At 42.5% G+C, this 118,918-nt stretch overlaps 3 protein-coding genes, 1 long non-coding RNA gene and 2 pseudogenes across 10 annotated transcripts; 4 read left to right on the forward strand and 2 right to left on the reverse strand.

Moving 5' to 3' along the window:
• Window positions 1–4,823: 4,823 nt before the first annotated feature.
• UBE2D2 (ubiquitin conjugating enzyme E2 D2) lies at window positions 4,824–67,917 on the reverse strand. 2 transcript variants are annotated; one of them, XM_082725610.1, is made up of 8 exons: window positions 67,789–67,870; window positions 48,731–48,805; window positions 23,938–24,001; window positions 17,117–17,148; window positions 16,961–17,038; window positions 16,769–16,874; window positions 8,928–9,021; window positions 4,824–5,736 (listed from the first exon to the last, which is right to left on the reverse strand). In XM_082725610.1, coding segments are annotated over exons 3-8 (357 nt in total). In that variant the 5' UTR covers window positions 23,939–24,001; window positions 48,731–48,805; window positions 67,789–67,870; the 3' UTR covers window positions 4,824–5,690. The 2 variants fall into 2 exon arrangements, with proteins under 2 accessions (XP_082581736.1, XP_082581735.1); XM_082725609.1 differs by lacking the exon at window positions 48,731–48,805 and having other exon boundaries at window positions 67,789–67,917.
• Window positions 50,039–50,587, forward strand: LOC309862116 (guanine nucleotide-binding protein G(I)/G(S)/G(O) subunit gamma-5 pseudogene; annotated as a pseudogene). Its single transcript has one exon. The product of its transcript is annotated as a guanine nucleotide-binding protein G(I)/G(S)/G(O) subunit gamma-5 pseudogene (transcript).
• Window positions 55,059–56,261, forward strand: LOC309862117 (large ribosomal subunit protein eL31-like; annotated as a pseudogene). Its single transcript has 2 exons — window positions 55,059–55,263; window positions 55,474–56,261. The product of its transcript is annotated as a large ribosomal subunit protein eL31-like (transcript).
• Window positions 66,103–84,938, forward strand: LOC309862118. Its single transcript, XR_014310306.1, has 3 exons — window positions 66,103–67,234; window positions 83,896–84,057; window positions 84,701–84,938. It is a non-coding gene; the product is annotated as an uncharacterized lncRNA (long non-coding RNA).
• Window positions 84,939–106,459: 21,521 nt separating this feature from the next.
• On the forward strand, window positions 106,460–111,549 carry STING1 (stimulator of interferon response cGAMP interactor 1). Of its 4 annotated transcripts, none has more exons than XM_082725586.1 (8): window positions 106,462–106,630; window positions 107,027–107,054; window positions 107,549–107,775; window positions 107,910–108,093; window positions 108,336–108,444; window positions 109,306–109,544; window positions 110,306–110,492; window positions 111,037–111,549. In XM_082725586.1, the coding sequence occupies exons 3-8, from the start codon at window positions 107,549–107,551 to the stop codon at window positions 111,225–111,227; spliced, it is 1,137 nt and encodes a 378-aa protein (XP_082581712.1). In that variant the 5' UTR covers window positions 106,462–106,630; window positions 107,027–107,054; the 3' UTR covers window positions 111,228–111,549. The 4 variants fall into 4 exon arrangements, with proteins under 4 accessions (XP_082581713.1, XP_082581712.1, XP_082581710.1 ...); XM_082725584.1 differs by having other exon boundaries at window positions 106,486–106,630; window positions 106,945–107,054; XM_082725585.1 differs by having other exon boundaries at window positions 106,489–106,630; window positions 106,957–107,054.
• Window positions 111,550–114,375: 2,826 nt separating this feature from the next.
• SMIM33 (small integral membrane protein 33) lies at window positions 114,376–116,565 on the reverse strand. Its single transcript, XM_082725611.1, has 2 exons — window positions 116,436–116,565; window positions 114,376–115,016 (listed from the first exon to the last, which is right to left on the reverse strand). The coding sequence occupies exons 1-2, from the start codon at window positions 116,442–116,444 to the stop codon at window positions 114,630–114,632; spliced, it is 396 nt and encodes a 131-aa protein (XP_082581737.1). The 5' UTR covers window positions 116,445–116,565; the 3' UTR covers window positions 114,376–114,629.
• Between the last annotated feature and the right edge of the window lie 2,353 nt (window positions 116,566–118,918).

Consider the following 118,918-nt stretch of genomic DNA (forward strand, 5'->3'; position numbering starts at 1 on the left):
GAGATATTTGCATATTCAGATGGCCAAGACTGGAATTTCAGAGAATTCCCCAAGAAGAGGCAGCTGGCTTCTGGGCAGTGGCCCTGGAGGCTCACAGCTGTTGGAATCAAAGACTGGGGAGCCTGGAGCCCCAAAACTCAAGAGAAATTAAAAAGGACAAGGGAAGACAAGCGCCCTATCACCAGTCCCCAGTTTTGTTCCCCTGTCTCCAGGCCTCCATCCCTCAGGGTATGAAAAACTCTGTCCTAGTTGCCCAGATAAGTGGGCAGGCAAATGAGCCTGGACTGCTTGGCCAGACTGACGGGGACTACCTGCCTCTGGGGAAAGGCAACAGTGGGCACCAGGCAGAGAGGTGCCAAAAAATATGAGATCTCCTTATTCATATGAAGTGACTGACAAACCTTGACCCTATGCAACCCGTAGCCAGGTGGGCAAAGACTATTGCTAAGACCCTACTAACCTATCCACAACCCAGGGATATGGCTATTATACCAATGGGAAGGAAAGAGGGTAGCTGGTAGATTGACACTTCTGGCAGGCACTGGGCCCTGTTCCCTCACTGTGATTAAGGCTATGATGGAGCTTGACTGAGCTAGGCACTGGCCCATGCAGTTATGCATAAACTGTGAACAAAGCCAAGCCCAAAGAGGCCTCCCCATCCCAACAAAAGCCCCTCTCAGGTTATGCGCAAACAGATTTACTGACCACCCACCTCTCTGTTGTTACAGCCATGGGTCACCACTGCCCTCTGCTGGCCACTCAGGCACTAGCATCCACTCAAACACCAGCTCCCTCCTTACCAAAGCAAATGCATCTTAGTCACCTACTCCATCTGTGGGCACAGAAATTTAAACCCATCCAACTGTCACCTAAAGTTAGAGGGTGGCAGGTGGGCAGAATAAACAGGGACAGTGTGTCAGAAAGGAATCCTGCCCACATCCACAAAATCTACATCCTAAACTTCAAAAGAAGTGCCCTTTCTATCAACTAAGAGGTTGAACCCACACTCATGGAAACAGCACCTGCCCCAATACCTGTTACAATGTACCAGAACTTCTCCTCACCCCTTCTCCAATGTCCTCTTCTTGTTTCCTCCAAAAGAGGACCAGGATGAGATGGCCTGGAGCCATACTTCCAGAAGAGCTCAATTTCTCTGGCAAGTCTGAGAAAGCCTTGGTTCCCTGTGTCACAGGGGAACAGGTGACTGGAAATTCTGGATGCCCTCTTTAACCAGGCTAGGTCCTGGTAACTCTTAATGCAACACCCTGCCAGCAGCCACACCTTTCAAAGATGACAGCAAAACCGACTGGGAAACTGCCCAGAAGGACCTAACTAGTATTGCTCCTTATTTAGCTGGAGGAAGCGCCAGCCATCCCTGTAGTCAAGTAGATGACCTAGCTTTTGCCAACTACCTCAAGCATGGCATGTCTCTCTCAACCATGAGATGGTGTTGATTCTGAAGCTCAAATGTCAGATTGTATTTGGGAGCTGTTTCTAGATACCTCCAAGTAAGGGAGCCCAAGGAGGAGCTTTGAAGTGTCTAAAGTTAACTTTACTTCTGATGGAAAACTTAAAAGCTGAGAAAGCACAATGTGTGTGTGTGGAGGGGAGGGTAGATAGTTGATCCTACGGTTGGGAAAACTAAACCCTCCCTACTCACTCTCATTCACTAAAGGCCCTACAATTTAGATCTGGGGAATACCTTTTAAGAGCCAAGATTTTTAAGTATTTAGGAAGACATTAAAATAGGATTAACAAGTTGCTCAAAGCCAGGAGAGAGCTGCCTGGTAGCTATTTCGCCTAATATCCTTAGAAATTGGAAGAGGAGCAGAGCATATTCTAATCAATGCTGGCGCTGCTCTTCCCCTGAACAGTAGTCACTGGCAGCTTACTCCAGGCACCCAGGATCTCCAGCCCTGGAAATGGCCATTCTACCAGTAACAACTTACTCAGGAGGTTAAAAACAAATAAATCCACTCAATTAAAAATTATTAAGCAGCTCTCTTGGTGCTAAGATATTCACACAGTTCTACATGTGTTAAGAGGGAGATTATACTCTGCCTCTGATCAGATGCAGCTCTCTACAAAGAATTCAAAGATGAAAAGTGATCACTTGTCAAAAAATGTTTTAATTCTGACTCAACCAGCCCAGGAGCAGTCACTGAAAAAGGACAAAGCTGGCTGGCAATCATGTTATACACTGAGCCACTGAGGCCCAAGGCTTTAAGATTTTAGACAGTCTAAACTTTGAGCTTTCCCACTGGTATCAACTAAGGTAAAAATATGGCACAATGAATATTAAACATGACAAAGGATCCCACAGCTAGTCCCAGGAACTGGCCCATCCTAGGAATTGGCCATCCCAGGAACTGGCCTGGAAACATTCAGAGAAGCCTGAATATCAACTGTTTAGCAGCTGGAGCTTTTAAGCTTCTAAGGTAGGTTTCTGTGGGGCAGAGAACTGAAACCACTCTCATCTAAGTGCATGCACAACATAAGGTAAAATTAAATAGGAAAAAGGCTCCAGAAGCACCTCAAAGGAAATTTATTTCCTCTCCTTGGACATATATGAACATATACTTGGGAAGCTTATTACCTTCAGTTATTTTCTATTAAAAACCTGCTTTCTCCTGTATAACCTCATGCCCATCAAAATAGCCCATCACTTGAAATGAAGTGTTTCACAAAGAGAATCCAAAGGAGATGGGTCCTTAACGCTAGTGAAAATTTTCTGCAGGGTAATAAGGATGCTTATTCCTGAGTAGGAAGGAAGGAAAGATATGGTCATGATTCAGAAGACCCAGGAATTAAAGTTCTTCTATTAAAGCCATTAGATCTTAGGGAGTATCATACAGCAGACTGAGACAAAAGCCAGTTTCACCTTAACTGCAGACATGGGACAGTTTATAGGCACTCCAACTATAATATGGAAATAATTCATTTCTCTACTTAAGGCTCAAACTAACCTGTTGAGGCAAAGAGGAAGGACTCACAAAGTAGAAAACTATAGACACTGCAAGTGGGAAAGGAATGCCTCTATTGCTAGGTCAGGGCAGAGGACACAGTCCCTTCACTCTGACCACTACCATTATCCTCTCTACATACCTCCTTGCCATTCCCTAACCCAGGAACCCTCCTTCCAAGTCTATGTACTATCCAAAGTACAGAAACCAGCAGGACAATGTTACCTTTAACCACTGGCCAATAACAAAGCATTCAAGTATCTGAAATCATATAACCAAAAGGGACTGCTCCAGCTCTAATTTGTCCAAGCACTCCACATTAAGAATTAAGCAACAAAGCAAAAGGAATCCATACACTTGGTATTCCAATACTGACGTACCTGATAACCAATGCCTCACCAAGATCATCAAGGTTACTGCAAATGAGCTTTCATATGTGATAAAGCCAGAGGCATTCCTGCAAAAAAAGCAACGTGATTCTAGATGAGAACCCCTCCAGGTTAACACACTTTTCTTCATGAGTGGAGAATGTGGCCTCCCTCACCAACTTTGTTCTGGCCAAGGCATATGCCTGCAGACTGGACCAAATATGCTCTATATCCAGATAAGCAAAACCAAACTGCATTCAAGGGCCTAATGTTATTTATGACCATTCAAACCCTTTCATTTGGCACCAATACACCACTATGATGGCTTTTATTTAGCATTTAAAAATACTGCGGAGCACTCCTGTGAAAGTCTCTACATTATGACCTAATCAATGCTAACATGCTGGCTGCTCTCTAAGATGACAAAGAGTGGGCTTTCAGGATCTGTGCAACTGACCCACAGTCACCAGTCTAGCTAGCTACTCACCAAGTCCAAAACTGATGAATTCCCACACTTGCCCATGATACTGAGACTACAGGGTAATTTTAGGTTAGAGCTCAATTCTAACTCCTTTCCCCACACATGTGAACAGTCAAACCTTTTTCGCAAGGTCAAGAATGGTAGAAATGCTAGGACACAGCCAACAGCAAAGCAGCAGTTTAAGAGGTTTCAGGTTATAGCACACCTTAATTCTGAGATGGAGAGATAGTTACACTGAGAGATCAGACAAGTTAAACAAGTTTAAAACCAAAAGCAGTGGACATTTATTCCTCAATTTTTGTGCAGAAGTGTAAAGATGCATTTGAAAGAACCTGATGGCTAGAGAGCATCAGCCACGGCCTTCAGGCTGGCCTGGTTTACACAATTAGAATAGGAGAAGGAGGGAAAAAAAGGTAACTTGCCTAGTTCACATGAACGATGTTTCTGGCAAACACAGTTGTTTACAAGTTTCAAACTACAGTTTACTAGAGTCAAGGGAAGACTTCAAAAAGCCACATACAGTACAATTTATAATTGAATGAACATCCTGCAATGTCAGTGCAAAGTAATTATGTAGACTCTCCAATACAAGATTGTGCTCATGTTTCCCAGGTTTGATCAGTGTTGCTCTTTTAACAATCACAATCACAGAAGCTTAACTTACCAAATAGCAATGCCTTTGTTTCATGTCCTATGTACCAAGGGAATGTTACAAGGTTTTTGTGAAATGCAGCTTAGTTTCATTAATAAAGCAGGTTTATTAGTTTAACAGTCATGTTCCTGGAATACTGCACATGTAAGTTTCATGGAAATGCTTTTAAGCTTATGCCCTTATCTTGTTCAGTAAAATTACTTTCAAGATATCCTTTTGACTATGTAAACTGGAATTGTTTCATGATTTTGAAATGTAACCAGTATAAATGAAAACATTTTAGGGGTGTGGGGGGGAGAACCCACCACTACTCTCTGCTAGACAAAGTTCTTAAAATCAAAAAGCCTATTCACACAAAATTATATGTAATGACTGTAGTAATCAGTTTATTACACAGATTAATCATTCTTGAACGTACAAGCTCCAGAGGAGCAATTGGGTCTTTAAATATACACAAGTATTTCCATCAAATGAATTTTCACCCTTACATCCAGATAGACCTAAGCAGTTAAAAACATAAGAAAAATAAGAGCTATTAGCTATGTATTAACTGAGAAACCACATACAAACCAAAGAATGTGGAAGAGAGAAAGGGGCTGAAAGGACAAAGGTTGAAGGGTGGGGAGATGCAAAAGATGTGGGACCAAAGCCCATCACACTTTATGTACTAATAGCTCCAATCCATTTAAATGTTGACCAGTTAAACTTAGACCTTAAAATACAGGATGTGGGTAGAGATTAATCTGGTTGGTCATAACTTTCACCTAAGACGTAGGTCCTTCCAAAAACATGAATACAGAAACAGCTTCGTGTTCTTCACCTTGCTGAGTTTAAAAGGATTCCATTTAAAAACCATCTCCTACAGGTCAGTGGAGCTTTTCTTCCCCATCCAAGCACACACCATACCCACCACCCCTCACCTTGCCGTTATCCAAATTTAAGTCAGTAAGGAAAACTTTTAGTCTCACACCTAGGTTATGCCTGGAGAACTGGCTTGTCACACACACACTTCTCTGCTAGGAGGCAATGTTGGTACAGAAGTACAGTATTTCTAGTTTGTTGTTCCAAGTATGTACAACACGCAGCACTGCTGTATCAGGTAAACATGTGCACAGGGGAAGATGAGGCGTGGGCTCATAGAAAGCAGTCAAATGGAAATCAAAAGGACTTTCTCTTTCAGAGTTCCCCTATCTTTATTTGTAGAGGTTATCCAATAATTTCTTTAATTACATCGCATACTTCTGAGTCCATTCCCGAGCTATTCTGTTGTACCTGTACACACAAAAAGAAGCTTGGCTTAACAAAGGTGAGGAGTCAGTCAAAAAGCAGCAGATTTCATTCATTATCCTATATTTAACTTGAGGGGAATAACCAGTACTATCAAGCAAAGCCTTATCTATATATTTGAGTGAGAGAAAGAGAGAGTGTGAGCGTGTGTGTGTGTTGGTAGTTGGAGGAAGCATAGGGAAAGGGACAAGTAAACTCCACGCTGAGGGCAGAGTCTGATGCAGGACTTGATCCCATGACCCTGAGATCATGACCTGAGCTGAAATCTAGAGTGGGATGCTTAACTGATTAAGCCACCCACGTACCCCTCTTTCTAAATTTCAAATAAGCATTTATTTAGTGATGGAGGGAAAAGGCTTTAAAACTTTAAACCATGTCCCATAAATGCTACTAATAGAGGATTCTGATTAAATCTTAGCATTTGCTGGTATACCTTTACTATATAGGTATATACTATATATATATGTGTGTGTGTGTGTATATATATATATATATATATATATATATATATATATATATAGTTTAGGTATGTACTATACCTATACTATATTTGAATGACCTATTTCTAAGAAAGATCTTCAGTCACTGATTCATTTATTTTGAGTTCTTAAAACTACATAATTCTACATTATATGGTTCTTGACTAAATTGACATAATACTTTCCTCTGTATCAATAAAACCAGTTCTGGCAGACCTTAACAATTTTGTTGCTAAATGAATGGGTCTATTACTACAGAAGAATATTCTAGTAGTAAAATAAGAAGGACAAAAGATTCTATAGTTCTTTAAAAAGGGATTCAGGGAAGTTCAATGAATATTACCACTATAATGACGTGGGAAATCCCTTTTGGAAGGCATTCATGCCCACCCAGATATTGGACAAAATGGTTCTCTAATCAAAAAAATTTTTGTGGGGAGCATCTGGCCAGCTCAGTTGGCAGAGAATGTGACTCTTAATCTCAGGGTTATGAGTTCAAGCCCCACATTGGGTGTAGAAATTACTTTAAAATTTTCTTAAGGGGTGTCTGGGTAGGTCAGTCGGTTAAGTATCTGCCTTCAGCTCAGGTCATGATCCCAGTCCCAGGATTTAGCCCCACATCATGCTTCCTGCTCAGTGTCTGCTGCTCCTCCTGCCTCTCATCCCACTCCTTCGTGCTCTCTCTCTCTTTCCCTAATAAATAAAATCTTTAAAAAAATAAAATAATTTTTTAAAAAGGGGCACCTGGGTGGCTCAGTCATTAAGTATCTGCCTTCAGCTCAGGTCATGATCCCAGGGTCGTGGGATCGAGTCCCGCATCAAGCTCCCTGCTTGGTGGGAAGCCTGCTTCACCCTCTCCCACTACCCCCCTGCTTGTATTCCCCCTCTTGCTGTCTCTGTCAAATAAATAAATAAAATCTTTAAAAAAAAAAAAAACTTAAAAAAAAAATTTGTGAATGTATACACAAATAGGAAAAAGCATGACCTAATTTTATTCTCAGTGCAGCCAGAAATACATAACTATAGATACTATTCAGAGCTAAACACATACAAAACTAAACTAAGAACCAATTGCTGTTACAATCCCCCATTCTTAATGTAGCTCCATTTAAAACTGAAATATACTATCTAGGGGGGGCCTAGTGGGTTAAAGCCTCTACCTTCAGCTCCCTCTCTGCTCAGCAGGGAGCCTGCTTCCTCTTCTCTCTCTGCCTGTCTCTCTGCCTACTGTTGCTCTGTCAAATAAATAAATAAAATCTTAAAAAAAAAAAAAAAACTATCTAGGGGTGCCTGGTTGGCTCAGTCAGAAGAGCATGTGGCTCTTGATCTCGAGGTTGTGAATTCAAGCCCTATGTTGGGTATAGAAATTACTTAAATAAAAACTGAAAAAAGTAAAAATAATTAAAAAAAAAAATATATATATACTATCTATAAACCTCTCTAATCCAAGAGAATTCAATGAATTCTTAATCCCTTTTGTATATATATATATATATATATATATATATTTTTTTTTTTTTTTTAAGATTTTATTTATTTATTTGACAGAGAGAGAGACACTGAGAGCAGAACACAAGCAGGGGGAGTGGGAGAGGGAAAACGGGCTTCCGCTGAGCAGGGAGCCCGATGTGGGGCTCGATCCCAGGACCCTGGGATCATGACCTAAACTGAAGGCAGACGCTAAATGACTGAGCCACCCAGGCACCCCTTTAATCCTTTTTATTTTAGCTTTAGAAAATTATCCACTCTCTTCCACCTATTTCTTTCGATAGTTTTTTCTTTTTTCTTTTTTTAAGATTTTATTTATTTACTTGACAGAGAGAGAGATCACAAGCAGACAAGAGAGGCAAGCAGAGAGAGAGGGAGAAACAGGCTCCCCACCGAGCAGAGCCTGATGTGGGGCTTGATCCCAGGACCCCGAGATCATGACCTGAGCTGAAGGCAGAGGCTTATTTAACCCACTGAGCCACCCAGGCATCCTCCTCCTACAGTCTTAAAGAATGATATACAAAATTGAAAAATTAGAACACTTTCAGTTACTATCTTTTTCAATATCCTGACCACTCCCTCAATAATTCATAGTACAATTCTAAAATATGTAAATTCTATATTGTTTTTTATTTTTATTTTTTATTTATTTGACAGACAGAGAAGCAGGGGGAGTGGGAGAGGGAGAAGGCTTCCTGCTGAGCAGGGAGCCTGATGCGGGGCACAATCCCAGGTCCGCGATCATGACCTGAGCCAAAGGCAGATGCTTAATGACTGAACCACCCAGGCACCCCATCTACATTGTTTTTAAAGGAAATCTGGGGCTTTCATGTCTTGTTGCATTCACTCCTTTTCTTTTTAGATTATGCCAAATGGCAGAAAATCAATTCCCATTAATTTACAAATACCTACGAAAGACAGATGGGCTCTTGATACAAAATGCTTTAATGTCAAAAGCCAAGCAGAAGAAATAGTGCTCTTAGGAAATACACTATAGAGTCTTTCTCGACAGTGGGAGTCATTTGAAACAATTATAAATAAGACTGGCATCCTCAACTTACAATAATATCTGATGCAAACACTATTCTTTCTGTCCCCAGGTGAGTATATCAGAACTTCATTTAAATATCTGACCCATACTCAGCCCTGAGTTAAGATCTGAGACAAACATCTGCATCCTACCACAGGTACTTTTCTGGCCATACTTACTTTTCTCTATCTGTTTTGTAGATCCGAGCAATCTCAGGCACTAAAGGGTCATCTGGATTGGGATCACACAACAGAGAACAGATGGACAAGAGTACTGTAATGGGGGGGAAAAAAAGGTATAAATTAGTAGAGGATAAAAGGGTTGAAAGAAACATGAAATGCCAACACATGAGAAAATTCTAAGAACCTACTGATACTGCAGTGCCTAGTAGATTTGTAAGCTCTACCTAACTTGGTAGCTAAAATAATCAAGAAAAAATCATGGAAGATTTCTCTTGAACCCCTAAGGATGATGGCCCAGGCTGATGAAGTGACTTGCACCATGTCCCTGGTTAGTGAGTAATTAGAGTGGAATTAGAGTTCAGGTCTTTCAAATTCTAGACCAACCATACTTTTCATAGGCCATAAAATTCAATTTTTAGAAACCCATGTTCAGAGATAAATGGTCCTCAAATTTCCAAAGACAACTACACTACTGAATGCTGTTGGAATCGACAACCATGAAATCCAACAATCACTGTTTTCTCAATGACAGGTACTACATTCAGATGCAATAGATTTCATTTTTAGTTGAAAACAATTTAGTCAAAGAACATAAAGATCAGTATTTGTCCCCAAATGGGGCTGGCCACACTTACTATGCAAGGATACAACATACAAAGGTCTCAAATTCTTTTCAATTACACTTTAGAATCTCAATTAAGCCATATCCTCAGTGACAGCCTCAAACACGGCACACAAATCTCAACAGTACAATTGCCTCTGTTCAAATTTGTTATAAACTTATGTATTCCTTATTGAATGCAAAGAGGAGGAGGCCAAGGCCACTAATTACATTAAATTCAGGGGCCTCTCACATACTGAAATAAATTCTAATTCTTCTATTTTTTTTTTAAGATTTTATTTATTTATTTGATAGACAGAGGTCACAAGTAGGCAGAGAGGCAGGCAGAGAGAGAGAGAGGAGGAAGCAGGGCTCTCTGCTGAGCAGACAGCCCGATGTGCGGCTCGATCCCAGGACCCTGAGACCATGACCTGAGCAGAAGGCAGAGGCTTAACCCACTGAGCCACCCAAGCACCCCTATTTCTTTTATCCTGATGCAACACAACTCAGATGTCTTATTTCTCTCTAATATTCTGCATCAGGAAGCAATGATTCTGAGCCCACTTTACCCCAAAACATCAAATGTACCAGGAAAAGAACTTTTTCATTTTCCTATCAAACCTATTCTATAAGAGATCAAAGGCTTCTGAGACTTGAAGAAAAAGTTCACATTCCCCTAATCATTCAATTTTTTAACAAAAAAGCTATTTCCTTGCCTTAAGAGTATACGGAAAATAAAAAAACACGAGGAAAGATGTTTTCTGACTCTACATTCCTGCTGCGCACAATTCTGGCAGATGGCATGCGCAAAACATCTTCTCTTTCCATTGTCAAGTATAACACCTGATGCCCTCTTCAAGCACAGAACATTCTAACAGTAATAAGGAAATATTTCATGTATTTCCTGGAAATGACAACAGGAAGTTACAGATTTCTGAATGTTCATGAAATTATTGACTACAGAAAGAAGAAATTTATCCAGCCCATCAAACTGGCAAGAGTTCAACTGAATCTTCACCTAAAATTAGACATGTTACTAAATTAGTATTTGTTATAAATTCCCTTATTTACTATTCCAATTATTCCAAGAAGGCAACCTTAAAAAAATTGTTTAAAAGAGCTAATTTTTCTAACTTTCTTTCCAGGAATGAAAGGTTGAGTGGTGGTTATCTGATCTGTAAAAGGATTCTTACTCTACCACTCAGGGACCTTTAATTCATTTTAAAAAAGAAACGAGGGGCGCCTGGGTGGCTCAGTGGGTTAAGCCGCTGCCTTCGGCTCAGGTCATGATCTCAGGGTCCTGGGATCGAGTCCCGCATCGGGCTCTCTGCTCAGCAGGGAGCCTGCTTCCTCCTCTCTCTCTGCCTGCCTCTCTGCCTACTTGTGATCTCTCTGTCAAATAAATAAATAAAATCTTTAAAAAAAAAAAAAAAGAAACGATTTTGTTTTATAAAATACTATATCTTCTTTCCGTATAAAGAGAATTACTCCTATTTCTATAACCTGCACAGACTCTTCACTGAAGTGGCTAAATTTTTACCTACATATACATTTTTCATCATTTTTACTAGTGTCATAATCCACTGTCACTTCCAATTCTAAAAACATATGATCAAGTGGCTTTATGGCAAACTTAATTGCTTCCTTTAAGTTTTCTGTGTATTTAGATCCCTAACATATACACTCAAAGTGGAAAGAATTTCAGGTCAAAGCTACTGCCCTCAAAAGAGGAATAATCATTATCACATATAGGATTCAGGCCTTTCACAGAAATGCTTACCTGCACATTCAATTTACAAAGAGAAGTCATTATAACACTAAACTTAGGTACAATGATATAATCAAATTCAACAAAATGGAACTACAATTATTTTTAAAGACAGCTTTCTAGATAGAACATAAATCAAATAAACTAAGAGCCCTTATGATTCAGAGTAACTGAAAAGTCAAAACTAGACACCCAAGGGGGAAGGAAAAAATGTTCAGTAACAGTTTTAGCTACTAGAACCTCTTACTATACACACACACAATATTCTACCTCTTTTGGTCCCTTACTAGATTTCTATCTCAACACACACACACACACACACACACACACACACACACACACTTTTCTGCCTCTCTTGGTCCCTTATTAGATTTCGATCTTTACTGCTACTTGGTGAAGGAAAAACAACCAAGCCAGTAAACCGTAAGAACACTTTCACTACTAGCCCTTGAATTATAAGGGGAACTCCGTATGAAAAGGACCCACTTATCTGGAAAATTATTTCAGCCTCAATTTTTTTTTTTGAAGTTCCCCCCCCACCCAAGATTTTATTTGAAAGAGAGAATGAGAGAAAGAGAGCAAGAGAGAGGTAAGAATCAGAGGGAGAGGGGTGCCTGGGTGGTTCAGTGGGTTGGGGCCTCTGCCTTCAGCTCGGGTTGTGATCCCAGAGTCCTGGGATTGAACCCCGCATTGGGCTCTCTGCTCAGTGGGGAGTCTGCTTCCTCCTCTCTCTCTGCCTGCCTCTGCCTACTTGTGATCTCTGTCTGTAAAATAAATAAATAAAATCATAAAAAAAAAAAAAAAGAAAAAGAATCAGAGGGAGAGACAGACTCCCTGCTGAGCAGGGATCCCAGTTCAGGATTTGATCCCAGGCCTCCAAGATCATGATCTGAGTTGAAGGCAGTTGCTTAACCAGATGGGCCACCTGGGTGCCCTAAAGATTCTATTTTTGAACAATCTCTACACCCAACGTGGGATTCCAACTCACAACCTCAAGATTAAGAGTAGCATGCACTACTGGCTGAAACAGGGGCCCCTCAGCCACTACTTTTAAAAATGTGTTCCTTTAGGGGTGCCTGGGTGGCTCAGTGGATTAAGCCTCTGCCTTCAGCTCAGATCATGATCTCAGGGTCCTGGGATCAAGCCCCGCATCAGGCTCTCTGCTAAGCAGGAAGCCTGCAACCCTCCTCTCTGTGCCTGTCTCTCTGCCTACTTGTGATCTCTCTCTCTCTGTCAAATAAAATCTTAAGAAAAAAAAAAAGTCAGAATACAGATGCAAGAAGCTGCATATGAGATAATGGCCACACTTACTACGCAGGATAGTAAGTGGCCATGAAGTAATACGTTTAAAATAGGAAGAACAGGGGCGCCTGGGTGGCTCAGTGGGTTAAAGCCTCTGCCTTCGGCTCAGGTCATGATCCCAGGGTCCTGGGATCGGAGCCCCACGTTGGGATCTCTGCTCAGCAGGGAGCCTGCTTCCTCCTCTCTCTCTCTCTGCCTGCTTCTCCGCCTACTTTGTGATCTCTGTCTGTCAAATAAATAAATAAAATCTTTAATAAAAAAAAAAAAGTGTTCCTCTAGTTTTTTCTTTACATTTTTTGCTAGGATGCCATACATTTTAATTTATTAATATTAATTTATTAATGCCTCTAGAATATTTTGTTTCCTTTTTTCTTTTTTAAATATTTTATTTATTTACTTGACAGAGTAGGGAAGCCACAGGCAGAGGGAGAGGGAGAAGTAGGCTCTCTGCTGAGCAGGGAGCCTTATATGGGGATTGATCCCAGGACTCTGGGATCATGACCTGACCTGAAGGTAGCCACTTAACCAAATGAGCCACCCAGGCACCCCAATATTGTGTTTCCTTTAAAAAATTTGTCAGAGTATTTAAGTCTTACCACATTTATAACATCAAAGTTAACATGACAAATATCCAATACTTTTTACAACAGTACCTTAACCTAGTTATTTCAGTGCTTATAAGAAACCAACTGTGCATTTTGTTTTTTTAGAACTTTACAATAATGATGAATTAGTCAGAACCATCATCCCTAGTTTACAGATGAACAAAATGAGGAACAGAGAAGCTAATTTGTCTCAAGTCTCATCCAGTAAGAGGTAAAGCTGAGATGTAATACAGGAAGCTGGATACAGAATTTTTTTTTTAATACAGAATTTATTTATTTATTTATTTATTTGAGAGAGGGAGGGAGAAAACAGAGGGAGAGTGACAGGGAGAAGCAGACTCCCTGATGAGCAGAGAGCCTGATGTAGGGCTCAATCCCAGGACCTTGTGATCATGACCCAGGCTGAAGGCAGATGCTTAACCAACTGAGACACCCAGGTACCCCGAGAATCTTTTGTTTTGTTTTGTTTTTTAAAGAGTTTATTTATTTATTTGACAGAGAGAGAGATCACAAGTAGGCAGAGAGGCAGGCAGAGAGAAAGGGAGGAATCAGGCTCCCTGCTGAGCAGAGAGCCCCATGCGGGGCTCCATCCCAGGACCCTAGGATCACAACCTGAGCCAAAGGCAGAGGTTTTAACCCACTGAGCTACCCAGGTGCCCCAGAATCTTTGTTCTTTACCACACACTATATGCTGCCCCTTATCTAAAGGTATACATTAAACATAAAAATATAACTTAGGATAAAAAAATTTTCATACAGCAAATTTCATTACCCAAATTACTTCTTTTAACTATTTAACATACTTTTCTATATAAATTAATCTATATAATACTTATAAATTTAGCTTTTTTGTTTTCAAACATAGTATTCTTGCAATATTTGAATTGATTTATTTCTTCCCCTACTGTTGGACCTGTAATTTCTAATTTGCAGAAATAAATAACATTGCCACAAATATATTTCCATACAAAACCTTTTCTATTTTTAGACTTGATTTTTTTATTTAAGAGAGAGAGAAAGCACCCATACAAGTGGGGGTGGGGAGGGAGAGGGAGCTCCACGGAGCAGGGAGCCCAACAAAGGCGAGACACAAAAACTTTCTTTTTGCATTTGAGGCTGTCTTCTTAGTACAAATGAATGAAAACAGAATTATTGGATCAAAAGGAAGTATTAATTAAATCTCTTATCTTTAAATACATACTGACAGGGCTATACAAGTCAATACTTCTTTTTTTTTTTTTTTTTTTTAAGATTTTATTTATTTATTTGACAGAGAGAAATCACAAGTAGGCAGAGAGGCAGGCAGAGAGAGAGAGAGGAGGAAGCAGGCTCCCTGCTGAGCAGAGAGCCCGATGCGGGACTCGATCCCAGGACCCTGAGATCATGACCTGAGCCGAAGGCAGCGGCTTAACCACTGAGCCACTCAGGCGCCCTACAAGTCAATACTTCTATCTGTAGTATGTAAGCAACCATTTCAATGTACTTCACAAGCACTTGGTTTTCTTTTTTTAAGATCTTTGTTATTTAAAAAGGTGAAACATGGGAACTTAATTTTCATTTCTTTGATTATTTTGCTCCTTTCTGTTCATTCATCTGTTAGGATATTTTTCTCTTATTTTTATATATGTTCTTCCTATTTTATTTATTTATTTTTTTAAAAGATTTTATTTATTTATTTGATAGGCAGAGATCACAAGTAGGCAGAAAGGCAGGCAGAGAGAGAGGAGGAAGCAGGCTCCCTGCTGAGCAGAGATCCCGACGTGGGGCTCCGATCCCAGGACCCTGGGATCATGACCTGAGCCGAAGGCAGAGGCTTTAACCCACTGAGCCACCCAGGCGCCCCTGTTCTTCCTATTTTAAACGTATTACTTCATGGCCACTTACTATCCTGCGTAGTAAGTGTGGCCATTATCTCATATGCAGCTTCTTGCATCTGTATTCTGACTTTTTTTTTTTCTTAAGATTTTATTTATTTGACAGAGAGAGAGAGATCACAAGTAGGCAGAGAGACAGGCACAGAGAAGAGGGTTGCAGGCTTCCTGCTTAGCAGAGAGCCTGATGCGGGGCTTGATCCCAGGACCCTGAGATCATGATCTGAGCTGAAGGCAGAGGCTTAATCCACTGAGCCACCCAGGCACCCCTGTATTTTGATAATTTTGAACTCACTTGTGGGTTGTTGAGGGGCTGTATAATTTCAAATCAGCATATAAAGAAATGTTTGTTAACTATTCAGTTCACCGACATAAAATCCCCAACCTACTCATGTAATTAGGCTTTATTCAGAACTACTGGAGATTTCATCACAAAACTAGTAACTAATTTTTAAATCTTTTTTTTTTTTTTTTTTTTTTTAAAGATTTTATTTATTTATTTGTAAGAGAAAGAGAGTGAGAGCGAGCACAGGCAGACAGAGTGGAAGGCAGAGTCAGAGGGAGAAGCAGGCTCCCTGCGGAGCAAGGAGCCCGATGTGGGACTTGATCCCAGGACGCTGGGATCATGACCTGAGCTGAAGGCAGCTGCTTAACCAACTGAGCCACCCAGGCGTCCCAGTAACTAATTTTTAATACACATCTCTAAGCACACAGCACTATATACCACAAAGATTAAGACAATCAAAAAAAATTTTTTTATTAAACTGGTCACCTCAGAAAATAATCTGTTTCTGATAGAAACCCCAAGACAAGAGGTTTCTTACAGAGTCTGAATATGAATTTACCTATACCTTGTCCTTCAAGAACCTTCTGTATCTTTACCACAAGCATTCCTCTGTAAGGTCTGTTATCTCCTCTTCTGGAACAGTATCTACCCTTACCATTTACGGATCTCAAGGTTGGAAGAAGCTTTAATATCGTCTACTTCAATTTTTTTTTTTTAAAGATTTTATTTATTTATTTGACAGACAGAGATCACAAGTAGGCAGAGAAGCAGGTGCAGAGAGAGAGGAGGAAGCAGGCTCCCTGCTGAGCAGAGAGCCCAATACGGGCTCGATCCCAGGACCCTGAGATCATGACCTGAGCCGAAGGCAGAGGCTTTAACCCACTGAGCCACCCAGGCGCCCCTTCTACTTTAACTTTGCTCTAGAAGAAATTCATACCAAGTAGCCATTTTCCAACTGATGCCCGAATGGCATAATGGACAGAGCTGTCAAGACACCAGAGAATACCTATGTCTGAAAACCCAACTCCCTCCAGTGGTCTCAAAGTCTATAAAAAATAACAGGGGCCACTACTTCCTCTTAAAAGGAACATGAATAATCATTTTAAAAAATAAGTAATCTTTAAAAGACAAAAAACAGGGACGCCTTGGAGGCTCAATCGGTTGAGCGTCCAACTGCTGATTTAGGCTTAGGTCATGATCTCAGGGTTTTAAGATCAAGCCCTGTGTCAAACTCCACGCTCATCGCAGAATCTGGTTGAGATTCTCCCTCTCTCTGCCTCTCTCCTTCTGCCCCCCCCCCTGATCACGCACACTCTAATAAATAAATCTTTAAAAATAAGTAAGTAAAAAATAAAAGACATAAACACGGCTGCTTTATCTTAATATCAGATACCCATTCCATTACCTTTTGAAATAGTTAGTGCTGGAGACCACTGTGACCGGAGAATATCCAGACAAATGCTGCCATTACTGTTAATATTTGGATGATAAATTCTTGTTGTAAATGCAACCTACAGAAAAAAGGAAAACTTCTTGTAAACTGGTTTATTAATATCATAGAAAGCACATAAAAAACCAAGTGCCATACCACAATTACCTTAGGTGGCTTGAAGGGGTAATCTGTTGGGAAATGAATTGTCAAAAAAAATACTCCACCCTGATAGGGACTGTCATTCTGTTGATAACAAGAGAATTGGGATTAAAATGAGTATATCATATAAACATTTATTCTGAAATCAATCTGAATACTTACTGGCCCCATTATTGTAGCTTGCCAATGGAACACTGAAAAAGAACAAAAAATCACCATGAAGCAGTATCTCCAATGTACCTACACCATAATGACTTATCATTCCCTATCTAATCCCACTTCGTTAATAAGCAATATGTTAAGTCCTGGGCAAGATGAGGAATCTAAGTCAAGACCGAGTCTGAAGAGAGCAAAGAAAATGACTAGTATGGTCTAAACACTGATAAGGTACTCAATGAGAAAGTATTTGGGCTAAAACATCTTGAAAATTCGTATCAGGGAGACAAAATTCTTGACAAGGCCCAAGGTTTCACTTTTCAACAGGCCTTTCTTACCTCTAAGGGTAAAAAAGAACCAAAAGATTCAACTCTTTAACTTGTTACATCATTTCCCCAACACATTAATATATAATACTCCTTTTTTTTTTTTAAGATTTTATTTATTTATTTGACAGAGAGAGATCACAAATAGGCAGAAAGACAAGCAGAGGGAGAAGAGGAAGCAGGCTCCCTGCTGAGCAGGGTCCCAGGACCCTGGTATCATGACCAGAGCCAAAGGCAGTGGCTTTTACCCACTGAGCCACCGACGCGCCCCTATAATATAGTCCTTTTATAATACTGGTATGGCACAGGACTGTAAAGCCAAAGCAGGTAACACTCAAGTTAGGAAAGACTCGTTTTTTATAGCAAGAAAAAACCTCTGAGAGCATTCATGGCTAGAATTACTAGTCCCTTACTAACATATGAAAGATCAATAATTGTATCTTTTTATTTTTTAAAAAAGGTTTTATTTACTTGACAGAGAAAGAGATCACCAGTAGGCAGAGAAAGAGGGGGAAGCAGGTTCCCTGCTAAGCAGAGAACCCTATGTGGGGTTTGATCCCAGGACCCTGAGATCATGACCTGAGCTGAAGGCAGAGCTTTAACCCACTGAGCCACCCAGGTACCCCAATTATATCTCTTTTTATTTATTTTTGTTTTTACTTATTTATTTCACAGACATAGATCACAAGTAGGCAGAGAGGCAGGCAGAGAGAGAGAGGAGGAAGCAGGCTCCCCGCTGAGCAGAGAGCCCGATGCGGGCTAGATTCCAGGACCCTGAGACCATGACCCGAGCCGAAGGCAGAGGCTTTAACCCATTGAGACACCCAGGCGCCCCTATATTTCTTTTTTAAATGATCTAGAATCTACATCAACAAAGCAGAGTAAGACAAACTAAACTAAAAACACATCAAGATGGAATTTAATTAACAAAAGCATCTGAAGACATACCATTAAAATCTTAGTTGAGTATTCTGCTACATAGGTAAATATAAGAATTACCTACTGGAATCACTGACTTAGGTCTCCTTGTGGAGCTCTCCTACACTCCTAGATCTCCTTGTGGAAGCATAAAAAAGGGAAGAAGGTAGTGGGAGAGTATCTAATCCTGACTCAAATTCTAATGGTTTGGTATATAGTTCAATAATCACTACAGGGACACCTGGGTGGTTCAGTCAGTTAAGTGTCTGCCTTCGGCCTGGGATGGAGTACCACATCCGGCTCCTTGCTCAGCAAGGAGTTTGCTTCTCCCTCTGCCTGCTGTTCCCCCTGCTTGTGCTCTCTCTCTCTCTGACAAAGAAATTAAAAAATTTTTAAAAATTTAAAAAAAAAAAAAAGAAAGAAAGAAAGAAAGAAAAGAAAAAGAATCACTACAGATTATGGGGTGTCTGAGTAGCTCAGTTGGTTAAGCGTCTGCCTTTAGTTCAGGTCATGATCTCAGGGTCCTGGGATCAAGCCCCAATTGTGCTCTCTGCTTCTCCCTCTCCCTCCACTGCTCTCCCTGCTCATAATCTCCCTGTTCGTGATTTCCTGTTTGTGCTCTCTTGCTTGTGCTCTCTCAAATAAATACAATATTTTAAATTTTTAAAAAATTACTACAGATTTAAAAAAAAATCACTACAGGTTCCAAGTAGAAGGAACTCTCCAGAAATAGTTAACTGGGCAAAATATGTGGCCATAAGCATCAAATATTGTTGTATTTTATATGTACATCTATATTTCAAACACCTTTCATTTAAAGATCAATCCTGAATTACAAAATTTTCATAGTTCCCAAACCAGCAAAAACAAACAAAAACTCCCACTACCACCCTGGTTTGACGATGAAAACCAAACTACAGAAACTAAAAGCTACAATCTATTTTATGAGAGTTTAAATGTGAACCTCACAGCTCAATAATTACTCTTTAGGATACTCAAAGATGAAACTTTAAGGCTAAAAGAGAACAAGAATATATATCATAGTTTGAGACATAATTTCAAGAGAACTACATCTGAATTCAGTACAGATCTCTAGAGAGTCAGATTCACCAAGATTTCAAAACAAAAGAAAATGAAACAGATTGTATGACCAATAAATCTCTGGCTTACTATTCCTTTCAAAGCCTATACTTCCTCCTGCTTACCAGATCTTCAAAGAAAAATGGGAAAAAATGTAATGGTACATTAAAATATGGATATTTAAAAATAAAGCACTGTATTATTAATAAGTTCATTATTAAGTATATATTATCTTTATTTTAAAGTAATCTCTATGTCCAACATGGGGATTCAACTCACAACCCTAAGGATAAACAGTTGCATACTTTTCCATGTAAGCCAGTCAGGTGCCGCTATATTATTTTAAATATAAGGGGTACTGGGGGTGGCTCAGTTAGTTAAGCGACTACCTTCAGTTCAGATCATGATCCTGGAGTCCTGGGATTGAGTCCCACATCCGGCTCCCCGCTCAGCAGGGAGTCTGCGTCTCCCTCTGACCCTCTCCCTTCTTATGCTCTCTTTCTCTTAAGTAAATAAATAAAATCTTTACAAATATATATAAAATAAGGACTACCTTCTTACACTAAATATCAATAATGTGGTGCTGAAGGATTTGAGAGCTAGAAGGGTCAAAAGGAGCTCAGAAAGTTTCATGGTGACCAACAGTTTCTCTTTTCTGAAGATTAAATTCTGCCTCCTTATTAATATTTAGCTACCCAATTACACTCTGCTTTATCCTTATATAATTTATCAGGAAGACTTGATAAAGACTTTTTGACAGTCATTTATCTCAACTGTTCTCAAATACTCCCTAAAGTTTTCAGTATTGTATCAGCAAAGACTCCTAGATGACCAACTGTAAGGAAGTTATTCTGTCCCTAAGGAGGAGATTTTCCTTATTCTCTTAGAAGGTAGGTATTACTGACAGTTTAGTAGTAGGTGAGTCAAGACAGTGGAATAGGAAGGCTAAGAGTTAAAGGAGAACTATTATTTTTTTAAACAGCCATAGAGATAATCCATATACCATATAATTCACCCACTGAAAGTGCATAATTCAGTGGTATTCAGTACATTTACAGAGTTGGGAAACCATCACCAAATTTTAGAAATTTTCATCACCCCCAAAGGAAACCCCATATCTGTATGCAGTTACTCCACATTCCCCCCAAATCTCTAGTTCTATGCAACCACTATCTATTTTCTATCTCTATGAATTTATTCTGGAAATTTCATATAAATGGAGCCATACAATATGTGGCTTTTTATATCTGGCTTCTCTCACTGGGCATGTTTTCAAAGCTCATCAATGTTGTAGTATATATTTGTACTTCCCTTTTTTACTAACATATAATATTCCACTGTATGGATATATATTCTATTTATCCCTTCATCAGCTGGTGGGCATTTGGATTATTTCCACATTTTGGCTTTTACAGCTGCTGCTTCTACAAATATTAACGCACAAGTTTTCACATGGACATGTTTTTATTTTTCTTGGATAAACAGTTACCAGTGAACTCATTGGGTAATAAGATAACTCTATGTTTAACTTTTTGAGAAACCTCTGAATTTGTTGTACCGTTTTACATTACTATCAGCAATGTATGAAGGTTCCAATTTCTCCAAAACCTCAACACTTATTATCTGACTTATTGATTTTAGCCATCATAGAAGGAATAAAGTGCTATTCCATCACAGATGTGATTTCCATTTCCCTGATGACCAATGATACCAAGCATCTTTTCCATGTGCTTGTTGGCCAACTGCAGTTCCTCTTTAGCAGATCCTTTGCTTATTAAAAACTATAATGAGTTATTTATCTTTATATTGTTGAGTTACAGAGAGTTTTTAAAATATATCTTGAATAAATTTCCTTATCAGAAATATGACTTGCACAAATTTTCTCTCATCCTGTTGTCTCTTCACTTTCTTGATGATATCATTTGTAGCACCTAAATTAGACTTCATTAAAATGTAAAATTTGGGGCGCCTGGGTGGCTTGGTGGGTTAAGCCTCTGCCTTAGGCTCAGGTCATGATCTCAGGGTCCTGGGATTGAGCCCCACATCTGGCTCTCTGATCAGCAGGGAGCCTGCTTCCTCATCTCTCTCTGCCAGGCTGCCTACTTGTGACCTCTGTCAAATAAATAAAATCTTTTTTAAAAAAAGTAAAATTTACTTATTTTTTCTTTTAATTGCTTATGCTTTGGGGGAGTTCTTTGTAACTCTCAAGGATAGCAACTCTTCCATCTGAGAAAGGAATGTGATAATACCTACTATGTGAAGTAAAGGCAAATTATTCAAGACAATGCAGAGAACTTCAAAAATGAATTCTATGCCCCAGACTTCAAATGCTTTTAAATGAAAGATCAGCCACTCTCAACTTTGAGGAATTTACTGGAAATAAAATCACTTTTTCAACTGAAAGACCACAATGTCACAGGTGGACTGTGATACCATACACAACAAAACGAAAATCAGAAAACTTGAGGATGAGGGGCACCTGGGTGGCTCAATCAGTTAAGCATCTGCCTTCAGCTCAGGTCATGATCTCAGGGTCCAGAGATGGAGCCCTGCATTGGGCTCTCTGCCCAGTGGGGAGTCAGTTTCTCCCTCTTCTTCTGCCCCTCCTGCTCACGTGTTCGTGTTCTCTCTCTCTCTCTCTCTCAAATGAATAAAATCTTTACTTTTAAAATTTTGTTTAAAGATTTTAATTATTTACTTGACAGAGAGAGAGAGAGAAAGAGTATATGCAGGGGAAGCAGGAGAGGGATAAGCAGGCTCCCTGCCAAGCAGAGAGCCCGATGCAGGGCTTGATCCCAGCACCCTGAGATCATGACCTGAGCTGAAGGCAGAGGCTTAACCTACTGAGCCACTCAGGCACCCCCCAAATAAAATCTTTAAAAAAAAAAAAAAGTAAAGAAAAGAAAAAAGAAAGCTTGAGAATGAGCCCACTTTGGAAACAACCATGCGCCTCTCTCACTAGATTCTTCTCTAAAATACTTTATAATTTCTACTCCATTCAACTAAAAGAGCTATTGTGAGGCTTAAATGAGATAATGCATGTTTAATTACTTGGCCTATCTTGTTTGGTATCAAACACTATAGTTACTCAAACTGGACAAATGTGCATAATGTAAATGGGATTTTTCATACCTGTACTTAGCTTTATAATTGATCAATCTGTTTTACATTTAAGAAATCTTTGTAAAAGGTCCTTGTTTTGATTTTTTTTTAATTTTATTTAAATTCAATTTGGTTAACATACAGTGTTTATTACAGTTTCAGGGGTAGAATTTTTTTTTTTTTAACAAAGATTTTACTTATTTATTTGACAGAGAGAGATCACAAGTAGGCAGAGAGGCAGGCAGAGCAAGAGCGAGAGAGAGAGAGAGAGAGAGAGAAGCAGGGTCCCTGCTGAGCAGAGAGCCCGATGTGGGACTTGATCCCAGGACCCCAGAATCATGACCTGAGCCGAAGGCAGCGGCTTAACCCACAGCCACCCACACACCCTTAGGGGTAGAATTTAGATTAGATTCATCAATTGCATATAACACCCAGGGGTCATTACATCAAGTGCCTTCCTTAATGCCCATCACCCAATTACCCCATTTTCCCCCATCCACCAAACTCCCCTCCAGCACTCCTCAGTTTGTTTCCTATAGTTAAGAGTCTCTTATGGTTTGCCTCCCTGTTTTTAATCTTACTTTTCCTTCCTTTCCCCTTGCTTTGATTCTTAAGTTTAGCAAAACAAAAGCAGCATTCTTAAGCAAAAACAGGAAAAATGTAAAATACAAGCTAATACAGCCTCTTATTTATTGTCTTACTGTATATACTTCTCTGACAAAACTGTTTCCAAGTATGTTCTTTTTTCCTATTTGCTAAATATTACTTTTTTTGTGAATTAGTTTTGTGTCATAAAGCACAGTCTCGTTCAAGTATACTCCTTTTAAAGAGGCTAGAAGATGGTATAAGGGGAAAAACTGTTGAGACAAAGTGAAACAAAAGGAAAATTACTATCAACATGTGTGATACGGCCTAATAAATTATTTTATATAGGATTAAACAGAGAAACTAGACATTAGAAATAAACTACCTGTCTTCACAAGTGTGAACCAGTGGAAGGACAAACACCACACACACACACACACACACACACACTAATATCCCTTATCCCTAAGTATATCCCTAAGTATTATTTTACTTAAAGAACAATAGCTTGTTGTAAGTAAAACCTCAAATATTTGACCCCAGGAAAACACCCAGAAGACTTGAAGGATATGTAGGAAGGAGTTGGAACAACTACACAGAAAAGGTTCAAAAGGTTCAAAATTAATACTACAGAAGAAGATAGGATACACACAGAACTGTACTTTTCATGGATAAGTAGGGTAAACACTGCCTCTTCCTAGAGTATAATTGTTTTTTCACACAAAATGTAATCTTAAGAGATATTCATCAGTCCCAGAGTTCCCCAGAGGCAGATGGTTATGTAGTTTTACTCCACCATTCCTTTTAAATACTTACTATCATCTCCAACAGGACCTGCTGAACACTGTGCTGGGGGGTCCCGTGCCAGGTCATTCAATTCCTCAAGAAAATAGAAAGAAAAGAAATATATTCAACATAAATGTAACTTTAACCAATTAATAAAATTTTCACTCATACCAATATTATCTATCCCACCACTAAAGTTTTTAAAGGAATACTCCTCCAAAGTCAGAGAGGGATGGCTTGTGAATCTTTAAGTTAAAAAGTATTTTGGATTCTTCTTCTTCTGCCCTCCCCCTTTTTTAAACAGAGGGAGGGGATAGGGAGAGAGAGAGAAACTTAAGTAGGCTCCACACTCAGCATAGAGCCTGATGCTAAAACTGACTAAGCCACCAAGGTGCCCCAGTATTTTGGGTTCCTGAATGCAAATATATGTTTAAAAACTGGATTGTTTTTGCTTAGTTCAGAGTTTAAAAAGTAACTATAAGGAAAATGAACATGTATTATATACTAAATAGCTATAAAAATGGTTTTAGGGGCACCTGGGTGGCTCAGTGGGTTAAGCCTCTGCCTGGGATGGAGCCCCGAATCAGGCTCTCTGCTCAGCAGGGAGCCTGCTCCCCCCTCCCCCATGCCTGCCTCTCTGCCTACCTGTAATATCTGTCTGTCAAACAAATGAATAAAATCTTTTAAAAAAATGTTTTAAAGAAATGGTTTTTTTTTTTTTTAAAGATTTTATTTATTTATTTGACAGAGAGAAATCACAAGTAGGCAGAGAGGCAGGCAGAGAGAGAGAGAGGAGGAAGCAGGCTCCCTGCCGAGCAGAGAGCCCGATGCGGGACTCGATCCCAGGACCCTGAGATCATGACCTGAGCCGAAGGCAGCGGCTTAACCACTGAGCCACCCAGGCGCCCCAAGAAATGGTTTTAAAGTAAAAACTTTACTAGTTTTCAAAAAAGAAGTTGAATTTCAAGGCCAATTTTTGAACCAGAGAACTATTAGGTTACCCGTGGGAAAAGTGCTTGAAGTCATCAATATTTCAAATAATATGAGACCACGTGACAAGATCTTATGTTTTCAGCTGATATAGACTGCCAGGGTTCCAAAGGTAGCTGAAACAAACTTAAAAAGGGATGTACTGAAAAGGCTGGATATATTAAAAAGGCTGAAGTAATAAAGCCCATCATAAAATCTTGTAATCAGAGACAGATCTATCCGTACTAATGCTCTATAACCAGATGCCGGCTTCTTAGCTATTTTAACATTAGGAGCCCACAAACTTACTGGATGGGAATCCTGAAAAAAAAAACCACAAGGCAGGAAATCATATTCTATTCCTTTCCCTCTTGGGTTGGTATTGGAGATTAAAAACAAGGGCTAATTTTAGATTATGATTTTTTAAAAAGATCTTATTTATTTATTTGACAGAGAGAGAAAGCACAAGCAGGAGGGAAGGGTAAAGGAAAAGGCAGACTCCTGACCAAGCAGGAGCCTGATGCGGAACTCAGTCCCAGGACCCTGGGATGGTGACCTGAGCCGAAGGCAGATGCTTAACCGACTGAGCCACTCAAGCACCCTGGATTATGTTTTTAATTAAAAAAAAAAAAAAAAAAAAAAAAGTTTTTTAAAGTAATTTCTACAACTAACACTGGGCTCAAACTCATGACTCCGAGATCAAGAGTTGCATGCTCAACCAACTGAGCCAGCCAGGTACCCCAGAATTATATTTTTAAATGACAAAAGTAAAAACAGTAAAATCTAGTATTTTAAATGTACGATAAAAAGTATCCAGAGCCCACCGGACACCTGGGAGGCTCAGTCTGTTAAACGTCTGGCTCTTGATTTCAGCTCAGGTCATGATCTCGGGGTTGTGAGACTGAGCCACAAACTCCATCTGGGTGTGGAGCTTGCTTAAGATTCTCTTTCTTCCTCTGCCCCTTACCGCGCCCCTCTCCCTTTAAAACAACAACAACAACAACAACAACAACAACAACAACAACTTATAATAAAGCACTATTCAGAATCCAGAAATAAACTCGTGCTTATGTGGTCAATTAATCTACGGCAAAGGCGGCAAGGATATACAATGAAGAAAAGACTGTCTCCTCAATAAGTGGAAAGCTTAGCAGCTACATGCAAAAGAATGAAATAGGACCACTTTCTTACACTATACACAAAAATAAACTCAAAATGGATTAAGGACTTAAAAGATTAAGACCCGAAACCACAAAACTCCTAAAAGAAAACATAGGCAGTATACTCCCAGACATCTGTTTTAGAAATATTTTTTGAGGGGGAGAGGGAGGAGGAGGGGAAAAAAAAAAAAAAGGAAAAAAAAAAAAGAAATATTTTTTGAATCTATATCCTCAGGCAACGGCAACAAGAGCAAAAATAAACAATTGAGACTGTATCAAACTTTAAAAAAGGCAACCTACTGAATGGGAAAGATATTTGCAAATGAATGATCTGATAAGGGTTAATACCCAAAATACATGAAGAATTCATATAACTCAACACCAAAAAACGCCAGTATGATTAAAAAAGGGCAGAGGACCTGAATAGGCATTTTCCCCAAAAAAGACATAAAAATGGCCAAGAGGCACATGAAAAGATGCTCAACATCACTAATCATGATGGAAACCACAATGAATGGCTAGTATCAAAGAGACAAGACAGGGGCTCCTGGGTAGCTCAGTCCATGAAGCATCTGCCTTCAGCTCAGGTCATGATCCCAGCACCTGAGACTGAGCCCCGCATAGGGTGCCCTGCTCAGTGGGGAGTGTGCTTCTCTTTCTCCCTCTGCCTCTGTGCGCTTGCGCACTCTCTAAAAATTAAATCTTAAAAAATCTTAAAAAAACAAAACAAAACAAAAGACATAAGTGCTGGTGAGGATGCAGAGAAAAGGGAATCACTGTGCACTGCTGCAAGGAATGTAAATTGATGCAGCCACTAAGAAAAGCATAAAAATTCCTCAAAAAATTAAAAATAGAAATAGCATATGATCCAGTAATTTCAATTTGGGGTATTTACTCAAAGAAAATGAAAACACTAACTGGAAATGATATATGCTCCCCTGATGTTTACTACAGCATTATTCACAATAGCCAAGATACAGAAACAAAGTATCCATCGACAGAAGAATGGCTAATGATGATGTGATACACACACACACACACAAAGAAGTATTATTCAGCCACAAAAAGTAATGGAATCTTGTCATTTTAACAACATGGACGGGCCTTGAGGGTATTATGCTAAGTGAAATAAGTCGGACAGAGAAAGACAAAAACACTGTACAATTTCACTTATATGTGGATTCTAAAAATCAAAAGAGTTGAAGAAACAAAACACAGAAACAGACTCATAAATTCAGGGAATAAACCTGAAGCTCTAAGAGGAGGGTGTTGGGGAGGTGAACAAAATAGGTGAAGGTGATTAGAAGGTAGAAACTTCCAGTTATAAAACAGATAAATCACCTGAATGTGAAGTACAACATACGGAATATAGTCAATAATACTGTAATAACTTTGTGTGGGGTCAAAAGGTAACCACACTTATGGTGAGTATTTCATAATGCATTTAAATGTCAAATTACTGTGCTCTACCCCCGAAACTATTATAATACTGTGTGTCAACTATACTTCAATTGGAAAAAAAAAAAAAAACCTATTTAGAATCTTATTAATGACTTCTAGAAAGATAGGATTTAACAGTTCAAATATTATATAGTTTTTAATTTATACCACATAGTTATTTCTGTAAGTCCCTTCCTCTGAGTTAACTTAACCAGTCATTTCGATACATCAGTTATTCTGTAGTATCCTACCTGCAAGCTTGGAAAACAAAGCACAGACTACAGATATAAAGTTCTGTATTTTTCTTTTTTTAATTAAAGTTCTGTTTTTTTTATATATATTTTCCTTGCCCATCTTAAGAAAAATAATAACTGGGGCACCTGGCTGGTTCAGTAAGAGCAAGTAACTCTGAATCTTGGGGTTTTGAGTTTGAGCCCCAAGGTGGGGGTGAGATTACTTAAAAAAAAGAAAAAAATTGTACAGTTCCCAGCCCCAAATGTTGCTTCTAATACAGGTCAGTATAACTAAGAACACTTGCTTGATTTAAAACATAAAAGCCACCTTTTTTTAAATTAATTTTTTTTAAAGTAATCTCTACACCTAACATGGGGCTCAAACTCACAACCCCGAGATCAAGAGATGCAGGTTTCTTCTGACTGAACAGCCAGGTGCCCCAAGAGTTATCTTTTTTTTTTTTTTTTTTAAGATTTTATTTATTTGTGAGAGAGAGAGAGAGAGGAAGAGAGAGAGAAAGTGAGTGAGCGAGCACAAGCAGAGGAGCAGCAGGCAGAGAAGCAGGCTCCCTGCAGAGCACAGAGCTCAAAGAGGAACTCAATCCCAGAACCCTATATCATGACCTGAGCCAAAGGCAGCCACTTAATCAACTGAACCACCAGGTGTCCCAGTTATCTTTTTTTTTTTTTAAACAGATTTCATTCATTTGATGCAGAGAGAGAGAGAGAGAGAGAGAGAGCACTCAAGCGGGGCAGTGGCAGAGGGAGAGGGAGAAACAGACTCCCCACTGAGCAGGGAGCCCAACGTTGGGCTTGATCCCAGTACCCTGGGATCATGACCTGAGCCAAAGGCAGCTGCTTAACTGACTGAGCCAACCAGGCGCCCCTATTTTTTTATCTCATTTTTTTAAAAAAAGGTTTTTATTTATTTCACACAGAGAGAGAGACAGTAAGAGAGGGAATACAAACAGGTTGAGTGAAGATAGGGATAAGCAGGCTTCCTGCTGAGGAGGGAGCCCAATGCGGGGCTCAGGCCCAGGACCCTAGGATCATGACCTGAGCCAAAAGGTAGACACTTAACAACTGAGCCACCCAGGTGCCCCTATTTTTTAATTTTAAATTTAGTAATAAGTTGCTATTAAAATAAAACAAAAACAAAACAAGTTTTTCTGAAGAACTACCATGTGCATTAAATGGAATTTTTTGTGCTTTAATATTTTGCTCTCAAATTAAGTCATTTTTTTCCATCTTGAAGGACAGCAAGGTTTAACATCAAGAGCTAAGATTTATCTAAGTTGAATATAAGAGCAATCAGTCTGATGAGCCAGTATGATGTAATTAATGTTAAAAACTTCACCCAAACGTATGCTAATAGACATTTAACACCTTCATTCAACACTTCCTTGATTCAAGGCACTGATATGGATGAATCTTGAAAGCATAATGCTAAGCGAAAGAAATCAGATATAAAAATACTATATATTTTTTTTTTAAAGATTTTATTTATTTATTTGACAGAGAGAAATCACAGGCAGAGAGGCAGGCAGAGAGAGAGAGAGAGGAGGAAGCAGGCTCCCTGCTGAGCAGAGAGCCCGATGCGGGACTCGATCCCAGGACCCTGAGATCATGACCTGAGCCGAAGGCAGCGGCTTAACCACTGAGCCACCCAGGCGCCCTAAAAATACTATATTTTATATTATTCTACTGATATGACATTTTAGAAAAGGCAAACTTATAGCGACAAAAAACAGATGAATAGTTTCAGGGGGGCTGGAGGGAGATGGAGGGGACTAACTACAAAAGGACATGAGGAAAACTTGGGGGGGTGATAGAATGTTCTATATGATAATTTTGGCAGAGACTGCATAACTGTGTATTTATTTATCAAAACTCAAACATACTTTATACTTAAAATTGATGAATTTTATTGTATATAATTGTATATACTGTATATAATATATAACTCAAGTTTTCTTTTTAAGCATCCATCTATCTTTCTTTGTCTTTTTTAAATATTTTATTTTTAAAAAAGTAATCTCTACACCCAACATTAGGCCCCAAAATCAAGAATCCCATGCTGTACTGATTGAACCAGCCAGGCCCTCCTCTATCCATCTTTCTATATGCATAAAACCTCCTAAGAATACACAAGAAATTAGTTAACAGTACAGCTGACTCTTGAACAGCTTGGGGGGTTAGGAGCACCAACCCCCCCACACAGCAGAAAATACGCATTTAACTTTTGACTTCCCCCAAAACTTAATTACATACTTGCCTTCAGGAAGGAGAGCCTGCTTTAGAGGTGAGAGTGGGAACTCTATGTATTTCCTTTATACCTTTTAAATTATATAACAAGTGTATTTATTGCCTATTTGAAACAGAAATTATGAGTTCTGACTGTAAATCTGGATTATAATAAAACAGCTATTAAAAGTTGTAACCATCTAGAGGGTAATCAAATAGTGAAAACCCAGTTAGACTGAATAAACATAGAAGCTAAACAATTTGATGTCTTTGCATCAAGATGTAACTGAAATTGAATCTTAAAATTTAATAAAGGCACTGATGTAGACAGATCACTTACTCTGGCAGAAGAAATATCCTAATATATCAGACAGCTTTTTGTTTAACATTTGACTTTATATCTATACATTAATTTCTTTGACTTCTTATTCTAAAAGCAGCAGCATTCTGGGCGCCTGGGTGGCTCAGTGGGTTAAGCCTCTGCCTTTGGCTCAGGTCATGATCTCAGGGTCCTGGGATGAAGCCCAGAATCAGCTCTCTGCTCAGCAGGGAGCCTGCTTCCTCCTCTCTCTCTGCTTGACTCCCTGGCTACTTGTGATCTCTGCCTGTCAAATAAAATCTTAAAAAAAAAAAAAAGAAGAAGCAGTATTCAAGGATGCCTGTGTGGCTTGGTCGGTTGGGGGACTGCCTTCGGCTTGGGTTGTGATCCCAGGGTCCTAGGATTGCATCCCGCATTGGGGTCCTTGCTAAGTGGGGAGCCCGCTCCCCCCTCTCCCTCCGCCTGCCACTCTGCTTGCTTGTGCTCGACAAATAAATAAATAAAAATCTTGAAAAAAAAAAAAGGAAGAAACGGTATTCAGATTCATCTTGTATATCAAACAGCAAATTATACATTACTGGGAATGAGAGTGGGGCTAAGACAAAACCAAAAATCAAGGAATCACATACAAAAACATCAAGGAATCTATTTTTTAAATTTATTTGTCAGGGAGAGAGAGCGAGAACTCGCACAGGCAGGCAGAGGGAGAAGCAGGCTGCCTGTGAGCAAGGAGCCCAATATGGGACTCGATCCCAGGACACTGGGATCATGACAGGAGCCGAAGGCATCCGCTTAACTGACTGAGCCACCCAAGCATCCCAAGAAAATTCCTCTTCTCCCTCATCAGAGGACTCAGGCATTCAATTGGTGTATTTATTTCTGTTTGAGGAACTCCACCTTCAACCCAGCGCGGGGCTCAAGCTCGTGGCCCCAGGATCCAGCGCGAGATGCTCAACCAATTGAGACATCCAGGCGCCCCTTCAAGGAATCTACTTACTGAAAAACTTCTCTGTAGAAAGAACAACAGAGAAATAAAGCATATATTTAAAAACTGAGGAAGAAGAGGGAGGAGAAAACTGAAAGTTAAGGTAGAACACTCAATTTTTTTTTTTAAAGTAAGCTCCATGCCCAATATGGGGCCTGAACTCATGATCCTGAGATTGAGTCGCATGCTCCACTAACTGAGCAAGCCAGGCACCCCAAGAATACTTCAGTTCCAAAAACATTTTATATTCTCACTTTCCTTGAAATCTAAAAAAACAGTAAAGACTTGTTTATTTTACAGAGGTGGGGAGAGGCAGGAGAGAGGAAAAGATAGTCCTAAGAAGACTATGCTCCACTAACTGAGCAAGCCAGGCACCCCAAGAATACTTCAGTTCCAAAAACATTTTATATTCTCACTTTCCTTGAAATCTAAAAAAACAGTAAAGACTTGTTTATTTTACAGAGGTGGGGAGAGGCAGGAGAGAGGAAAAGATAGTCCTAAGAAGACTATGCAGAGCATGGAGCCTAACATGGGGCTCAATCTCATGACCCTGAGATTATGACCTGAGCCAGAACCTAGAGTTGGACACTTGACTCTGTCACCCAGGTACCCCTTGAAATCTAAAAAAATATTAAAATAAAGGTCTTATTATGGGAGCAAACTATAGATTTCACTGTACAGTTCTCAACTTAAAAAATTTTTTGATGCTATACACTCCCCTTATTTCTAGGTATATAGCAGAACTAGTATTTTTAAAGATCAAAGGTCATAAACAATTTTGATTCTCTATAACCCTCCTAAGTGTTTTTCATCTTAGTTCAAACAGCCCTATAATCTTATACCAATTAATTTATTTTAAAGCTTAATTCTCTATGGATTTTTAAAAACATTTTTATGTATTTACTTATCTGAGACAGAGAAGGAGAGAAACAGAACACCTGTGCGTGCAGGAGCAGGGGGGACGAGTAGAGGGAGACAGAGAAGCAAGACTCTCCACTAAGTGGGGAAGCCAGACCCTCAGCTCAAATCCCAGGACTCTGAGACCATAACCTGAGCCAACGTTAAACGTCTGACCAAGTGAGCCACCCAGGAACTCTTCTATGGATTTTTTAATACATTTCCTACTACTATCATTTTTGGCTCAGGAATATGATTTCCAATGAAGAGATATACAGGAATAACAACAGTGCCTTACATTATTCCTGAAGAATATCTATTTTCCAGAGGATTTAAAATGAATCACTATTAAATAAAACAGAACACTAAAACATCTGAAAGCCTCAGGTATTTCTGTATTATAGCACTATACAAGAAAGAAAGGAACCTTCTTAACTCGAGGGGATGGGGTCCTGGCAAGGGGTATGTAGATTTTCCTTTCACTTCTTTTTTCCTCTTTTTTATTTTATTTATTTTTTAATTTGACAGAGAGAGACACATAGAGAGAGAACACAAGGCAGGGCAAGTGGAAGAGGGAGATGCAGGCTTCCTGCTGAGCAGGGAGCCAGATGCAGGGCTCAATCTAGGGAACCCAAGATCATGACCTAAGCTGAAGGCAGATACTTAACAGCTGAGCCACCCAGGCTCCCTTCTGAATGTTGTTAAACAAATCAAAGATCTCTGGTAGTGATAATCAGAATAAGAGATGGCTGAGATGGCTGAGTGTCTGCATTCAACTCAGGTGATGATCTCCATGTCCTGGGATTAGGTCCCAGGTCAGGCTCTTAGTTTAGCAGGGAGTCTGTTTCTCCCTCCCCAACTTCTCCCCACCCCCGTCATGGAAGCACATGTACTCTCATTCTCAAATGAATCAATAAAATCTTTAAAAAAAAAAAAAAAGAGAGAGAGAGAGAGAGAGAGAGAAGAGACGATTCAAGCAGAGATTACAATTCATAGAATTGTAATTTCAAAGTCAGAAGAGATCACCCAGGCTAATACCCAATTTTAGAAAAAAACAAGATAGAAAGTATCTAACCCAAGGAAAATATATTAGTAATTAGGAGAGTAAGGAAGTGATGTTCTATAATATCATGCTTCTTTAATTTGGATCTAAAATGTTAGAAATGTGTTAAGTTAAAATGCCTGAGAATGCCTGAGAATTTCTGTGTTCCCCAGGAAATTAAGCTGAAGCTCCTTTAAGATGACTGCATTGCCAAGAAAGAACAGCTAGACCAGTTCTCAAAAATGAGGTCTTGGCACAGCAGGAGCATCACAAGAAAACTTGGTTCCCACACCAGACCTACTGAATCAGAAACTCTGGAGTGTATGCTAATAATATGTGTTTCAACCAGTGCTCACCACTCCCAGAAATTATGATGCTCACTAAATCTTCATTACCTTTATGTTTCACAAATTAAACAAAGAGACAGAGTGCAAGGCTAGAAAACTCAGTATCAGCAAGACGGGAAGGGAGAGGAAGGTAAAGGGCAAAATGGTAGCACAAAATGAAGATATCAAGAAAGGGACGAAGCTTAGATAAGGTGTGTTCCACATTTTCAGGATACATTGAAGAGAAATGGTCATCACTATAGCTCTGTCCAGCATAAGAGTTGAAGTTAATATTTCAAAATAATTAGCAATAACTAGCACACACATGCTCTCCTCTCTCAAATAAATCTTCTTTTTTAAAGATTTATTTATTTATTTGACTGAGATCACAAGTAGGCAGAAAGGCAGGCAGAGAGAGGAGGAAGCAGGCTCCCTGCTGAGCAGAGAGCCTATGCGGGACTCCATCCCAGGACCCTGGGATCATGACCTGAGCTGAAGGCAGAGGCTTTAAACCACTGAGCCACCCAGCTGCCCCTCTTCTTTTTCTTAATCAGAGAGATAGAAAGCGAGCACAAGAGGGGAAGTGGTAGGTAGAGGGAGACGCAGACTCCCTGCTGAACAAGGAGCTAGATGCAAGACTCAATCCCAGGACCTTAGGATCCTGACCTGAGCTGAAGGCAGCCACCTCTTTTCTTTCTTTCTTTCTTTCTTTCTTTCTTTCTTTCTTTCTTTCTTTCTTTCTTTCTTTCTTTCTTTCTTTCTTTCTTATTTATTTATTTGACAGAGGGAGAGAGATTTATTTGTTTGTTTGTTTATTTATTTATTTGACAGAGGGAGAGAGATCACAAGCAGGCAGACCAGCAGGCAGAGAGGGGGGGGCAGGCTCCCTGCTGAGCAGAGAGCCCGAGGAGGGGCTCGATCCCAGGACCCCAAGATCATGAACCGAGCCGAAGGCAGAGGCTTAATGCACCCAGGTGCCCCTGAAGGCAGCCCCTTAACCAGCTGAACCACCCAGGTGTCCCTCAAATAAATAAATCTTTAAAAAAGGGGGGGTGTCACATGCTGAACTGAATGAGCTAATCAGGTACCCTTAAATTTACTCATTTTTAAAACTTGGGAGATATTATTGGGGAACCTGGGTTGCTCAGTCCATTAAACACTAGACTCTTGATTTCGGTTCAGGGTCATGGGATTAAGCCCCGGGTTGGGCTCTGTACTTAGTAGGGAGTCTGCTTGACATTCTCTCTCCCTCTCTCTCTGCCCCACTCCCTGCTCACATTCTCTAATACATAAATCTTTTTTTAAAAATTGGGAGGTATTAACTCATAGTTATCCTAGATAAGTTCAAAAGAGAAATATGTAATTTCTGACAATATCAAATTATAAAATCTCAAATTATCTGGTCTGATAGACTTAATTCCCTTGTCACTGTCAAATATTTTCTATTTCTCTATGAATGCTGCCTTCTACTATAAAGACAGACAAATTGATGTGAACATGCAACAATTTCAATCTTTACCTGAACTGATTATAAGCAGAAGTAGTAACCTTATTCGAGATTAAAGTCTATACACCTTAAAAAAAAATTTTTTTTTTTCCCGGCTGAATGAGAGAGAGAGCATAAGCAGGAGGAGTGGGAAAGGGAGATGCAGCCTCCCCCGTTGTGCAGGGAGCCTGACAAGGGGCTCAGATCCCAGGACTCTGGGATCATGACCCAAGCTGAAGGCAGATGCTTAACTGACTGAGCCACCAGGCACCCCAATAGTTCCTTTCTTTAGATGACTGGCATTTATTTCCTATTTTTCACTATCACAATGCTTTGGTAAATATTCTTATTCTTGTACACACAAATTTTTCTAAATACTGCTTCAATTTAACTAGAAAAAGTAACACCTCCCACTTTAAACAATGCAATAATGCCTTTTATAATGTATGAGTGTTTAAAATTATTTCCTCAAACCATATACAAGTATATTGTACTTACTGCTGAACAAATTAGAACTTGCAAAGTTGATCAATGTCTAGAGAGGGGAAACTATTCCTAAAACATGCTTAATTAGGAGACCAATTTATCTGCTGACCTCCAAAAACATGGAGATGAACATGACAGACACTGTCTCCCATTTGAACCTTCATTCACCACCATCTGATAACCCTTCTTCAGGTCCAGATTAGCAGCACATTTCTTGCCCACAATCATTAAATGTGTAAGAGCACTTTCATCATCACCTTCTACTACAGATACCAGGTATATATGTTTCCTAGGTATCACCAGAAAATGTGTTGGTGCTTGAGGGAAACTTCTTTTTAATTTTAACTGTCTCATTAACTCTGCAGTTAATGTTTCAATGACTGAAGTAGAATTTTCTTCTAAATGTCTACATGGATGGCTATTTTCTAAGTTTGTAAAAAATTCTAAACGTCTTTCCCTTCAATAATAGGTCTACCAAAAAACCACATGGAGATTTTTGTACTACAAATACTGAAAACCAAGCAACTCATGTTTTAGCATATTAATAAAAATAAATTGCTGGAAGAATGTTACAGTTATTCCCTAACTTGTGTATGTTTTTGCTGGTATCAGTAGGGGCTAAAGGCAGAATTCAGGTTTTCTAAGTCTTAACATTCTTTGATGCTTTTTCATTATTCTGAGCTTAGATAACTTTAACCAAGTAATTCAACCTCTCCAGACCAAAGTTTCACAACTGTAAAACAAGGAAGTTAAACTGTAACAGAAACTTACACAGGATGGTTTAATTATATGTGTAGGGGTCAAAAAAGTTTGGAAAATTTTATAATCCACACCCATTTAAGAATAGTCAAGAGTCTAAAGGCATCTGATGGCTCAGTCAGTTGAGCAACCTACTCTTTTCATCTCAGGTCATGATCTTGGTGTCACAAGTTCAAGCCCCATGTCAGGCATTGAGATTACTTACATAAACTTAAAAGTTTCATAAAGGAGAAACTATATGAAATTCTGACAATGTATATAATTAACCCAATTACAAATCTTTGATTAGAAACTATTATTTTTTTAAAGACTTTATTTTTTTGGCAGAGAAAGACACAGTAAGAGAGGGAACACAAGCAGGCCGAGTGGAAGAGGGAGCAGCAGGCTTCCTGCTGAGCAGAGAGCCAGATGCATGGCTCGATCCCAGGTCCCTGGGATCATGACCTGAACCAAAGGCAGACACTTAATGACTGAGCCACTTAGGCGCCCCTTTTATTTTATTTATTTTTAAAAGACTTTATTATGGGGCGTCTGGGTGGCTCAGTGGGTTAAGCCGCTACCTTCGGCTCAGGTCATGATCTCAGGGTTCTGGGATCGAGTCCCGCATCAGGCTCTCTGCTCAGCTTCCCTATCTCTCTCTCTGGCTGCCTCTCCGTCTACTTGTGATTTCTCTCTGTCAAATTAATAAATAAAATCTTTAACAAAAAAATAAAAAATAAAACTTTATTTATTTGACAGAGATCACAAGTAGGTAGAGAGGCAGGCAGAGAGAGAGGAGGAAGCAGGCTCCCCACCAAGCAGAGAGCCCAATGCAGGGCTCCATCCCAGGACCCCGGGATCATGACCTGAGCCAAAGGCAGAGGCTTCAACCCACTGAGCTACCCAGGTACCCCTATTATTTATTTTTTTTTAATGAATCTCTACCCCCAAAGTGAGGCATGAACTCACAACCTTAATATCAAGAGTCACATGCTCCAACAACTGAGCAAGTCAGGTGCCCCTAAAAATTATTTTTAAAGGGCAAGAACTCAGTTTGCTTTAACTTGTCTTCACAATAGCACAGTTAAATGGTTTTAAAACACAACACTAAACATTTCCCATTAAGGAAAGTAGTGTTCACACACTGGGCCTTTTTTTTAGGATGAAAAAAATGTATTTTTAAATTTTTTTTTATTTTAAAAACTATTCATTTATTTGAGAGAGACAGAAAAAGCACAAGCAGGAGAAGCAGCAGAGTGAGAGGGAGAAGCAAACACCCTGCTAAGCAGGGAGCTTGACGTGGGGCTCAATCCTGGGACTCCAGAATCATGGTCCAAGCTGAAGGCAGAAGCTTAACTGACAGAGGCACCCAGGTACCTCCATTATACATATTTTAAAGATTTATTTATTTATTTGAGTGGGGAGGGGCATACTGAGAAGGGAAGAGAGTCTTAAGCAGACTCAGTGCTGAGGTGAGTACGGAGTCTGATGTAGGGCTACAACACGCTGAGATCACAACCTGAAGCCAAAACAAAGAGCAGGACCTTTAACCAACTGTACCATCCAGGCACCCCAGGATGAAAAAAATATTTTTTTATTCCCCAGGGACATCCTTTTTTCTCCAAGCAGCTATATTACTCTTTAACTGTTCTGTACAAATCTAGTACCATGTATAATACCACAGAATAATATTTCATGCTCAATTTTTTATCTGTACCTTTGAAAGGTTAACTTCCATATACCCCCCACCTCTACCCCTTGAATCCTTAGTTATAAATTCCTTGAGTCAGAGACAAGATATATCATATTCTTTATCCATTTTCCAGAGACTGGAATATAAGAGGCACTCAAATGCCTGAATGAATGAATGCCTAGCATAGGACCAAGGAGAATCACTTGCAAATGGGAAGATAAACGAAAGCACAGAAACTTACCAGAGGAAGTCTAGTCTATTTGGTTTAGAAACTGATAATGTCATGAAGTAGTCCACAGTGATATACAAAATATATTACTGAAGTTGAATGGTACAGGGTTTTTTAAAAAATTGTATTTGTTTATTTGAGAGAGAGCATGAGGGATGGGGGATAGAGCGGGAAAAAGAAAAGCACACTCCCCACTAAGCAGGGAGTCGGAAGTAGGGCTTGATCCTAGGACTCTGATAGCATGACCTGAGCCGACACTTAACCAACCCAGCCACTCAGGCGTCCCTGGAACAGGTATTTTTTGGTGAGACTGCATGACACCAAAGAACAAGGAGTTTCTTTGAGCACTTTGGCAACAACCATTTAGATGGAAATGTTCCGTTATAATTAAAGACAATGTTATTTGTTTATTATTGAAGATCAAGAATTTTTCCTAGACTTTATATTTTACCTCTATGTACTACCATTTACTCATTTCAAAACTTGAAAAAAAAAAAAAATTAAATTCAACCAGTCCAAGATCCTAGGAACAGCCTGTCTAGAACACTCCACACTCTGTATCCCCCATTCTCGTGTACCTTTAGGCTTCACTCAAATGTTGCCTTTGGAGAAGTGCTTCTAGGAAATCCACTATTTCCATTCAATCTCTTTTAAATACTATCATGGAGAAGGGCACCCTGCTTTAATAACTCATCCTACTTCATTTTTATCTGCGTAATTACTTAATGTTTCTTGATATTAAATGAAAAATAGGGGGGCGCCTGGGTGGCTAAGTGGGTTAAAGCCTCTGCCTTTGGCTCGGGTCATGATCCCAGGGTCCTGGGATCGAGCCCCGCATCGGCTCTCTGCTCAGCAGGGAGCCTGCTTCCTCCTCTCTCTGCCTGCCTCTCTGCCTGCTTGTGATCTCTGTCAAGTAAATAAATAAAATCTTTACAAAAAGAAAAAAAAAGAAAAAGAAAAATAGGGACTTCACCTCCACCTTCTGGCACAATCATTGGTCCATGGGAAGTACCCAGTGTCTTGGAAGAACAGTTACAATTATATAAAGTAACTGTAAGTAGATGGAGAAAGACAACATGATCTTTCTTTGGAAGATACTTAAAAAATATATATATCTGAAATCAAACTGCATATTAAAATCAATGGTATGTCAGCTTAAATGGCAGTGTTTCCTTTCTTAGTAGTATATACAATAACAATATATCTTTCAATTGATGGCATCTTAGATTCAATGAAGTAAAGCACTTGGAAAAGCAGTAATATTCTCTGATACTGCAGCCACGGGATCCTATACCTAACAAAGCAGAAGTCAGAATTTTGGCAATCAGGGCCAAAGGAGAAAATGACTTAGTAAATGACAGAGTTAGGATAGGGAAAGCACAACTCTTCTAGAAGACTACTTAGATAACAGGTGGGGGACAAAAATATTAAGGGGGCATACAGGGTACCAAAAGCAAAACAGGCAAACAGCTATTCCTTGTTAACAACTCATGGAGCTGAGGAGCAGTGGTAGTTAGGCTGTCGGGGCAGGTTAGACTGTATACAGGGTACCTATCAGGGTTTGAAATTCCCTCTTTTCAATTACTAAAGCAGTGGTCAATGCTCTTCAAAATTCTATGTTTTGAATGAGGGTGGCAGGTAGCCAGGTAGATGGGAGCTAATATACAGTGGAGCACCTATGCCAAAAGATTCCATTATTCACCAAGCTCCAAAGAAAATACTGAAATATCAGGAAAAGCTCTCTTCCTAGCATTCAGGTAACCAGAATTTTGTACACCCCACCAGCTGATTCCACCTCAACTGACAACTATGTAGCAAACTAAAAACCTAAAGAACTTATTTTGTCAAAGGTCACCACCACACTTTTCCATAACAATAATCATGTACCATAGTCCCACATTATAGAAAACAGGGAAATGAATTGATATTAATATAATTACCTTAGTGTATTTCTGTGCTACCACTAGTGGCAAGATAATGGGGATCTCAAAAAAAGGTAAAAATGACATCTTCTGCCCCATTATACTCTGTAAAACTATGCTCCACCCCCTGAAAAATACACCTATACTATTTTTAATAAGAAGCATATGATTAAGTTTTTATTCTGGTGTTTTGAAATATATAAAAACTGTTAACCTAGAACTGTAAATCTTTGAAATTTATTTAAAGATTTTATTTATTTGAGAGAGAACATGAGCGGGGGGAGAGACAGAAGGAGAGGGAGAGGCAGACTCCCCAAGGAGCAGGGAGTCACAAGCGGGTCTCAATCCCAGGGCTCTGGGATCATGACTTGAGCCAAAAGCAGAGGCCTAACCAAATGAGGCATATATGCACCCCAAATCCTTGAAACTTAAAAGTAATACTTCTCACAGACTTTACTCTTCAAACCCAAAGAATAGTCAGTTTCCATTTCACAAGTTTTCCAACACCAACCCAAGGAGTCCAAAATAGTTAATTTGTTTAGTTAAATCAGTCTTCCTACAGACTGACAATCTCTGATATAAAATGGTGATCAAAGTCAACTAAACTATTAAATTTTACTATGCTAGAAGACTGGCTAAATATTTGCAAAGCTGTCTCATGTAATGATCAAGACACAGAAAATAACAAATCACTTAAAAAAAAAAAAAAAGCCCAAAGAAGTCTCAAGCCTGGAATTATATTTTAGAACAGTTATTCAAAATACCAACTGACAGAAAAAGATTTCTGGGTCTCTATGGAATAGTCCAACCTTCAAAATTAGACACTAGACAGTATTAACTAAAGTGTGAATAGGTACATCCGAAGAAATGTCTTTTCAAAATTACATTTTATGTAAGCTTAGAGACAGGAACTCTTTGTCCACACTGAAATCACTTGAGATGCCATCTAATCAAGTATCTTCTACACAGTAATAGAAGCATTTATTAGTGTCTTGGGGGAAGACATTACAGAACCATCACAAGAAAAATGAACAGTTTCTGTTTTCCTATGATGAAATTCACACTAAAAGAATTTCCACTTCATCAGCAGCAAGAGCTGGGAAAAGGCCAGACAAAATTTAAGTCTATATATAGTTAGGCCAGGGGAAGATTTGGGACCAGTGAGTATTACCTATTTTTTATTTATTTTTTTAAAGAATTTCTTGAGAAAGAGAAAGCACAGGTGCACAAGCAGGGGGGAGGGGCAGAGAGAGAGGGAAAAGCAGACTCTCCACTGAGCAGTGAACCTGACCAGGATCCCAGGATCACTGACCTGAGCCAAAGGCACCTGCTTCACTAAGTCACCCAGGCACCCATATTACCTGTTTTAAGAATACTTTATACTTCCTGATATTATGAACAAAGCATAACTCTCATAGGTAGTTTTTGTGTATGTGTGTGTGTCCGTGTTTTTTCTCATAGGCAGTTTTTGACGTGGCAAATCTGACCAATTAACCTGCAGGGAATGTTTAACTCATATAATCATTTCAGAGGTGCTATCTGAGGATTCTGAGAGCATTTTTGAGATTAACAAAGAGGAAGTACTAAGCAGAGCAAGAGTTCTTTTCATACTTTTCCTGACAACAGGAAAAGTATTGAAAACATTATGAATTGAGTAAAAAAGGACAGCTAGTCAGCCTCAAGTTTATTTCTTCTTGTTTTTAAATTTTTATTTAAATTCTAGTTTGTTGGGGCAGCTGGGTGGGTCAGTTGATTAGGCCTCAGACTCTGGACTCCAGCCGGGATCATCACGTCAGGGTTGTTACACACCAAGCCCTGCGATGGGCTCTGCACTCAGCTGAAGTCTGCTGGAGGTTCTTTCTCTCCCTCTTCCCCTTCTCCCGTGCTCGCCCAATCTCTCTCTAAAATAAACAAGTAAGTCTTAAAAAAACAAAAAACCTAGTTAACATACAGTGTGATATTAGTTTCAGGTGCAGCCTTGAGTTTCTTAATATAAATGTGCTATCAAGACCATGAGTTAGGTGAGAGTTTCAGTAGGAACAAGTCTGGTACTATGAAATTCCTTCTTCCCGTAACTCAAATTTTATCCAACAATTACCATACAGACAACCAAGAAGAGAGTCACCTCCTTGATCTTTAGGCTTGTAAAGTCTGACAGAAAAAAACTTAAAGAGTACAAGGTAAAAAAACACAAAAGAGACCAATAATTACATTTTAATGCTACAAGAAATAGTTTAATTCCAACACATATACAGTTTTTTATAACGTAAATGCTAGTTATCTTTTATCTTTTTAATTGTTATTCTTAGCCTCCCAGCACTAGGTTATACAAAGCAACCTGGAGGAGGGAGAGGATGGAGGAAATGAGGAGATGTTGGTTAGAGTACTTCCAGTTATAAGAGGGACAAGACCTGGGGACTTAATGTATAGCAAAGCGATTATAGTTAGTAATACTATATTATATACTTAAAACTTCCTTTAAAAGTATACCTTAAATGTTCTTACCACAAAAAAAGAAATGGTAATTACGTGACACGTGGAGGTGGTTAGCCACCACTATGGTGGTAATTACTTTGCAATATGTAAGCGTATCAAATCAACATTGTATACCTTAAACTTAGATAATGTTAATGTCAATCACATCTCAATAAATCTGAGGAAAAAAAAGAAAAAAGGAACTAAAGCTACTCTGACAGGAAAAAATTCTGACAGGAAAAAAAATGGCCCCAAATAAATGGCTATCTTTTTCCTCAAAACCATCACATTTTTAGGTTTTACTCCAATAAGCCTTTCCCTTCCCATCTATTCATCCTCTCTTCCTTCCTCTTACTACTTATTGGCTAAACAAACCTTCAGAAAAACAAACGTTTTGAAATTAACATTTGGGAAAATGTTAATTTAATATACTCAACCATTAGAATTGTTTTTAATGAATAAAAAAAATCCACTGTTAAATCTGTAATACATGACCTTATCCAAGAAATAAATACATTATCGAGACAACATTTACTACAATTTCCCCTGCAGTAAATAATCTCCAAAGGTGGCTATCTCTCTCCATCCCTGTAAGAGCATACTATTCCTCTTATCAACAAATCATCTAAGGGCTGGCTCAATCAGTTAAGAAACCAACCCTTGATTTCAGCTCAGGTCATGATCTCAGGGTTATGAGATCCAGCTCTGCGATAGATGCCATGCTCAGTGTAAAGTCTGCTGGAGATTCTCTCTCTCCCTATCCCTCTGCCCCCCTCCTTTCTCCTGTTCTCTTAAAAAATTCCCATTCCCACAGAATCCTGGCTGTGCCTCCTGGTTGACCAAAAAAGTAAAGCAATTTATGACACTGTGTCAGTTTTAAGTCTAGTGTTTAAGAGGCCTGATAGCTTTTCTTTTACTCTGAGCCATCACTTAGGAAGTCCAGGCCATTTTGCTGGAAAGACCCTTTGAGGGCTGGGGATGTACATTTCAGCTAACAGTGAGCATCAGGTTTCCAGACATGTGAGGGAAGTCTTTTTGAATCTTCTAACTTTGTGACAACTGAATACTACCACAGAAATGATCCTAGCTGACAATGCATGAGGCAAAACTGCCTAACCAAGCCAAAGAATCCTGAGAAATAATAAGTCTTTGTTTTAAGGCACTACGCTTTGGAATCATTAGACAGCAAAGCTAACAAATACCCCTATATTGTCTCTAAAGAGAACACGACTCTGACGAATGAGGAAGGTATAGTCAAGGGCCTTGAGGCACTCCATGTGGGTAAAAATCATGCATAAGCAGGGTATGTTAATAAAATATGAAAACTCCACTCATAAAAGTATTCACAATATGCTAATCAAGCTCAGAGGAAGCCCAGGCTGGATCACCACGTAAGTTTTCTGGAAGAGACATATTTGAGCTGAGTTTTGAAGGAGAGTTAGTCAGCCAGATAGGTAGGAAGGAAACAATATGAGAAACACCAGAGGGGGGAAAGCAGGATGTTTGTGGGTAAGAAGTTATGTGCATACGTATGTGTAAATGTGTGTGTGACCCAATGTTATAAGCAAGCTGGCGTTACCAGAAGACTGAGAAGCAAGAGATGTAGTTGTCAGGGGGTAAAGAGGTTATGAAAAGCTTTGTCCATCATGCAAAGGAGCTCATAGCTCTTCTATGAGGTAAAGAGCCACTTTGGGGTTTTTAAGGCTAATAACAACGTCACAGTAAGGTGACTATTTTAGAAGGCTTGCTTTTGCAGCATGTGGAAAAGGTCTTTAATAGGGAACTAGACTGAAAATCAAGAGACTAAAAAAAGGGACTTTAGATTAGTCTAGGTGAGAGATGATGGCCTGAATTAGGGCACAAAGAAAGGGATGAAGAGAAAAGGAGACAAAAACTGGCAAGGCACAGTCACTAACTGGATATAAAGGACTCCATCAGTCAGCATCTAATCAGGAAAGCAGAACCCATGCCAGTGAGTTTCACAGAAGAAATTTAACATGGGGAACTACTTTTGAAGGTGTCAGAAAAATGAAAGGGCTAACAGAAAACAACTGGAAACCCCGAGATTAGAAGGAGCAGGGCTACTATCCCTGAGACTGGAGGGACCAAAGACGCAGGTCCTATCACCAGAACCCAGGAGCTGTGGCTGCCTAGAGGGAGCTGGACCATGATAGAGATGTCATCTCAAGCAACAAGAAGTGGGGGGGGGGGGGGATATGATATGATATGATATGCCCTACCCTGGTCCTCTTATCTCCACTGGGCAAGCCCAACTAGAAGCCTGCCTAACAAGGGAGCCTGAGAAAGGTAGCTTGCCTTTTGCAGAAACAGTAAGTAGAGGAAGGCAAGAAAATAGATCTGAGCATAAACAAAATGAGCAAGGCGTGAGGATAAAGGAGAAAGAGTAGATTGATTCCTCCTTGCTATCTGGCTTCAAATGGGGTGGAGTAGTAGTGTTGGAACCTGACATAACAAAACCAGGAAGATGGTGGGGGTGAGGAGTATAAAGGAGGAGATACGGAGAAGGACACAAATAATCTAACTTTTAAAACTCCCTCACTGGGGCACCTGTTGGTTAAGATTAAGTGTCCAACTCCTGATTTTTTGCTTAGGCCAATGATTTGGGGGTATAAGATCAAGCCCCATGTTGGGCTCCATGCTCAGCAGGAAGTCTGCTTGGGAATCTCTCTCTCCCCCTCTCCGTCCTCCAACTCTCTAAAATACATTAAGAAATCACAAAAAAAAAAAAAAAAGACTCTGAACAATAGATCTTGCCAATTAGGATGAAAGCAGTGTCTCAGCAAAAACAATCACAATATTTGGGGCACCTAGGTGGCTCAGTGGGTTAAAGCCTCTGCCTTCAGCTTTGGTCATGATCACAGGGTCCTGGGATGGAGCCCAGAATCCAGCTCTCTGCTCAGTGGGGAGCCTGCTTCCTCCTCTCTCTCTGCCTGCCTCTCTGCCAACTTGTAATCTCTGTCAAATAAATAAATAAAATCTTTAAAAAACAAAAACAGGGGTGCCTGGTTGGCTCAGTGGGTTTAGCCTCCGCCTTCGGCTCAGGGTATGATCTCAGGGTCCTGGGATCGAGCCCCGCATTGGACTCTCCACTCAGCAGGGAGCCTGCTTCCCCCTCGGTCTCTGCCTGCCTCTCTGCCTACTTGTGATCTCTCTCTATCAAATAAAAATCTTTAAAAAAACAAACAAACAAAACAAAAAAAAAACCCACAATTTTTTTAAAGATTGTATTTAATTATTTGTCAGAGAGAAAGAAAGAGAGCATGCACAAGCAGGGGAAGCAGCAGGCAGAGGGAGAAGCAGGATCCCTGCTCAGCAAGGAGCCCGATGTAGGACTTGATCCCAGGATCCTAAGATCATGATCTGAGCTGAAGGCAGCCACTGAACTAACACTGTGCCACCCAAGTGCCCCCAAACAATCACAAATTTCTAATTCTGCTAAATTCTAAAACAAAACCAAATAATAACAATTTTTAGAAAGACCCACAACTGCCTTGTTTCCAAAAGCTACTGGCTGAAAAAAGTGTAATATTTTTAAAATATTGTTAAGGGTAGGAAGTTATGATAAAAGTAGTTTATTTTCAGTGATCCACTTCCCTCCAGATTTGACATGCTAATATACTGTCCAGGGTCCTTTACAATGCCAAACAATATTCTTCGGAGATATAAATATTCATCTAAAACCTCAAATGAGGTACATAATAGGCTAGCCATCTTAGCTAAATATAGAAGACAGGGGCACCTGGGTGGTTCAGTGGGTTAAAGCCTCTGCTCAGGTTGTGATCCCAGGGTTCTGGGATTGGGCTCTCTGATCAGCAGGAAGCCTGTTCCCCCCGCCCCCGCCTGCCTCTCTGCCTACTTGCGATCTCTGTCAAATAAAAAACTAAACTAAAATAATCTTAAAAAAAATAGACAACAACAACAACAAAAAATAGACAACAGCTATTTTTAAATGTTACATATCGATCTAGAAGAAAATCATGAATTATTTTTAGAATACTGCAAATGTCCAATACTTTCATTTGCTACATAAAAATAATTAGATCTACAAGCGTTCTGTACTTTATGACTTTTGAAGTACCTGTTTCTTTAAGTTACAATTCCTAGAAATATAGATTATTGTCTAACAATACAGCATGTGTTTAGAAAGATATATATTAAGAACCATTGAAAGTATCTCAAACTTTCAGGCAAAATGACAGATTGAAACATGTAACTTTTATTCTCTCCAAAATCCTATTAAAATAAGAGTCAACAGAGTTTTTGAAAATTTTTAATTTCAGGATACCATATAGTGCTATATTCATTTCAGGCGTATAATATAGAGATTTAACAATTCCACGTTACTCAGTGCTCATCAAGGTAAGTGTACTGTTACTCCCCTTCACCTATTTCAACTATTCCCTGACCTACCTTTCCTCTGGTCACCATCTATTTGTTTTCTATAGTTAAGGAGTCAACCTTTTTTTTTTTTAAGGCTTAAACCCACTAGAGTACAAAGAATGGGAGAAAAGGCAACAGCAACAAAATTTTGGGAAAGTAAAAGGCAAGAGTGGTGGATGTTAGTGACTTAGCAGTCCCCAAAAGGTTAATTGTAATTTATGGGAAAAGCTCAAGAAGCCAAATTTACAGAGGCTCAGAAGTTGATGATGGTACAAGCAGCTCCTGGAGCTAAAAACAGGACTGTCTGAAAATCTGTTTAGGCAGAGGATACAATCTGTAATATCTAGAGAATATGGGGCAGTATACAAAACAAGGGATCTGCTTTATTCAACAAATAAGTTTAAAAAGAAAGAGGAAATATATTTATGTATTAACAAAGACTTAAAAGACATCAACCAAATGCAATTAGTTGACTTTATATATTAATTCAAAAAATAAAGAGTAAAAAAGATTTAAAACCTCATTTGACAGAGTCTGGGTGGCTCAGTTGGATGAGTCTGACTTCAGTTCAGGTCATAATCTCAGGGTCCTGGAATCGAGCCCCACATCAGGCTCCCCACTTAGTGGGGAGTCTGCTGGTCCCTCTCCCTCTGTCGTCCCTATGCTCATGGCTCTTTCTGTCCCTCCCTCTCTCAAATAAGTATTTGAAAAAACAAAACAAAAAAAACACCTCATTTGAAAAAGAAAGATTTTAAAATGGACATTTGAGGTCATGAATATTGTTCATATTTTTAAACTTTTTTTCCTAATTTTATTTACTTGCGAGAGAGAGAGAGAGAGAGAGAGAGAGCACAAGCAGGGAGAGGAACAGGCAGAGGAAGAAGCAGGCTCCCTGTGAAGCAAGGAGCTGGATGCAGGACCCTAGGGTCATGAACTGAGCCGAAGGCAGACGCTTAACTGACTGACACACCTAGGCATCACAATTGTTCATGTTTAGATGTAATAACTGCAAGGGCACCTGGGGAGCTCAGTTGGTAGAGCGTGAGACTCCTGATCTCAGGACTAGGATTTTGAGCCCCATATTAGGGGTAGAGATTACTTAAATTCTTTTAAAAAAAAAAAAAAAAAAAAAAAGACAGAGATGTTTTAACTATATCATGCACATGATTTTTAAAGAGTTCTTATCTCAGGGTTTTTCAATTTGGGCAATATTGACATTTGGGGCTGGGTAATTCTTTGTTGTTGGAAGCTGTCCTATGCACTGCAGAATGTTTAGCAGCTCCCTAGCCTCTACCTATTAGATGCCAGTAGCACCCAGTAGCCTGCCAGTTGTGACAATCAAAAATGACTACATACAATGCCAAATGTCATTTAGTGGGCAAAATTGCTTAGAGTTGAAAACCAGTGATTTATCTTTTAGTAATACATCTGAATTATTTACAGATATAATTATGTAACATTTGGGATTGGCTTCAAAACAATCCAGTGAGGGTGGAAGAGGTAATTAAGAAACAACACAAGATGATGGGTGATGGGGTGTTTGGAAATTTATTAGACATCTATTTTGTGCACTTTTCTATAGTGTGTTATATTCATAATAAGGTAAATTTTAAAATAAGGAAATCAGAAACTCTTGTATCTTGTTAGTTGGGTGTCTAAAAAGATTGGAAAACAATTCTTCAGTATCTTACAAAAACAAAACGGCTCACAATCTATAACCAAACAACCCTATTGACTACATAGTTAAGGAGTCAAGAAAAAAAGAAAGAAAGCTTCACCTTTGTGCACCAAGAGACATGTATGGCAATGTTGATGCTTCAGTGTCTGCAGCAGCAAAAACTTGTAAACAATTCCTATCACAGCGGAATAAAGTTTAAGAAAATACATTGTTGGTACATTTATATTCACTGAAAATGCATGTCATTTAAAATGTATACACTTCCATAACACCTAGGTAAATTGACAACAGTTAATGTTCTTTATGGATAAAAATCTTATAAAGATAAAACTTGAAAACTTAAAACTAATAAAAAGTGATATATAAACAGTGAATCTTGGAACACTGAAAAAATTAAATTAAAAAAAAAAAAAAGTGATGTATAGATCACTTCCTTGACTTTGGACTCCTCCAGTGAATGCCTCTCCTGCCAAGCCACAGGCCAGAGGTTTGGTCTCTGGAAAGGATAAAAGAGAATGTCTCAGGAATAAGAGATTACAAGCATAGTCATGGGGATGGATGATGTACAGAAAACTGGAAGGTTAAGTGAACAGTTTCATATCAACTTTGTTCCCAGTGATTCTGAGAAAACTGGAAGCTGGGCCTGTACTGTCTAGGCAGGAGATTATAAGATCCTCAAGAAAATGTGACCAGCACAAGATAAAGAGCTTTTACTATTCACTGATATTAATGGTTCACCCAGAGAAACAGCCCAGTCAGCAAACCATAAACTGAACTCCACAGTTGCCAAAACTCACCCCTATATGCTCAGACCTTTTCATCAATTTTTTAGTACTCCAATCCTAGTAAGTATAAATGACAATGAAGAAATCAGCCATCTGATCATTCATCTTCAACATAAAAGATAAACACCAAAACAATGTACAGAAAAAAGCAAAGGAAAACAAAGACCATGCAAGGAGAAAAAGTCAAAACAAAAGGAGAAAAACTATCATGAATATCCTAAAAGGTAAGAGAAGTTTTTACTTCTATGAAACAAGAACAAAATCCTTAAACATACTGAGAATGAGAAAATCTTCTATGATGGAGATAAAAGACAAAGATGGAAAATAGAAAACATAGGAGGACTAATCCAAATACTCCCCCAAATTGATCTACAGATTCCATCCAATCTACAGTGACTACAGTAGATTAGAATCCATTCTACAGGGGTGCCTGGGTGGCTCAGTGGGTTAAGCCTCTGCCTTTGGCTCAGGTCATGATCTCAGGGTCCTGGGATTGAGCCCCGCATCAGGGTCTCTGCTCAGCAGGGAGCCTGCTTCTCCTTCTCTCTCTGTCTGCCTCTCTGCCTACTTGTGATATCTCTCTGTCAAATAAATAAATAAAATCTTTAAAAAAATAAAAGAATCCAGGCGCTGCCCCACCGTCTGGCCCCGCGGACCCACGAACGGACAGACCCACGCACGCACGAAAATCTGCCCCGCTCCTGAGAGCGCCATGTCTGGTTCCTCCAGCGTTGCCACTATGAAGAAAGTGGCTCAACAGCTTCGGCTGGAAGCCGGGCTCAACCGCGTGAAGGTTTCCCAGGCAGCTGCAGATCTGAAACAATTCTGTCTGCAGAATGCCCAACACGACCCCCTGCTAACTGGTGTGTCTTCAAGTACGAACCCATTCAGACCCCAGAAAGTCTGTTCCTTTTTGTAGTAAAATGAATCTTTGGGATGGTTTTCTAGACCACTTTTCATGAACCAGTGACTATTCAAAGGAGAACTAAATTTGAAGCCTGTACAAAAAGCTTATCCCTGTAACATGTGCCATACTATATAAACTTTTACTTTTGTCAGTCCTTAACATCTACCTCTCTGAATTCTCATAAATTTCTATTTCATAAGGGTAATTGTTTTATATACACTGGCAGCAGCATACAATAAAATACTTAGTATAAAAAAAAAAAAAAGAATCCAATCTACAGATTTCAAATTGATACATATTCCATCTCTATCAACATTCCAAATGTCCCTCACCCTCCCTTTTTTTGCTTTACAGAAATAGCAAGGTGATACTTAAATTCATATAGTAATGCAGGGGACCCAAAGACCAAAACAATCTTGGAAAATAATAAATTTATCAGACTCACATTAAAGGATTTTAAAACAATACAAAGCCATAGGATTCAAGACAGTATGACATAAAAACAGTCTGGCATAAAAACAGATGTATATATCAATAAAACAGAAGCTCAGAAATACATCCATACATCTATGGCCAACTGTTTTTTTTTTTTTTTAAATAAAGATTTTATTTATTTATTTGTCATAGAGAGAGAAGAGCAAGCACAGGCAGACAGAGTGGCAGGCAGAGGCAGAGGGAGAAGCAGGCTCCCTGCCAAGCAAGGAGCCCGATGTGGGACTCGATCCCAGGACGCTGGGATCATGACCTGAGCCGAAGGCAGCCGCTTAACCAACTGAGCCACCCAGGCGTCCCTGGCCAACTGGTTTTTTACACAGTTGTCAAAACAACTCACTTGCAAATGGTTCTAGGACAACTGGATATTCACATGCAAAAGATGAGCCTAGACCCCTACTTCACATTATATACAAAAATTAGCTAAAAATAGACCAGATAACATAATCTCACACCCATCAGGAAAGCTATTAAAAACAAACAAACAAACAAATAAAAAACAAAACAGAAAGCAACAAATGTTGGTTGGATGTACAGAAATTAGAACTCTTGTATTGGTGGGAGTGTAAAATAATACAGTCACTATGGAAATCAGTATGGCAGTTTCTCCAAAAATTAAAAATAGAATTACCCTATGATCAAGCAATTCCAGTTCTAGGTATAAACCCTACATAACTGAAAGAAGAGCTCTGAAGAGATATTTGTACACCCAAGTTCCTCCCAGCATTAGAATAGCTAAAATGTGTAAACCCAAGTTTCGACCACCAGATGAATGGATAGGTAAAGTGTGGCATGGAATACTATTTAGCCCTAAGGAAAGATATACTGACAACATGGATGAACTTTAAGCATACTGTGCTAAAGTGAAAGAAGAGAGTCACACAAAGGTAAATACTGTATGATTCCAATTATATGAGGAACCTAGTCAAAAACCATAGAGACAAAAAGTGGAAGGAAGGTTGCCAGGGGCTGGAGAGAGAGAGGATAGAGAGTTATTGTTTAATGGGTATAGTTTCAGTTTTGAAAGGTGAAAAGAGTTCTAGAGATGGATGGTGGTTATGGCTGTATGACAATATGAATGTACTTACTACCACTGAAATGCCTATTTAAGAATGGCTAAGAGGGAGGGGCACCTGGCTGGTTCAGTGGAAAAGCACATGACTCTTGATCTTCGGGTCATGACTTCAAGTCCCACACTGGGTATAGAGATTACTTAAAAACAAAAAAATCTTTTTTATTTATTTTTTCTAAAGATTTTATTTATTTATTTGACAGACAGAGATCACAAGTAGGGAGAGAGGCAGGCAGAGAGGGGGTAGCAGGCTCCCCACTGAGCAGACAGCCCAATGTGGGGCTCGATCCCAGAACCCTGGGATCATGACCTGAGCCAAAGGCAGAGGCTTTAACCCACTGAGCCACCCAGGCGCCCCAAAAAATCTTTTTTAAAATAAATGGCTAAAGTGGGGGGGCGCCTGGGTGCCTTCGGCTCAGGTCATGGTCTCAGGGTCCTGGGATCAATCCCTGCATCGGGCTCCCTGCTCAGCAGGGAGCCTGCTTCCCCCTCTCTCTGACTGCCTCTCTGCCTACTTATGATCTCTCTCTGTCAAATAAATAATATCTTTTTTAAAAAACCTATAAAACTCTTAAAAGGAAACACAGACGTAAATCTCTGTATCCTTGGATACAACTTCTTAGCTAAGACACCAAGAGCACAAGCAACAAAAGAAAAATTAGATAAACCGGACTTCCATTAAAATTTAAAACTTCTGTATATCCATGAAGAAAGTGAAACATCAACCCACGAAATGGGAGAAAAATTCTGCAAATCAATTATCAACTATAGTGCTTTAATACACAGAACATATAAAGAATTCTTATAGCTCAACAATAAAGACAATAAAATTAAAAAATGGGCAAAGGATACACTTTTCTCAAGAGGACATACATATGGCCAATAAGCACATGAAGAAATGTTCAGTATCATTCGGTAATTAAGAAAAATGCAAATCATAACCACAATGATATATCATCTGACACCTACTAGGAAAGCCATAATCAAAGTAATAAAGTAACAAGTGTTGATGATGTATACAAACTGGAACCCTCATACACTGTTAATGGGAATGTAAAACAGTACAGTCTGTTTAGAAAACAGCCTAGTGATTCCTCAAAAAGTTAAACACAGGGTGGGGCGCCTGGGTAGCTCAGTGGATTGTTGCTTCTGACTCTTGGTTTCAGCACAGGTCACGATCTCAGGGTTGTGAGATCCAGACCCGTGAAAGTTTCACACTCAGCAGGGAGTCTGCTTAAGGATTCTCCCCTTCTCCCTCTGCCCCTCACACTACTGATGTGTGCACAAGTGCACATGCACTCTCTCTCTCTTAAATAAATAAGTCACCCACAAAAAAAACAACCAAAAAACCCCAAAATGTTAAACACAGAATTACCTACCACATGACCCAGCAATTCTACTCCTAACTGTATATCAAGAATGAAAATATGTGTTTAGACAAAAATTGAAAGCATCTGAAAAATACTGTTTGTAGCAGCATCATTCTTAACGGTTAAAAAAATAAATAAATAAACAACCTAAATGCCCATCATATGATAAATGGAAAAAAAGAAAATGTGGTATACCCATACAAAAGAACATTATTCAGTCATAAAAATGAATTAAGGGGATACCTGCATGGCTCAGTTGGTTAAGTGTCTGACTCTTCATTTCAGCTAAGGTCAGGATCTCAGGGTTGTGAGATCGAGCCCAGCATCTGGCTCCCCAGGGTGTGGAACGTGCTTCAGATTCTCTTTCTCCCTCTCCCTCTGTCCCTTCCTTCCCCCACTCTCACAGGCCCACATATTCACCCTTTCTCTCTATAAAAAAAAAAAAAAAAAAAAAAAAGAATTAAGTACTGATATATACTATAACTTGGACATAGTTTCTATAAACTGTAACTTGGATACAGTCAGACACAAAAGGTCACATATTGTATGATTCCATTTATATAAAATGTCCAGAATAGGAAAATCCATGTAAGTAGAAAGGGTGTGGGGAGAGCAGTCCAGAAGTCCAACATCCAGTAACAGTGAAAAAAGGAAGAGGGGTGCCTAGGTGGGTTAAGCATCCAACTCTTGGTTTCAGCTCAGGTCATTATCTCAGGGTCATGAGATGGAGCCCCAGATAGGGCTCCCCACTCAGTATAGAGTCTGCTTTAGATAGTCTCTTCTTCTCTCCCTCTGCCATAGCTCTCCCCCAAATACAGAAATACATCTCATAAAATCTCAAAAATACCAACTGAATTTTGAGCAAAACAAATGAAAATTGACCTACATCACCACTTATCATGAAATTTCCCATATGTGGGACACAGAAAACCTGTTAAGTTTCCAGAAAGGAAACTGGCCACATAATACAGGATCAGGAATCGGAATAGTTTGGGACTTAACAGCAATACTAGAAGCTAAAAGACAATGAAAATACTGACTATAAAAGTAAAAACAGTTCCACAGTAGTGGCCTTACTCCAGACTCTAAGATTACAGGTCAGGTCATGTCCACAGTCCAGGTTAAGAAACTAACAGCTCCTTTCCAAATGCCAATAAACATTGTCAGTTTTAAGTTGTTCCTCAAAGTCTGAACAATTTTTCTTAACCCTATATTAATGTTGCATATGACCTCATTCAATTTATTTTCCACATCAAGTTGTAGATTCAACAAAAGAGGAACTAAAATAAGATATGTATACTGAAAAATAAATTACTGCATAAGCATGTTCTGGGATTGCCACTCTAAGTTAAACAGATTTTATTTATTCAAGATTTGTCCTGCAGTGAAAATAAAGGGTATAACTATTTCTGTTTTGAGAATGAATTCTAGTTTTTTGTTTTGTTTTGTTTTTTAAATATTTTATTTATTTATTTGACAGACAGAGAGATCACAAGTAGGCAGAGAGGCAGGCGGGGGGGGGGGGGGGGGGGAGGCCGAGGGCAGGGTCCCTGCTGAGCAGAGAGCCCAATGCAGGGCTTGATCCCAGGACCTTGAGATCATGACCTGAGCTGAAGGCTGTCTTAACCCACTGAGCCACCCAAGCGCCTGAGAATGAATTCTAGTTTTTGTTTTAATCCAACTCTCTCTCTGCCTGCCTCTCTGTCTACTTGTAATCTCTCTCTGTCAAATGAAAAAAAAAAAAAAAAAAGGCCATATTCCCCACAATACCTTCCTGTGCTCTCCAACCAGGGCTTGATAGAATGGCTCCCATAAAGAAGGGTGGTGAGAAGCGCCATTCTGCCACCAACAACCTGAGAATACATCAACATTCACAAGTGCATCAATGGAGTGGGTTTCCAAAAGCAAGCCCCTTGGGCATACAGAGAGATCCAGAAACTTGCCATGAAGGAGATGGGAACTCCAGATGTGCACATGGGACACCAGACTCAACAAAGCTACCTGGGGGCACCTGGGTGGCTCAGTCAGTTAAGCAGTTGCCTTCGGGTCAGGTCATGATCCCAGGGTCCTGGGATTGAGCCCTACATTGGGCTCCCTGCTCCACGGAGAGCCTGCTTCTCCCTCTCCCTCTGACTGCCTCTCTGCCTACTTGTGTGCTCTCTCTCTCTAATAAATAAATAAAATCTTAAAAAAAAAAAAAAAAGCTACCTGCGCCAGAAGAATAAGGAATGTTCCACACCGTATCTGTGTGCAGTTGTCCAGAAAACATAAAGAGGATGAAGATTGACCAAACAAGCTCTAAAAACTGGTTACCTATGTACCCGTCACCACTTTCAAAAATCTACAAACAGTAATGAGAACTAATGGCTTATTATCAAATAAAGGTATAAAACTGAAGCAGGAAGGAAGGAAGGACCATATTCCCTAACTGGAAAAAGTGCTATATGGTTACAATTACTGGGCTGAACTTCCTGTATCTATTCTAGGTATGTTCTACACGGCTGGCACTATTACTTTAAATAGTTTTATCTAAATATTTATGCCAACTAAGAAACCCTATTTTATTATTTTATTTTATTTTTAAATTCTGAGAACATCTGCAAGGGGATGGGCATAACCCAGCATAAGTCAGGACAATTAAGGGCATCCTCAGGTAAGGGAGAACCAGAATTCTATCTATGGAGGTGCACTACAGTGGTGGGAGGTTGATTATATACTGGGAAATTGATAAAATGAACAGATATATAAAGAATAACAGAAGCCAGGTTTCTCACTGTCAGAAAAGAATTAGGAACACCAAAAGAGGGGTGCCTGGGTGGCTCAGTCAGTTTAGCATCTGATTCTTGATTTCAGCTCAGGTCATGATCTTAAGGTTGTGGGACTGAGCCCACATCAGGCTCCATACTCAGTGGGGATTCCACTTGACATCCTCTCTCTCCCTCTGTACCTCCCACCACAAATAAACAAAAAGATCTTAAAAAAAGAAAAAATAGGAATACTGAAAGGAAGAAATATAGGGTGAACCCTATGATATTAGCCAGGAATTAAAAGTGCCAATGTGAACTGACGGGGTTTTTTATATAGAGAGAGAAAAGTAAATCTACATGGAAATGTGTGTACTGTATGTATGTGTATTACCTGTATGTACATACACATATTCCCTAACTACATCCACTGATTACACTGAGAAACCCTGAAAGCTGGGAGATTCCAAGAGCAATGAGCACACCTAGCATCTAAATCTTGATTTCTAATTATCATTTTCCAGTAAACAGAACTAGGGATCTCTGGAAAAATAGATGATCACAAGGCTAGAGCAGGGTAAAAGAAAAAGTCAGAGCTATCTTGTGGTACCAAAACAAAGTACTCAAAGAATGAGCAAACAAAACAAAACAAAACAAACAAACAAAAAAAAAACCTTGAGCATTAAAATAAATAATAGGGGCACCTGGTGGCTCAATGGGTTTAGCCTCTACCTTCGGCTCAGGTCATGATCTCAGGGTCCCGGGATCGAGCCCCACATTGGGCTCTGTGCTCAGCAGGGAGCCTGCTTCCTCCTCTCTCTGTGCCTGCCTCTCTGCCTACTTATGGTATCTCTCTATGACAAATAAATAAATAAATAAAATCTTTTTTTTTAAATGATAATAAATTATTATGATTCACCTGAATAAAGTAGGATATCATAAGTCCATACAAATATACATTTAAAACTGAGTAAGTTAAAACTTTTACGTAATGGTGTGGTACCCAGACTCCAAAATAGCTCCCCATGATCCTTGACTCCTCATATCCACACCCTTTAGCCACCTCTCCCACTTTGTAACAGGACTGGTCTATGAAACTAACAGAATATGGCAAGTGATAGTATATTACTTTTGAGATTAGGTTATAAAAGATACTGTGGTTGCTCGCTCTCACACTTTCTCTAAGGGATGCCATGTCTTAAGCATACTTAGGCAGCTTTATGGAGAGACCCATGTGGGGAGGAAATGAATCCCTTAGTCCAATAACCCACAAGGAACTGAGACCTGCCAACAACCATGGGAGAGAGCTTAGAGAGGATCCTCTAGCCTTCAGAGTGCAGTCTCAAGCAACATCTTGGCTGCAATATCAAAAATGACCCTGGGCCACAATCATCAGCTATAAGCCATTCTCAGATTTCTTATCTTCAGAAACTGTTTGATAATAAATGTTTGTTTTAAGTAGCTAAGTTTTGGGGTACTTTCTTTTGTAGCAGTATATAAATAATACAAATAGGATAAGTACATATTCTCAAAGTAGTTCCCCCCAAATTACTTACTCATCACAAGGAGAAAAAGAATTAATTCCATAGTAGGGAACCCTGGTAGACACAACTTTAATCAAGTGATGCAAGTGAAAATTCTCAGTAATGGGTCAAACTGAAACTGCATACCACTTGACAGGATGCAATTAAAAGAATGCAACCAAGGGGCGCCTGGGTGGCTCAGTGGTTAAGCCGCTGCCTTCGGCTCAGGTCATGATCTCGGGGTCCTCGGATCGAGTCCCGCATCGGGCTCTCTGCTCAGCAGGGAGCCTGCTTCCTCCTCTCTCTCTCTCTGCCTGCCTCTCTGCCTACTTGTGATTTCTCTCTGTCGAATAAATAAATAAAATCTTTAAAAAAAAAAAAAATAAATAAAAAGAAACAGGAAAAAAAAAAAATAAATAAATAAATAAAAGAATGCAACCAAAATCATACACCACCTGCTTGATAGGATGGGAAGAACATGACAAAACATTGCTTCTGTGACATTCCTGTCCAAGACCCATGACCTAAATCTGATAATAAGGAAACAAACCCAAATTGAGGACACTGCAAAACAACTGGACTCTAATGTTTGAAACATGTCAAGGTCATGAAGCCCAGAAAAGACTAAGGAATTCAAAGACACCACAGATAACAAAATGGAACAAGTAACTGGATCCTTTCCTATAAAACAATTGGAAAAACTTGAATGGGGTCTGAGGATTATACAGCAGTAATATCTCAATGGAAATTTCCTAATTTTGAAGGCTGTATTGTGATCCTGTGGCAGAATGTCCTTATTTCGAAGAAAAATACATTTCTTATACAAAAGTATTTAGGGTTAATGAGACATCATGTTAACAACTTACTTTGGAATGGTTAAAAGAAATATTCTAGGTATTATATTTGCAACTTTGCAACTGTGCCAGTTAAGTCACAGTAATATTAAAAACTACCTTTTATATAGTCCATATTTCCTTTCTACTCATCCCCCACAGGTTTGCAGGGTAAGTGACACTATCCTTATTCTAGAGACAAGGAAGGTGAGGCTAAAGAAAATCAGGGAAGACACTTGCTAAGAACACGGGCTAGCACATGACTCAATAAGCATGTTACTCCAAAATCCTTTTTTTTCCCCACCATATCACTTGCTGTCACATTCACTGAATGTTGTTGACAAAAACTGAATGCCTACTATGCATCAGATACTGGAATATAACGAGTAAGATAAGGACTTTGCCCAGGACTCTAATGTTTGAAACATGTCAAAGTCATGAAGCCCAGAAAAGACTAAGGAATTCAAAGACACCACAGATAGATAACAAAATGGAACAAGTAACTCAAGGAGAGCTCAGTCCTGAGGAGAAGAATAATCAATCATGTCTACATACTAAGAAATAGTTCTATAGTGGAATCCTACTGCCTGCATGCCTGGGGCATGCCATACAAAAAAGCCATTTCTGTTAGGTCTCCAAGGATGAATAAAGAATTCAGGAGGAGGGGGTGGGGTGAAAAGACATTCTCTGTATAAGGAAAAACACAAAGACTAAAGGAAAATGATTCTGAAAATGATCAATAAGAACTATTTGAATTACAGCAGTGTTTGTCATGAAACACTAGTATATATTACTAGGAATAAAGGTGGCTATATTTTTTGTCCTAAATTTTATCCACTTTTAATACATGCTTCTAAGAAATACTACATATTTCTACAGATTTAAGGCAATAATTTGCCTCAAGAAACTAGAACATAAAGCAAACAATGTCCATCTGTGCTGTGATGCACAAACAGCATTTAATCATGGGTATTATCATCTATTTGACTTCACCGATCTATATAGTTTCTTGTCCTAATTCAATATATATTTGAGATTTAAGCAAAGCTTACTATATATTAAGTACTCCTACTATACTAACCCATTCCTCATAGAGTTGTAACTAGAATATGAAAGGTCTTTTTTAAAGATTTTATTTATTCCAGAGAGAGTGAACACAAAGCGGGGCGGGGGAGGGGGCGGGAGAAGACAGAGGGGAAGGGAAAGAGACACTTAACCAGACTCTGCTCTGAGCACAGGGCCTGATGCAGGGCTCGATCCCACCATCATGAAATCATGACCTAGGCTGAGAGTCGGATCCTTAACTGACTGCACTACTGAGGTGCCCCTAAAAAAAATGGAATTTTTTTTTTTTTTAAATTTTACGTATTTGTCAGAGAGAGAGAGAACAAGCAGGGGAGCAACAGGCAGAGGGAGAAGCAGGCTCCCTATCTAGCAAGGAGCCTGATGCAGGACTCAATTCCAGGATCCTTGGTTCATGACCTGAGCCAAAGGCAGATGCTTAACCGACTGAGCCACCAAGGTGTACCTAAAATATGTAAGTTTAAAATGAAAAAGTCCTTTGAAGGCGCCTGGGTGGCTCAGTTGGTTAAGTGTCTGCCTTCAGCTCAGGTCATGATCCTTGGGGCCAGGGATCTAGCTGAGTTGGGCCTGCTTGGCAGGGAGCCTGCTTCTCCCTTTCCCTCTGCCATTCGCCCCCCAACTCTACCACCCCACCTGTATTCTCTGGCTCTCTCTGTCAAATAAATGAATAAGATCTTAAAAAAAAAAAAGTTCTTTATTAAAAAAAAATAAAAGAGGGGCGCCTGGGTGGCTCAGTGGGTTAAGCCTCTGCCTTCAGCTCGGGTCATGATCCCAGGGTCCTGGGACTGAGCCCCGCATCGGGTTCTCTGCTCCTCGGGGAGCCTGCTTCCTCCTCTCTCTCTGCCTACTTGTGAGCTCTGTCTGACAAATAAATAAAATCTTTTAAATAAATAAATAAATAAAATATAAAGTCCTTTGAATCTTAAGCCTCCCAAATCAAATTATTTTAAAATAAACATAAGCATATTTTTTTAAATTAGGTGACCTGTCTACATCTACCCATGGGACAATTAATAATGTTGGTAATAGCCTAACTGCATGAATACTGCCAAATATGTAGTTTGTATTCTTTTGCTACACTGTACCTATCTGAAACAAATTTTTATCATACTGTAATAAAAACAACATACAGTAACACATTTAATGCAGCTCTTCATGAAGATCTCTTTAATCATTTCAGACAAATACCACTTCGGGGCACCTAGGTATCTTGGTCAGTTGAGTATCTGCCTTTGGCCTGAGTTGTGATCCCAGAGTCCTGGAATAAAGTCTGGCATTGGGAATCTCTGCTCAGTGGGGAGTCTGCTTTCCCTCTATCCTTCACCCTGTTCTTGTGCTTTCTCTCAAATAAATAAAAAATCTTAAAAAAAAAAAAAAAAAGAAGGAAGAAAAATACCATTTTTAGTTTGCGCCTTCACAATAAAATGACAACAATGTTTCATCTCGGTATTTTTTTTTCATCTTGGTATTTTTAAAATTTACCTAATTTTGTGCTTCTGAGATTAAATTTTGATTACAAATTTTAACTCATTTACCCAGGACCATTTGTGCTATCAATCTTAATCCAAGTGTGCACTGTTTCAAGAACTCTTATTTGTATCCCTCAATAGTATTAGTTTGAAAAGCATTCTAATAAAGTTGAGAAACACTACATATGAAGGAGAAAGCAGTTTATCTTCAGAACCTAAGGGAAATGAGTAATAACAATGTGACTGTGACAAAAATCAAATAAAAACTGAGCTGTTGGGGTGCCTGGGTGGCTCAGTGGGTTAAAACCTCTGCCTTCAGCTCAGGTCATGATCCCGGGGTCCTGGGATCGAGCCCCGCATCGGGCTCTCTGCTCAGCGGGGAGCCTGCTTCCTCCTCTCTCTGCCTCTCTGCCTACTTGTAATCTCTGTCTGTCAAATAAATAAAATCTTTAAAAAAAAAAAAAAACTGAGCTGTCCGTTGAATCCGGCAATTAAGTAATCACCAGTCACCACTAAGGTGACTGGTCCCAGAACCGTGAGTAGACTATTCTTTTAAGCAGTCCCAGAACAGTGAGTAGACTATTCTTTTAAGAATTTTGGCACTGAGAGACGCCTGGGTGGCTCAGTCGCTTAAGTCGCTGCCTTTGGCTCAGGTCATGATCCCAGGGTCCTGGGATCGAGGCCCACATCAGGCTCCTTGCTCAACAAGGAGCCTGCTTCTTTCTCTGCCTCTGCCTGCCGCTCTGCCTGCTTGTGCACTCACTCTCTCTCTCTCTCTCTGACAAATAAATAAAATCTAAAAAAAAAAAGAAAAAGAAAGAAAGAATTTTGGCACTGAAATGCCAGAGATGGGAGGAACAGAGAAGAGGAAGGAATCCGCTATAGTGGACTAAGAAGTTAAAAAGTTTTTTTTGCTATTGTTTTTTAGGATGGGATAATCTTAAATAAGCGTGGATGCTGAAGGGGCTCAGAAGAGACTGGAACTAGGAGAGCAGAGACAATTACTCAAGAGCAAGGACCTGGCAGGAAGAACAGGGAAGCGTAAGTTAGCTTGACAAAGGGAAAAGTATAACTTCTGCAGAGACAAGGAATAAGAGTGATGACTAAGGTAAATTTGGAGTAATGGCTGGCTAGAGTCAAGACTGCATTAATCTGAATCTTGGCTTTTCTTACCATACCATATAATCACAGGCAAGTTTGCTTATTTCTCCAAGTGTTTTCCCATATAACCTGGAAGAAAAGAATTCTCATAGGGGTTGTTCAGAAAATTCACTAATTCTGAAACTGATTGAGTACTATAAAGATAGCAGCTACAGAGTTTAGTTTTTGTTTTTGTTCTTAAAGGCCTCAAAGGAAATCTAAAAGAATTCATAAAGATTTCTACTTTCTCTGTGGAATAGGTAACTGCGTCACCAACTCACATTAAAACAGTGTTTAAAGATGTAAAACAGTGATTCTTAATCTTGCAGAGATTAAAAAACCCATTTAATTCTGATGAAAGATATATGGAGGACTGAACATTCAAACTTTATATAATTTTAGGTGAGTTCATACACACCTCTTCAACAATAAAAAGAGATGTCGAAGAAAAGATCTTCTGGTACCAAGGCACAGTTTGAATACCCAACTATTTGAACAAAAGAAAGACTGTGTCCTTTAGATTTACATACCTAACAGTTACATAAAGGTACATGGTAGGCCAGAAAAGACACCAGACATAAGTCAAGAAACCCAGGTTCTTGATCCAGCCCTAGAAAGTCGCATGGCCTTTTCAGACAGTAGCTCTGAGATGTGTTACAGTTCTAACATTTTAGATTCTATTAATTGACATCTCACTTGACTCTGAGACAAAGAACAAATGGTACTTTATTTTCCTATGTCATAGTTAAATATGATTTTGAAGGTTAGCCTGGGAATCTAACCACCAAAATTTTAGTTCTACAGAAAAAACAAGTATGCTCCTGCATTTCTGGGATGAAGCTGCAGAGGTTCCTGGCAGCATCATGCATGAGTCAGGTATTCCTATCCTGGGAACTGCCTAGGATATTTTAGCAGCCCTTTCTCTCTCTGGACTAAAATATCCAGAATTGGACTTTGTCAAAACTTCCTCCTTGTCAGTCAGCAGTACAGTAATACACACTGAGAGAGTTTAAAGCAAACCTAGATTAACAGTTATCCTTCAATGATGGCTGTTTAAATTAACATTTTTTTTTAAAGATTTTATTTATTTATTTGACAGACAGAGATCACAAGTAGGCAGAGAAGCAGGCAGAGAGAGGGGAAGGGAAGCAGGCCCCCTGCTGAGCAGAGAGCCAGATGTGGGACTCGATCCCAGGACCCTGAGATCATAACCTGAGCCGAAGGCAGCGGCCTAACCCACTGAGCCACCCAGGTGCCCTAAATTAACATTTAAATAGCAACCTGGAAGAGCCAAAGAAAGTTTCTCAATCCAATGAACTTATTTATGCAAAGCAAAGAATCATTTCTTAATGAATAATTAAAAAGAAAATCTTCCCAGAGATTCTAAGAACCTTATCTTTTGGAGTAAGAAGGTACATCTGCTTTCTAAGACAGACCTAACCTAATTCCAACAGCCATTTTCAGTCAACCATCTATTAAAGTTCACAATACTCCACAGAACAATTTGATAATTTGTTTTGCTGTTTTTATAGGAATTCACTTTACCCTTACATATGATTAACTCTAACATATGGTATCAAACAGTACAGTATTTTAAAAAAATATTTTTAAAGATTTTATTTATTTATTTGAAAGAGACAGAGAGAGAAAGGGAAAAGGGACCATGAGCAGGGGAAGAGTAGAGGAAGAGGGACAAGGAGAGTACCTGCTGAGCTCGAACCCAGGACCCAGGGATCATGACCTGAGCTGACAGATGCTTAACCGGCTGAACCACCATGCACCCCTAAAGTAATTATTTTTTATATTTAGTACTATTACAGTGTTACAAAGTTAAGAATCATCCTTTTGTAATCTCCCAATCTTAAAACATTTCGAAAGTATGTAGTATACAGAAAGATGATTCACAACATGAAACAGAGCATAATGAAAAGGAAGATAAAAATTCCACTGTGGGATCAATGCTTCTATTAAATTGGCTTTACCTATGACCTTACACATAACCAGGTAAAACCTCAGGCAAGGAAGTTAATTAATAGTTTACAAAAAACTACTTAATCTTGCCCATCTACAGAAAGCAATAAACTTCTGAAACTTTAAAAAAAGATAGCAAGTATAGTTTAACTGATTTAAAAATGGGGAGTATTTTTTAATCCATATACTCCCTGATTGCTTACTGAACCTCAATCTTTTAATTTTAATTCACAAATCAAACTGGTAACTACCAACCTACCAGAAATGTGGTATTGTTTTTAATTTGAATTGGTTGCCAAAAATCTGGACTTGTGGCTTTCCTTTTAAAGGGGGATAAAGGGAAGATCTGGCAACCCTGGGCCCACAGATCCTGGTAATAGCAACATTTGGAGAGAGCAGGGTAGCAGCTGCCCTCTTCTGATAGCATATGTAATTTCTAGTTCCCCCCAATTCTCTTTGCTCACTTTGGTTACCTGCTTGCTTGGCCTTTAGAGCCATTAGAATTTGAAATCTTTATTCTACTGAGGTGTTTCTTGCCCCCCCCCCAAACTAGCTATAAAAATCTTTATCACAGGAACAGAATAAATTAAGTGACCATCCTAGCATTAAAGCCATATATGCTAAATGTTAATTATAAATAACAGGATACCACTAAAATATACACGGCACTATTACTATTAAGAAAATAGCTTTCAGTATCCTAACTTTGGTCTGTCTTCAACTCCTTAAAGAATCAAGACATTCAGTCTTTTATCCTTCCACAGAATAAATAAATTAACCGTGTTTCAGTATTATGATACTCTAAGAGTACCCTAAAGCCTCCTGTATCTGTATAAAAAAAAAAAAGAAGAAAAACAGGAAGTAAAAAAGGTCTCTGATCAGTCAAAGAGACCACAGAGTTCACAGAACACATGAAGCCCTCGTCACTCAGAGCCTACTGGGTCTTATTTTAGACATAATTTTAATAAGCTCCATGATCTGGTTTCCCAGCCCACAGCAGATGAGATGCAGCCAACTGGAATAGGGCTGGGGGTGGTGCTGCAAGAGGCAGACACTCAAAGCATCAAAATCAAAGCTGAAGACCTATAAAGTCAGCAGAAAACCTCAAAACACAGCAGGTTAGGACCATTTGGTATAGATATAAACACACCCAGAGGGTCCCAATCCCTGCACAGAACTACACTGGATATTCATAATGACCTTCTCTGGTACACTCTGTTAAAGCATAGGTCAGGAGACTTTAAAGTGTGTATCAAAATAAAGTCCATCAAAAGCTTCTGCCAAAAAGACAATGCATTTATAAGACGGTCAAATTCACAGAACACTATTTCCCTGTTAAAGAAACAAGATATTGCATTCCTAAAGATGCCACATGTCAAATTTATTTGTTCTCAGCAAATTTTATTACAACCCAGATGCAGCAGTTCAAGACATCGAAAGTTAACAGAGTATTTAAGTAGAACTATTTTTTCAGAGAATGATAATTGGGAAGGTTCAAGATCAAGATCAATTATATAAGCCAACTAAGTTTTTTGGGGATTCCATTGTAAATACATTACTAGGGCCAAGAAGATGGGAAGGACTAGTCTTATCCATACCTAGGTAAGGCTGCATTCAACTCAGAACTGGTATTACACAGATAATTTGGGGAAAAAATATCTATTCTGTTTTCACAATCTTATTGACTAGTATACCAAAAATAAATTTTATTTTTCTAATCCCTGGCAGTCTCAGAAGTTGAGCCATACTTTGCAGAGGGCTCTAGGTTATAAACCAGGGGAGGAAAGACGAATACTGTTTTAAAAGTTCAAAGTATCATTACCTAAACTTGGTTTTCCCTATTAAAATTTTTATAAGAAGATATTTTAGAGAAGATCTAGAGAATATGTAGTAACTCAAAAGAAACCACATTACTGAGGAAAGTATATTAGAAGATTAAAATACATGTTTTGAGTTACCTTTTTCTCTGAAAAAAATCAACACTTATCAATTAATGTAGAGATTAAAGGGTATTTTTTTAAGGGTATATTTCTTGATCTGTAAGTTACCACACACACTCTTCTTCAGGTTTTAAAATAAGAACAGGAGGAGAGAGGAAGTTTTAAAAAAAAAAGAGCACAGTCTTCTACAGCTATAATCTCAAACTCTCACACTGATAGCTTCCCAACTAGACCATATAAGAACCCAGTTAACTACTAAAAACCTTAAAAATACATATATATTTTTATTTGGATGATGATTCCTCAGTGTGCTCCTGCCCCTTAAATAGTTCCTTAAGAAATCTTCCGTGAAGTTTCAAGCTCCTTTTAACACATAACCTGCTTCATTTTAATAGAAGATTTACTCTGTCTGAAGTCTGCCCTTCTTCATTTGTTAGAAATCGAGGAAGTCCAAACAAGCTGGTAAGGATCTAACCTAACCTAAATTTACAGTAACTGTTGGGATTAATTCCATATTAAAGGTCTCTGATCGTGAAAGAAATGAAGACCGACTGCAAACTGAAGTGTTTTAGTTGTCCGACAGTCCGCATTTGCTCTGAGTTTAGGGCAAGGTATTTGTTCTATTCCCCTTGCATCTCCATCCTATTCCTCCCTATGGATAACCCCAGGATCTCCTTGTAAGTGGCTAGAGATTTAAGAGAGCTTCTCCAAGTAAAACACCAATCAAAAATCACCAGTAGTACTTCCCCACTTTTAAGAAAAAGACATTATAGTGAGCGGCACCAGGAGTTTTACAATATTGGTGGGACCCTAAATTTTAAGCCAAGCCCATAATATAGACGCAGTATAAGGAAAATCTTCATACAAATAATTGAACAACCCTTCATCTTAAAGGGCAAAGACATCCTTTCTAACGGAAAAACGGAGCAAAATTCCTTCTAAATTAAAAGGATCTCCCTGAACACATCACGTAATTTAAGCGTTAAAATCCACTGCATGAAGATACTGTAAAAGGAAACTTTGTGTAATTCCTTCAGTGGTCTTCAACGTTCAGGTTTCTATCTCTACCCTTGAAAATTCAACAGCTTCCATTCCCGTAAGTGTAGTTTCTCACTACATTTGGCAACCTCGAAGAACAAAACGCTTTTCTTTCCACTTCCCTCCTCCCTCAAAAGAGGCATGTTTGGTTTTTTGTTTTGTTTTCCTTCCGAACTTCCTACTCTTAAGTTTCTGGACGAGCAGAGTGGATGGACCGAAGTGTGCGGCCGCCAAGAGGTAAGTGAACTCAAGAAATACTTGTGGATCGAACAAAAAAGCTTCCTCCGTCTGCCTGAGGCATGGGCTCCAAGCTCGGCAGCTCTGTGGAGGGAACCAGGGCAGGTGGGCGGGTGTGGGCGGGAGGGGGGTAGGGGGACACCGGCAGACTTGGGGCGAGGAGCCCTTTCGACTTCTGTCAATGGGGCAGCTCAACGCACCAGCCTCAGCTCCCCCTCCCGGCATGGCCGGACAATGGCCCTCTAGCGCAGCAGTCCCAGGCCGGGCAGAGGCCCTGGGACTCCATACCACGCGGGGCCTAGAAAGAAGACCAGGGAGCAACGCTGAGCGGGCTAGCGCACCTCGGGCCTAAGCGCGGGTTGCGCGCTGGGGCCTCCACCGGCGCCATCACTGGGAGTGGGGTGTGAAGGGCGCCCGGCTGGACCATCGCCGTCGGCAGCCGGGTCCAAAGAGGCCGCGAGCCAGGCGGAGGCGACGGCGGGAAGTACAGGCCGCAGCCTGCTCAGCTGGCCCGCCCAGCGGCCGGAACCCTCAGCCGACCTCCGGCCGCTTACCTTGTGGATTCTCTTCAGAGCCATCGTGGGAGGCGGGTGGCGGTGGCCCCCGGGGCGGGGACGGGGACAGGGGAGGGACGGGGAAGGGGCGAGGGGGCGCGAGGCCTCCTCGGTGATCGCGGGTCGGCCGGAGAAAGATGGGGAGTTCGGGAGCGCGGGTCCGGCAGGACGGACTGAGGGCCGAGGCCCACTTGGCTCCTGAGCCTGCCGCAGCGGTCACCGCATCACCCGGCGGCGGCCCCTTTATGCGCTGCCGTCCGAGCCGCCGCCGCCGCTACCGCTGCCGCCGCCGTAGCTACCTCTTCCACCTAATCTCAGCGCCGCCTCCTCAGCCGCCGCGGATCCCTCCGCCGGAGAGCAAGAGCCCAGGCCTCGGGCTCGGCCGGCGCCGTTCAGTGGGACAGCCAGAGGGACTGCCCGCTGCAGGTGGACCGAGGGACGCGCGGGCGGACGGGCGGGCGGCGCCGCCGGGGTGGGGCCGCCGGAGCGCGGGGTGGGCCCAGGCCGAGGGGCAGGTCGGGAGGCGCGGGGATTGGCGGGCTAGGGGAGGGAGGGCCGGACCGCGCCGGCGGCGGAGGGATACGGGCCGCCCCTGTGAGTATCTTACGTGCCGTCCCCTTCGCCGCCTCGGCCGCCGACAGGATGACGCCGCGAAGCGAAGGGGAGAGGTCTCGCGAGATTCGTGGAGCGGACGGTAGATGCTCGCGCGCTGGGACTCTCGATTCACTTGGCTCTGGTACCCCACGCATATGTCATCGAAGATCCATAAACGTTTAAAGGTGAATGTTTTCCAAATCACATGGTCAGCGCCAAAGCATAGACTGACCCGGAAGGAGGTACTTAGATCCAGGGCAACATTCCCGTAGGAGGAAGGGACTTGTCCAAGGTCACACAGCTCTACAGAGGCAGAGCTGGGACTTCCTGAAGTCCACGGTCTTATCAGATCCCTTTCTAGAAGCCAAGTGGTAACAGCCTGGGCACCTGCTGGGAATGTATTTCCTTCAGCATGCCTCAGGCATCCCTGAGACGACCTTTCTAAACAAGGCTCCAGCAGATTGACAACTTGAATGTCTCTTAGCCACACACATGTCACTTGTAGGAGAGGTACCCAGACCTTGCTCTGCTTGGTGAATTCTTAAAAACACGGACTGCATCAATTACTCAAAAAACGTGCAGGAGTTAAAACCAACCGTGTGTTTATCACCATCAGGAGCAAGCCTAGAAAACTTATTCTGTAGTTGCTTTTTAGGAGGTAGAGGCAAAAGCTAATTCACTGAGCAACTAGTATGTGTGGAGCCATAAGAGATATAAGGCCAGGCCTAGGCTGGGAGGTGCTTCTTTGGCTGGAGACACACTGGAGAATAAAGATTATTTTCCTGGTGGGTGATACCCAGATTCTCAAGTCCATCCCAATGTTTTCTTTCTTTCTTTAAAGATTTTATTTGATAGAGAGTGTGCACACAAGCAGGGGGAATGGCAGGCAGAGGGAGAGGGAGAAACAGGCTCCCCACCCGGCAGGGAGCCCTATTCCGGGCTTGATCTTGACCTGATCTGAAGGCAGACGCTTAACTGACAGCCACCCTGGTGTCCCCATCTTAAAGTTTTCTGATTCTAAAACTATGTTCTTCACTCTATCTGGAAGAGACCTTGGAGCTCATTGATTCTAACCTAAATTTAGAGAAGTCTTAGAAACTGGAGCTCCTAAGGGAAAGATCCTGCCAAATGTTACATAGTAGGTCAGTGGCAAAATTTATATTGCCTCACCTACTTGAGTAAAGGTTGGACCAATAGGGTAGGCCAACATGGGCACAGCTAATCAAAGGAGGGAAAAACTGCATCCAGTCATCCAAGGTGGGTGTATTTGAGCTTGGAGGTGAAGAGGAACATTACATAGTCCCAAATCTTTTCTTTCTAAGAATTGTGATGGAATAGGTACAAAAATGCCCATTGGTCAGATTTTTCAAATCTTTTCTTCAACAGTTAAGGTTTTGTGTTAGAAAAATTATGTATTTGTTGCAAGAAATACAGATAAGCAAAAAGAAGGAAATAAAGCCAACCATACTCTCATCATTTAATGATTAACCATTTTGGACATTTGGTTTATGCCTTCCAGTCTTTTTTCCTTACATATAAATACCTACTTTTATTTGAAAAAAAGTAGAATCATGCCATAATACTATTTGGTAATCTTCTTGTTGTTTAAAAAAAAAAAAAAAAGAATTGTATGTATTTAAGTTCTACAACATGATGGTTTGAAATACATAAACATAGAGGCACCTGACTGGCTCAGTTGGTAGAGCATGGAACTCTTGATTTGGGGGTTGTAACTTCAAGCCCAAAGTTGGGTGTAGAGATTACTTTAAAATAAAATATTAGGGGCTCCTGAGTGGTTCAGTCAGTTAGGCTCCAAACTCTTGATTTCAGCTCTGGTCATGATATCAAGCCCTGTGTTGGGCTCCATGCTCAGTGGGGAGTCTGCTTGAGACTCTCTCCTCTCCCTCATCCTCTCTCTCTGCCCCTCTCCCTGCTTATGTGCCTGCACACACTGTCTTTTAAATATGTCTTTTTTTTTTTAAAGATTGTATTTATTTGTTTGACAGACAGAGATCACAAGTAGGCAGAGAGGCAGACAGGGAGAGAAAGGAGGAAGCAGGCTCCCTGAGCAGAGAGCCTGATGCGGGGCTCGATCCCAGGACTCTGGGACCATGACCTGAGCTGAAGGAAGAGGCTTTAACCCACTGAGCCATCCAGGTGCCCCTCAAATTTATCTTTAAAATTTTTTAAAATATTAAAACACAAAATCTATATAGTGAAATGATTATTACAGTCAAAATAATGAAAATATCTGTTGCCTTGCCTTTTTTTTATGGTGAGAGCACCTGAAATCTTTGATAATCACATTTATAGATTTTATTTTATTTTAGAGAAAGGGGGGGTGAGTGAGCCAAAGGTGTGGGAGGAGCAGAGTGGCAGAAGAAGAGGGAGAGATAATCTCCAGCAGACTCCCTCCTGAGTGCAGAGCATAATGTGGGCTGGATCCCACAATGCTGACATCATGACCTGAGTTGAAACCAAGACTCGGATGCTTAACCCCACTAAGCCACCCAGGTGCCCCTTAATAATCTACTTAAAAAAATTTTTTTAATATTTTTAAAGATTTATTTATTTGAGAGAGACAGACAGAGACAGAGAAAGAAAGCATGAACAGGGGGAATGGGAGAAGGAGAAGCAGACTTTTGGCTGAGCAGGGAGCCTGATGTGGGACTCAATCCTGGGACTCTGGGATCATGACCTGAGCTGAAGGAAGACCCTTAACAACTGAGCCACCCGGCACCCCGATAATCTACTTTTAAGTAAACAATATATAGTGAATTTTCCTGTGTCAATACACATTTCCACCATATTTTAACGTCTAAGGTCATGTAAATGGACCATATTCATTTAACTGGTCATATTTGGGGGAACGTTGCTGTTTCCAGAGTTGTTTCCAATTTTTACTATTAAAGATATTACGATAGTGGATGTCCTGTAGTTAATCTTTGTACAATTCTAGGAATCCCTCTTTAGAATAAATTTCTAGAAATGAAATTGCTGCATCAAAGAGTAATAAGATTTTACAGGCATGTTCATGAGGAATATCACTTTATAATTTTCTTTTTTTGTAGTTATCTTTTTCAAGTTTTCATATCAAGCTTATTCTAGCCTCATGAATAAATTGGGAAATGTTCCCTCTTCTTTATTTTGAAAGACTTTGTGCAGGATTGTTATTTTTCCTTCCTTATATAAATATCTGGTAGTATTCAACCATGAAGCCATCTGGCCCTGGAGTTTTCTTCACAGAAAGTATTTGATAATAAATTCAATTTCTTTAATAATTATGGGGCTATTTAGATTTTTCTTTTTTCTTAAGTCCATTGTGATAATTGTGTTTTTCAAGGAATTTGTTCATTTCATTTAAGTTGTCCAATTTATTAGAATAAAATTACTCATAATATTTTATTGTTTCTTTTGGTATCCGTAGCATCTATAAAGATGTTCCTTTTTGTGTGCCTGATGTTGGTTACTTGTGTTTTCCCTTTTTTTTCTTGATAAATCTTGCTAGGAAGTTATCAATTTTATTAATCCTTCCAAGGAACCAACTTTTGACATTGTGTTCTTTGTCTATTTTCTATTTTATTGATTTCTGTTCTTATTTTTATTTCTCCTACTTATTTTGAATATAATTTGTTCTTCTAGCCTCTTAAATTAGAAGTGTAAATCACTGATTTTATACTTTTCTTTTTTTTAAGTATAAGCACTTTCTAATAAAACATTAAAAGCACACTACTGGGGTGACGGGGTGGCTTGGTTGTTTGGGCATCTGCCTTCGGCTCAGGTCATGATCCTGGAGTCCCTGGATTCAGTCCCACCTTGGGCTCCCTGCTTAGCAGAGAGCCTGCTTCTCCTTCTGTCTCTTGTCACGGATGTGCATCTCTCTCTCACATGCACACTCCCTCTCTCTCTCTCTTTCAAATAAATAAATTAAATATTTAAAAGCACACTACTTTTGTTGCATCCCACAATTTTGATATATTTTGTTCTTGTTTTCATTCTACATAAAATAGCTTCTAATTTCCCCTTTGACCAAGGGTTATTTTCTAATATGTTGAAATTTTCATCAGTCATCAAGGAGATGCAAATTAAAATCATAATAAGATGCCATTTCACACTCACTGAAATGGCTAATTCCAAGAATATTGATGAGAATAAGTGGTGGCAGGGATGTTCAACAGTTGGAACTCTCATACATTGCTGGTGAGAGTATAAAATGCTACAACCAGTTTTGAGAACTATCTGGTAATTTTTTAAAAGATTTTATTTATTTATTTGACAGACAGAGATCACAAGTAGGCAAAGAGGCAGGCAGAGAGAAAGAAAAAGAGAGAGGTGGAAGCAGGCTTCCTGCTGAGCAGAGAGCCTGATGGCGGGGCTGGATCCCAGGATGCTGAGATCAAGACCTGAGCCGAAGGAAGAAGCTTTAACCCACTGAGCCACCCAGGCACCCCTGTCCGGTAATTTCTTATAAAATTAAACATACATCTGTCATATGTCCCAGCAATTCTACTCTTAGGTATTTACCCAAGAAAAATGAAAACATATGTCCACAAAAATACCTGTACACAAATGTTCCTGATAGCCTTATTTGTATATAGCCCAAAAGTGGAGACAGTCCAAATGTCCATCAGTAGGAGAATGAGATGACAAATTATGAAATTCACACAACAGAATTTTACAACAACAACAAAAAAGATGAACTACTGACACACTCAACAATATGAATGAATCTCAAAACGATGATGTTAAGCAAAAGAAGAAAGACACTAAAGAGTATGAACTGTACAATTTTATTTACATAAAGTCCGGAAACAGACAAAACTAATTTTTGGTGTTTGAAGTAAAAAAAAGTGGTTGCCATTATTGGGGAAGTGATTTGTCAACAAAGGGATCAAGGAAATTTTCTGGGATAAGGAAAATATTCTATATATTCTTTGGAGTGAAGATTACACAGGTATATATACACAATTATCAGGACCTCTGGAACAGAACATTAAAGACCAGTGCATTTTGTTATATGTTAATTGTATGTATATATATGCATGTTATATATATAATAAAATAATACTGAATTTTGTATGCAGAATTTCTAGGTCTTCCTATAGAATAGATCTCTCCTAGGGATGCCTTGGTGGCTCAGTCAGTTAAGCATCTGCCTTCGGCCTAGGTCATGATCCTGGAGTCTTGGGATAGAGCCCCGTGTCTGGCTTCCTGCTCAGTGGGAAGTCTGCTTCTTCTCTGCCTCCTTTTCTCTCCTTCTTTCTTCTCTTCTCTCTCTCCCCCTGCTAGTACTCTCTTTCCCACTCTCTTAAATAAATAAATAAAGTATTTTTTAAAAAGAATAGATTTCTCCTTGGGGTGATTTTCCCTTTTTTCCTCCCAGTCACTCCACATGGATCTTAGAACCCTCAGTTTACCTTCCATTATCCTACTAAAATTGTGAGCACACTGCATTCGATCTCCCCTTTTGGCTGTTAACCCAGTAGGTCAAGCATGATAGCATTTAAATCTTTCCTTTGGCAAAGCATTCCCAGAGAAGCTGATTGCTATGTACTGAGTAGAGTACAGCCCAATCAATTTGGGAACTCCCTACTTTTAGATATCGCCCCTATAGGTGAGTTCATTGTCTCTTATTAGAATGACTGGAGAAGGAGTATTAGGTAACCAGGAATTGATTTTATAGCTGCATCAATATGATCCCTTTTTGTGATATTTTCAGGTGTACTTTTCAAACATTCCAAATTATTTGAGATAGTACCACCATTCGAGGCTATTAGAGGTTATCTATTAGAGCCAAATCCATTTCCTTGGAAAGCTAGGCCTTGTGTGTTTCAAGTAGCTCTTTTTTTGAAGGTCAAAAATCAGAACAGTGGTCCACCAAAGGAATTGTACTCAATTTTACACCCTTTTCAAGCAGTCACTCTCTCATCATATCTGGTTTGGGGTGTGTTCTGCTACCAGCGTTTATCCTGTTGTTGGGGTCTGTCCCCATATCCATGCCCTACTTCATAGGAATTGCTAACTAAAAATACGACACTTTCTTATGTTTGTTGGCAGCCTCGTTTTAGCCCAAAAGTCATCTTTCAGGAAGCTTTCCTGACCAGTTCCTGAAGCTTAGGTTAGGGGCTCTTAGATTAAAGTTCTGCCATCAGAAATTGATCACACTTTATTGTAATTGTTGGACAACTGTCTCCTTCAATAGACTGTCAGTTTCTGGAGAGCAGAGATATCGTCTCTTTTGTTCCTCTTTTCATCACCAGTGCCTGGCATATCAAAGACACTTGTTGAATGAATTCATGAATGACTGCTGAATAATGAGCAGCCCAAGAAAACCTCCTTTATACTCACAAGTTGTTGGGTAAGACAGTTGCTCCCTTAAACAAACAACAAACAAAAACACTCCACGGTATGCCAAGACTATGTCTACAGTCTAAACCAGGTGTAGAGGGGCTCAAAATCTCTAGCAGGAAAGAGAAATACTGTCCCTACTCTGTCCTTGGAGAAAATATCATTATGCAAATGTGGACTTCTTCCAGGTGAAATAGTCTGAATAAAGGAGTTGGGCACACTTGAGCTTCTTCCTTTGCTGAGAGGTAGTGTGGTGCCGTGACATGGTGATTTAGAACCAGGTCTTTGCCATCAGTAGGTTCAAGCCCTACTCTGCTATTTACTCATAGCATGCGGTTTGTGCAAGTTATGTGACCTCTGGGAACTTGGTTTTTCTTGTCCATAAAATGGGGATAATATTACCATCTTCAGGGGATTGTGAGATTAAATAACAAAAGGTCGATATAAAGTTCCTGGCCTGAAGGAAGCGTTCACCAAATATTACTTATTATGATGATGATATGATAGTTTTCCAGAGAAAAAGCAGTATCAGAAAACACTGGTCTCAGCCAATCATTTTCCCTTGAGAGAAGTCGACAAGCTCAGTCCCTGTGAAGCTGGGGGAGGTGGTCTGTTTTGGGCTCCCAGAGCCCTCAGCCATGTCCTTTTCCTGTGGCCCCTATGGCTGGAATGAGACTGCATCAGCAAAGCAAAGTGTGGATCACTTCCTGCAGGGTCAACCCACACTCTGATAGGTGGCCATCTTGAGGCTTTCGGCCTGGAAAACCAGCAGCCAGGTCATTCACTCTAAAGACAATCCTCCCGAACTCCCTCTGTATCCTAAAGAAGAGGTGGGAAGATAAGGAACACTTGAATGAAAGGCTACGCATATACAAATTGTCCACCAATTCTCTTACTCATTGACTTTTTTAAAAAAGCTTTTACTTATTTGAAAGGCCCGATAGAGAGAGAGAGAGAGAGAACACTGTACACATGAGTTGGTGGGGGGAGAAGCAGGGTCCCCCCTGAGCAGGGAGCCCAATGAGAGGATCCCCAGGATCCTGAGATCATGACCTGAGCCAAAGGCAGAAGCTTAACCCACTGAGCTACCCAGGCGCCCCTCTCTTATTCATTATTATTTGGTATTATTCAGAGAGAAAGATTAAACAATTTTAAAAGGTGACTCTGTTTGTTTTAAGTCTACTTCATAAATAAAAGATTTACCTAGCTGTGAAAGTGGCTTACACAGCAAAGGACGTGCACAGATCCTATAAATTTATCGTGTACATGTGTTGTGCACGTGAGGGGGAGATTTGTACAGATAAGAACAGAAAAGGACACCAAGTTCCAGAAGAGTATGGGACCCTGGGAGAGAAGGACACGAGGGCTGTCCTGGAGGGGGAATGGGAGGGTCTAAGGACAATGAGGCAGAAGAGACCACAGAGCCTAGTAAAGTCCGGAGTTCTGAGGACTTGGTTCTCACAGTCTGTAGCTTAAAAGGGCCCAGGCTCTTCACCGCTGGGAAGCAGAAAAGGACCCAGAATTTGAAACCCAATGGCTTTAGCAGCAAACAAGATGTGTAGTACATCCCTACTTGTGTTCTCAACAGTGTGTAGAGATGACACAATATAGATGATATGTATGTATATGCAGAGAATAACATCTGTATTTGGTGGTTATCTGAGAGGGAATTATGAAGGACTTTTGCTTCCTAAGCCACACATTTCTGAAACGTCCAGTGGTTTATACTGAGCATGTATTATTCTTATATAAAGTGAAAAATAGTTTTAAAATCCAATAGCATCTAAAAAGCGAAAACTTGAGTATGACCTAACTAGTCATCAACTGGGAGAGGTTAGAATATTGATCACAGATTCATCCTACAGAATACTATGCCAGCCTGAAAAGTATGAGTTAGATCAATATGTCCCATTATGGAAGAAATAGCAAAATACTGTTGGGTTCAAAAAAAAAAACTGTAGTGAAATGTAGTTGATATAATTCCCTTTGGATGGGTAAAAATAAAGCCTCAGTGATGTATATATATAAAAATCATAGGCTTGTGCACTTGAGATTTGCACAATTTAAGTTACAACTCAATAAAAATTTTTTTAAGATTTTATTTATTTATTTGACAGAGATCACAAGTAGGCAGAGAGGCAGGCAGAGAGAGAGGAAGGGAAACAGGCCCCCTGCTGAGCAGAGACCAGGACCCTGAGATCATGACTTGAGCCACCCAGGCACCCCTAAAAAAAAAATTTTTTTTTTAATCTTCATGAAATTCTGTTGTCTGTGTCTGTGTCTGTTTGTGTCTGTGTGTATATGTGTTAGTATGTGCACAGAAAAAGATCTAGGCAGAGGCTCCTGGCTGGCTCAGTGAAAAGAACCTGTGGGGGTGCCTGGGTGGCTCAGTGGGTTAAGCCTCTGCCTTCCGCTCAGGTCATGATCTCTGGGTACTGGGATCCAGCCCCTATGGTGCTCTTTGCTCAGCAGGGAGCCTGCTCTCCCCCCACCCCCACCGCCTGCTTCCCCCCACCAAACCGTCTGCTTTCCTCCCCGCAACCCCCTGCCTCTCTGCCTACTTGTGATCTCTCTGTCAATTAAATAAATAAAATCTTAAAAAAAAAAAGAAAGAAAGAAAGAAAGAAAGAAAGAACCTGTGAATATTGACCTACAGGCTGTGAGTTTGAGCCCCATGTTGGGTGCAGAGATTACTTAAATAAATAAACTTTAGGAAAAAGATTGAGACAGATGAAGACTAAATTTTTAACAGTGATTACTGTTATTCCTGGGGAACTACATGGGGAAGGCGAGGGAAGATTTCTTTTATTTTTTGCTTTACAGACTGCCTACATTATTTACATTTTAAAATACTGAGCATGATTTGCTTTTGTTATTAAAAATAACAACAAAAGAAATAGGAAAGAAATTCTTTGGCTTCCATGGGGTTTCCTAAATCACCCCATTGATGCTGCTTTCCCTCCCACTTCGTGGGTAAGGAACATGAAAAATGAGAACATACCAAAACCTTCAGGCCGGTCGTGCCCAGTCTCGATAATGGTGTTGCTGATGGCCCTCCAATTTATACTGAGGACACTGAACTTGTTGGTTGAAGTCCATCCTGATTAACCAAGAAAGCAGAGAAAACTTTAATGCTATGGTTTCGCGATCTTGTAATATTGGCACTCCTTTGGGGAAAGAATCGGGATTCAGCGGGGAAGCTCCGCGTGAACGTTATCACATTTTAAAAGTCTATTGTTACCGACGCCCTAGAAGCATGCCTTTGGAAAGATTCTTGTTCCAGTAAAAGCCAGCCATTGGACACCAGGCACGGGGACCCTGGTAGGCGAGGTTGGTTTTGAGAAGCTTCCGCCAAGCGGGAGAAAGCAGCCTCTACTATGCGGCCCCTCCCTCCAGCCTCCAGCAAGGTTTTGAGCCTTGTCCCCGAGCTCCAGAGGGGCGGAGCCGAGCACCCCCACCCTAGGCCGTCGCACAGCGCACTCCCCCTGCAGCCCGTCTCGCGCGCTTTCCAGGAGCCACGCGGATTTAGACGGATGGTTGGGCCATCTTCAGAAAGGTGAAGAACCAAAGATAGGAACATCAAATGGGGCAGGGAAAGGGGCCGCACCCTGCCGAGCTTCAACCTCCAAAATAATGGTGGTAACTAGAGGATCACGCACGTCCATCATTTAGGTTTGAAAGAGGGGGTGACTTGCGGAGTTTATCTTTTTTTCCAAAAGTGAAAATTTCTTTAATATGTTTCATTATAAAAGTAACATGTGTATTGTAAACGAGTCAAACGATACAGAATAACAAATGGTTTGTGTCTGCCTAAACTTTTTGGTTGTTGTTTTTTTATTATTATTATTTTTTAAGATTTATCTATTTATTGGAGGGTGGTGTGGGAAGGGGCAGAGGGAGAGGGAGAGAGTCTCAAGCAGCCTCCCCACTTAGCGCGTGTCTGTCCAAACTTTTTAAAAAGATTTTATTTATTTGACAGAGAGAGAGATCACAAGTAGGCAGAGGGGCAGGCAGAGAGAAAGAGGAGGAAGCAGGCTCCCTGCTGAGCAGAGAGCCGGATGCGGGCCTCCATCCCAGGACCCTGGAATCATGACCCAAGCCGAAGGCAGAGGTTTAACCCACTGAGTCACCCAGGCGCCCCTGTCCAAACTTTTTAATGTAATTATTGTATGGCTATATATACACACAGTATGACATAGTGGTTAAGAATACAGGCTGACTTTGACAATCAACCATTAACCTGGACCTCAGTTTTCTCAAATACAAGGTGAGGATAATAATAACTGCTACTTAAAATGTTTTTACGTAAGTGGACTCATAATACACTGAAGGGTCTCTACATTCACTGTTTCTAACTTTATTTTTGAAATATTTATAGATTAACAGAAAGTTCCAATGTACCCTTCTAGTACAATATCAAAACCAGGAGATCGATGCTGCTATAATGTACATATCATTTAGTGTCATTTTATCCCATGTGCATATTCTTGAAACTACCGTCTTTTCAATCAACATGCAGAGCTATTCCATTACAACAGTGATCCTCATGATGAGACCTTTTCATGGTGACATCCACCACCCTCCACCCCAACATCTCTAACCCCTGGCAATTACTGATCTATTTCTATTTCCCAACTCTGTAATTTTGTCACTTTAAGAGTGTTATGTAAATGAAATCATACAGTATGTGACCTTTGAGTTTGGCTTTTCTTGCTCAGCATAAAGTCCTTGAGATTCATCCAACTTGGGTGTATCGACTGTACCAACATTAGTTCCTTTTTGTGTAGTATTCCATTCTATAGTGTACTTATTATTTTTTTTTTTTTTTAGAATATCAACACTTTGCAATCTCTAATGAATTAATTGATTGAGGCATGGAGCATACATGGATGCTAACTTTTTAGAAAGAGACAACCAGACACTATGTGCTTTCTTTCTTTCTTTTTTTAAGATTTGCTTACTTGGGAGAGAGAAAGAGCACACACACAAGCAGGAGTGGAGGGAAAGGGAAAAGGAATCTCAAGCCAGCTCCACGCTGAGCGGGTAACTGATAGCAGGATTGGATCCCATGATCCATGAAATCATGACCTGAGCCGAAACCAAGAGAAGGACAATAACCAACTCTACTACCCAGGCACCCCAACACTGGGTTTTCTGTTATAAGTACACCACACCAGTTATGCAGTAGTCTTTTTTTTTAAAAGATTTTATTTTTAAGTAATCTATATACCTAATGTGGGGCTCAAACCCACAACTCTGAGATCAAAGGTTGCATGCTCTACCAACTGAGCCAGCCAGCCACCCCAATCTTGCCATCAAATCTCTACATTCAACTCTAAAGTAGCAGGAAGTAGAAAGGAAATCATGTCAAGACTACCCCTTGCAGGGGCACCTGGGTGGCTCAGTGGGTTAAAGCCTCTGCCTTCAGCTCAGGTCATGATTCCAGGGTCCTGGGATCGACCCCCGCATCAAGCCCGAATTGGGCTCTCTGCTCCGCAGGGAGCCTGCTTCCTCCTCTCTCTCTCTGCCTAACTCTCTTCCTGCTTGTGATCTCTGTCAAATAAATAGATAAAATCTTAAAAAAAAAAAAAAAAAAGACTATCCCTTGCCAATGCAACGAGGAAAATCCAGATTGTGAGGAACTGCATGACAAACATCACAATTTCCTCAGCAAATAAATTGCAAATGAGCACATTCTCTCTCTCTCTCTCTCTCTCTCTCTCTCTGTCACACACACACACACACACACACACACACAGGTGGAGGAAACTTATAAATCAAGGGAAATTTAAAAATCCCCGTCAAAAACTTGTACATACTCATAGAACATTATTAGTAATAGTCAAAAAATGGAGACAATTCCAGTGTTTATCAGCTATGAATGAATAAACAAAACAGTACATTCATACAATGAAATATTGCTTAGCAAGAAAAAGAAATGAAGTATTAATACATGCTACAACATAGATGAAGCTTGTAAGCATGAAAATGAAAACCTTGTAAACATGACCAGTGAAAGAAACTAGTCACAAAGGACCACAAATTGTATGAGTCTATTTATATGAAATGTCAGAATAGGTAATTCCATAGAGATACAAAGCAGATAGGGAGAGAAAAGAGAATTGGGGAGTGATGGCCAAGGGGAGGGAGTTACTTATGGCGGGGGGAGGACAGTGTTCTAAAACTGATTGTGCTGATGGATGTACAAGTCTGCAAATACATTAAAATCTATTAGATTATACTCTTTAAGTGGGTAAATTGTATGGTATGTGTATTAATAAAACTGTGAAAAAATATTTGAGAAGCATATCAATCAATCATAATGTGTGGACCCTACTTAGATTCTGATTCAATTAAAGAAGATACCCGTGATAAAATTGGAAATTGGAGGGCACCCGGGTGGCTCAGTGGGTTAAGCCTCTGCCTTTGGCTCAGGTCATGATCCCAGGGTCCTGGGATTGAGTCCCACATCAGGCTCCTTGCTCAGCAGGGAGCCTGCTTCTCTCTCTGCCTCTGCCTGCCACTCTGCCTGCTTGTGCTCACTCTCTCTCTCTCTCTCTCTGTTACAAGTAAGTAAGTAAATAAATAAAATCTTTTAAAAAATATTTTATTTTTAAGTAATTTCTATACCCAATATGGAGCTTAAACTCACAACCCAGGGATCAAGAGTCACATGCTCTACCGACGGAGCCAGCCAAGTGCCCCTGTGGTGATTTTTTTGTTAGTGTTGTTTCTTCCAGAGATACACACTGAAATACTTACAGATGAAATCAAGTCTGGGATTTGCCTCAAAATAATGTAAGAAATAAGTAAGTGGGAATAAAAATGAAGCAAGACTTCCTATGAAGTAGTAATTGTTGAAGCTGGGTGATGAATGCATGAGGGCTTATTATCATCTGCTTTCTTTCTACCTTTGTCAATGTTCAAAATTTCCCATAATAATAAAAATGCATATCAATAAACATATTTTCATGTCAATACATGAAGACCTACTTCATGCTTTTTAAGAGCTGCATAACCTCCCATATTTATTTAATCAGTTATCTGTGGGAGGATGTTTGAATTGTCTCCAGATATTCAATATACTAAATAATACCTCAGGAAATATCCTTGTACAAATGTCTCTGCCCAAGTAACTGACTATTTCCTTAGAATAAATTCCTAGAAGTGAAAGTGCTAGGTGGGAGGATGTGCATGTTTTAGATTTTTTACATATGGAGAGATTGTTCTCTAGAAAAATCCGTGAGGTTATCTGTTTCCTGATGCTTCCAATAATACATTGGTCATTAGCAAGACTTTTCTTCTTTTTGTTTAAGTTTACTGCAATATAACTTATATTCACTCATTTCAAAGGTACAAATCAATGGTTTTTGGTATATTCATAGAATTATGCAAACATCCCAGGAACTAATTTCAGAACTCCTTTATCATCCCATATCTAGTCACTCCTTCATCAAACTCCCAGTCCTACCAAACCATGAATCTACTTCCTGTCTCCATAGATTTGCCTTTTCTAGATGTTTCACATAGACAGAATCATACAACATGTTCTTTTGTGTCTGGCTTCTTTCACTGAGTATAATGTTTTTGAAATTCATCTATGCTTTAGCATATATCAGTATTTTGTTCCTTTTATTGCTAAATAGTATTCCATTGTATAGATACACCACATTTTATTTATGCACTCATCACTTGTTTAATACAGTTGGTACATTAATTGATTGATAATTGATACATAATTAATTGATACATTAATACATTTGAGAAACAACAGAAATTCTGTTTCCACTTTTTGGCTCTTACAAATAACACTGCTATGAACATTCACTTGCCAAATCTGTGTGGACTTATGATTTCATTTCTCCTGGGTAAATTGCTGAAGGTAGAATTGCTGTGTCCTCTGAACATTTTAATTCAGCATTTTGAGAAACTGACCACGTTTTCCAAAGCAGTTGTACCATTTTACATTCCCACCAGCAGTGTACGAGGATTCTAGTTTCTCCACATTGTCACCAATCCTTATCTGCTTTTTAAAAAAAATTATTATTAAGCTAGGGATGCCTGGTTGGCTCAGTGGGTGTAGTATGCTACTCTTAATCTCAGGGTCATGAGTTCAAGTCCCACATTGGGTATGGAGCTTCCTTTAAAAAAAAAAAAAAAAAAAAAAATATATATATATATATATATATATATATATATATATATATATCATTATAGTCATTCCTAGTAGGTGGCATCTCATTGTGGTCTTGATTTACATTTCTCTGATGGTTAATAAGGTTGAACATCTTTTCACGTACTTATTGGCTATTTGCATGTGTTCTCTGGAGAAATATCTAGTCAAGTCCTTCACTCATTTTTAAAATTGTATTGTTTGTCTTTAATCCATTTATTCTTTGCCAGTGTGAGAGGTGAAAAATTGTTTCCATTTACATTTATTTAATTACCATTAAATTGGACACCTTCTCACATATTTATTGGCCAAATATATTTTTTTATTTGAGAATTTTCAGTGTTTATAAGAGCTCGTTTTTTTTTTAAGATTTTATTAATTTATTTGACAGAGAGACAGCCAGAGGGGGAACACAAGCAGGGGGAGGAGCAGAGGGAGAGGGAGAAGCAGGCTTCCAGTTGAGCAGGGAGCCCACCTAGGATCATGACCTAAGCAGAAAGCAGAGCCACCCAGGCATTCCTATATAAGAGCCCTTTTTTTTTTTTAAGATTTTATTTATTTATTTGACAGAGAGAGATCACAAGCAGGCAGAGAGAGAGGAGGAAGCAGGCTCCCCGCTGAGCAGAGAGCCCATGCGGGGCTCGATCCCAGGACCCTGGGATCATGACCTGAGCCGAAGGCAGCGGCTCAACCCACTGAGCCACCCAGGCGCCCCATATAAGAGCTCTTTTTACATGAGAAAAGATTAAAGCTTTTTGGGAGGCCTGGATGTCTCAGTTGGATGCTTCTGCCTTTGGATCAGGCCCTGTCCCAGGGTTCTGGGATGGAGCCTTGCACAGGGCTCTTGCTCAGCGGGGAGCCTGCGTCTCTCTCCTGCTCCCCTTGCTTGTGCACTCTCTCTCTCTATTAAATTAAAAAAAAATTAAATGAAAAAATAAAGCTTTTTAATTATTTTTAATGTAATTTTATTTTACTTTTTTTTTATTTGACAGAGAGAGAGCGTGAGACAGCCAAGCAGGAGGAGCGGCAGAGGGAGAGGGAGAGAGAGAAGCAGACTCTCCTTTGAGCAGGGAGCCCGATGCGGGGCTCAATCCCAGGACTGTGAGATCATGACCTAAGCCGAAGGCAGATGCTTAACCATCTGAGCCACCCAGGCACCCAAACCTTTCTTATACATGTTAAAATTACTTTCCCAAATTTTTCATCTGATGATAGCAACTGTACATGCCATCTTCACACAAATAATCCATACAGCTCAGTGTAATTAGGTTACAGACCAACACTTGATCCTGCCCAAGAACACCTAGTAATGGGTCCTAAAGTCAGCTGATCTCCCCATGACGTTCACCATGCTCTATCCTCTCGCCATACTGAAGCAACCCATTGAAGCCCCTCTCCCTAGATTATGGCATCAAGCTCTGCTCCAGAATAATCCCCTGCAAAGAGATACAAAGATGATAAGACTTTTACTCCCAACTCACCCTCCTAACAAGGACCTGAATAATCTCATTTATTGAGCACCAACCAAGTATTCCAGACACTTTGCTTCAGCACCGTATATAGATCATTATCTCTATACTGTTGTGTTCCTCAGGTAACAGGTGAGGAAATGAAGCTGGGGGGAAGGGGGCATTAACTCGCACAAGGTCACAGAGCTAGAGAGTTGTGCAGCTGGGATTGGACCTAGGAGTTGTGTGGCCAGGATTGCACAAATGAGATAGACTCCAAGGATAGTGCTCTTGCCCACTGAGCTACCTTTCTGCAAGTTTTGTAGCCACTGCTTTCTGTTGGCTTCAGGTGTGCTTGAGAAGAAAGGCCAAAGAGCCAAGGCTGGGAAATATCCACCCAGTGAATATTTGACATTAGGAAACAGACTGGAGATTCAGAATCCTACTGCCCCACACTGAAATGGAGGATGATTATTCTCAAGGATGCCTCAGTTTTCTGTCATTCTTTCAACAAATAGTTCCTGAGCATTTAAGAACCCCTGAACTATGACTGGCACATGTCAGGTGATGGGCCAATAAATATTTGTTCCATGAATGAATAGATGATTGAGTAAATGAACAAATGGGCATCTCCTATGTTCCAAGCATTGCGCCAGGGTCTTGGGATACAGTGAATAAGACTGACTTAAAGATGCTCATGGTTAAGTGGAACCATGATATATAGAGACCATAATATACAGAAACATGATATATAGGAAATAGATATATAGATGATATAGGAAATTATAATCCTGAGACAAATACATAAGAGATTATAATCCTGTGGGATAAACACTATGGCATCAGCAAAAACAGCAATCGTTTTTACTGCACTTTGACTCTAAGCTTTGCCTCATTTAAATCCTCTTGATTACCCTATGAGGTGAATACTGTTTTTATTTTGTGGACGAGTAAATAGTTTCCAGATGAAGTAGAGATAGGCACAGGGACCTAAGCAGCACAATGGAGGGGTCCTAATCCAGCTTGTGGATTTCAGAGGAGTCTTGGAAGGGAAGACATCTAACTTGAAGCCCAAATTAGAGGTAGGAGGTAACCTGGCCTGGGCAAAGAGAGGCCGCCTTTCCAGGCAGAGGGAAAGCATGCACAAAGGCCTGTGAGATAGGGGGAAATAGCTGTGGCTTCTCCTTCTGCAGCATTACCTTTCATGGTTTAGAAGTCCCAGGGCAATGTGCCTGGGTGGCTCAGTCAGTGAGCATCTGGCTTCGGCTCAGGTCATGATCCTAGGGTCCTGGGATTGAGCCCCACATCGGGCATCGGGCTCCCTGCTCGCCAAGAAGCCTGCTTCTCTCTCTCCCACTCCCCCTACTTGTGTTCCCTCTTTCGCTGTGTCTCTCTCTGTCAAATAAATAAATAAAATCTTAAAAAAAAAAAAAAAAAAGTCCCAGGGCAAGCACCTGCTCTGTGCCAGCTCTTTCCATCTTCCCCCAAAGACTTTTCCGTCATCTCGTAGACCATCGCCTGCAACCGGAGTGCCCTTTGAGACCTCCAAACGTTGCCAGGCTTCTGGGAATGGGTGGATGAACTGAGGCCTGTCATACTCACAGGGCGACCAGAGCAAGATCACTGTGGCCACCTGCTGACACTAAACCCAGACAGGAAGTCAAGCATGTGTGTATGTGTGCAGGGCCCCTTGGTGAGCCACCTCCTCCCCTAAAACTATCACTTAACATGGCCATCAGAAGGGAGACAAAATCCTTCTTGCAGTCTAATTTCAACCGTTTCTACAGCCTGTTCAGCTCCCTCGCTTGAGTTCTGTACTGAGGGGATGTAATTTTTTTTTAAATTTTATTTATTTATTTGACAGACAGAGATCACAAGTAGGCAGAGAGGCAGGCAGAGAGAGAGGAGGAAGCAGACTCCCTGCTGAGCAGAGAGCCCGATGCAGGGCTCGATGCAGGGCTCGATGCAGGGCTCGATGCAGGGCTCGATCCCAGGACTCTGGGAGCATGACCTGAGCCGAAGGCAGAGGCTTTAACCCACTGAGCCACCCAGGCGCCCTGAGGTGATGTAATTTTTAAGGCCCTCTGTAGCTTTTCCTTTTCCCCATTAGGTTCCAGGTACAGTCTGTCAAACTCGGTGGGGGGTAGGGGGGAGAAGGTAGCAGAGGGGATGGGAGTGGGGGCACCAGCCACTCTTTCTCGACTCTGCACCTATCTCTGGAAACCCAGGTGCTGTCTGCTGGCATCCGGAGGTGGGGAGCTGAAGGGGGCATTCACACCTGGCCTAGCTTTGGAGTGTGGTTTTCTCACCTATTTCCACCCAAATCTTTATACTTCTCCCGCGGAGGCCCTGGGGGACTATTGGCCCCTTCCAGAGGAAGGAGATAGTAGGGTGATTGGACTAAATTTGGAACTGGGCCTCTGCCTAGGGTTTAATAATCATCACAAAGGTCTTCCTGGCTAGGGTACAGGAATTGGAGCCTCCTAAGGGGATTTCACATTTAGGATTCTTAGGCCTCCTTTGATCCCCTACCCCATGCTGAGGGAATATCTAGGCTGGGCCTTCAGCGATGGCAACGTAATGCATAACTATGGCTCCTTACCACACTCAGTATCAGATCTTCAACACTTGGTAATAAAAATAGCTCGCCTTTGCTGCATGCTTATTAGGCACCAAACCCCTCACAACTATTTTGGGCAGAAGATACTGTTACAGATAAGGAAAAAAAAAAAAAAGGCTTAGGGTCTTTAACTGCTTCCAGTGACAAGGCACCCAAAGGGCTGGGCTAGCACTGAAAGCCCAAGCCAGGACTCTGAAACCAGTGCTTTCTGCCTCACAGCCAGCTGCACCTCCAAACCTGTCCATCTTCCCCCTCCTGCTGGTAGTTCATATTCCCCTGACCTTGTATCAGGAGTTTTTCCCAGGCCCTTCTCTCACCTCTCTGATCCACCCACTGGGATTTTCAATAGCCCCATCATCAATCATTGTCTCTCCAATTATTCCAGACCCTCCGAGGGACACAAAGGGATTAATTCCCCAACTTATCTTCAGAGCTCTTATTCTACCACTGGCTAGCTCTATGGCCTTAGTCAAATCACTTGGCTCCTCTGTGCCTCAGTGTCCTTATCCATAATTTGGGAATAAAGACAATACCTACCTCCACAGGCTTTGGTGAGAATTGAAATCATATAATGCCTGTAGGTCATTTAGCACAATGTCTAAAATGATATCCCAAGGAAAAGCAGAATGGTTTAGGTCATCAGTTTAGTACCACTGACCCTAATCCACCACTCCCTAGGGATAGGCTTCCCTCCCCTCCTAAAGATCCCTGGGGGGGGTCCTGGTTGGTGGGGAACTAGGACAACATACTGGGAAGCTGGAGTAGGGAGCTAACTGGTTCCATATTTATATAAAATATTTTCTAGCTTCACATCCCAGGACTCCCTAGAAATAAGTGCAAACCCAGATTGGCTTCCTTTCCTCCTGTCCACAGCTCTCCACCAACTGACAGCTTTATCTCCTAACTTGACTCTTAAAAAAAAAATTTTTTTTTAATTTAATTTATTGGAGTGCCTGGGTATCTCAGTTACGTGTCTGTCTTCGGCTCAGGTCGTAATCCCAGGGTCCTCGGATCGAGCCCCGCATCAGGCTCCTTGCTCAGTGGGAAGTCTTCTCCCTCTCCCTCTGCCTGCTGCTCCCCCTACTTGTGCTCTCTCTCTCTCTCTCTCATGGTCTCTCTCTCTGTGTCAAATAAATAAATAAAATCTTTAAAAAATTAAAAAGATTTAATTTATTTGAGAGAGAGAGAGAGTGTGTGTGTGTGTGTGTGTGTGTGCACGCGCATGCACACACAAGCAGGGGGAGGGATGGAGAGAGAAGGAGAAGCAGACTCTGGGCTGAACAGAAAGCCTGACACAGGGCTCAATCCCAAGACCCTGGGATCATGACCTGAACCAAAGGCAGGTGCTTAACTGACTGAGGCACCCAAGTGCCCCCTTGACTCCTAAAATCTGACACTAAATAGGTGCATCTATATTTTGACAATATAGTTAAAAATGGAGCATCTGAGCTCCCCCTGCTTGTGCTTACTCTCTCTGTCAAATACAAAAATAAAATCTTAAAAAAAAATGGATGCCTTTTGACCTAGCAAATCCACACCTAGAAATGTACCTTGAAATAACTAAGGGACCTTGCAAGGATTTTGTTAGAAAGATGGTCCTCTTGTGTTACTTATAACCAGAAACAAGCTCTGTGTCTAATGATAGGTGATGGACTACACACACACACACACACACACATCTATCTCTAACACAACAAACACTCTATAGCCATTACAAATTGTGCAGCAGAAGGTTTTAGTGATTAGAGCAAATGTTCAGAATATGTTTTGTTTAACTTTTCATATTTTTGAGGAAAATGATAAAATTCATACAAAATATTTCTTTTTGTTGCTTATCTGTGGCTTCTAAGTTATTTGCAAACAAGCATATATTTATCCTTTAATGAGAAAAGAAAAAGCCCACATTTGGCAAAACTTGGGTAGAGATGGTAGTTGATAGACTGGCTTTATATTTAGCCCCTGGATGGATTCCTGGCTCCCTGTGGCCCACTGAACTCCAGAATAAGAAGCCCTAGCAGATCTAAAAGTTTGGATCTAAAGAAAAGCAGTAGCAACAAAGAAGACCCAAGCACTTCTGTGGTCTCTTTTTGGATACACTTTGGCATCAGCAGGTGTGTATTTAGTGATCTGGAGAGCTGGGGACACCACCAGTCAAGGCCAAGGAGGGCACTTCTCTTTTTTTTTATTCGAACAATTGATGCTTTCTCATTCTCATACAAATGGACCTCCAAGACAAGTCCTCAAGATGCTGCCTTCCATCCAGTGGGTCCTTTGGTGTCCACTGGCGCCCAAAGGTCTGAGCTACCTCCTCCAGAGGTGCAGCCCTCCCATCTTTCTCCCACTGTTGTCCCCCTCCAGTGTCCTCTGTTCAGGTGATGAACCCAGGCTATCTTTGAGGGGGAGGAGAGGATGCTCATTTCTACCCAGGGGTGCTGTGAATGATGACTACAGAGATTAACTGGGGGTAGTTCATATTGGTTGAGGAGTCTACAGAAGACTTAGAGGATAAGCTGGACACTAGACTTCTGTATCTTCAACAGCTTCTTGAGTAGTATTTTTTGAATATTCCCTGCATGTCATGTTTAGCACTAAGCCCTTTCACAGTATCATCTGATGCCATTTGAGGCCTCTAAGCACTGCACAGCATCGCCGGTCCCTAGTTCACATAATCCTCTCATCCTACTTGTCACATCTTGTGACAAGTCATCAGAGATGACTGACTCACAAGAATCCCAAGAGGTCAAGAAGGACATTGTTCTATATGTCCCATCTATTGAGCATTGCCCAGCCCAATGTCTAGGACACATATTCATAAGTACTGGGGAAACTCAGACATCTGGGAAGGGGTTTAATACTCCATGCCCCTCACTTCTGTGAGATTGGCCCAGTTCAGTGGAGGCTTGGGATGACGTGATTGGTGGGTGAGTGCTGAAGGACATTGGGCATGAGTATGGGAGTACCAGGTTATATAAGGAGTCTGCTGGGGTCCATATTACCCTCAGAGGCTGTCGATTCAGACCTCCATCAGCTCACATGGTCCCAGATCTGGTTGGTCTCCTCACATATGCTTGCCTCTGGTTTTCAGGGGACCAATGCCAATGAACAAGTGACTCAGTGCCATCCATTCCCACATCCAGAAAAGTTGCTCAGATAAGTGTGCAGCAATAGCCTCTAAGAACCTATAAACCGGTCTGTCTAGAGACCTGACCTGGTTCCTGTGCTGGGGTGGGGGTGGGGGTGCGGGTGGTCAGGGGAGCTTCTCAGAGCCTGGCCACCTGTTGAGCTAAAGGGTGAGGGAAACGCTTTTTATTTGCTCTTCCCTCTCTGATCCTCTTCTCTTTTAATATCCCAACCCAATCAACTCCCCAGCTATTTCTGTCCCTTTAAGCACAGAGTGCTCAAACATATTCATAACTGTTGACATATTGTTCCTTAGTCTTTCCATTTTGTTTCTGATAACGCCAATTCTGGGCATCTTCAAACTTTAGAATCATTGGTGGTGGTGGGGGGGGTGACAGGTTTCTCTTCTCAGAAGTGAGGAGAGAAAACGGGAAAAGGTAGTCAGGTCAAGGCTCAGAGAAGTCTGTGATAAAACCAATGAAGGATGTGGGGAGGAAGAGATGGGAAATGACAGGAAATGAGATTGAAAGGTCCTTGCAGGCTAAGCTAAAGGTTTGGACTGGATCCTGAGGGCAGTCAGAACCCATGGAAAAGTCTGGGGCAGTGACTATATTCCAACAACACAAAGACAAACGTTCAAATAGCTGATATGTATTGACCACTTGCTTTATAATGAAAAACACGATTCATGCAGACCTCCCAACAATCTTATGGGTGGTATTACCAATTCCATCTAATCTAAAGGGAAACTGGAGCAGGAGAAGATTATTTTCTCAAGGTCAGAGCTAGGGTTTGATTCTGGAGTCTATTCCTCTTCTTAGCAGGCAGATCTGAGAGAGGGCAGAGTTCAGGGAAGGGCTCTGGAGAGGGCAGAAAAGCGAACCAGACTCCACGATTGCCAGGATGTGGGTGTGAGGACGACAGCGCTCTCCAGACTAGTGCCCACGTTTCGGAACCGCGCACGTTTCACAACCGCGGACTCACTAAGGCAAAAGCGCGGAGGCGGGGGGCCAGAGGCGGCCAGGCAGTGGCGCTGGCTCGGAGGCTAACCGCTTCGCCTGGACAAGGCAGGACCCGTCGCCCAAGCGGAACCGGAGCCGGAGCCGGGGCCGGAGCCCGCCCGAGCCGGAGCCGGAGCCGGAGCCGGAGCCGGAGCCGGAGCCGGAGCCGGAGCCGGAGCCGGAGCCGGAGCCGGAGCGATCCCTGGCAGGCTAGATGGGTCTTCCCTGACCTCGTCGAGAGCCTAGCCGGGCCGGCGGGGCCGAGAAGTGCCGGGAACAGTGCCATCTAGCGGACGCGCGGGCCTTGGCACCCGAGCCCCATGAGGTCACCGCCCCGAGGTATGCCGGGAATGGCAGAAGCTGGCGCGAGGGGACCGAAGGAACAGAGGATGGGTTTGGAACCAGCCGCAGTCTGGGCCTGTCTGACCTCTCTCCAACTGTGGACTCAGTGCGCTCCCGAGTGTGGGGCCTTCTGACTCGGGTCCCCCACGTGCCGTACCTTCCCCTATCCTGTGCATTCTCAGGCAGCAGGCATGGCCACAGCGGTCTGTTCCTTTCTGATTCCTCAGATTCCACATGGGATCCCTTCCTTCCTTCCTCATACTCCTCCAACTTCCCCTACCAGAATCTGGGTTCTCCCACACATTCTCCTGCCTCTGGCTGCTTTCCTTCTCTTATCTCCATCACCGGGTCCTGTGGATGCCCCAGTCCCACCTCCTCTCCCAAAGCTGGCTTCTTTGTCCACACCGCCTCCCTCGTTCTTGATTCAGGCCAACATCCACTCCAGGCTGGAAGGCCACATCAGCCAGCAGTACAGTGCTCTTCAACCCATTTTCCACATTGCAGAGGGGTCTTCCTAAAGATTCTGGTGTTCCCAGGATGAACTCTCTTCAGTTGCTTTCCTGTTCCTTTGATTTAAAGATCAAACTCGGTCTGACCTACCAGGCTTTCAAAGTATGGCCCCTGTAAACTCCAGCCCATCTTTCCTAATGCCTTTCTCACATGTTGAGTCAGAGTCCCACCTGTATCAAAATCACTAGTGGGGCTTGTTAACTGTGCTGATTTGGGGTCCCTACCTCAGGCCCTGGAAGTGGCACCCATGCTTGACAGGTCTCTTGTGGTTTACACTCACTTCTTTCAGCTCTTGAAAAATCCCAGGGCTTTTTCCCTCTGGCCTACACACAGGCTCCCCCTGCCTAGAGACTACACCTTGCCTACTTCCGTTGGATTGAGTTTAAAGACCACCTCTCTCCTGCCCTCTGCAAGTCCTGGGCTTTCTCTGAAAACAGTACTAATTAAATGGAGTTTTGTCTGTCCCCTCCTTTGTCCCTACAACCACAATGTTAGCTCCCATGACAAGGTGCCTGGCACAGAGGAGGGGCTCAATAAATACTTGTTCACCATTGAGTGAGTGAATGTCTATGGATATTCCAAGCTGAGGGCAACTGTAGGACCTGGCATGATGGCATGAGAAAGTAGAGCAACCCAGAATACATGAGCCCTGAGGATGGAGGAGGGGGAATGATTGGGCAGCTGTGGGCCCTTCCGGTTCCCCTCATACTACTACCCACAAGGGTCTGCGTCAGAGGCACACTGCTGCCAAGGAAGCCAAGGAGAACCTGTGTCTATATATCAGTTTACTTCTCTGTGGCCTCAAGGACCTATCCCTCCTCCTCTGCTGGGATTTTGAGTCCCCCTTCCCCATCTAGGTCAACTGAGGAATGGCATCTTTGTACTCCTGGCAGCACCCTGTCTCTCTGTTTTTTGGCCTATCAGAGAGATTCCAAGCCCATATGAATGATTCATTACAGCCTCAAGGAATGGAAAGCCAGAGAGTCAGCCTAAGACAGCAGGGCCACCCCCTGTCCAACCTGTAGGGAAGGCTCTAAGGGAAACCAGTCAGCAGGTGCCCTCTAGAGTCAACACAGACCACTGCTGTGTCCTGAGTCTTCTCTAGTTACAGAGTCAGGGTAACTGTTGTCCCCAGGTCCCTGGTTGGCTCAGCCAGTTAGGCATCTGCCTTTGGCTCAGGTTGGGTCCTGGAATCGAGCCCTGCATTGGGCTCCCTGCTTAGTGGGGAGTCTGCTTCTCCCCTGCCCCACGCTTGTTCTCTCTCTCTTCCAAAAATAAATAAAATCTTAAGAAAAACCCCCAAAACCTTATGCTGCTGCCCTCAAAGATGTCTCCATCTAGATGGGGGTTGTGGGAAAGACTTGAACCGGGTCTACAGTATTACTATGGTAATAGTTGCTAGGATTCTTTTTTTTTTTTTTTTTTAAGAGAGAGAGCAAGCACAAGAGAGAGCAAGCGAGGGTGGAGGAGGGGCAGGAGGAGAGAGAGAATCCCAAGCAAGCGCCATATCCAGCACCGAGCCTGACTCAGGGCTCCATCCCATGACCCTGAGATTGTGATCTGAGCCAAAACCAAGAGTTGGACCCTCAACCAACTGAGCCACCCAGGCACCCCTGATTTTTTTTTTTTTTAAGATTTTACTTATTTAATTATTTGAGAGAGAGGAGAGCCTGTATGAGTTGGGGGAGGGGCAGACAGAGAGCGTCAAGCAGATTCCCTGCTAAGCGAGGAGCCCAACACAGGGCTTGATCCCACAGCCCTGAGATCAAGAGCGGCAATCAAGAGTCAGAAGCTTAACCAACTGAGCCACGGGCCTACTCCACTGATTCTTACTGAATGCTCACCACACACCGAACCCCACTCTAAGCATTTGGCATGCAGCCTGTCTCACACTTTCAATAATCCCTTGCAGATTAGGAAAATCAGGCTCTGGGAGGCAAACCCTGTCCATACAGTTGAAGCTTTGGGTATAAAGCAGACTGGTTGAGAGGTGGACTCTGAGAGAGTGGGTAGGGAATACCCATTCAGTTTGGGGTAGAGATAGTGCCCCAGCTCTTCAGCTGGAAGGGCCTAGGTGCATGCTGGGGAAGTCTCCCATGGCTTGTGAACCCTGTCGGCCTTGTTCCTCTAGGCTCTACACCAACGGCTCCTTTCCTTTCTGTTTCTATCTTAGGTGGTCAAATTCTATGATTTGACCTAAAGAACTGAAGCTGGGGTTCCCGGCCCTGCTACAATCTGGTTGTGGGGCCTTAGGCGGGTTCCTGCCCTCTCCATGCCTCTAAGTCCTCTTTTTGAAAGGAGCCTTACCCAGGCATGTCTAACCAAGCCCATAGCTCTAGAGCACAGTTAAGCTAAGATGCCGGAACAGCTTTTGGTTAACTTTAGCCTTTTCTCAAAATAGCCCTTTCCTCCCTTCACACATGCCCCTAGGACATAGGACAGAGGAGGGAGGAAGGAGAGAGAGGAGAGGCCCTTTTGTCTGTATATACCTGAGTGCATGAATTCTCCAGCCGTCTCCTGCAGGTTTGGTTGGTCCTCTTGATTAAGTCTCCAGGCCCACAGAGGCCGTATATCTTCCTCCTCTTCCTCTTTACTTACTGTCTGTATTCATTCATTCATTCATTCATTCATTCATTCATTCATTCATTCCTCAAAGGTGAGGGCCTCCTGCGTAGTAAGCATTGTAGTATGCCCTGGGATTTAGCCATGAATCAGATGGACCAGTTGATGATAGGGCTGCTTCACTCCTAGTCCAAATGGCCACCAGGTGTCACCAGTGCCAACCATAAGACCTCTTGCGGGTAGGAGAAGAGATGGGTTGGGAAGAGGAAGTGTGGGTGGGTGAACTTGACCAGCTGTGCTTAGTCTGAATCACAAGCAAGTTCCTCAAATGGGAAAAACAAATTTACCTCCTTGCCCTTCCCCCACCAAAAAGACACCTTCATGACTTCCTCAAAAGCCCAGCTTGCCCGGGATCTTGGAAACTCAGAGATTCAGCAGGCCACCCCTCAGAGAGCCTACCAGGCTTCTTGGAAACTCCTTTGGTGATTACAGCTCACTACCTCTTTGGCAGCCTATATTATTAGAAGATTCTTCCTGGTTTAGAAACAAAATCTGATACTCATTTTGATTTTTCTTAGTTCTGCCTTCTGTGGTTACAAAGAGAAAGTCTCTTCTCCCTCATACAGCCCTTCCGACATTTGGAGAGATTGCTCAGGTCTATACAGAGCATTTACTCTGTGTCAGACCTTGGGGCCACAGTAGAGAACAAGCAAGGTTGATGCTGCCCTCCATGGCTTATAGTCTGTCCAAGAAACCAGCAACCAGCCAGCAGTAACAAGGAAGCATGCACAAGGCCAAACAGGAAAGATTTGGACTGACATAGAGCAGAAGGCAAGGCCCCAACCCAGCATGAGGTCTGGGGAGACTTCCTGGAGAGATCTCCCTGTGATCAGGTGAGCAGCTACAGGGTTATTCAAACGCCAAAGTTTTAAAGAAAAATTAAGGGAGGTGCCTGCTTGCTTCAGTTGTTTGGGTGTCTGACTCTTGATTTAGGTTCAGGTGGTGATCTGGTGGTTATGAGATTGAGACCCATGTCTGGCTCCATGCTCAGCAGGGAGTCTGCGATTCTCTCTCTTTGCCCCTCTCCTGGCTCATGTGCTCTCTCTCTCTCAAATGGACAAATACATCCTTTTATTCTTTAATTTTTTTTAAAGATTTTATTTATTTATTTGAGAGAGAGGCACAGAGAGAGCACAAATAGGGGTAGCAGCAGAGGGAGAAGCAGAAGCAGACTCCCTGCTGAGCAAGGAGCCCAATGTGAAGCTCGGTCCCAGGACTCCGGAATCATGACCTGAGCCAAAGGCGGTTGCCCAACCAACTGAGCCACCCAGGCACCCCTAAATAAAGCTTTTTATAAAATAAGGAAAAATTGGGAGAGTTTTGCTCATGCCCTGAGCTTAGTCTGCTCACCAGGAAATGCAACATCATGGGGTAGCAGGGGGGAGGGTTGGGGACAGCACAGGGGACAGGAAGAGCCATCTAGGCAGTGAGAGAGAGCATGAAGTGTCTGGGACACTGACAAGGTCCAGTCTATTTGGAGTGCACAGCTGAAAAAAGAGCTGAAAAAAGGGGCCCTCAAAAGAAGGAAGAGACAACTTCTGGGCCTTCAACAGCTTCTAGACATCAGTGTCTAATGCCCAGATCCGGTCTGATGTGGGGTGTGGGGGAACCACAATGTCACATTCCATGATGCAGATCTATCTTCCCATGAATACAGCCCAGGAAGGTAGTGGCCTTTTTTGTTTGTTTGTTTGTTTGTTTGTTTTAAAGATTTTATTTATTTATTTATTTGATAGACAGAGATCATATGTAGGTAGAGAGGCAGGCAGAGAAAGAAGGAGGCGAAACAGGCTCTCCAATGAGCAGAGAGCCAGATGCAGGGCTCAATCCCAGGTGCCTGGGATCATGACTGGAGCCAAAAGGCAGAGGCTTTAACCCACTGAGCCACCCAGGTGCCCCAGGTAGCAGGCTTTTGATGGCAAGTCAAAATACATCTGAGGTCTGCTAAAGCCCTTAAAGAAGCTTCAAGAAAACTGCTAAGAAATAGAGCATCCCCATCAAAGGATCCATAGCTGAATTAATGAACCTCAGACTGAGCTGTTTTTCCATTGTTCTCTGGCTCATTTCTTCCTCGGTTTTGATTCCTCTCACAATATGTGTTTATTTTAATAAACATTTCTAAATGCAATAAACAAAATGGAAATCCAAAATTACTTGGTATTATTCTATCTATTGCTGTGTAACAAATTACCCGAAAACTTAGTAGCTTCAAACAACAAACACGGATTATCTCACAGTTTCTCAGATCCAGGAATTTGGGGGTTGCTTAGTTAGATGGTTATGGCTCTGAATTTCTCATGAGATTGCAATCAAGCTGTCAGTCAGATCTGCCATGATTTGAAGGCTTGACCAGGGCTGGCGGTTTCACTTCCAAGGCTGCTAATTTGTATGCCTGGCAAGACGTGACTGGTGGTTGGTAGGAGGCCTTGAAGCTCACAACTCGGACCTCTCGGTGGCTGCGTGAGTGTCTTGTGAGCCTGGCAGCTGACTGTCCCCGGAACTAGTGATCCAGTTAGTCCTATGCTTGAGAGGGGATTAGTCTCCACCTTTTGAAGGGAGGAGTATCGGAGGTTTGTGGATCCGTTAATTTATTTTATTTTCTTTTATTTAAATCCAATTAATTAACATACAGTGTGTTAGTAGTTTCAGAGGCATAGTTCAATGATTCATCAGTTGCATGTAACACCCAGTGCTCATTCCATTACGTGTCCTAACGCCCATCACCCAGTTACCCATCCTCCTACCTTCCTTCCTCCCAGCAACCCTCAGGTCATCTTATTTTACTTTTTCCTCCCTTCCCCTATGATCCTCTGCTTTGTTTCTTAAATTCTACATATAAGTGAAATCAGATGCTAATTGTCTTTCTCTGATTGACTTATTTTGCTTAGCATAATACCCTCTAGTTTCAACCACGTCATTGCAAATGGCAAGATTCCATTTTCTGATGGCTGCATAGTATTCCATCGTATATATATACCACATCATCTTTACCCATTCATCTGTCGATGGACATCTGGGCTCTTTCGATAATTTGACTATTGTGGACCTTGCTGCTGTAACATTGGGGTGCAGGTGCCCCTTCAGATCACTACATTTGTATCTTTAGGATATATAAATACCCAAGTAGTATGATTGCTGGGTTGTAGGGTAGCTCTATTTTTAACTTTTTTTTTTTAAGATTTTATTTATTTATTTGACAGATCACAAGTAGGCAGAGAGGCAGGCAGAGAGAGAGAGAGGAGGAAGCAGGCTCCCTGCTGAGCAAGGGGCCCGATGTGGGGCTCGATCCCAGGACCCCAGGATCATGACCTGAGCTGAAGGCAGAGGCCTTAACCCACTGAGCCATCCAGGCATTCCTATTTTTAACTTTTTGAGGAAACTCCATACCATTTTCCAGAGTGGCTATACCAGCCTGCATTCCCACCAGCAATATAAGAGGGTTTACGGATATGTTTTTAGCTTCCAGTTACCCCAAATCTCCTTCCAAAACAACCATTATGAACACTTTGTTGTATTTACAACCAGAATTTTTCCCACTCAAAGATATACATCTACTTTCAAAAATAAAAATGGGATCATAATATAAATACTGTGGCTTACCGCTATTTTATTTAATGTTAGAATAGGTAATAATGTGCACAAAATAAAACTTAAAAGGTACAAAAACACAAAACAATTTGCAGCTGCAAGTGAGTCTCCCTCTCTCCCTGGCTCCCACCCACTCAGTTGCCCTCCCTGATGCTCACCAACTTCTTGCATGTTTATTACAAATATTACAAATATATAAGCAGAGCTACCCTTTGGTTTCCACACTCACTGTTCTGCAGTGTGCTCTTTCCCCTCACTATACTATCTCTCAGATATTTCCATTTCAGTATATAGGGTGCTGCCTCAATTCTTGAAGGAGCTATGGAATATTTCCTTGAATGTTTACTTAATATGAACTATTTTATAACGAGTTCTGTAACTGCATTTTTTTTAAAAGATTTTATTTATTTATTTGCCAGAGACAGAGGGAGAGAGAGCGAGCGAGCACAGGCAGACAAAGAGGCAGGCAGAGGCAGAGGGAGAAGCAGGCTCCCCGCCGAGCAAGGGGCCCGATGTGGGGCTCGATCCCAGGACCCCAGGATCATGACCTGAGCTGAAGGCAGAGGCCTTAACCCACTGAGCCATCCAGGCATTCCTATTTTTAACTTTTTGAGGAAACTCCATACCATTTTCCAGAGTGGCTATACCAGCCTGCATTCCCACCAGCAATATAAGAGGGTTTACGGATATGTTTTTAGCTTCCAGTTACCCCAAATCTCCTTCCAAAACAACCATTATGAACACTTTGTTGTATTTACAACCAGAATTTTTCCCACTCAAAGATATACATCTACTTTCAAAAATAAAAATGGGATCATAATATAAATACTGTGGCTTACCGCTATTTTATTTAATGTTAGAATAGGTAATAATGTGCACAAAATAAAACTTAAAAGGTACAAAAACACAAAACAATTTGCAGCTGCAAGTGAGTCTCCCTCTCTCCCTGGCTCCCACCCACTCAGTTGCCCTCCCTGATGCTCACCAACTTCTTGCATGTTTATTACAAATATTACAAATATATAAGCAGAGCTACCCTTTGGTTTCCACACTCACTGTTCTGCAGTGTGCTCTTTCCCCTCACTATACTATCTCTCAGATATTTCCATTTCAGTATATAGGGTGCTGCCTCAATTCTTGAAGGAGCTATGGAATATTTCCTTGAATGTTTACTTAATATGAACTATTTTATAACGAGTTCTGTAACTGCATTTTTTTTAAAAGATTTTATTTATTTATTTGCCAGAGACAGAGGGAGAGAGAGCGAGCGAGCACAGGCAGACAAAGAGGCAGGCAGAGGCAGAGGGAGAAGCAGGCTCCCCGCCGAGCAAGGGGCCCGATGTGGGGCTCGATCCCAGGACCCCAGGATCATGACCTGAGCTGAAGGCAGAGGCCTTAACCCACTGAGCCATCCAGGCATTCCTATTTTTAACTTTTTGAGGAAACTCCATACCATTTTCCAGAGTGGCTATACCAGCCTGCATTCCCACCAGCAATATAAGAGGGTTTACGGATATGTTTTTAGCTTCCAGTTACCCCAAATCTCCTTCCAAAACAACCATTATGAACACTTTGTTGTATTTACAACCAGAATTTTTCCCACTCAAAGATATACATCTACTTTCAAAAATAAAAATGGGATCATAATATAAATACTGTGGCTTACCGCTATTTTATTTAATGTTAGAATAGGTAATAATGTGCACAAAATAAAACTTAAAAGGTACAAAAACACAAAACAATTTGCAGCTGCAAGTGAGTCTCCCTCTCTCCCTGGCTCCCACCCACTCAGTTGCCCTCCCTGATGCTCACCAACTTCTTGCATGTTTATTACAAATATTACAAATATATAAGCAGAGCTACCCTTTGGTTTCCACACTCACTGTTCTGCAGTGTGCTCTTTCCCCTCACTATACTATCTCTCAGATATTTCCATTTCAGTATATAGGGTGCTGCCTCAATTCTTGAAGGAGCTATGGAATATTTCCTTGAATGTTTACTTAATATGAACTATTTTATAACGAGTTCTGTAACTGCATTTTTTTTAAAAGATTTTATTTATTTATTTGCCAGAGACAGAGGGAGAGAGAGCGAGCGAGCACAGGCAGACAAAGAGGCAGGCAGAGGCAGAGGGAGAAGCAGGCTCCCCGCCGAGCAAGGGGCCCGATGTGGGGCTCGATCCCAGGACCCCAGGATCATGACCTGAGCTGAAGGCAGAGGCCTTAACCCACTGAGCCATCCAGGCATTCCTATTTTTAACTTTTTGAGGAAACTCCATACCATTTTCCAGAGTGGCTATACCAGCCTGCATTCCCACCAGCAATATAAGAGGGTTTACGGATATGTTTTTAGCTTCCAGTTACCCCAAATCTCCTTCCAAAACAACCATTATGAACACTTTGTTGTATTTACAACCAGAATTTTTCCCACTCAAAGATATACATCTACTTTCAAAAATAAAAATGGGATCATAATATAAATACTGTGGCTTACCGCTATTTTATTTAATGTTAGAATAGGTAATAATGTGCACAAAATAAAACTTAAAAGGTACAAAAACACAAAACAATTTGCAGCTGCAAGTGAGTCTCCCTCTCTCCCTGGCTCCCACCCACTCAGTTGCCCTCCCTGATGCTCACCAACTTCTTGCATGTTTATTACAAATATTACAAATATATAAGCAGAGCTACCCTTTGGTTTCCACACTCACTGTTCTGCAGTGTGCTCTTTCCCCTCACTATACTATCTCTCAGATATTTCCATTTCAGTATATAGGGTGCTGCCTCAATTCTTGAAGGAGCTATGGAATATTTCCTTGAATGTTTACTTAATATGAACTATTTTATAACGAGTTCTGTAACTGCATTTTTTTTAAAAGATTTTATTTATTTATTTGCCAGAGACAGAGGGAGAGAGAGCGAGCGAGCACAGGCAGACAAAGAGGCAGGCAGAGGCAGAGGGAGAAGCAGGCTCCCCGCCGAGCAAGGGGCCCGATGTGGGACTCGATCCCAGGACCCCGGGATCATGACCTGAGCTGAAGGCAGCTGCTTAACCAACTGAGCCACCCAGGTGTCCCTGCAACTGCATTTTAAAAAATATTTTTTAATATGTTTATTTGAAAGAAGGAACACAAGCAGGGGGAGTAGGAGAGGGAGAAGCAGGCTTCCCGCCAAGCAGGGAGACTGACCCGAGGTTCAATCCCCGGACCCTGGGATCATGACCTGAGCTGAAGGCAGATTCTTTTTTTTTTTTTTTAAGATTTTATTTATTTATTTGACAGAGAGAGATCACAAGTAGACGGAGAGAGAGGCAAGCAGAGAGAGAGAGAGAGGGAAGCAGGCTCCCTGCTGAGCAGAGAGCCCAATGCGGGACTCGATCCCAGGACCCTGAGATCATGACCTAAGCTGAAGGCAGTGGCTTAACCCACTGAGCCACCCAAGTGCCCTGAAGGCAGATTCTTAACCACCTGAGCCACCCAGGCATCCCAGTTCTATAACTTCAAAATATGCTCTCAGTGTCCTTCAACATCAGAAAGTGTAGGGCTGCATCATTTGTTGCAGCTTCCCACCCTGCTGCTCTGTGGACATACCCTCATTATTTGAACTGATTCTGTGGTGTTGAAAATTTGGGTTGTTTCCTATTTTCTCATTTTTCTCTATTTTGCTTCTAAAGCAAAGAGCATATATGTAGTGAGTGAGTCCTTTGGTACTACTCATCAGAAGCTTGAAAACTGCACATAATCTTTGACCCAGTAACCCCACTTCTGAGACTCGTTCCTAATAATCAGAAAAGTGAGTGTGCAAAGATGCACCTCCTTACGTTTACTGCAAAATTTTTTTTCTTAAAGATTTTATTTATTTATTTGACACAGAGAGAGAGATCACAAGTAAGCAGAGAGGCAGGCAGAGATAGAGGGGAAAGCCGGCTCCCTGCTGAGCAAAGAGCCTGATTCAGGGCTCGATCCTAGGACCCCAGGATCATGACCTGAGCTGAAGGCAGAGGCTTAACCCACTGAGCCACCCAGGTGCTCCTGCAAAGTTTCTTATAGAGAAAAATTTAAAAGAATCTAAATCCCCAATAATAGGTGACTGCTTCAATCATGCTTCATAATTCTCTATTATAGAATATTGGGCATATAACAAAAATTATGATGATTGGGGCATCTGGGTGGCTCAGTGGGTTAAGGCATCTGTCTTCAGCTCAGGTCATGATCCCAGGGTCCTGGGCTGAGCCCCACATTGGGCTCTCTTCTCAGTGGGGAGCCTGCTTCCTCCTCTCTCTCTGCCTGCCTCTCTGCCTACTTGTGATCTCTGTCTGTCAAATAAATAAATAAATAAATAACATCTTTAAAAAAGAAAAAGATTGATTTATTTTAGAGAGAAAGAGTATGAGCGAGAGGGGCAGAGGGAGAAGGAGAGAGAATCTGAAACACACTCCACACTGAGCACAGAGCTCAAATCCACCTAATTTCATACCCCGAGATCACTACCAGAGCACAAAGACCAGGATGCTCAACTGACTTTGCCACCCAGGAATCCCTGAATTGGGCATTTTAAATATATGAATCGTATGGTTTTAGAAATTCTATCTCCATAAAGCTGTGAGCAAAACCCAACAACAACAACAAAAAGACCAACCAGATCTCTATCCAGGAGGCTGGATACCTCCTTCCAGGAGAACATGGTCCATTATTCACTCCCACGCTCCCTCCCCCAGTCATGCATTTCCAGCCCCTCTTTCTCTGTCACATCTACTTGGATATTGTCCTGTCCAAGAAAGGCCATGACACACTAATGGGCTCCATGATGGGGCAATGCAAGGAAGTAGCTGGCATCAGACTCATATCTGTGTCTGCTGGAGAGGTGACCTGAGCCCATTTTAGAGGCCAAGGTGATGGAAGCTGGCAACCCCAAGAGAAGGACTGTCAGTGCTGTTGCTGGTGGTGGGTCAAATGAGTAATCGCTGAGCATCTTGAGCAAGTCATGTCTACAAGTGCAGTGTTTCTTTTTATCCTCGTGACAGTCTGATATGATAAGATACTACCATCCCCACTACAACTGAGGCTCAATGAATGTAAAAAACTGGGCCAAGGTCACATAACTAGGAGACACAGACAGATTGGATCCCGGGAATACCATAGTTAACTGATCTTAACTAACTGAGCCACCCAGGCGTCCCCATAGTTAACTGATCTTAAAATCCGCCCCCCAAGTCCCTGTCCTAGCAGGATTTGGGGACCTTTACGCAAGAACATCAGGGGTTGTGTGGGCAAAGGGGCAGCTCTTCAGAGCCCAGAGTCCTCCCAACCCCACTCACATGCTATCCCAGGCCCTAAGTCCCCGGAATGAGTGTTTAGGGGTTTATTTCTCTCCCAGGGACACTGATGACAAGTTTCAGGGGAGACCTATGGCAGCTGTAACTGGGCTGGACATGGAAATGCTAGCGCCGGCCCAGACAAGCACTCAGGGGCTGTCTGGAGGGAAGAAGTCACTACTGGGAAGTGAGGGGGAGGCCCCGGGAGCAAGCCACCCCATGGAGCAGAGCAATCAAGCCCCAAAACCCTGGCCTGAAGGCAGCAGCCTGTGAGCTGGCAACCACCCTCACTCCCACCTCACCTCCTCCTGTGGCCCATGGTTTCCTCAAATGCCAAGGTGGTGTGTCTGGAAGAGCTTCGAGCTCCCTGTCTGTCAGTCCAGCTGGTCTGGACTTGGCTCTGAGGCCCTGGTCACAGACCCCGTCCCTCATCCCATTCCTATACCACAGACCCTGTTAGGGGTTGAATTATGTCCCCCAAAAAGATATGTTGAAGTCTTAGCCTCCCAGCACCTGTGAATGTGATCTTATTTGGAGATAGTGTCTTTGCAGGTTTAGTCAAGCTAAAATGAAGTCATTAGGGTGCAATCTGATCCAAGCACAATGGGTGTCCTCATTAGAAGAGGAAAAGCCCTGTGAAGACAGAGACGAAAAGCTGAGGAAGCTATGAGAGAGGCAGAGCTGCAAACCAACGATCACCTGGAGGTAGCGGAAGGTGGTGAGTAAATTTCTGTTTAATAAATTTATGTTGTTTTAAGCCACCACATTTCTAGGGCCTCCGTAGAGCAGCCCTAAGAATCTGATACAGAACCCCAACACACTCACACACTCCCCCACACCAGGCATTTCTCTGTTCCTCCACGGACCCAAATCCTTCCCACCCTTTTAAACACGTGATGCTCGGTCAAAATGTTCTTCACCCTCCCTCCTCCCCACCCCCTTGCCGTGCTCCTTCCAAACTCAGCTTAAATGGCATTTCTTCAGGAAAGTCTAGACGTGGGTATTCCAGGCTCCCCTCAGAACATCAACAGAAGTGCATTCTCTGAAGCCCTCGCCGTATCTGTAGTTAATGCCTGGTGCGGTTGCCCAATGCCCACAGCGCGGCGCGTGTCCTTATGTGGGTGTCATGACAACGGGGCCTGGCCTGTCATATTCAGCAGCAATCCTATCCCCTTGGCCCTGAGGCAGTGCTGGGATTTTTTTCTTTTCACAGCATACTCCAAGCATGAAACAAACAATACATGTTCAATCTTGGGAAAAGAAACCCAAGAGAACATATTGAGCAAACAGGGAAAAATATGCTACATTCATCTATATTCCCACGGCAGAGAGTAATCATTGTTGGCATTTTGACATACGTGCTTCCAGACCTTTTTTCATGCAAGATATATTTCTTAAAATGCGATTATACTGTCTTGTATGCTGCTCTTTTCCAGTGAGAAATGTGTAAAAAACATGTTTAAGAGTCAAGAGATACAGGGGTGCCTGGGTGGCTCAGTTGGTTGGGTGTTTGACTCTTGCTTTTGGTTTGGGTCATGATGTCAGAGTTGTGGGATTGAGCCTGGCATTGGGCTCTGCGCTGGGCAGGGAGTCTGCTGGAGATTCCCTCTCTCCTTCTCCCTCTGCCCCTCTTCACCCTAAAATAAACAAATCTTAAAAAATAAAAAAAAAAGAGACATTAATACAAAATTACCTCATCATTTTTGGTGGCTTTGCAACCTTCTACTATAAGATGCATCACAATTTAGTCAACAAGTCCTCATTGTTGGGCATTTGCATAACTTTCAGTTTTTCCTCTGGTGTAAACAATAATGCTACGGACATCTGAAAAATAGGCATTTTTTGTGTCCTTGTCTGATTATTTCTTTTTTTTAAGATTTTATTTATTTATTTGACAAAGAGAGAGAGCAGAGCAGGAGAGGGAGGAGCAGGGTCAATCACAGGACCTTGAGATCATGACCTGAGCTGAAGGCAGAGGCTTAACCAACTGAGCCACCCAGGTGCCTCTTGTCTGAGTATTTCCTGATGAAGGGTTCCTGGAAGTAGATTGCTAGATCTGTGATGACACATGTATTTTTTAAGGCTTCAGATGCATAGTCCCCATCTGGCCTCTAAAGCAGAGGAACTTCTATTTTAGGGGGGTGGGATGAAGGAAGGGATGGAGTAAAGAACACGTCTGGGGGAAATAATGACCAGTCAGAGCCACAGAGCAGGCAATGTCCCCTGGGGAGTAGGTCCTCCGTAGCCTAGCGGCCCTTGGCTACTTGGCACAGCTGGCTCTTGGGGCTGGGAGAACTCTGTTCAGGCCTTCTTTTGGGCACCTTTGATTTTCTTTGGTTTTAAAGCAGCTGAGCCCTTGCTTACCTCAGAGGGCCCCCTTGGGAGCCACTTGTGGGGAAGAGAAGATAGAGGGAATTCCCCCATTTAGAGGAAGTGATTTTTGCAAACAAGAGTTTTCAGAAGGCCTCCTTGTTCATGGGAGGCCCGTTGTCATCTGTGAGTGCATGTGTTGTCCACCTGGTTTCTGGTTGTGATGCGGTGAAGGGTCCAGGCAAAGACTCGCTGGCCTGGCCAGAATGAACAGCTGCAGCTCTGTGGGGGCCACCCCAATCCTACTCTCCAGGCCAGCCCTGTCCTCCGGTTAAATCAGCTTCTCAGTTTGCCAGAGACCAGCCAGAGATACTCCCGGCCACCGCAGGAGAATATATAGATGTGAAACTTGGACCTTTCACCCCCTCCCATGCAGTCAAGGCACAGAGCAAGCCATTTACCACCCTGAGCCTCAGACAGATCCCCCTGCAAAATGGGGAATAATTCTAGCTATCTTCCAGAGTGGCTCAGCAGATTAAGAAAAATACCATGTGTAACACTTAGCATCCTATCTGGAACATGGTAAACCCTTTATGATGATGATTGATGGTGAGGTTCCATGTGACTGTTTTTTTGGCTAGAATCACAGGGCTCTCTCTGAGAAGTCAGAGGCGTGGCTACTTCCCGTGGAAGCCAAAGCCCCACTCCCCTGCAGGCTCTCAGCTGCTGTGAAACCTTTTACCAGAAAGGCTGCTGTTACAGGAAATAACTTTCATTCTCCCTTCCTCCTTCCTGATATCACAGTCTCCAGAAAAAGAGGATCTGCGTCCAGACCAGAATCAAAATCAGGCAGGTTAGTATGGTGTAGTGTGTGTGCTGCATTCCTCTGAGAGTGTGTGGAGCCCTGTCTGGGCGCTGGAGAGTCTGTTTGATCGTGGGGTCTTGAGGTGGTCAGGGTTATGGCTGCAGGGGACGGTGAGGGGGAGCAAAGGGCAATGAACAAGGGCCTCCTCAAGCTTCCCTCTCCACATCAAGACTGGACTATGGCTCATCAGGGCCCTTCCTCCCTTCCTGGGGAGCAGGAAATACCGTCCTCTCCTGAGCTGTGGTCTGGTGAGACGGCCAGGGCTGCAGTGTTGTGGAAAAAGCTTTAGTTGTTTTTTAAAGTCCCATTTTCAGACTGTACCTAGAGAGTCTGCACTTGGTCGCTGGGAGTCATTGCCTTAGACCTCTCCCTGTCATCTTCCAGAAACAATCTGCAGTCTCCGAGGTGGAAGGTAAGTAGGACCAGGAGCAGCGGAGCATAGGCTCCAAGGCTGAGGCTCCCAGACACCCAGAGATGGGCAGCAGCCTTCCAACTGTCCTGCCTGCACTCCCAGACTGTGTGCCACGTTTGCTGACTAACGCCTTCCCTGGGGTGGATTCGGTGGAGAGGGAAGCGCAGGTTCCCAACAGTCTCTAGGTGGGTGGCATCTTACAGGACATTTTCAGGTCTGGGTCTGGGACAGTCACTGCTTTTTTTCTTCACTACACCTGTGGTCTTCCTGGGGTTGGGTAGGGTATTTATGTGTGGGTGCACCCACTTCTTCCCCTGCTTCTTTTCAACAAATCTCTCCGAGACAGGAGTGCTGGGATGCTCTAAGCCCAGCCTGTCCTCTAGAGGCATCTCCAACAACAGCCTCTGACCCCGGCTGGGCACAGGAGGAGAAAGCTGTCCCGCCATGGTAGGAGAGTGGGAGGATAACGGCCATGGGTTTCTTGGTACCCACAGATGTCCCATTCTAGCCTGCACCCATCCATCCCACGGCCTAGGGGGACCAGAGCCCGGAAGGCAGCCTTCGTTCTGTTGACTGTCTGCCTGGCAGCCCTTTGGGTTCTGGGAGAGCCACCAGAACACATTCTCCGATGGCTGGTGCTCCACCTGGCCTCCCTGCAGCTGGGACTGCTCTTCAAGGGGGTCTGTCATCTGACTGAGGAGATGTGCCACCTCCACTCCAGGTAACTCCATTACCCATAGCAATTTCCCACCCATCCCCCCCCCCCATCTTGCTCTCTTGACGCCCAGCCCTGCCCCTCCTTGAATCTCCCTGACTGAGCTGGGCAGCAGTCCAGAGTTTGCCTGTCCCCTGCAGGTACCAGGGCAGCTACTGGAGGGCTATGCGGGCTTGCCTGGGCTGCCCCATTCGTTGTGGGGCTCTGCTGCTGCTGTCCTGCTATTTCTATGGCTCCCTCCCAAACACAGCTGGCCTGCCCTTCACCTGGATGCTTGCCCTCCTGGGCCTCTCAGAGGCACTGAATATCCTCCTAGAGCTCCAGGTGAGACACAGAGGGAGGTGAAGGGTGTAGTCAAGTGGAGGGAGCAGCTAGTAGGTCCTACTCTGAGCTCAGCAGTGGGGATGGGACTAGTTTAGAGGTCGGTCCTTAGAGTAGAGTGTGTAATGTTCTGCAACAGTGGCAGAGAAGGGAGCAGGTTGGCAGCTGGTCGGGAAAACTTTTTGAGGAGGAGGAATCTGGTTATACTTCATGGAGGCTCCCCAGCCCCACCCTGCCGTCTACAGGGCCTAGCCCCGGCTGAGGTCTCTGCAGTCTGTGAGAAAAAGAACTTCAACGTGGCCCACGGGCTGGCATGGTCATATTACATTGGGTACCTGCGACTGATCTTGCCAGGTGAGCCATTCTCAACACTTCTATTTCCAGATCTTTAAGACAGACAATAAGACATAAAACCTGCCGTATTTTTCAAAGAATTTTTGTTCCTAAGGAATCATCTGATTCCCAAAGCAATTCTGTAGGCATGAAGGATGTTATTATGCCTGGTTTACAAGGAGGAATATGGCGCTTAGAGCCATTAAGTGATTTCTCTCAGGTTAAGCATGAGTTCTTCCAATGAATATTTACTGCATTGTCTGGGTGTGCATTTTCCCTTTTAATTCATACCCTGTGGACAAGGGATGATTATCATCCCTCTTGTAGAGATAAGACCATCGTGGCTCTACAAGGTGAAGTCACTTCTCCCAAGTCACACGGCTTAGTGAGCGGAGACAGGGTTTGAACCCAGGTCTGCCCAGAGCCTGGATCCTTGACCACTCTACTACGAGCCCATGTGTCATGTCTCATTTCTTCTGACTTGCTTGCCAAGAGCATGGCTCTCCCATAACTCATTGCTCTCTGCCCTTGTCACCAGGGCCTCTGCTAGGAAACAGGTCTGAAGCAAGTGGCCAGACCCTGTACACCTTGGAGTGCTGGGAATGTCACCTTCCAGGGCTCTTCCTGCCTCTCAGAGCCCTAAAAGCTGTAGTGGGAAGGAGCGGGGTGAGCAGAGACATCTGGACAAAGGACAACTGAAGGAGGAGAGGAGAAGGAGTGGGGGGAGGTTTCCCGAAGGCTCTGCCTTCCTGGCTCAGGCACAATGCAAGTGGACTGGACCCGTGGTTCTCTTGCACTCACACATTGAGGGAACCAATGAATTGGGTCTCTGCCCTGGGTGACAGGGCTGTAGGAATGACTTCTTGGGCCTTTCCACCCCAGGGCTCCCAGCCCGGATACGCATGTACAATCTACAGCACGCCAACATGCTCCGGGGCTTGGGGAGCCATCGACTACACATCCTCTTCCCTCTGGACTGTGGGGTTCCTGACGACTTGAGTGTGGCCGACCCCAACATTCGCTTCCTATATGAGCTGCCGAAGCAAAGTGTTGACCGTGCTGGCATCAAGGGCCGGGTTTACACCAACAGTGTCTATGAGCTTCTGGAAAATGGGCAACCGGTGAGTGTTCAGGGAGAAGGGTGCTGCTAATGAGAAATCCAGCCCAGAGCACCAGAATTCTGACCCTGGGCCAAGCACTGATACAAATCCATTGCCCTCCTCTGAGCCTTCATTTCCCAAGTTGGTCCCAGGGCTGGGCAGGATTTGGATCTGAAGGACGATAGCAACCAATAACAGTAATCGAGCCCTTAGCGCATACCAGATGCCAGTCATCTGACCGCCTCAGCTAACCCTCGCTACCACCTGTGGGGTGAGGACTGTTATGAGCCCTACCTCACACATGCGGAAACCGAGACTCAAAGAACCAGCAAGAAACAGGATGATTTCAACCTGACAAACCACGTACTTGACCATAAAGTTGCCCTAAACGAAGGTGTGAGAATGTATGTAAGATCTCAGATAGGTTGGAGGAAGCCCAGACCAAGCTTGAACCCAGAGTCCAGCCCCTACATTTGATTTGAGGGAACCAATGAATTGGGTCTCTGCCCTGGGTGACAGGGCAGAGCCGCGGACAGCAGAGTGACTCCGTGAGCCTTGCGCCAGGATGGAGAAGGAGGATCTGTGGAGGGTAAATTTAGCACAGTCGTGGTCCTGATTTTAGGAGCAAAGGCCGCCAGACTCCATGGATCCCATCAGGGCTGCCTCCTCCCAGAACTCCATCTCTCCAGGCGGAGGGAGTGGGGCCCCAGCAGTGGCACCAGGGTCCAGAGTCTGTCTGTCTGGGCCCTGTTTGAGTCTTGCCCCCATCTCACCTCTTCTAGGTGGGCATCTGTGTCCTGGAGTATGCCACCCCCTTGCAGACCCTTTTCGCCATGTCACAGGATGGCCGAGCTGGCTTTAGCCGGGAGGATCGGCTTGAGCAGGCCAAACTCTTCTGCCGGATACTTGAAGACATCCTGGCAGATGCCCCTGAATCACAGAACAACTGCCGCCTTATCGTCTACCAGGGTGAGGGCTTGATAGGCTACCAGGTGGGAAGAGAAGAGGTGTCCTGAGGGGTTAGAAGTAGCTAGAGTGGCACCATGCCCTGGGTCTTCCCAAGCAGTCAAGGCATCCAAGCCTGGCTCCTTCCTGCCCGGGGAAAGGTCCTACCTCTCCACTTAGGGCACTCAGTTGCTTTCTGAGTATCTGGCTACGGGTCCTGGGTGGAGTGTGAAGAGATGGGCTCCAGGAGCCCCTGACATCATCTAGGAATGCTAGAAGAAGCAGAAGAGCCCCAGCCCCAGGACACAGAGATCAGGGCTACTGGTCTCTGCTCTCTCTGAGCCCCATTTCTAGGATTGGGAAGGTGGAATTCTGTTATCTCTAAAACCACTTCTAGCCCCAGAATTCCAGGGAACACTAGCCCCAGGGCCAGGGGTGGGAAAGAACACAGAGGTGAGGGAGAGGAAGGGTTGGAGGATCTGCCCCCGAAAGCCTCAGGGCATGTTCAAGTGAGAACAGGAGAGGTCCTCTCCACACTCCTCACCCACCTTCCCCATCCTTGTTCCAGAACCTGCAGAGGGAAGCAGCTTCTCCCTGTCACAGGAGATTCTCCGGCACTTGCGGCAGGAGGAAAAGGAGGTCACTATGGGTGGCCCGGACACCTCGATTGCACCCAATTCCTCCACGCTGTCCCAGGAGCCCAAGCTCCTCATCAGTGGCTTGGAACAGCCTCTCCCACTCCGCACGGATTTATTCTGATGCTCAGGGTCCACTGGCCTGAAATCCCAGTGCTCCCCAAGACTCTGGATCCCCGAGACTGTGGATTGAAGGGCTCTCTTTAGCAGCTGAATGCCCAGCAGAACCACTTCCTCCCACAGGGAGCCTCTCAGAGAAGATCCCTGAACTTAACATTTCAAGACGAATCCTATGACTTTGGGCAAGTTGTTTTACCTCTCTGAACCTCAGTGTCCTCATCTGTGAAATGGGATTATAATCACTGTCCTACCTATCTTGCAGGGTTGTTGTGAGGATTATGATTGTATGGAACATTTTTGTAACTCTAAATGCCAGATAAATTTAAGTGATGTGTCAGGTGTCTTTCATTGGACCTCCAGACTGACTCTCTAGCCCTCTCTCCCTCCTCTGTCCTGGGATGGCATCAACAGGCTCCCTTGCTCTCTGAATTCTGGTCATGTTCAGTCCATGGGAAGCCCCAGTAGGAGAACAGAGGGAAAGGGAGGGGGCGAAGTTGGGGTAGTTATTCTCCCAGATTCCTCCCTGTAGCACCAAGGGCTCTCTGCATCTCTAACCTAAAGCCATGCTTCTGCCGCGCTCTCGGTAACCCTGTCTCTCCCCAGGTTCCATTATCTGCCCCTTCCCCGTGCTGCTCAGACCTAGCGATGGTCCTGGCTTCCTGCTAACGTCCCTTCTGGAGCACTCAATCTTCACTTATAGTCTCCTTATACCTGCCCTTTCTGAACAGCCCCCTTTCTTTAAAAAAAAAAAAAATTGTTTTCTTTAGAGAGTACATACAAGGGTGTACAGGGGGAGGGGGGGAGGGGCAGAAGGAGACAGCAAGAGAGATTCTCAAGGAGCTCCACGCCCAGCACGGAACCTGATGTGGGGCTCAATCTCACAACACTAGGATCATGACCTGAGCTGAAATCAAGAGTCAGACGCTCAACCGACCAGACACCCGTAAACAGCCCCCTTTTCAGCACTCCTCAGGTGACCTATCTGAGTGTGCCATCTTTCTCCGGCTGGACTCTGACTCACACAAGCAATCTGAAATGTCCAAATCCACTTGCACAGACGTGCTTCCACTTCCTTAGACCCCCTAGACCCCTCCTTATTCTCGGACAGGGCAGTGTGGTGGTGGGCATGCATTCACTGCGGACGGAGCCCAGGAGTCAGGCTGGGGGCAGAGAGTGTAGCATGCCCCATGGGCCTTTGTCTCTAGTGAGAGGCTGGGGAATACGGAGCGGCCTGAGCAGGCACACCGATGGCATGAAGGGCACACAGCCACATCCGGGGCAAGGGGCTACTCGAAGGACCAGGGGCCACTGGATGAATGTGCCCGGATGATAGAGCCTGCAAACGGATAAGGGGGAAAGGGAGAAGAGGGTTTGTGTGAGGAGATAGGATATACTCTGGGAAACCTCGGACAATACACCCAGGCATCTGCTGTGTCTTATGCCATGCCATCACTGTTAGAACCGAGCCATTACAATGCTGTAGTGGTAAACCTCCCCTATCAGGGAGGGCAGGCATCCCATTTCCACCAGCTCCTTCTGTTTTACCCACGACTTGTTCCCTACCTCCCACTCTGGTTTGATTTTGTTTCACTTTGTTTTAAAATTTTTTAAGTAACCTCCATACCCAACATGTGTCTAGACTCACAACCCCGAGATCAAGAGTTGGACGCTCTATTGACTGAGCTAGCTAGGCGCCCCTCACCTCTGTTTTTTCTTTTTTTTTTTTTTTTTTATCACAAATGCTCAGCACAAATTTCTGCGTACAGCATCATTGTGGAGATGGGCTCAACAGACAGACACACATTTGCCATAAGGAACCAACTGCTCCCAAGGATTCCAGAGCCTAAGGAGGAAAGGAGGACACAATCTCTTCTTCCCAACTGTCCCAGCCATCCTGCCCCCAAGGCCCGAGGCTCCTCCAACCTTACATCAATCATTCCTGTGCCTAGAAACCAGGGGAGAATCAAGGGCTTTTCCAAAATGACCTGCCTCCACCCATCTAGCCCCCCAACTTGGTGCTTAGGCTGGAGAGTCTGACAGTTCAGGTTCAAATCCTGACTTCACCACTTGGCACCTGTGTCCACCTGGGGATCTGGATATCCTCCACTGTAACACTGGGAGAACAGGGGCTCTTTCTCCCAAAATTGTTATGCGGAGTGAACGCTAGGCTATCCACAGGTCCACGGGTGAGTCAGGTGCCCAGTGTACAGCTGGACCACAAAGGAGGCAGGCCAGTCCTCAGTGCACATTACGATCTCCACCTCTGTTCCTCTGCATTGTCTGCCATCCTCACCTTCCTGACGGCCAGGGTCTCACCAAGGCCAGTACCAGGGTGCATCTGCTGTCCTCAGGCATTCCCCAGTGTAGAGAACCCAGATGCCCCTCCATAAACGCCTATCTGCATGTTTTCAATCGCACAACACTGAGGTACAGTTGGGTCAGGGACAGGGTGCCTTTTGGAGAGGCACCTAGAGGCTCAGCACTGCCTTCCCACATCTTATCAACCTCCACACCCACCATCCCCCCGCAAATCCCTCTCCTCACTCCTTCTTTCCCTTAGACAAGCAGCATGGAGCTCCTTTTCCTTTCTTGTGTTCCCACCAGCTGGAAGGTTCTGGATTTGGGACACGTCATGGATAAGTTTTAGTCTGCTTCCAACTGGCCCATACACACAAAAAGGGACAGGTAAAGAGAGCCCCTGAATTCCCTCCATCCCTTCCTAGGAAGCCAAGAAAAAGTCTTGCCCCAACATAGTAGGAGGCATTCAAAAGCCATGTAGGGAGATATAATGGGTGCTTGGGGCCTTGGAAGTTGTTGAGGAGGGTTAGGCCCCAGGAGCCAAACGGTTATCTTCTGATCAGTGAAGGGCAACAGATTTTCCTTCTTTTCCTGAGTACCAAAGAAGGCATACCTCTAGGTTCTTTGCCTCAGCTCTCCCTGACTAGCCCTCACAGGACCTGGGGGTCCTGGGGGCAGGACCTCTACAGCGAGACTCTGAGATTCCCCGCACAGGGGTGGGATGGTTGGGGGAATCTTGCAAGCTGGACTCATGCTGACACCAAAAGCAAAGGAGATTAGGGATGAGAGGAGGAGGTACAAATTTGGTAAAGGAGGGTCAAGGATCTGATGGTTCCCGAAAAGCAGGGAGTAGCTTTGTGAGGGCAGCTTTGGGCCCTGGTAATGCTCACAGGAGCATGTTTCCAGGCAAAGCCCTCAAGCTTCTTTTATTTCTCCTGTCCGCATCAGCACTTTCTCTATAAATATTCCGCCGAGAGAGCAGCTCCAGCTGAGTCCATGTGTGCATTTCCAAAGCTCTGATGTCCAGACCCCAAGTTGCTTTTGCCCTAATTCTCTGTCCAGTTTCTTGTTGTGAGCCAGGTCAGTCCAAATTTTCAAAGTGTCCCTCCTACAGACATGTGACTTCATCAACGCTGAGCCTAGGCCCATCTGGCACAGGGCAGGAGCCAGGGACAGGAGGTTCCTGCCAGGTGTCTCCATGAGCATCCTGGTGGCCCAGCACTCGCCAGTGGATGAGGTAGATGCCGCCTTCCGTTTTTGGGGCTGGTGGCTCTGCGGGGAGAGTGGCACGGCCCTGGTGTAGTCTTGGCCCAAAGTGGACTGCCACCACAATACAGACAGCCAGCAGGACAAAAGCAGCAACAATGATGGTGAGCAGGGGTAGCCCATCCCCTCTCGGTGGTTCCCAGGTCCCACCTGGCACCTCTGGGAGTTGCCTTTGGGGCTCCTGCCCTGAGCCGTTCACAGCTGCAGAAGGCCAGGGACGTTGGCCAGCCTGGTAGGGGAGTGGCAGAGAGAAAAAGGGAGATATGGGCCTGTACACACGGAAAAAGAGCCAAATGGAAAGACAGACACCCAAAGGGAACTGAGAGACAGAGAGCATTAGGGAGAGAGAAACACAGACAAAGAAAGGGAGTGAAGACATGGAGAGACAAGGAAACATACAGATAAACACATGCATAGCAATAAACCCCACAACTCCCCCCACAAAAAAAACCCACATGTAGGAAGAGAGAGAATCAAAGAAAAATACAGGTGCGTGGTGAGGGGGATACAGAGAGAAAGAGGAAAACACAAAGCCAAGAAGATAAAGACAGACAGATAAAGAACCAGGAATGAAATAGATGTAGAGAGACAGAGAAAGAGAATAGGGAGACAAAGTCATTCAGAAAGGGATGGAGAGGGCTTCCTTACAGTCTGGCATGCAGAGTGTGGCCCCCCACATCCGTCCCCTCCCACTGATCTGTCTATCCAGGCCTCCAGTAAAATTCCAATAGGTTATATGTCCTAGGTCAGGAATCTGAGCCCACGAGGGGCTGCTGTCCCATGGCCCGGCCTGTGGGCAGTGAGCAGCCGGTCTTCAAGTCCTGGGAGAAGAAAGTCATTGTGTTGAGCATCTTAGGTTTCCACCACCCTCAACTCACACAGAAGGCAGAGAGGTGGAACCTTGGGGGAGGGAGAAAGGAAAATGAGGCAGGAACCCCCAAAGCTGGGGGTGAAGCAAAGGGGATACCTCATCCCATAATATAGGATCTTCTTAGGGGTCTCAGGTCTGGACCTGGAAGGGAGGGGATGCCCAGTGTGGATTCCTGGCTGCATTGAGGAGAGCCCTGCATTGAGGAGAGCCTCTGCCCCTCTCAAGGTCCCAGCCAGAAGCTGGGGGTAATGTCTGTCTGTCTCGGCTCTGCTAACTGTTGAGTAGAGGTGGGCTGGATTACCATGAAGATAGCAAATCTCCCAACGATAAATACCAGAGCCAGCTGATGAAGTTACCACAGGCTCAAGAAAACTTCTCTCCCTAGCCCCCCTCCCTGTCCCCCCTGGACCATCAGGGCCCCCCCCCCCAACATGGGGGTGGAGCCTCTCCCCTAAACTTGGAGCCATCAGCCTGGCCCTCCCCCAAGAGAGGGCAATTGGGGTCCAGGGAAGGCTATCGAGAACACTCTCTCTTTAGTTTCTCTGTCACACCATCATCCTCAACACTGTCCCTTTGCATGTAGGAAGCCCAATACCAACCCAGTTAAAAGTCTGAGGCTATCTGGGGTCCAGGCCACAGAGCTCCCTGCACAGGGGAGGGAGGGGGAAAGCAGCTCCGGATGTACAGGGGAAAAAGGGAAGTTCAGGCTGGGGAAAGGGCTGGGGTCCCTGCAGGGAGACGGGCAGCTTAGCTGGAGGGGTTGAGCCCAAAGTCTACCTGGTGCATTGTCCGCCTGATGCAAGGCTCCCCGGGGACTGGCGGCCAGCCCTGCGAAGAAGAGCCTGCTGCCCCAGCTTGTCCCCTACCCGGAGCTGCCACGTCTTTGGGTCGCACACACCCTCTGCACACATACTCCCGCACTTTCACTTCCGCGAATACTGGGACTCCCCAGGGCCCAGCCCTTCCTTAACTGTGATCTGACCTTGATCTTGGCACCTCCTTTCATGCTCCCTGCTAGCTTTAGCAGCCTGGGTCTGCCTGCCCACCCCTCCTCCAGCAGGTCCCGGACACCTTGCCAACACCCCCACCCCATCCTGCTCCCCACGGTGACATCCCCCTCCCCATCTCGACTAATTTCCTGACAATACTGTTTCTTCGAATTTTTTTTAAATTTTATTTATTTGTCAGAGAGAGAGAGAGAGAAGAGAGAGCGAGCACAGGCAGACAGAATGGCAGGCAGAGGCAGAGGGAGAAGCAGGCTCCCTGCAGAGCATGGAGCCTGAGGATCATGACCTGAGCCGAAGGCAGCTGCTTAACCAACTGAGCCACTCAGGCGTCCCTCTTCAATTTTTTTTTTTAATGCAATATCTCAAACACACTGGAAGTAGACTATAATATACTAAATCCCTTGGTCCAATCACCAGCTCTGTCCATCTTAACAGTTTGTCATGTTTATTTCAAAATTTTTTAAGAACCAAAATATTACAAATAAAAAAGAAGCCCCACTTCTTGACCTCTCCCCTCCTCCTTACCCCATGGGTAACCATGTTGTTGAATTTGATGTTTATTATTGCTGTGCAAGGTATTTCTTTTTTCTCATTGGACTTTTTCTTCTTTGGCTTTTACAAATATGAATTCTACACGTCTCTTTGCATTTGTCTGAATGTAACTTCATTCTGAGAATGTGTGGGCTTCAATGTGTCCAAGTCATGAAGAGTGCTCACCAGGGGCATCTGGCAGATTCTGTCCATATAGCAAGCGGCTCTTGATCTCGGAGTTGTAGCCCCACATTGGGTGTAGAGATTACTTAAAAATAAAGCCTTTTTTAAAAGTGCCCATCTGGAGAGTTCATAAATTTTTTTTTAAGATTTTATTTATTTATTTGACAGAGATCACAAGTAGGCAGAGAGGCAGGCAGAGAGAGAGAGGGGTGAAAGCAGGCTCCCCGCTGAGCAGAGATCCCGATGTGGGGCTCGATCCCAGGACCCTGGCAGATACTTTAACCCACTGAGCCACCCAGGCACCCCAAGGGTAATTTTTTTATCTCAACTAACTCCACCCTTCATTCCGTCCCTTGCTGTGCTGGTCCCGCCCTCCATTCCAGTCTGAAGACCAGGAGACCCCTGGGAATTCCCTTCACCCAGTAGTTTGATCTCAGGAGGCAAGATGGTGCCTCCTGATTCCTTGTCCTTCAGCCAAGCTGCTCCACACTCCGACATTCAGAGACCTCAGATCTGCCAGCTCACTGAACCCCAGGTCACTGGGCCACTGGCCTGACCCGGCAACTGAGTGAGACAAGTGGTTGGCTGACCTTGAAGCCAGCTAGAAGGCTAACCCCCTACCGGTGCCTCCAAGGCTCTGGATGTCCCATATGGGTTCATTTAGCCTTCAGCCAGAGGGAATATGGGCTCTGTCACAGGCCAGAGCTTCAGCCTCTGCTCTTTGGTTCCTGCCCCCTTAAGACACATGTCCCATTGCTCCCATAGTCAACCACCACTGAGGCTCCAGTCCCTGAGTCAAAAAGCCCAATTCCTGATTCTGCTGAGAGGGCTCATCTCCCCTTTCCCTCCCTCATCAGTCTTGGATCTACTTCCTAAAAGGCCTGAGAAAGGATAAGGGGGAACTTTTGGGACTAGACCATTGTTTCAGCCTTCCTTAACTTGTCCATCACTATGCTCAGTGTTGGGAGCTGCGCTTCCCCCATTCCCATCATCTAAACTTTAACCATCTTTTATGGCTTTGGTTCAAGCTCCACCTCTGCCAGGAATGTAGTCTTCAGCACACTCTACTGACGTAGCTTTCTTTCTTTTCCTTCAACCCTACACTGGTATGTTTCTTCCCTTGCTCCTGACATTTGTCACACTTTGATATACAGGTGTATGGGGGCCCATTTTTCCTCCTAGCCTCTGAGCTCCATCAGGGCTTCCTGTCTTTGTCCCAGAGTCCATCACAGTGCCTGGTACTACACAGCAGGTACTGGACAAAGGTTGCTGAATAGAATTGGAAACTGGAAGCATCCTCCCACCCCCATCCTGTCTTGAGTCCTGGAGTTTTGTAAGCCATTACCTTGCACCTATGGGGATGGAAGTTCTCAGCCATGACAGGTGTTCAGTGACTTACTCCCTCTGTTTCTTTTTGGCTTTGTGTTGTAATGGAACCTCTCAGGTTCAGGTTCTAAAATGATCAAGAATCTGCTCTTATTTCAGAGAAGAAAAGCCCTGGCTCTCAACATTTGAGCACTGGAACCACAAATATAAAGA

Source organism: Mustela nivalis (assembly GCF_964662115.1).
Source record: "Mustela nivalis genome assembly, chromosome: 3".
NCBI classification, from domain to species: Eukaryota; Metazoa; Chordata; class Mammalia; order Carnivora; family Mustelidae; genus Mustela; species Mustela nivalis.

Coding starts and splice junctions, on each gene's coding strand:
- UBE2D2 (XM_082725609.1), bottom strand. CDS start 67,812: ATGGCTCTGAAGAGAATCCACAAG. Junction 17,149..23,937: donor AGGTCCTGTTGGAGATGATA/GTAAGTATTTAA, acceptor GTTCTTTTTCAG/TGTTCCATTGGCAAGCTACA. Junction 9,022..16,768: donor AGCACTAACTATTTCAAAAG/GTAATGGAATGG, acceptor CCCCCATTACAG/TACTCTTGTCCATCTGTTCT.
- STING1 (XM_082725587.1), top strand. CDS start 107,549: ATGTCCCATTCTAGCCTGCACCCATCCATCCCACGGCCTAGGGGGACC. Junction 107,776..107,909: donor ATGTGCCACCTCCACTCCAG/GTAACTCCATTA, acceptor TGTCCCCTGCAG/GTACCAGGGCAGCTACTGGA. Junction 110,493..111,036: donor CCGCCTTATCGTCTACCAGG/GTGAGGGCTTGA, acceptor TCCTTGTTCCAG/AACCTGCAGAGGGAAGCAGC.